The sequence below is a fragment of the Labrus bergylta genome, chromosome 21 (assembly GCF_963930695.1).
Source record: "Labrus bergylta chromosome 21, fLabBer1.1, whole genome shotgun sequence".
Lineage (NCBI taxonomy): Eukaryota > Metazoa > Chordata > Actinopteri > Labriformes > Labridae > Labrus > Labrus bergylta.
In genome coordinates, this window is record NC_089215.1 from 22861324 (window position 1) to 22983219 (window position 121896).

General features: G+C 40.6%; 6 protein-coding genes across 13 annotated transcripts in view; 4 read left to right on the forward strand and 2 right to left on the reverse strand.

Annotated features, from left to right (window-relative positions):
* The window catches only part of metrn (meteorin, glial cell differentiation regulator), a 5622-nt gene extending 4045 nt beyond the window's left edge, over positions 1-1577 (reverse strand). Inside the window, exons 1-2 of the mRNA XM_020637621.3 lie at positions 1258-1577; positions 146-579 (exon numbers count right to left, since the gene is read on the reverse strand). Of these exons, the coding sequence (XP_020493277.1) occupies positions 146-579; positions 1258-1364 (541 nt within the window). The 5' untranslated portion in view covers positions 1365-1577. The remainder of the gene's footprint in view (positions 1-145; positions 580-1257) is intronic.
* A 21364-nt stretch (positions 1578-22941) lies between these two features.
* On the forward strand, positions 22942-29651 carry stub1 (STIP1 homology and U-Box containing protein 1). The gene is made up of 8 exons (XM_020637630.3): positions 22942-23096; positions 23898-24113; positions 24275-24473; positions 24878-25043; positions 25167-25242; positions 25365-25421; positions 26410-26526; positions 27799-29651. The coding sequence occupies exons 2-8, from the start codon at positions 24000-24002 to the stop codon at positions 27922-27924; spliced, it is 855 nt and encodes a 284-aa protein (XP_020493286.1). The 5' UTR covers positions 22942-23096; positions 23898-23999; the 3' UTR covers positions 27925-29651.
* Positions 29652-30582: 931 nt separating this feature from the next.
* crp1 (C-reactive protein 1) lies at positions 30583-33073 on the forward strand. Its single transcript, XM_020637607.2, has 3 exons — positions 30583-30717; positions 31429-31507; positions 31594-33073. Exons 1-3 carry the CDS (start codon positions 30715-30717, stop codon positions 32202-32204), a joined length of 693 nt encoding a protein of 230 aa, XP_020493263.1. The 5' UTR covers positions 30583-30714; the 3' UTR covers positions 32205-33073.
* A 23816-nt stretch (positions 33074-56889) lies between these two features.
* On the forward strand, positions 56890-62868 carry prr35 (proline rich 35). The gene is made up of 4 exons (XM_029277981.2): positions 56890-56945; positions 57577-57608; positions 59675-61231; positions 61591-62868. The coding sequence occupies exons 3-4, from the start codon at positions 59832-59834 to the stop codon at positions 62408-62410; spliced, it is 2220 nt and encodes a 739-aa protein (XP_029133814.2). The 5' UTR covers positions 56890-56945; positions 57577-57608; positions 59675-59831; the 3' UTR covers positions 62411-62868.
* A 1860-nt stretch (positions 62869-64728) lies between these two features.
* On the forward strand, positions 64729-71634 carry LOC109986750 (toll-like receptor 13). The gene is made up of 6 exons (XM_020637533.3): positions 64729-67151; positions 67230-67792; positions 67867-68014; positions 68107-68477; positions 69422-69515; positions 69589-71634. The coding sequence occupies exons 1-6, from the start codon at positions 66333-66335 to the stop codon at positions 70324-70326; spliced, it is 2733 nt and encodes a 910-aa protein (XP_020493189.2). The 5' UTR covers positions 64729-66332; the 3' UTR covers positions 70327-71634.
* A 121-nt stretch (positions 71635-71755) lies between these two features.
* Positions 71756-121380, reverse strand: si:ch73-103b11.2 (myosin phosphatase Rho-interacting protein). 8 transcript variants are annotated; one of them, XR_002278083.3, is made up of 27 exons: positions 120580-121380; positions 118281-118358; positions 116007-116072; positions 97109-97260; positions 95732-95816; positions 91971-92009; positions 91157-91382; positions 90217-90769; positions 88831-88972; positions 88599-88715; positions 86786-86842; positions 86592-86660; positions 86401-86490; positions 84546-84655; positions 84356-84394; positions 82634-83411; positions 82419-82535; positions 77876-81607; positions 76613-76760; positions 76430-76535; positions 76070-76229; positions 75883-75987; positions 75702-75788; positions 75418-75580; positions 74873-74958; positions 74633-74717; positions 71756-73115 (listed from the first exon to the last, which is right to left on the reverse strand). XR_002278083.3 is itself a non-coding variant. In XM_020637521.3 (26 exons), the coding sequence occupies exons 1-26, from the start codon at positions 120697-120699 to the stop codon at positions 73044-73046; spliced, it is 7497 nt and encodes a 2498-aa protein (XP_020493177.2). In that variant the 5' UTR covers positions 120700-121379; the 3' UTR covers positions 71756-73043. The 8 variants fall into 8 exon arrangements, 5 of the variants coding, with proteins under 5 accessions (XP_020493177.2, XP_020493180.2, XP_020493179.2 ...); XR_002278084.3 differs by lacking the exon at positions 77876-81607 and having other exon boundaries at positions 120580-121375; XM_020637521.3 differs by lacking the exon at positions 74633-74717 and having other exon boundaries at positions 120580-121379.
* Positions 121381-121896: the final 516 nt, after the last annotated feature.

Below are 121896 nucleotides of genomic sequence, written 5' to 3' on the forward strand. Positions count from 1 at the left end.
TCCACTATATGTATTGTTTAGGTATCAGTATTGGTATCAGGAAGGCAAAATGTGATTGGAACATCTCTATGACCGTCCCATCAACATTTGTCTCCCCATGTTTAAGTACAATCCAACATGGCTACATCGTCTCTCCCTGACTCACCTTCACTGTTGATGCGGTGTGAGTCCAGGGACAGCCGAGCGGTCCAGTCGCCCCTCAGCTCATATCTGAAGGTAGCGATCCTCCTGCTGATGTCCTGGTGAGGAGTCGCTTGAAGGAACAGAGCCACCTTCTCCCCTGGCAGGCGGCTGAAGCAGCGGACCCTGGGCGGGGGAGACGACTCCAAGCGGTCCCCGACGAGGAGCTCCAGGACCCCGTCTCTCTCCAGGTACAGCTGGGCTCCATGGAACTGTTCTGAAGGCTTCACGCAGGCTGTGATGAGGCCTGAGCTGCTGCCACCGGGACCCACCGCCACAGAGGGCAGGCGGGGGGACAGGGAGAGGCGCAGGGCTCCTTTGGGATACAGCCAGTCCAGGGTGCCCTCTGAGCAGTGGAGGGAGATCTGCTCCACACTGCCCTGCTGCTGGGACAGACCACTGTGTGTGAGAAAAACAGAAATGAAGGTTAAATAAAGTTGTTTTTTTTAAGCAGGAGCTTAGGGTCCTGGAGGGAAAATCCCCCAAAAACTGAACTCTATACAATAAATGTGAGCCCTGCAAACCTGCAAATCAAGCAGACTTTTCATTACAAAATAATTTAAATCCAACATCAATTTACAAAATACATTTAGATTCAACTTTAGTAGATCTCATGAAGTCACACTCAGAGAATGCGCCTCCTACTGGCAGCTGTGTGCAAGCGTGGCCAAACCTAAGCATCGTAAAACCTAAACTCCTACAAAAAGAACTTCAAAACCTCTGCAGATATTATTTTTTGCAATATATCAGTAATAAAACTATTCTTCAATAACGGAATGCACAGTGTGCTTTCAGAGTTAATCCTGCAGTCTCCTCTGTGTCTGGACCCCCCTTTGCCTCCTGCAGACAGCAGCCCGGAGGCGGAATCGCAGCAGAGAACTACAAACATTTTCATTTGCGCCCAAAGAGCAAGTCTCAACATGTTGCATTGGAACAAACATTGTCCTATACCAGCGGTCAGTCCATGTGAAAAACCAAAGAGACACGCGGAGCATCTCTGAATGGTAGCCTATATTCAACCATCTTTTACATTCAGCCACATGCAGAAACAGAAAAGATCAAATGGGAAATACTTGCCTTCCTCTCCAGCTGCACTGGTCCTCCGAATAGTTTGACAAAGCCACGTCAAAAATAGCAAAAAGGAAAATCCACATTGCGTTAATCCAAACTCCGGATGAAGCCATTTTCAACGGTGGATGGTGCAAATAAAAGAACACGGTAATAAAAGGTAAATCCAAAAACTGCGTTGTTTCTAAACCTGTGCGACTGAATCTCCTCTATAAAACAAATGAGAGTCTATCTGTGATCAGCTCCATAGTTCAGTATCCTCTTACCCTAAAGTGTCAGATAAGACACCTCTACAGTCCCCTCTAAACTTCTCCGGACTGTGAGTCAGGGAGACGCAGTGTTCTCAAGTTATTCCCTCACTGAGAAACTTCACGGACCAATCAGAGGCCGAGGACCGAAACTTTAAACCACTCACACACTACGGAGGGGGAAGGTCGTCTGAGCTGCAGACAGAGTGCATCAGTATGCAGGTTTCCATTCTCCACCGTCCACAGAAGATGCAGAAGATGCTGCCTTACAAAGTACAACATTTAAAGAAACTTACAGCTTACAGCTATGTTTCATTGACTTTCCTTTCATTTCTGATTTGCTCTTTCTTCATTTAAAAAAAAAGAATTATATTGCATTACTGAAATGATTTTATCTGTTAAATTATCACATCTAATGATTTTATTTTTAGCTGTAATTTGAAATCCTGTTTGAAACATAAAAGAACAAGTAAAAAGTTCATTATCACCAACTTTTAAGACCCCTAAAAAATACGTTTTTTTAGTTGCAATGCATCAATGAATCCATTGAATAAAAATCTCATTGACTAATAATTTATGCATGACAGGCGTTTGCTGCAAACAAAAAGGGATATAGCTGTTAAAAGAGTCTTAAAATGACAACTTACCATTTTGCTCTAAAATAAAATAAAAAATAAAAATGTTTTGTCTCATGTTTTTAATTATTCAAGAAAATGTTTGAATATCTTTAACCTTCCTTGTTTCATTTATATAAATTGCATCCTGCGTCAGGATTGGATGACAGAATTGTTGTGATGTCACAAAGTCAGAGACTCATGCTAATAAAACATACATGCTTACTTACATATCTTAAAAGATTGAAGTACAGCAAATGGAAACGTTCTCTCATCTGCAGTGAAATAAAACATCATTCATGTGAGGATGAAACAAGTGATGACACAACAAGCAGGAGTGTCTTATCAAATGCTATCTCTTTCTGTTAAACCAATGTTGATAGGAATTTGATTTCTAGCCACGTTGTTTCAAATTGTAACTGCTTTTAATGGCTCTCAGTGGTTTTTTTTTCTGATTCTGATTTATAGAATAGAATAGAATTACTTTATTGATCCCAAACTGGGAAATTGTGGCGTTACATTAGCGGGTTATCCAAACACACAATATTAGCAAATAAACACAATATAATATTAAATACAAAGTAAATAAGCACTAAAACTATAAAAACTAAGAATGAGAATATATACAACCAGGATTTAACTTAGCATTACTAGTCTTAAATATGAAAAGATTAAATACAACATACTTTGCTGGAGATAGAAAAACATTTTTGAGTGTTTGTTGTGTTTGTGATTGTTTTCCTGTGCTTGTAATCTCGACGGCATTAGAAATGAGGGAAACCTCAGTGTCCTTTCAAGAATAAATAAAAGTTTGAAATGAAATGAAAGGTTACACAAAGACATTGTGTGTAATGTTTGCTCTTCTGAACACTCTTATGTTGGTCATAGATTTTAGCAGTTGCCTCCTTCTCCATTACGCCACCATTATAACCAAAGCTGCTTTTTCATAGGCTCCTTAAGAAGTGGAATATATTCATGGACGTGGCATCAGACTAAATGACAACAACAACAATTAAACCCGTCAGAAGAGCAGACACACAGCTCTGGTCACAGCTGAATAATGATAACCTGATTATCAGACACATCATATACGATGATGATGAAGGTGAGGATGATGAAGATTTGCCTCCTCGTGCCCTTTGAACTTCACCACGCTGGGTTTCCCTTTCATGTTGTGGTATTTATAACCAAATCAAATATTCTTTTGTGCTCACGCTGCCATCCATCTCTCCGAGCCACTGACTTTCTGTGTGTGTGTGGAGTTATGACAAGACCTCAGACCGACTCAAAGGCACATGTGCAGAAATCCAGCTGCTTTATTGTGTGCAGCAGGACGGGGGCTTTGTTTTCTGCAGGGCGCTTCAAAGCAGCAGAGTTTAAAGAGACGAGTGACGGGGGGAGACCTCGTCAAGAATAATGAATACATTAATGCTTAAAGTTAGTGATGGACCTCACAGATATGTCACAGCAGCCATGTGTGCAAAGTGTCTTTAGACAGGGACACTCACTCCTGAGTGCATGTATCTATGACCCTGGTGACCTGCACTGTAGTCTTACCCTGACACTATTATATTCACGCTGTCATGTGGCTGTATGCACTGCTCAACACAACAGGATCTTGAAGTTCAAACATGCTAAGAGGAAATCTATTCCATGTGGTGATCAACAGATTTATTACAACATAAAAAGTCATAGAGAATGGGATGGATGAATAACATTAATATAACAAATATTAATTCATTCAGCTTGAGGTTATGTCATCTCAGAGTTGATGCCTTGTACTAGAGTAATGCAGGAAGTCGGTAGAAGGAGTGGTTAGATGAAAATGAGCCAATTAGCTTTCTTGCTGGGAGTAAGATGAGAAGATTGATACCTCTTTAGTGTTTTTTAAAGCTCATGTGAGGAACTTTAAGTTTGTGTCCATTTTTGAGGCCCCCTGTGGACAAAGCTGTTCCTTTTATATCATTGCCGATTTTGTCCTGAACATGTGTCAGTTGTGTTTTTAATCAACACTTCTCCTCCTGTTTTCTTTAAGGCTGATTCTGCAGAGTGCTGTTAACTTCTTGGTCTGACACCAACCCCGCAGCAACACTTTAAGGCATTAAAGATTACTTTATTGAAGTACTGAAATTTGTCTCTGATGGTCAGGTTTGCTTTTGTAGCTCCATATAGTGTGCCCATATATTTGAAGCTGGGTTTCATTTCCAGCTAAATAAACGCTTTAGGGAAACAAGAAGCCAGCAGTCATTTGGCTTAGCTTAGCTTAGCACAAAGGCTGGAATCAGAGAGAAAGTCAAAAACACAGCTTACCAATAAACATGCTATAACAGAATTTAAAGAACATGGTGGTTTGTTTTAGGGGGGATATGGGAGAGACTATTTCTTGATCTGGCCTTGTTGCCAGACATTAGTCGAGACTCAGAGGCAGTGGTAGAAACATAGTTTCATGGAGCGCTGGATAGCCTAGCGGTTATGTCGCGTAGCAGAGGCTATCAGTCCTGATCACAGCAGCTGTGGGCTGGAATCCCACCTTAACCTTATACTGCATGTTATCCCCCACTCTCTCCTCACTAATTGTCATGTCTCTCTTCAGCTGTCCTGTCTAACAAAGGCAAAAAGGCCCAAAAAACTACTTTAATTAAATATAGTTTCATCTCTTCCAAATCTGGCCCTTAAACGAAATATATTTAATTTCATATATTTAATAAAAAAATACTTCTCCCACATGTAGAGAGACATAAAACATACAACCAAAATACTAACAATGTAATACGTTTATTTTATTTATGATGAACTCTTAAAACAAAGCAAGTTATTCATTTTTGATGATGTATATCACTTTATCATCAATACCAGCGACCACTCACATTCCTTTTCTTCTTTTATATGAATGTGACATTATGAGAATTCTGTCTTAGGACCTTTGTGTTCCTGCAGGAGGAGAAGCTGCATCACACTGGCTCTCCGTTAAAGGTCCCTGTGTGAACCATGAGACCTTCTGGTTTCCGCTCTACATCAGGCACAATATCATCTCTGACTGCGATGAAACTCAGTCTGCTTGTCCTCAAACTCAAAACCACCGAAACAGATTCCCGTAGAGTTCTACATCTCCATTTCTTCCCACCGTCCCGCCAATGAGAGCGTCTTCAAACAGAGCTGCTGTACGCATACGAGACTTTGCGCTCATGTGTTAGAGCTGAGTGTGTTGACTCGGTACACTGTAGTCTTTTCTGTGTGTGTGTGTCTGCAAACATGGGGAGGATGTAGCGACAGTGTGGTGTTACTGGTGTTTATGGGACCTTGACTTTATTTGAAAAACCTTTCTCTTACTTTTTGTTCCCGCTGAATCAGGCATGATGAGACTCAAACACGCTGTACCTGCTATAAACTTCAATATTCTATATGCTGGGCGGTGTGTGTATTATAGCAATTTCAGAAAATTGCACATTTTCCTTTGAAGACTTTTGATGCCTATGCAGTTCTTAAACCACAGATCATAAAACGTGATTCAGATGCTTAACCAGTAAAAGCTTTAGCACACAGTTATGATAATTTCTTTGAAGTTCCAGTTTTGAACCATGAAGGTTACAACACGAGTCAAATATATCTGACATCTAAAGGCTGAATCCTGTAGCCAGACCCTCTCAAAGAAAATTGGTCTTTTATATTAGAAATGGTCATGGTCAGCAGCAGTATGCCATCTTTAATGTGCCATCTGATCTGTGTTGAGAGGTCAACACGTCCCTGTTCCCAGACTTCTCAGCAACTTCCCATGGCACCTCAGTGTTAATCCATTTGATCTGATATCGCTGCTATTTGTTTTCCTACACAGAGTTGTCTATCTGCTGGTAATGAGATCTAAGACCATGCGAGGATGCTCTGATAGTCGGCCTGCTTTCAGGGTGGCACAATATGGCCTTTTCCTCCACAGGAATGTGCTGTGTCATATGTTCCACTGGTTAGTTGGAGGTAGTCATGGCAACTGTTTTTACTCAATCAATGACCTTATTCAAATGGACTCACATGTACAAGTCCATACTCTCTGGTTCCAGTTTTTTTTAAATGTAACTATTCTGTTGTTTCCATTCCCATCTTTGACAGAAAACTGATCGTCCCATTTCAGGACAGTATCATCAGTTTTAGGAAACACTGTTTGACATGTTTCCATATTTTCTGTCTTTTTTAAATGACCAAACATAAAAGTTAAGGATAGTGAAAATATTGACAGTTGGTTCGTTGATTTAAGCTGTTGTTAGTTGACGGAAAAAAAAACACAACATTCTAAAAGCGAGAATGCAGAATACATAGTGAAGAGTGCCTCATATGCCCCTAAAATAAATGCAGTAATGAAGCCTAAAAGGATTGGGTTAGGTCTGTCTGAAAACCTGAATTTGAGATGGTAGACTACATTAAAAGCATTATTCTTACTTTACTTTTTTTCACATCATCTGCTGCAAAAACTGCAGCATTAAAAGCATTTAACTAGTATTTCCATTTCTGCAAATTTTGTCAAAGTCAAAGTTGAAGGTTTGTTATCTGTAGGTGTCCTTTACTAGTGAGATATTTTAAGTATGGTCAGCAGGGTCTCTGAATCAAGCCCATACTCCATTGTAGTTCCATGTTGTGATGAGTCAGTGAGAGCAGTGAAGCTGGCATTTTCCCAGCTCTCCATGCAGGTGATGAGCCTCCTGCATGGAGAGGACGGAGTCGAATGGGGGCCAGAGGCTGTGTGAGAAGAGCGAACGCTATGAGGCCGCTTTGAAAAATTTTGGCTGCTGATATTTACCCTCCGAGCCCCCATGAGAGCCGCATGTGAAAACTGACACCTGCTCTCTTATTGCACTTTCTCAGGATCCTGATTGTGTATGTGTTTGTTTGTATGACAGTAAATCTCTCTTCATGCCTCTCATCTCCCAGTGTGTGTGTGTGTGTGTGTGTGTGTGTGTGTGTGTGTGTGTGTGTGTGTGTGTGTGTGTGTGTGTGTGTGTGTGTGTGTGTGTCTGTGTGTGTGTGTGTGTGTGTGTGTGTGTGTGTGTGTCTGTGTGTGTGTGTGTGTGTGTGTGTGTGTGTGTAAAGCCCAGCAGAAAGTGAATACAAAAGGTTCCTACAGCAGATAAACAGAGTCAGGGAGGGTTGATAGCAAACGCAGCTGGAGTCGTGCAGAGACACCCTGAGAATGCTCTCTAATGCTTTTCTAAACATGTAATAGATCACTTATAGCTTCACTGTCACATGACTGCCCCAGTGTGCTTTAATTTACACCATTGGGACCTCACAAAATGTTTGCCTTAAGATGTCTTATCTCTTATGATAAAGCCACAAATCACAAGAGATGTCTTTTTGGCAGCTGGATAGAATCTTAGTTTACACATTTTCTGCAGAAAATCCACCCCTCTCTTTTTCACTTATGCACACATTCTTTTGTTTTAGATGATTGTGCTTTTTAAACTTTTATTCATCAGCGTCATGTGTGTCTTTGCAACAAATCCCTGTTTAAAAGATGTGCCTCTCAATCTTCTTGCTTGCACTAGAGATATTCAGCAGTCCACTCTTTGCATTCAGCACCCCCAAATATAACCTAATTATAGGGCCTGGGGGTCAGAGCTGGGTGCCCTGGGGACTTCTCATTAGCAAAATGGAGGGAAGAAGCTGCAGGTGTATTCAATGAACTTCTCTATCTTTTGTGACCAAATTCAGGAAGTTCTCCATCACTGTTTAATTTTCTGTTTTAATCCTTCAGTTCTATTTTTTGTTTTACTTGAATCTTTGCAAGTTGTTGTCAACTTTTATTTGTGCTTTGACATTACCTTTTCAAGTGAATTTGTATCTTTTCTCCATTGTTCCTACTTTTTACCAATATTACAGCCACAGTTTATATCAACTGTGCAGATTTAGTGCTTTTTTCTCACCATTCAAAACTGATCATTTAATTAAATGTAGTACATTGTTTTAGAAGTAGCCAAAAGCATATCAAGTAACAGAGGAATGTCTGTTTGAGCATGACTGTGATTTGAAGTTAATAACAGCCGTGTTAATATTCAGTACAACAGAACAACATGAATGTTTTATATCGCCTTTAAACAACAGTTCTACGAGCATCATATATAAGTCAACAGCAGTATGTGTTCTGCCCACACTGCATATGCAATTTGACCGGACCTATAGACTTTTCAAAGCAACATATGAATATTTCCACCTACAGGGGTTCAAAGTCTCAGAATGCTGATATAGGGTTGTTAGGAGCACTGACACTAGGCCCAGTGGCCCCATAACATCATAAAGCCTGATTGTCCCATTCCCCCGCTGTCCTGCACTCACACTGCTTCAGCAATTACCTGGCCTGAGCACAGTTACCTCTTGTACATTACGTCATAATGCAGCACATGCATGGCTTTACATGATCATGTAGCGTGCTTACTTTTCAGGCAGAATTAAAAAAGAAAAAGAAAAATCAAAAAAGGACTCACAGTCAAGTCCGAGTCTCTTAGAATGCTTCTTGTCCAATCAGATCACTTGGTTGACACTAACTGTTGCATAGTTAAATTGATCACAACCTTAACTGACTAAAGTATATTATAGTGATGCATGAGGACCTTTAGGATCCATTAATATCATACAGCGCTGCATAAAGAACACTTTAAAAAGAAAACATCTCATGTTCATGTCTGGAATACGTCACACGGTGATAAAGGCATCGGGGACGTTCTTTAAGGGTTTACATGATTTCAGTTTGAGTGAAATGCTGCTCTGATTCCATCACACAGTGCAGCTCTAAGTGAAGATTAAGACAGCAGAGGGTTCAGGATGCCAGCAACTCACACAGCAGGAACTCTGCCAGCTAACTTCACATTCATCAGCTGAAACTCAATTTCCTCTCAAGTTCTTATTTATTGATTTATTTTTGTCAAAATTCCTGCATATCACTTTTTTCCAACAAGTTTTAAAGAAAAAAAGGAATTATTAGCCTCAATAAATTAATTTCCACTGTTTATTAACCTCTCAGCTCTTCTTAATTGTTTCTGTTGTAGTAAATAAAAAAATGCATGATCCTTAAAGCCTGATAATGTTAGTATGCTTATCTTGATGAAGAGTTTAGATGCAGTCTCTTATCTCAGTGTACGCAGATAATGAAAGTGTCATTGAACTGAGGCTGACTTTAAACAGAGACAGTGTCAACACAGCAGCCAGCCTTCATGTCCTCTGCATTGATTCTCACATTCCTCAGTGTTCAAAAGCACACAAGGGAAAAGTTTAGCTGCAGGGTAAACAGGCCAGACTAATGTTTCAAATGCAAAACCCCAAAAGGTCTATAACAGACAGTTCGGTCTCTGCAGAATGCACAGGAAGTCTCCTGCGGTACGTGAGGTTTGAGGATACATTTAGACTACAGACAAGCGTCTACGCTCAGCATCGCAGTCTTTGATTGCAGCCACATTGAGTCAAACATGTGTCATGCCCCTCATGTGCCCCTCATTAGGGCTCGGGTGCATGTGAGTGATCTTGTCATGATTGCCTGACGTTTATTTGCAAAATCATGTCTTTGAATGGTTTGTTTTGTCTTGTTTTTGGAGGGAAACCCCGCTTCAGTCGTTGTCCTTTAGAAGACGCCGTCTCCAGCCCCTTTCACTTCACATTTATGACTCTCATTAGCTGCAAGTGACCAATCCCACTATTAGAAATCCAGATGAGAGCATTGTTATCTGCAGCCTGGTGGGTTTGATAGGCTGTGTTGTTGCAACCCAGTTGGGGGTCAGACAGAGGTTCCCCCCTGTCTGTCTTATTTGCGTCGTCCCCTCCCCCCCACTACTTCTAATTGGCTGGATCAATTTGGAGGGAAACTTAACAAGAAGCAGGATCCCTCCAAAACTTCACAATAGGTATAGTGTTTTACATATGTCCACAGGAAAGACAGATGTTGTGGCTCTTGACCACTCCACATTTGAATACCCTTATCTCGATACAATGGGGGAGAAGACAAAGACGAGATGTTTTGGCGGTCAAGGAGATGTATAATTTTGGCGGCCAAGGCCTGACCGCTTAGCTAGACCGATCAGACTTTTGCTGCTGTGGAGAGAATGATGAGGTTTTATTCAAATAACCGTGAAACTTTTAAACAATTTAAATCATGGATTCCTGAAATATCCACATCTGTGCCAGCTGTCAACATCAGGTACACATAAAACAGGTCAATGTCATGTCAAACCAAAAATCATTTTGATCCTGAAAATTGGTTAATGTCAACATCAGCATGTAACTTAAGACTGATATGTTTAAAAAGAGTAAAACATGTAACTTCAACCTGTTCTCTGGTCTGACTGAACTTTGGTGCGTGTGAATATTTCAAGTTTGACAATGTCTTTTAATGTTGTGTTACAGCTGCCACTGCGTCGGTGTCCAATATACAACATGCTGCAGACAACAATCCTTTGACAACAGAGAGAGGTGTTTCACATGTAAACTACAGCAAAAGTTTTTTTTTTTTATAGAATAAAACTCACCAGCAACGACATAAAACACATGCTTTGTAAACAGAGGATGTTAAAATCCACACAGAATGAAAGTCCCTCACAGTCCATCTATGTGACAAACATACAAGGCAGTATTTTCTTTACCTACTAATAGACAAGTTAACAACTGGGACTACTTTCCAAAGCCTCCTTCCTTCTACAACGTGCACTCTAAAATTAGACATATGTCACTATCTCAGTTTTATCAATAAATGAAACCTTGTTTATAGACCGATACATAGGTGTAACTCCTGGATCAAAATCTGAAGAATATTTCTATTAAAGCAGTATTTCATGATTCAAATCTTAACATAAAATGCATGAATTATATAAATACACATTTGCACTCACATCACATTTTTAGAAGACAATCTCAAATATGACCATAAAAGTTCCATTAAACCACAAAGCATCTCATACTGACCTTATAACAAATATGATTCAAACAAATCCCTGATCAACTTTTTTATAGTGTGAAGAACAATTTTCTCATTTAGAAAATAAATCACACACTGACCACACAACACTTGAAAGAACACATGAAGTCAGGAATACAAGAAATCTTTCCTACCAAAGGCCATAACTCTGTACAACAGGTCACCTCTTGCGAGCAGAGAACTGTCATCATGATAATATCTGTCTCTCCTTACTGTCATCTGTTCTATTCATGCTACTTGTAAAATAGACACACTATCCTTACATTTAAGTTAACGACATTGTCTGACTGCTCATCATTATAGTGAATAGTTTCAACTGATAACGTATCTACTCTCCTGCACATTAACATATATATCTTTGATTGCACAGCCGCAAATTTGCACAGCTCTGGAGAACCCTCTAGATTGTTATTGCACATTTACCACTGTCATCACTGTTTTTGCAAACTTACACCTCTTACCTCCAGCAAGTATTTTTACATTCAGTTGACAAGCCTAAATAAATGTTGTATTTCATTTTTTATTTTTTTTAAACCAGCAGGAATGTTAAATTAAATCCTTAATGTGTAAATGTCTTCCTATTCTTATTTTTTATATTTTAAGTGCTTTTTTTATGTATCTATTCTTATATTGTTTTATTTGCTCTGATAACCTGCTGCTGTAACACCACAATTTCCCAGTTTGGGATCAATAACGTAATTCTATTCTATTCTAAACACATGACAGTCAAAAAAAAGCTACAAACTACAAAAGTTAAAGGTTGTGTGGGTATCAGATTTTTTTGATTTTTTTCCTTTTGCTGCCTGACTGATTCAATCTCCTCCTCCTCCTCCTCCTCCTCCTCGGTCCCTCTTACTCTGTCAATTGAGTTTGGCTGGGTTAGGTCATCCTTGGCCGTGCAGAATATAATTAGCCTGCCTACACACACACATACACACAGACTTTAAACTTTAAAACCCCCACCTATACAATGGCCGGCTCAGACAATAGACACATGCCAATACTCTGACCCCCTCGGCTATCTCCTCATGCACAACAAACCTCCCTGTTCATCCTCAGAACCTCCACCCTCCTGCTCACTCAGCTCAATAATGACACTGATACAATTTCATTTTTACCCTCTCACATTTCACATCGTATCAGTGAGGTAATAATGAGCTTAACAGGTGCTGAATCTTTGCTTTGCCTGTGGAGATTTGAAATCAGGCAGGTAGTCAGAATGAAGCTCAACGTCACCTCTGAGTATTAAGTTCCACGTGATAAAGTTAATAAGGTGTTAAAGTTTCTAAGCTAGTTGCTGTGAAGTTTGTAACCAAAGATGAGCTGACCTTCACAAACCAGTGGAGAAGAATGGCCTGACTGGGACAAGATTACAAAACTCCAGAATGATTATAAACTTTGTATTTACGTTTTAAGTTCTGCCGGTGATGTTGTTGTTGTTGGGCTTGTTTTTCCTGAATATTTGTATGTATTTGTTTCATTTATTTTTGTCTTAGTTCCCTTGTTTAAACTTGTGTAAGGACAAACTGTAACTCTAAGAGAATACATCTAAATAATCCTCAAAATAAATAGTATAATATTCAATTATCTTATTAAGTGAGATAATCTCTGGGTAGAAATAACATTATCAAATGACTGTAACTGTATATTAACAATACTCTTCTCTCCTGAGTTGTATCACCAGGACCCTCACATTTTCAACATCAGGATGACACTTTAAATCTATGAAAAGGACCCATGATTTCCCCCTAAATCTCTCTGCAGAGCTCCTTTTATCTTCCACCATTTTTGCCAACCTTCACTGACACTCCATTACTGACCTGCAGTTCATCCATGAGCCGCTTTTCTTTTTAGTTTAAAAAAAAAACCATTACATCGGAGTTGCCCCCCCCCCCCCCCCCCTCCTTTTCTACCCCAGCACCTGCACTCCAGTGTCCTCCGGCTCATCCATGGATCCTTTAAAAACGTATACATCTGTGGCAAATGAGGTGCCCATTGTTGGGAAACCCCTTGAGGGAACCGTCAAAATGTGATGTCTACTCCCCCCAACTCCCCGTACACATACACACCTCTTACTTCAGGAGTATCATATCACCTCTCCCTCGGGGGTTAACTGCTGTGTAGGGCTCATGGTAACAGGTGGATTTGAATGTACACAACAGGTGGGGGAGTTTTTGGTGGTTTTCTTGACTTTACCAGTAAATTAACAAGTTTGGAGCCCGGCTAAAATGTTTGTGTGGTGTTGAAATGGACCTTATTTCCTGTTTTTCTGGATATTAATACTTGTGCAAAGCATACCAGAGACAATAAATATTTATCCTGCTGCTCCGATGTGGTTATTTGGCTTCATTTTCTTTATCTGACCCAAGGCTGATGCACAGAGGAAGCTGATAATGGACAGAAAAAAGGAGGCGAGACAAAACAGAGTCTGTGCTTTGACTGAGTGACTCTACAATAGATGTGGTTTCTTTCTGTGGTGAACTGTGTCGTACTGCAGAGCGCGGAGAATGCCAAAAAAAGGAATTTTCTGAATAACTAGAGCATGGAGTCCAGACACATTCATGCATGCACACATATGCATCCACTCGCTTTTTCTCTCTATTCTTGCACGTATAGACGGACATAAATACAAACTTAATGCAGAGTCCAAAGTGAAAGATTTCGGGCCTATCTGCACATGTATGCAGGCTAATCAGGGCCTCTCCACAGACAGAAAGCTCAGGGTCACTCAGGGTGAGATGTTTGTGATGGAAATTTGGACGGCAGGCGTAGGAAAACAAAGCCGGAGACAGGACGCCCCAGAGTCGACATACTTTACACATGAGATAACACGCATTGAGGAGTTACAAAAAAAATCTTTCTTACAAAGCTTTCTCATTTTAACGCTGATAAAGAGCTTCATGCAGGCACGATGGCCTTATTAAAGATGCTGTTTGTAGATTTCATTCTGAGAGGTAGCACCAGAGGAAATGTATGAAGTTGTAAAATTCTGATAGCTTGGGGAGTCTGTATGAATAGATGATTACATTTCAGTACTCAACTCATCTTTGTTTTTCACAGCTGCACAAACAGTGAATGACTTTTTGTAAATCTTAAAAAAAGGTGTGTTTCTTCTCCCTCAGAGTCGCCTCAAACAACCAATGCTGCTCTATTAAAAGCAGTTTTCTGCACTACATCAACAAAAAACAAGCAAACTGTTGCTCATGATTGTTCCTGGCTCCAGTATTGAAAGTGACGTCATCCCTCTATCTTTACTAGACATGCAGAGATGGAGGTTATCCGATGGAACCTCCGCGCCTCACTGAGATATCACACAAAGATGGGATTTAATGGCCCTTCGATTGAGCGCTTCTGAAAAGCCAACCTCTGATCCCCAGCCTTCACCCCTGCTAACCCCTCCCATCCTCCAGGGTCCAGTGCTTGTCATTGGTCATTAGTCAAACCCCTCGCACTGATCTGATTACTGACCAATTTAGGTTCTGCCGACTACACACTTCTTGGATCAAGACAAGCTTCTTTCAGCAACTTTACATGACAACAAATAGTCTGATAGTTGTGGGAAGAGTAAAGGGACGAGGATTTGATCTATTCAGGCCGGAGAGACGGACAAAACTTAAAATAGAAGCCAACCCTAGCGCCTTCCAATGGCTGTATAGTCCGAATTTAATGAGGAAGAGATCAAATGCTATTCTGAATCATATGCAACAAAGGAGGAAATGTTTAAGAGAAGAAGAGAGTAGCTGAGACATCCAAACTGAACATTTATGTGATCCAAACCTCCTGAGTAACAGACACAGAACATCCTCTCAGTGTACCATACACGTATGACCGCTTTTATTATCCAGCACAGTTGCTAAGGCTATTTTTTAAAACACAGCCAAAATTAAATAGTGAATATTCTCAAAGTATGACTTATGTGCAACTCAATGTCCTAAACAATCTACATTCTAAATTTGTCTTTTGAAACCCTGACATACATTAGTTAAATAAACGTTTAAATTTTGATCCAAGACACTGTTGCATCACTGTTACGCCTTGCCTTCAATGTAAATGTCACAGAGGCACAATGCTAAGTCATTATACTGCTGAACTTGCATTGAAGGTAACGGAGGCAGAATTAAGGCACTGAGGTGTTAACGTACAAAAACAGCTAACACAAGAATATTTGTGTAGACGGACGATGAGGTGGGATTGTTACTCTAAGTGATCCTAAACTACACTGTAAAAAAAAGAAACTAGACTAAATACTTTATCAATAGTTGAATCCACCTAAAATATTGAGTTAAATTAATTCATCAATTTAAATTGAATATATATTTATATTTTAGTCAACTTAAATAACTTCAGTTTATACATTTTCAGTGATTCTCTTTGTTTTTGTGGAAACTTTCAACTTCATTTCAAATAAAAATAAAAAAGGTATCATCTCTACAGGTTATTAGTTTTATCATAGAAACCAAACAATGTAAGTTCTTCAACCTTTAATAGCAGATCAGATCAAACAGCACATCTAAACATTTATAAATGTTTTGACCTTGAATACTGTGCTAGCTTGTTGGTAAAAACATTTCCACCCAAGAATGTGCAAAATAGAGTTTACCATTTATCAGTCACTTTTCTCAGAGTTTTCAGATGCAATAAACTTAGAAAATCAATAATTGACATTTAATGAGGTGATCTTACTATGGTAAAACAAACACTTCAGAAAAGATCTGAGACAATGTCCAAAATATTTCTTGGCAGCTTTCAGAAATCTCCCGACCTCAGTGTTTTCAGATCATATACGATTTCTGCCCTCGATGACAGTTTGTTACTCTCTGTATGTGTCTTCAGTCTCCTGTCTCGTCCAGACAAAAATAAACATAGTAAACAATCAACACTTATTACAGTGGTAAATGGATCTTGCATGCATTAAATGTAAAGATTTCTGCACAGTAACATATTTTACTCCTGATTTCGCACACCAAGACAACAAAGTGCCAACACACTCGTCCTCAGTTGGCTTGAAACGTCATTTAATAAATCCTTAAAACGGGAGCTTCTTGTTGTGCAGATCTTGTTCTAACTTTCCTTGCCTGCTCAATAACTACTCAAGAATGTGATAAAAGTTTAAACATACTAAGCGGTCTTTGTTTTTGTTTTTTTTGTTTTTTCAACACTAGTCGAAGAGAGCCTATTTCTTCTGTCGTCGTCGGATGATTCACAGAGGCTTTGCCCGAGAACAGGTACTTCACATTATTAGGATGCATATATGTTTCTTCCATTTTGTAAAATATTTTTATTTTTGTTATGACTTAGTTGACTTCTCTTTGATTCCCAGACTTAGCAGACTTTAAACAAACACATGTTTGAAGAGGCTGTATGAGAGAGAGAGAGCGAGAGAGAGAGACTGTAGGTACCACTAATAGGCCTGCATTCTGGGACCGTAATGTTCTCGAAGGGCAGTACGGCACTAGTAGCTCCTTAAGATAAGATGGTGCCTGGCCATTTAGAGCTTTGTAAGTGAGAAGAAGGATCTTGAATTCTATTCTAGACTGTATAGGGAGCCAGGGCAGAGAAGCCAACACAAGAGTAATGTGGTCCCTTGTCCTAGTTCTAGTCAGTACACGAGCTGTAGCGTTCTGGACTAGTTGAAGAGTCTTTAGAGATTTGCCAGAGCACCCAGACAAAAGAGAGTTACAATAATCCAGTCTGGAGGTAACAAATGCATGAACTAGTTTTTCTGCATCATTTTGCGACAGGATATTTCTGATCTTGGATATATTACGAAGGTGAAAATAGGCTGTTCTTGAAATTTTTTCTGATGTGAGAGTTAAAGGACATATCTTGATCAAATAGAACTCCTAGATTCCTAACAGTGGTGCTAGATGCCAGGCTGATGTCACTAAGGACAGTCAAATCACTAGAAAAAGTCTCTCTGAGGTTCTTCAGTCTTGTCTAAGTTAAGTAGCAAAACATTTCTGGTCATCCAGGTCCTAACGTCCTTAAGGCACGTTTCTAGCTTACATAACTGACTGGTGCCATCAGGCTTCATTGATACATAAAGATGAGTATCATCTGCATAACAATGAAACTGTATGGAGTGTTTCCTCATAATATTTCCCAGAGGAAGCATATATAATGTAAAGAGAATCAGTCCAAGCACTGAACCTTGTGGCACTCCATGACTAACTTTGGTGTGCATAGAGGACTTATCATTAACATGTGCAAACTGAGATCGGTCTGATAAGTAGGATTCAAACCAACTTAAAGCAGTCCCTGTAATTCCAAGTAAATGTTCTAGCCTGTATAATAGGATCCGATGGTCAATGGTGTCAAAAGCAGCACTAAGATCTAACAAGACGAGCACAGAGAGAAGTCCCCTGTCTGAAGCTAGAAGTAGATCATTTGTAACTTTAACTAGTGCAGTCTCAGTGCTATGGTGGACTCTAAATCCTGACTGAAACTCCTCAAATAAACTGTTGTCATGGAGAAAGTCACACAGCTGATTAGCTACCACTTTCTCCAGGATCTTTGAGATAAAAAGAAGGTTAGATACAGGCCTATAGTTAGCTAGAGTAGGTTTTTTGAGTAGAGGTTTGATTACCGCTACTTTAAATGACTGTGAAAATAAATTGTGAAAAAATGATGGTTCATCACAGTTTGGGCCATAAAGATTACCTATTGTTAATGAACGATTGTTGATTGATATGTTTATGATAATGAAACGTCCTTCTGGATCTGTCATTGTGGTGTTGTGAACAAAAGACACTGAGTTTAAAAAAAAATTAAAATACATACTCCTCTTTGTTTTTTATTTTAGCGACCAGAAAATGAGTGTGTGAATTGTGATGAATTTGGTGGTGCAATGGTTTGTCAGGAGGCAACGGGTAGTGTTTGTGCACTCAGACCTCTGCCTCTGCCTGCTACTCTCAATTTTTTGCATCTTATTGTGTCCAGGAGTTTCTTACGATTAGGGCTTTTTTTCTTTTTTTTTGATGTTGGATTACAAAGTTCTAAATGCTTTGGGGATGTGTACCAAGCATGCACACTAGATTTGCAACAATGGACCACATCATAGTGTTTAATATGTACCACTGTCTTTTGTGTCTTTTCTGCAAAGAAACCCAAAGCTGTAACACATAACTTCTCCTGATCTGCCCTGAGGGACTGTGGGACACACACACACACACACACACACACACACACACACACACACATACACACACACACACACACACTCACACACACACATACACACACACACACACACACACACACACACACACACACACACACACACTCACACACACACTCACACACACACACACACACACACACACACACACAGCCTAAACAAACCAACAAACCATTGTCTGGCTAACGCTCACACACACAATTAGCCCTCTGCTCATTATGTCTGCTTTAGCTCTAAAGGACTGCATTGGGTTTTGGGTGTGGGGGCTGGGTATGGGTGGGACTGGTGACCCTTGAGAGGATGACCTTAGGGGACAATCCCGGAGTTAGCAGGGGGGTTAGGGGGGAGGGGGCATGGACATTCAGGGAGGAAAAGTAACTTCTTGCTGTCCCTGCTGGTTGTGTCCTGTGAAGACCCTCATTGATTTTCTATGTGAAAAATACACTGATTAGTCATCTCCAGTTAATTGCATGAGCTCCACCAGAACGGATGCTTTTGACTTGATAATGTGATGAGATTCAACTAAAACAACGCTCATTACAATCTCAAAAAAATCTCCATCTTCGCTTTTGCAGCCTGCAATTAATTACAATCATAAAAAAATATGGTTTCCATCAGGGTGTAGTTATTTTGTAAAATAAACTTTTTTTATTTGAATGCATCTGTGATTGATTATGGGATGAGTTTCCCTCCACATCCCTGAATTACTCTGACACAAGAGTTTTGATTTCCCTCCAAAAACTCTTTTGTAAAACATCTCCCCCACCACTCATACACAGCAGCCTCCTCTACCCCCAGCCGCCACACATCAATCCTCAGTGTGTGTGCGTGGGTGTGTGTGTTTAGGGAGGTGGGGGTGTCTCAAGCGTGATGTTAACCCCCCAGGATGTAAAGGATTTTTTGACTAACACTACAAGTTTAAAAAAAAACAACCTTTGGATCACAGTTTACTACAAAATAATAATCAGTTAGAATGACTGCAAAAAAACTTGTCTTTAACAGTAAGTTGCAGAAAAATGTACAAATGAATTATTGATGTCACTAGATCTCCTGAACTCTTTAACTCCATCCATTAACATTATAAAATACAAGTTTTTTCTTGCACCAGAGTTTCAAAACTTCTTAACAAGACCCCCCTGTGTGTGTGCAGTGACCAAATCAATGAGATGGAGCTATGCTTCAGGATCATTAAAAAAGCTGCAGTCTCCCTTCATATCGAAAGTATTTAACTTACAATATTATAAAAAGATAACATAAGCATTTCCTGTATTATTTAGGAATACTGACAACCAGAGTACCTCACTTAAGCTGAAATAACTTCAAGTGTGGTGTTCAAATGATGCTTTTGACTATGAGAATGGCAAAATATATCTGCATCTTAATGTCGGACAGATAAGAGAAACAGAAAAAACCTTCACACATTCATTTCATAAGACAGGTGCGTTGGAGAGCAATGTGTCCATCAAAAACTTAAAGGAAAACATTTGCCTGATGAAGGTCTAATACCAAGTAAGACAGTGTGCGGGACAGTTAAGAGAAAAAAAAACTTCAGTATCAGGGCATTCACTTTTGATTTATTTCACTTGGATAGTACAAGTTATTCTCATTCTGAAGAAAAGGATCACATCTCAAGTTTAATTTGTGACTGTTGTGTTAAATCAAGTAATAATAATAAAATATTGATAAAACAACACAAGTGTAACCTGCTTCAGTGTGAGATGGACATGACTAAACCTTCCTCACACTTTTCAGAACAGAGTTTAACATCTTTTGTACAGAAAGCTGAAGACATCCAGGACCAGGAGAAGGGATATTTAGTCTTCTCTGTGATTGTTAATTGGTGGTTTTAGTGATTTTTAAATGTTCTATTTCTATTTCAATATTTCTCTTCCCTTTGCCTCAATGTGTTAAATGTCTTGCAGGAAGCATTTTGAACTGCCTTATTGCTGAAATGTGCTGTACAGTATAAATAATCGTGCTTTGCCATGTAAAAAAAGAGGCCAACTTGCAAGACGTTATATTACCAACTTTAACATTTTGTGTGACTGTTTCAGCTAATTGGAATGAAGGTCGTGGTGGATATCTGCATGCTGCATGCTTGGGTCCAATCATTTAGAACTGTTAAACATGTGCTTCTTTTCTCAAGTAGAGACAGGTAGCACATTGCCGGTGTAAGGTTAATGTGTGATGACGAATCAGGGTCTACTTTTTGTGAGAGCAGCTTCCAATAATTATTAGACAGAACTGCAGTCAATGCTTGTGCTGTTTGATAGTTCAACAAGTACATGGAAAGCGAGAAAATTATGCCTGTTGGCTGACATGTGTGCACGTGTCTGAAGAAGCAGTTTTCTTTGTTCTAACAGTGTGCAGCAGTGTGTGTGGAGCTGTTGGTATAAAAGAGCTTGTAAAAGCAACTCAATATACAAACAGTTACACAGACACTGTTACATGGAGGACATACAGTGACACTGAGACAATACAGACACACGCCTGACATAAAAAGAAGCTGTTTAATGGGGTTGAAACTGAAATTCAAACAATAATTTCCTGCATTTACATCTTCTTTCAGTTGACACAGAGGAACTATTCTTTCACTTGTTTGTCCGTGTTGCATTCAGACCCACTTGAACAAACTGCAATAAGTCTATGAGCCTTTCCCCTTCTCAAAATGAGCAAACCCCCCTAAACAAAGAAGCACCGTTGTAGATAAATACGCCTTTTGTTTTACCCATTTGAACCTGAGGTTTCCCTTAACGCTGAGGAGAGTGTGTTCACCCTTTTTCGCCTTTCAGTCGCTTTGGCGCTGAATTGCGGACAACGCTGCCAAATTGGAAAACGACTACACAGGCAAAGAGAAAGAGCACAATCAATCAGGAAGTGGCAGCTTTTTCAGATGTGCCAAAGGAGCAGGGCAACTTCCTGGTGTGGTTGCCAAGGTGACAAGAAGCTCAGCCAACTGGTGCAGTGGGCAGCAGTTGGGGTTTAAAGGGGGGGTGGAGGAGGATGACGGTTGGGGTATTGGATAAGGGGAGCGAGGATGGGGCAGTTTAAATGTAAGCACTGAGTGCTTCAAACAGCATTCTTGTTGACACTCAGTTTGCAGGCTTTCTATTCTGTTAACAATACTATGCAAACAGTCACTAATCCCTCCAATTATTCCCAATTATGCCTCTGTGATTCTGGATTGTTCGCACCAAAAACCTTAAATGAGAAATAACCTTTTATAGTTGAAGAGGAATACACTGGCATAAGCAAGCCTTGAAGGCTTTTGTAAAAAAACAGAAAGAGGGTTTTATAATATAAAGGAGATTCTGGCAAGTGAATTAGGCTACAAAAAATTGTAAAGATATAATTAGAAAAAAGCATTAATTAATGGTATTAAGTTGTCAATTTTGGATTTGCATCATTCCTAGTGATATATACTGTCGCTCTACATGCATATCTTTTTATCTTCTTCAAAACATAAAATACTGTGAAATTATAACTATTTTCCAAATCTGATGCATAGTGGGAATTTTTAAACAAGAGTCATAGTTTTTGCGAGTGATTATTGTAAATACAGGTCTGTGAAATTTTTAGTGAACACAAGGGGAGGTTTTCAGTACATGTTGGTTGGAAACTTCTCACTGATGACAGTTTCATATCTCTGAATCTAAACTTGCAGCATTAATGTGTTTAGCTTCATTAGTCTGTGTGTGTGGTACTGAACCCCTAAAAGTTGTGACTGGGGTTCTTAAATTGGATAGGTGGGTGTTCTGGGGGGATAAGGGGACCAGAGTGGCTGAGATGGGTAAACACAGCTGGGTGGGTCTGCGTCTCAACGGCCCCCTTCACACATTTATCAGTGTGTTTGCTCAGGGGATGTGCCCTAATCTTCACACGCTGATCTCTGTGCGGAGCCTCCATACAGGCTGGGATGAAAGTGACCCTGGCCACAGTCACAGGCGTGTTAAGTCCTCCATGGCTAAACTTGCATGTTCTTCTCTTTATAAAGGCTGATAAAGGTTATCTGTGGATCTGTCTGTGTGTGGCTGAAGCTCTCTGTGTGTGGGATGTCCCTGATAATATAAACTATAGCCTTGATTATAATCTGACCTCTCTCTGTACATGCCTCCTGCATAAGAACAGATCATTGTCAAGAGCTTACTGGCCCCCAGACACAAATGTGCTCACTAAAATGTTGAACCTACTTCTTTAATTTTACTTATTTATAAGGAGACACAATTTCATGAAATTACCTGTAACTTTATAACATTTCAGTAGGCCTCATGCTTTCTTAATTGAATATAAAACCCTTTTTAAAAAATATGCTGTGTGTTCCGAGTTTTGCAAAAGTTAAAGTAAAGATTTACATAAAAGGGGTTTACATAAAAACTATGATTATGAAGCGCCATCTGCTGGTTATCCTGTTGTATTGTAGTGCTCTCTCCTGTTAAATAGCCTAGGTGTTGGATACGTAAATATTGGGTTGGATGTTGTAAATTAAAGAGCAGTAGGCCAACGGACTGTAATATAATCTATTTAGATATATCCTAATAATTGTAAGGGTTCTTTTAGAAAAGTGCTCACACGGGGGATATTTATAAACTCAGTTTTTAATACTCTCTAGAGGTGTATTTCTTACGTGGGAATTAATATTCTAGCTAAAATGTCGTGTTTGCTTAATTGTGACTGATATTTCTTTTTTTCAGATGAGCAGTAAACGTAAATATCCTTTCAGCTTCCGTCGCCGGCGCGTAGGCATATGACGTCAGCATAACAACAACCTGTCATGACAGCTCGTATGAGAAAAAGAATATCGAGTAAAATTTGATTTATAAATCATACAAAACTGTAAAACTTGGATGCAAGATTCCTTATATACGGTAAGGTTTACATACTACACATCTCAGTATAAATCCTAACTTACAAGGAACTTGGCAAAAAGGGAATAAGCTGTGTAGCAAACAAGCTAACCTAGCATTAGCTAATGTTCTGTTTTATGTGGTGGCTAACCGGCGTTGTAGTGAAGATAAAGGCTAAGAAGACATTTTCAGTCACAAAAAGCAAACGTACAAGCTTAGATTTTCAAATTTTGCTGCTGATTTAGTGACATGTTTGGTGCTAGTGGTTAAAAAAAACTGACTGGGCAGAACCAACAAAAAGCTTTGACTGATCGAAAATACGTAGCCGCTTTCCTAGCTAGCTTAGCTCGCTAACTAGCGAACAGCACCGATCGCTTGAATCCCAAAAACCAAATTTAAAGACAGTGTTCACCCAGTGTCTACATTAGCTGCTGTAGCAAATGTGTTTTAAATGTAAGTAAGACAAACGTATTTTTCAGACATAAAGTTGTTTGTTTACAAAGATTCGTCGTACTGTAGGTATGTAACGTTACAGTTTCACGACAGGGACAGAGTACAATGTTTACTGATGGCTGAGCTGCTCATCTAGGTACCACCGATGTCCGTCACATGAATAGTTAATTCTCTGGCAGTCTAGCCACCTCGCTGTATTTTCGGGATATGTGCAAACTCAGCACATTAAAGGAATTCTTTTGGGGTGACAGGACTCTGCACCTCATCCGCCCAAGACGCGCATTGCAGGTGCATTGCAGTTAGTGCAAGCTGTCAATGGTGACCTAACTTTACATACACCGTCTCTCTGATCCTGTTCGTGAGATCCAGGAGGGACAGGGCATTCTTAAACCTGTCAGCTAGCCAGCCGAAGAGACGGGGAACAGGATAGGGAAGCAGGCCGAGGCGGGCCCCGCGGAGCCGGCGGAGAAGATGGCCGGCAGCCCGGAGAAGAGTTCCACCGCGCAGGAGCTGAAGGAGCAGGGGAACCGACTGTTTCTGTGCCGCAAGTACCAGGAGGCTGCTACATGCTACAGTAAAGCTATTGTGAGTAACTGTCGTTTTAAGAAACAATACCTATAGTGGAATTTCTTAAGCTGGTCTTAAATACGTGAAGATATACTTTTGTCCCTGTAAAAAAGGAGGCTACTTTGCTGTGCAGTAACATCATTGTACACGAGTATTGTCTGGTATTTTCTGTCTTTCAGAACCGTAATCCGTCTGTGGCAGTGTACTACACAAACAGGGCTCTCTGCCATGTGAAGCTGCAGCAGCATGACAAGGCTCTGGCAGATTGTAAGCATGCACTGGAGCTGGACAGCCAGTCAGTAAAGGCCCACTTCTTCTTGGGCCAGTGTCACTTGGAGCTGGAGAACTACGATGAGGCAATAGGCAACCTGCAGAAAGGTCAGAAGAATTGTGAATCTTGTGCAAGCTGGAGAAGTGTGGTAGTGTGTAGAAGCATCTTGCTTTATGTTGCACAATGTTACTCTTGTATTCCCTCATTTATGTTTATTTCTGTTTCAACTCTGTCATTCTCTCTGCTGTCTGTGAATTCAGTGACGAAATGCTGAGCCTAGAATCCTTCATTCAAAATCTTTGTGTCATCCTTATGAAATTTCTGGGGCACTTTTTGAGCACGGCATATATATGCAGCAAGGCATTACATTATGCTTTGATGGGGTTTTAAACACTAGACTAAATGATTGTGGGAAGTTTTATATGTCTAAGTTGTTGCGGTTATCATAATGAAAGAAAACCCTGGAAGACAGTTTAATACGTTTTGCGGTTGTGATGCTTTTCTTCTGCAGCTTATAATCTGGCAAAGGAACAGAGGCTGAACTTCGGAGACGACATCCCCAGCGCCTTGCGCATTGCAAAGAAAAAACGTTGGAATAGTATCGAGGAGAAGCGCATCAACCAGGAGAACGAGTTACACGCCTATCTAACCAAACTGATCCTGGCTGAGAAGGAAAGGTGAGGTTGCTTACTTGTGTAGTAATCTCTTGATGATCTCACTGTAATCAGTCTGTCATGTGGGCATCAATATTATTTTGTCAGAGAGAAGTCATAATTCATCATGACTTTGTATTTATGCAGAGAACAAGAGGAATACAAAGAGAAACAGGACGACAATCAAAATGGAGGCGATGTGGCTAAAATAGCTTCTAAACATGTACGTTAAACAATTGGTTTGTGCTAACTGTGCTGACGTGGTTTTAATTAACACATTTATTTAAAATATACCCAAAATGAATATTGATGAATACGTGCTTATGTCAAATGTGTTCCTCCCAGGACAAGTATCTGATGGACATGGATGAGCTCTTCTCTCAAGTGGATGAGAAAAGAAAAGTGAGTATAAATAATTAACTTATTATTATTGAGCAGCGTGTAAACTTGTTTCCATCCATGCAATCATATCCTATTCCAACCTGCTTCTACTATAGGTTGGACTGGAGTTTATCCCAGCATGCAATGGGCAAAAAGTAGAGACACATCCTGCATAAGATATTTCTCTCATCCATCACATTCACCCACACAAACCCATCTTCACCAACAGTACACACACCTACCTCACACCATCATCTCTGATCGTTGACATGGCAACAAGGGAAACGGACGGAAGCACATTTTCTGATTAGTGTGCAGTTGTGATCACTTATTTATTTCAGATGATTTGAGGTTTTATTAAGCACATGTACATTCATCATCCCTGTGTTGTATTTATCTGCTTTCTGTGATAGTTGTAAGGGCATCTGTGAGAAGGCACTTTTACCAAAAGCTAGACAGACCGTTGTGTGTGCTATTACCAGCCCGAGCTGTTTCTATGGTAACCGCCGGTATTTGTTTGCAAGGGCATGTGGAGATTTATTATTCGTCTGTACTTAGTTGGTCCTCGAGGTGTGTGTGTGTGTGTGTGTGTGTGTGTGTGTGTGTGTGTGTGTGTGTGTGTGTGTGTGTGTGTGTGTGTGTGTGTGTGTGTGTGTGTGTGTGTGTGTGTGTGTGTGTGTGTGTGTGTGTGTGTGTGTGTGTGTGTGTGTGTGTGTGTGTGTGTTACCTAAATTGCAACAATTGGGATATAACATAATGTGTATTGTCAGCCTGACAGCTTTGTTACATTATTCCATCTAAACATTGTAGAAATGATGAGGCTTTAAAGGAAAGACACAGTTATGTGTGTATGATTGGCAAGACACTGTGTCATTAAACTTTCAGGAACCCTGTAAGCCCAGAATTTTTTTTATTTTGTCAGCTAAATTATTGTTCCACTAGACATTTGTTATTTTATATATGCTTTTTAATAGTTTGACTCTATTTGTATCTACTTTTATCCTTTCAGAAGCGAGAGATCCCAGATTACCTGTGTGGGAAGATCAGTTTTGAGCTGATGAGGGAGCCCTGCATCACACCAAGTGGAATCACTTACGATCGCAAGGACATTGAAGAGCACCTACAGGTAAAAGCAGCAGCAGGAGCAGCACTATGCTTCAGTTTAGAGGTTAAATGTTGAGCTAGTTACCTCTGTTATGGTAATACGTTCAGTTCATAAGTTATCACTCTCAGAAAACTATGACCTTCAAACAAGCAAAGGATGAGGACACAGAAGTATGAACGTCTGTGCAGAAACTCGGTGAACGCCACAGTGAAAACAGGAAATGCTGTTCCTGTTAATCTTTCACTTTGCTGCGGCTAAACTTGTTTTAATTCCTCTTGATTATCTCGTACAGTCTTGTACCAAATACAAACCATGCTGTTCCACAAAACTGATCTGTCATTTTCACAACCTTCAGATTCAAAGTCGTTTGTTTGAACAGCATTAAAGCTGAAACTTAATTTACATTCATCCATTTGACAAACTTTTTTGTATAGAGACAAATAACGACCACAAAGATTTGAGTCTTACAAACAGCTGAAGACCAATTTAAAAAATATCCCTGCTATTCAATAGTTAAATGCATCACCTATGATAATGTGGTCTTAATTCCACTCATAGTTACACTCTCACTCTTAGTGAGTTACACATTTTGTAATTTCTAAAACTGTTCCATCAGTATAAACTTTGATCATAAAAATATAGAATGTCAAAATGATGTCTCACCTGAACTCTAGATCTGTATAAATGAAGAGTATTGGAAAGTCTAATATGGGTACAGTCTTTGATCATATTCAAATCTCACTACCATGAATTGCTTCAATATTACTTGTGTGCCAGTATACTATTTGTTTATAGTGTGTAGTTCCTTTGTTACTTTCAGTGTAACCTTGAAAAATACACCTTTCATAAGTTTATGAAATGGTTTAATTGACATATATCACGAGAAGCTAAAACCACAGATGCTAACAGTTAGTGCATCTTCACTACAGAATTCCATTACAGTTATCCTGTCTACGATTTGATATCAAAATGCCTCATCATTGGTTCCATCTTAAATTTTCTATATTACTGCACATGGCTACTTCATAATCATTGAAGACGAGCTGTCATTGATTTCTAAAGCACTTTATATATAATAACAAAGGGAGTTAATATTCATATGTCATCATAAATGTCTTTAAACTGTTCACCAAAATTAAAAAAAGAGAGACTGGAAAATCTACAAGCAACATTGTTATGCAATGATTTATGATGTTCTGTCACTGCATTGATGTTGAATGGTCCATGTTCAGGATGCACAGTAGATTATTTTCAACACCTTCTAACAGTAGCATTTCATCGGCTTCTCTGCAGCGAGTGGGTCACTTTGACCCGGTCACCAGGAGTCCTCTGACCCAGGACCAGCTGATCCCAAACCTGGCCATGAAGGAAGTAATTGATGCCTTTATCCAGGAGAACGGCTGGGTGGAGGACTACTAAAGGGACCCCCCCCGCCTCCCCTCTCTCCGTCATACCCCCTTCAACACAAAGACTGGACAACACAAGACTTTAGAGAACAGATCACCCTCTTGCCTGGATAAGAACTTTACACAGCAGTCAAAGCCACATTAAGGACTACCAGACGAGAGCCATATTTCCCTGTCCGCCTCCTCCTCCCCACATTTTATCTTTGCTGTAAAACTTCTTGCTCCAATCTTCTGAGGCTTGATGTTTCAGGCTTGCTTCTCCCTTTAAAGCCCTCCTTCATTCTGCTCTTTCTCTACGATCACTTCATGTCATTACATCTCTAGTCTTCTAAGCTTGACTCCTTTCTTTAGTCAAAATAAGGGGCCATGTTCTCAGGTCTCACTCCCTCCCTCCCTCCCTCCCTCCCTCTCTCTCTCTCCCTCTCTCTCTCTCTTTCTCTGAGTGCCACAATCCTTTTACAGCATCAGCATTGCACTCCAGTCTTTCACAGAAACCACCGATATTTAAAAAAAGATACGGGGTGGTTTGACTTATTAAGATATTGGCCTTTTATTTGGCATTTACTACAGTATTTCTTGATCTTTTTTTTTTTTCATTCATCCTCCACTTGTTGATGTATATTTGCTGAAGTGGAATCTAAAATGCCAAAAACCTGTTCTCATGAGGTTGACCAGTTTGTATGCAAGTTTTACATCATGATACATGAGGAGTAGTTCTAGAGGATTAGGTCCCTTCTCCCCACCTGACGTCATACTGTAAGGTTTTCAGTAGATTGTTAGGGTTTTTCTTCTTCTTTGCATATCAATCCCAACCCCATTACAGACAATTGAAATGAGTTGAATGTATGAACAATATACTCTTTAGGTTTGACCTGCGGTAATTCAAAATGTGTTTTTTTTTTATCAGGACAATGAACTAAGGTTTTCATGAAAAGCGGCCTTGAACTCTTTACAAAAAAAATGGAATGGAAACAACAGCTGCATATAAATATAAACAAAACAATGACTGCTCACTAAGATGAACTAACAGTTTTCACATTGCTGGATATTAATGGATAGTGTTGAAATGTTTGACTTTTGGTGGATGACATCAATCGCTCTGGTTGATGTGTAAATGGTCTGTGCTGTCTGTCGGTTTCATAAAGAAATGTGTTTGGGCGTTGTGTTTGGCTCGTGCTGTTTGCCTGGAATGACATCAGATCAGATCATCAAGCATGACCTTCAGTTTATTTTCCTTTTTTAGAGGCAAGAAAATGTCTGTTTTTCTTGTTTCCTTTTTGCTGTTAATCTGACACACTTTCTCTCCACCTGTAACAGAATACGATGAGAGCAGCGTACACAAATCAATCCTCCGTTTGAAATGCTGGAAGAGTTACGACCATCGGATCTCATTCATACCTCAATCCAAGCTCATTTTCAGTTCAGCACTATCAGTTTACTTGTTTTCCAGCTGATTGTGCGTCTGTGGTGATTTAGGCCTGTGGGTGTTGTGTGTCGGCGTGCAGGCTCTGTAAATACGTTGCTTGTGTATCTCATATTTTATTTCTTGACAACATAGGTTTCTTGTTTACTGGAGAAATCCTAGAGCTTGACAAACTGTATTAAATGTAGATATGTTGATAACATGAATGCCTGGTTCTGTTTTCATTTGTCCCCATTAAACCGTGACCTTTGACTTTTGTTTGTTGTCATGTTTTTGACATAAGAGTTTATCATTAAAGAGATACCGAGTATGATGAACACTGAACTCCTGCTCATTTCTTACATCTTCTCAGCATTAGGGTTAGCTTAATGTTCACTTTGAGTCTGAAAATAATTAATTAATTTTACTGCTTTCAATTCAGAGAGTAAATGATAAGCCACTTCTTCTGCTAACATTTTTTTTGAATGCATGAAGTTGTACCCTTTAAAGCACAGGTTGATGTTTTTATATCTGCATTCTACTTAGAATTCTGTTTAATTTAAAGAGAGCTTCATCTCTTCATTTCAACAAATATGAAAAAACAAAATTTCCTAAATAAATTGCTCAACAATCAAGGAAACATGCACATCCAAACCCAATAGGGCAGGTGCAGAGTCAAGCAAAAATAAATTACTAGATGAAGAGCGAGTGTGCTCTGAAACATCACCCTGGTGAAATGAATTTCTGGAATATTGAAGCCCTGCAGTGTGTTTTTCTCTTTGCCTGAATATATTGGTCTTATTACAGTAGACATCCACCTTAGGCTGGACGATGAAGCTTAGTGCAGATTTATCCATTTCTCCTGATAAGTAACATCAAATAGTCCCATCTCAAATATTGACATATTTAAGTCTATACTGTCCTACTTAAAAAATAAGACAGAAAAACCTCAATCATCATCTTTTAAAGTATTCATTTTAAAGAGAGAGTCAACAGAAACTGTTGCAGATCAGATATTTATCAGATGGCTAGCATGAACTGAATTTATTTGGAACAAATCTCAAAACTCTAGCACATGGTTTCTGTTATGATTTAGGCAAACTGATCCTTTGTAATGATGTGACAGACACCCAACTACAAAAAAAACCCTGCAGAAACATCTGAGATCTGCTTACCAAAGACTGTTCCAACTCTGTAAGTTTATCATGTGATTGAGACACATACGTTTCTGCATCAGTCACACAATAAAGGCAGCGTCACTCAGAGCCTCACACACCAGGCCTTTTGTCAGAGCGTGCTCCTGAGAAGAGCTGACATCACGGCCTGTGCTAGGAGGGAAGAGGACCGAGGCACGCGGTGTAGACTGAGTTAGCAACACAGAGGAACACTGACAACATCAAGATGGTAAGAACTAACAATGTTTTTGTTTTGTTACATAATTTGTTCTCTTATGTGTCGATTGTGTTCACAGATCATAATATCTGCTTACAGGTGCATGAAGTTTTATTAGAGAAATGTGAAAGTTGGTGAAATGTACAGATTATGTTGTATATGTTCATAACTCTATACAGAAACTATCTATGTCCTCAGAGGAAAATTTGGTTCCTGTAACACTGTTTGAAGATAAAATGCTACATGAGGAGTTATGATGGGGGGCCGCAACAGTGACCCCGTAACTCTCCTGGTAGCTTATAAGCTCCAAACAGTGTTCCAGGGACCCTTTTTTTACTTTGAATAAAGTTTGTGTATTTAGTTCAGAAAATATAACATAGAATTGTATACTTCTCCAACTTTCAAATTTCACCACCAAATCAATCAATCAATCAATCAATCTTTATTTGTATAGCGTCAACTCATAACAAGTGTTATCTGGAGACACTTTACAAAAAGCAGGTAAAAGACCTTACTCATTGTTATGTTACAAAAAGCAGGTAAAAGACCTTACTCATTGTTATGTTACAAAAAGCAGGTAAAAGACCTTACTCATTGTTATGTTACAAAAATCAGGTAAAAGACCTTACTTATTGTTATGTTACAAATCTACACAGTGCACCTTTAATATCAGCTATAATATTGTTTTCTGTTGATAACGGATGTTTTTGTGTGTGTTTGTAGAGAGTCAACAGTGTGAAGCTTGCTGTGGTTGTACTTGGTGTTTTTGGATGGTCTATGACACTCTCTTCTGCCACTCAAGGTATTTTTACAAAACATAACTTGAAAAGGTTTTACTTTTTCTCATTCTTTCTCATTAACTCTACCATCCCCGGTGCATTCCTTTAGTGGGTCTGAGCGACAAAGTCCTGGTCTTCCCTTATGAGACTGACTTCAGCTTCGTGGCCCTGATCCCTCAGAAGGAGATGGGACTGAAGGCCTTCACTCTCTGCATGCGCGTGGCCACCGAGCTCCCAGAGGAGCGACAGATCATCCTGTTCGCCTACCGCACAGCCGACTACGACGAGCTCAACGTGTGGCGCGAGAAGGACGGCCGAGTCTCCTTCTACATGAGCGGTGACGGGACCTTCTTCCACCTGCCACCCCTCACCACCTTCCGCACCAGCCTCTGCCTCACCTGGGAGTCCCGCACCGGCCTCTCTGCCTTCTGGGTTGAAGGTAAACGCAGTACCTACCAGGTGTACAAACCAGGTCACACCATCCGTCCAAAGGGCACCGTCCTCCTGGGGCAGGACCCAGACAAACACCTGGGGGGTTTGGAGGCCGTGCAGAGTTTCGTCGGAGAGGTGACAGATCTGAACATGTGGGACTTAGTGCTCTCTAGGAGCATGATCCAGGCCTGGCACTACGGCCACAAAGTCCCCAAGGGCAACATCTTCGACTGGGCCACCATGGAGTACGAGCTGAGCGGGAATGTGATGGTGGTGGACGATGACTGACTGGAGGTGGAATCTAATGGGAAGAGGGACGAGGCCTTAGAGATCTGTGTTGGACTGATACTCATCTGTGTCATAGTCCTGCTTAGATTTAGTGTTGTTTTATGTTAAACTCCACAGATCTCTTGTTTACTGTTACACCAAGAGAGAGAGAGAAAAAGGTAAAGAAATTTAAAAAAGAATATCTATTTTATTTAAAATGCCCTTCCAACTCTTAAATCAGTTGTTGTACATTTTAACTTCTTGAATATTTTCTCTGATTTTGTTGGGAATAACTGGTAAATACCAGTAAATAATAGAAAGGTTACCAGATGTATCCACTGGGAGGCACTCTAGTTCACATCAAACAGACACTTGAAGCAGTAACATATCTGCATCATTCTAAGGGATTTGGCATCGCTTTGTAAAAGGATGTAATAATAATAATCAATGTTTTATCAAAATCTATGAATCTATGGGATGGAGATCAAGCAGATATAAAAATGGTAAATAAGTAACATAATGTATTCAAGAGCACAGCTTGAGAAGCTTTTTAGAATAGAAGACAATTAAATTAAATTAATTAAATGTTAAAATACAAAATATTGTGGAGTATTTAAGTAACATTTATCACATGTACATAGTACATGTTTGTTTGTCCAATGACACTGAGGATATTTATTCCTCCTGTAGACTTCATGATTTAGCAACACTGACACAACTAGTCATTATCATGATTAATATCCATGGTTGGAAAGTTGCCTTTGGTTACTCACTCATGAATTTTCCATGTTCTGACTGATGTAAAAACGCTTTTGGGTCTGAAATAAAATCATGCCATGATGTGCATCACTAATAATGTTTGTAATTAAAGAGAATATTTCTCCTTTGAACTCTCGCAGATTACTTTTTAAAATCTACTTCTGAGACATTTTAAAGGAGTAAAAGCTTCTTGACATTATTTAAAATGTGGAATTATTCCATTTATTTTATTTAATCCTTTATTTGAAATTTAAATTATTGCACAATTTTGGCCAGAGGAGGAGGTACACCAAACTCACATATTTCACACCAATCATTGATTTTTAGTGATAAAGCAAAAATGAATTATGATCAGAAATCAGATGTAGGGTGAAGGTGAACATGTTCTTTTTTTTTTTTGCATAACAGCAAATATATATATATAAAAAACAAGTTAACAGAATTACTTAAACTGTGAGGAAACCTGAACATTTATTGATCTGTTTTTTGGACTAATACTGCCACCTTAAATGATTTTTAAACTGCTTTGATAAAATGCCTTTTCAATGAGGATCAATTTAAATCTCTAGACTGGAAGGCTTTCCCTTCTTTGAGGCATTTTTTCCTACATTTCTATTTCTCATAAAGACATAAAAATTCCCTTATGTCCCTATCTGCATTTTTTTCTTTTTCTCCCTCTATGATCGTCTTTTTTCCTTTCTTACCAAGTCTTACTATCGTATTTTTAGATTGACACACCTAGATGGTCTTGTTTTAGATATTTATTATCAAGACAAATCCTTGAACTGAATGAAGGTGAAGTTTACTTTCCTTGTCTTGATGAGCAACTTTAATATAATATTTCTGACTTGAATGTGCTTCACAGTGCGCATGTTTCTCAACATTTAAAGGTGGTTAACTTCCTGGATCCACATTTTGAATATAGATTTCAGGTGCTGTTATTACGCACCATCCCTTTGTGCTTGTTCTTCCTAAGGTTTTTTTCTTTTTTTCCCAGAGGAACATTTTTCTTGTCTAAATGAAGGGTCTTAAAGTGTCCTATACAGATCATAATATAGATATATAATATATATGATAATCAGATCATTAGAGAAATGTTTTGTTTGTATTTTTGTATATATATATATATATATATATATATATAAATTAAATTAAATAATATATAAATTGTGATGTTGTGCAAGAGTGTGCAACATGTTCTCTTTTCACATTCTTTAGTTCTGCATCCTATACACCTAGTTCATGAGATAGCTGGATGTGCCAACATCTCCTTTTGATACAGAGGTAAAAGAGAGCAGATTTGACTTGGAGAATTACACATTTCTTGCAGCTCGAGCTCAGATGTTCTAAATCAGACTGAACCTCCTCTCTGCCCTCCTCCTGCCTGACCTCCATGCAGAGATGAGGAGGGAGAAGTTTCCAGCGCACAGCCCGTGTAGGCTTCCTTCAGGGTGGGAAAGTGCTGCATTTGTGTGTGTTTATTCCAAATCAGCCGTTGGCTCTCTTGAGCAGCTAAATAAGGAGAAGGCTGGGACAACGAGTTCTGACTGCGGGTCAGCAGCCAAATGTTCCACCTTCTTGGATGTTGCAATGAATCAATCGCAGTGCCCACTCACTGTGAGGTAACACCTTTGTGGACCATCTGCCCAGGCCTGGCTTCTCTAAGCCCTCTGGTACACACACACAACACACACACACACACACACACACACACACACACACACACACACACACACACACTGTCTGTTATTTCCTTCTTTTTGCATCTTTTTGCATCTCTGCAAAGGGGAACTTATTATTCATGCATGCAAAACCTCCCACTTATAAATCTTTTGATTGGGTGGGTATTTAAGTTTTCTTTGGGTTCTGCCCAAAAAAATATTAACAGAGAACTTTTTTTTTTCTTGTAAATTGAATGTAGATAAAATAATATAAATATAAAATCTTCTCCCTTTCTTTGCAGAGATGCTCTTGTTCACACATGCTCCTGTTTGTGCACCACAAAAAGCTCTGTAGGTATGTAACAGAAGGACTAAATAAGTGTCCTCTTCACAAACTGGATAATCATTCCCTCTGTCTTTCTCTATCGCATGTTTTATCCAGCCGAGCAAACCGTTGCAGGGCTCCTTGTCCCGCTCGCAGACAGGGGCCCCCGCCAGTGTGGGCCTGTGAGATCTGCATATTGGCCTGTGGTGGTTTTGAAGCAGTCTGAGGCATGGCGGCCCCGCTGTGTGTACTGACTGTGTGTCCGTGCGTGTGGAGCTGGTGAGTGTGTTTTCCACGCGAGAGGAGATAGACGGCGTGAGGGAGGCCCCGTGTGAGCCAGGGCGAGGGGGAGACAGAAGGAGGGCCATTCTGGATTCCTTCGAGCAACTCCAAATAGATTTCCAGGCAAAACATATTTGCATACGCTAAGACAGTGCTACAAGCTATCCAAGTGAGCCATGGCATGTGTGCATTGAACAGATGGATAATTTTTTTAAGAGCTTTCTTGCAGAAATTTCAGCCCATTAAGTCAAGATATTGGACATTATTCAAACATGAAGCTCACAAAGAAAAACCAGGATCAACTTGCTCTCGGTTTGGCACTTGATAGATCACAGATTTATCTAAGAATGAAAGAAAACGTGTATGTTTTAACATGGAATAAAGGGATCCATGCATTACCAAATCTGAGAGTGAAAAAAACCCAGCGACTGGACTTGAACACAGCACAGAAACTTAACTGAGCTGCAATCACAGCAAAAAAAATCCACTTTCGAAGTTAACCAAATAAAAAGATTACAGTTTGTTAACTTGTGCTATTTCATGACACTCATTGGTATGCTTTAAGCAATTGCAAAAACTTTAGGATATTTCCTGATCTGAATATTTGTGCTATAATTTTGATGTAGAAATTGTCCTGGGGCAAAAATTGGGGACAAATTGCAATTTCAGAGGGATGTAGTTAACACATCTTGTCATTTCTATAAAAGTTAAGCTTATACCGTCATCAGCTAATATCAGCTAATATCAAATCAATCAATCTGTGTCTTTATAGCTCAGTGTACAAATCTTATACCAAGACTCTTAACAAATAGAGCAGGTCTACACTGTACTCTTTGTTATATTCACTGATGACAAATATAGCTACAACCTGGATGCCACTTTACTCCTTCACTCTCCTGCCCTCCCTCTCTCTCTCTCTCTCTCTCTCTCTCTCAGAGCTTGTAATGTGCCAGTATGCTCGCTCGTCCTCCCCCTCTGGGCTGTATGAAAAATTCACCAGGCTGTCCCATTAGAGTCAGTCTGAATCAGGGCGCAGGCGTTATAATGGCCACACACACCACAGTTTTTATCAATCCACACATAGCAACGCAAATGTTGTGTTTACCAAACAAACAAAAAAATCACAGCAGATGCCATTTTCTTTTTTTGCTGCAGGTCAGGTCAAGTACACACTGCACATACAGATGCACGTTGAGAAGCAGCAGCAGTCCTGTAGTGTTCAAAACAGATGGACTTTACCCTTTTCAGTGCGGGTTTTCACACTGATGGTGCGAGACCTGACCTTTACTGTGTGTGAAGGTGAGGGCAGTTGGCTCGTTACAGTGCGACAACACCTGCAGGCAGAACGGCCGACACTGTACCGTCTACCTCTGAGAAACCTGCACAGGAAGACTGGTCCATAAAAACAGTGAGGGCCAACAGAACTTGGGTGGGTGGGGGGAGGGGATTCAGTGTTTAGTGTGACTGTGTCCAAAAGATGAAGGTTCAACTGTAATTTGACCCTTAAGCTGAAATTCTAAACAAAAAACATTACATATAGAAAGTCAGGTTTTTTTTATACTCATTTGGAGTCCCAGTTTGTAAAAGAAGATGATGTTGATTTCTGTGATCCTGCAGGAGTTTTTCACATTTTCCCTTCAGTACAGTATGAATGTTGTGAAGGCATAACGGGGGGACGAAGTGATGCGTCCTCTGTGCTGCCTTCGTAGGTAGTAACAGAGGCGTAACAAGAATAAGAGTGGTGGGCCAGCACTGTGTGTGTGTGTGTGTGTGTGTGTGTGTGTGTGTGTGTGTGTGTGTGTGTGTGTGTACGATGATGTGTGAAGCTCCCACTGTGTCCTGCTCACCCGAGCTTCTGCAATGTCGTACGCAATGTAAATTCACAGACTGGGACATTGCGGAAACAATATAAATGTGGAATCGACGCCGTAGCATAGGCCGAAGGTAAATGTGGCCCTATACCAAAGCGGAAGCCCACCTACATAGCCCGTCGGGCCGTCCTCAAAAATGAAATTACGCAAGCCCTGTAATTTCAAGAGGGAGAGTTTTTCTGAGTGACGATCCGCCGCCAGCACCAATTGGCCACGTGGCCTCGGGTGCGGGGATCTCAACCGGTAATGATGGTCTACATTTTCCTGAATCTAAAACATCGGGAAACAGAGTCTAATTAAGACGAGAAGATAAATAAATGTTCTTTGTATCATGAACGTTACTTTGTTAAACGTAGGCTAATATAGTAGCCTGAGCTAACAATGCTGACCAGTTGAACATTCTGTCCACTCCTTCCATGTTTCCTCTCTCTTTTTTTTTTGCAATAACTACAGAATAATCAAATTCTGCCCAATATTTATCTTCTCCAACTCCAACTCATACATGCTCCATTAGTCGCCATGGTTTCCTGAACACAAGCAGCAGAGAATGGGTCTGGACCAGAATGGGGCTGGACCAGAAAGTGGCGATACAACTAGAACAGATATACTGTAAGTTTCAAAAGCTACACAGAGACTCCAACACATAAGTATGTAGCTCTCACAATGGCCTACAGGCAGAGCAGAGCTTCATTACGGCGCTGTGGCAGAATTAAACAAAGAAAGAGCTAAGGAGAAAAAAAAGTTTATAGTGTCTTCAGTTTGACTGAGCAACTTTAGATTTTTACATAAAAAAAGTGAATAAATACAAATACATGTTTCTTTGTGTATTAGTAATGATGAGGGAGGAATAATATTTATGGCCTTCTGAGTAAAAATTGTTTATTAAGAAAGTTAAAAAGGTCTTTGTGACATTTGAACACTGTATGTATTTGAAATAAAAAAAATGGTTTGGTTGGACAATAGGCTACTCATATGACTAAAATATACAATGTTTGAGCCAGCGTTTTTTTTAGGTTCAATCCCACTACCAACTAAAAGTCAGACAACTTTTGTCTCTGCTGCTTTCATTTTGAAAATCTTTTAGAATAAACTTGGACTGCAATAAAAATAAAAACCCTAGGCTTGACTGTTACGTTATGTAATTTAAAATATTGTAATCCATTCTGAAATTAGAGTTGCTATGAACTAAGAGTTGCTGGTTTCAGGCTGTGAAATTTTAAAATATTTTAAAACATATTTTTTACGTTTTTCCACGCAAAACAAAATAATGAATTTAATTTGTAACTTTCTTTTTTTTTCATAATGCTCTTCTTCTGTTTTTAAAATAATTTAAAATCATTATTGGATTTGTATCCCCCCCTGTGGAAGCCTTTTCATCTTGATGTGATGTCTTTTTATGTAGTTTTATTTAATTATTTCTTAAAGTGACACGGTCCATGTTATATTCATGACAGTAACACTGTGAGCAGGGCCTCAGCAGCCTGTCATACCAGTTAGAGGGATGATTGTCCGACAAAAGAGGGAGCCATTCTGAAGAGAAGTGAAGATGTTGTCCTGACACTAAAGTATTGTGAACAAAAAATAAACTGAAACAAAACAAAAATCAATCCAGATGTCTTCACATCCATCTTGGTGCCCGCATGCCGGATCTAAGCAGTAAAAGAAAGTAAAAGAGCAAGGGGCTCTGTGGTTGAGTGCGTTGTGGCTTTTAGCAGTGAATTCCCCTCCGTCGCCTCTGGGCTGGCCTCTGCTGTGAACATATGAACCGTGCCACAGCGTGTGGTGCTGCGAGACGCTCCATGGCCTCCTGATTAAATATTACAGGCCTCTAAATGGATGGAGATTAGCCTCTGTGGGAATGTTAGGGCTTAATTTACCCCCCGGCCATGTGTGTGTGTGTGTGTGTGTGTGTGTGTGTGTGTGTGTGTGTGTGTGTGTGTGTGTGTGTGTGTGTGTGCGCTTGCGTATGCGTGTGTGTGTGTGTGTGTGTGCGCTTGCGTATGCGTGTGTGTGTGTGTGTGTGCAGTTAAGAAAGTGAAGGAGAGGTTGTTGAACATGGTCTTCAGTGTAAATGGATGCATGTTTCAGCAGTAGAGAGGATGTGCTGTGGTTTCATGGAGTGAAGGTTCCTGCAGCAGCTTCACAGGATGTTTTGTTGAGCCCATCAAAGTCAAGATTTATAAAATTTCAGCTTCTGAAGTTTCACTTTTAGCATTTTAAGTTTGAAAAAAAGAGTTTAAAATTATGAAAACGAGTTATTCTGTTCACCACAAACTCTATTTCTCTACAAATCTACAAACTCATTGAAATCATTGAGTCCGTTAACTGTTATTAAAGGAACAGCCTTTATATTAAGGATGGGGGGACAGGGGGCCCAGAAGTGAGCAAGAATACAGTCACCAACTTTCCCATGTTACCTGTGTTATATGTACTATAAGAAAGATGAATAAATGCATACATGGATCTGTACATATGTGCATACATGTTTTGCAGGCAACTGTTTGTTTTGTATTTTGCTGTTTTTCAGTATATCTGAAGCGTATACTTTTAAAATACATTTGAATAATTTTCAGTAAAAATGTTACATAGATTAATAAAAATATTAATAACTGGTCCCCAAACACATAAAAGAACAATAAATCAAACATACAAATGTTAATTAATTAAGTATTTTGCTATTAATAAAAATGATTATATTAGGAAAGGGAATTTTAAGCTTTTAAAGTGAAAGATGTATGGTTATATAAAGGTTGCATTGTGGAGCATGTTTTCTGTTTCCAACATTTATAATTAAGATGAATTAAGTCTTGATATGTGTCATTTGCAGTTCAGGCCTCCCATAACCACATTCAGTGGAAATCTTTCCACTTTGTCCATAACTGTTTATCGATGAAATCAAATGACAGGAATGAGTGACTGTCATTTAAACAGCAGGCTGTTTTCTGTGTTCTGTTATGCCATCTCGACATCTGTTCTGAATTATTGATCACTTGGTTTTGTAGTTCACCTCGTTTAAAATGCTTTTAAGGACGTGAGTGCGTGTTTTGAGGTCTTTGCATGAAAACCCGGAACTTTATTATTTATAAACACACATAACCTTCATTGAACGAGGGATTTTCTTTTTTAATCATCTGCGATACACTCTCACCTTCACCTTCACTGAGCATGGCTGCAGTCTGATAAACATGTGTCTTCTTCTGCAGAAATGTGCATCAGATGTATCACTGCAAGGCCTGCGTACTGTTCGTTTTCCTCTCTTACCGGACAAACACATCCATCAAACACACGCCACATATGTGTACAGCATCCTTAGACAATGACAAGTACACCCACACACAGAAACTCAGCACCCTCTCACACACGCACACACACACACACACACACACACACACACACACACACACACACACACACACACACACACACACACACACACACACACACACACACACACACACACACACACACACACACACAACCACTCTGCGCCACTGGGCAGGGACTAGCCTGAAAGATTGAAAGCAATTAAAACTATCATCTGCAGTGGCTCTGGGCAGGCCTGTGGCTGCGAGGGGGGAGCTGCCACTGTGCATCAGCCTCTCAGTCTCAGCAACGCGCAGCGACATGAGAGGGAGAGTCGCAGCCCGCACTTAACACACACACACACACACACACACACACACACACACACACACACACACACACACACACACACACACACACACACACACACACACACACACACACACACACACAAAGAGGCCCCGACACACATGTAAGCTCGCACAGGGCTTTGTCATACAACTAAACAACACTAAACCACACTCCTTCACCTGCTTCAATGTTTCTGTGTCTTCTTCTAAAGCTGAGCACATGATGAAGCTCATATCTGAAGTATCAGTGTGCAGCGACTGAGTTAGGCTGTTGTTGGCTAATATTTACATTTCAACATAATCTGGGTGAATACTCTATTCTGATTGGCTAAAGAGTGTCAATTAATTCCTGACAACTGTATACCTGTGATGTAGTTTTGGTTGAACTTTCTGTATACCATTCTTTATTATTTCATTGATCACATATCAGTCTATATCTAAAATTATCATATGCAAAAGAGATGCAATCAAAGCCACCATAAAATATGATTAGGATGATTACTAGGTTTTTAAAAAACCAAAGAATAGCAGTAAGAACCCCTGCACACCAGAGAATGCTGCCTGACACACACACAGTAAACACACTGCCCCCAGATAGAACTGATACTATTGATCATATAGACTAAGTGATCATCTCACATCCCATTCACTATGTAACTCACTATAGACGATGGTCCACAGTGAACATGACATATATGACCTGTTATGTGTTCCAGAAAATGTTGGTGTTGATTTTGGGAAAAAGGACATTTGTTAGCTAGTAGACATTAGCTAGTTAGTGTTGTTGGTTTACATACTGTTAGTCAACTTAACACAGTCTTATTGACTCTGAATCTCTTTCTCAGCAGCACTTTACTGTCATCCACATTGTTCTGCTACACAACAAACACCACACTTCCTTGTTACTCATCACATGTCCCGTTGTTAGCCAATCAGAGGTCAGGATGATTAAACTCAAGACATACACAGAGGTAGATTCAATATAATTTGGTCAGTTACTAGGTGCTACTGCAAACATTAAAACATGTAAATATATCGATATTAACTTCATAAACTCAAATATGTAAACAGTTCACTAAATGTTAACTTATTTTTAACTTAAATACATGAATTAACTCAAATATATGAATTTACTTCACTTTTAAATCTTACACTAGCATGCCTGCATACGGTTAACTTTCTACATCATGAGACGAAGAGGTGCGTGAGCTAAGTCTATTTCTTGTTGCCCATTAGGTTTAGGCCTGAAAAAATCAGGTAATAGTCAGAGCCTCAGGAAAAAACAAATTCATCTTATTTAGCTTAATTTTGAATGCAAAAGGATAGAAACAAAAATTATGGTCTTTTTCTTTTTTTGGAATTTGTTAGGTGACTACAGTCTGAGCAGCACACCCCTCTCCAAAGTGATCATTATCAGTAATTCATGGATGCAATGTTGTCCATTAATTCCTGATAAAGCACTCCTCATTGGGCATTATCCCTCACTTAAAGTAAGAACATTGTATGGATTCATAATGCACCTGCCTGCAGCACAAGTGGCCAATGTGTCTCCAGAGAAGAAGTCACACAAACAGGGTGGAGGGAACATGTGGACAAGATGCCTTCAGTGCCCCAATAAATGTTTGTATTTTCTACGTTCATGTGTTACATGAAAAGTCTGGAGAGCCTCGGATACAATCCAGAGCGAAGAGGAAATGTTGTTCCAGAAAATGCTTCATTGTACAGACACACACACCTGCACACACACGTCCCCTCCATGTGATCTCATTAAATGTAAAGTACTGTAACTCCAAGCTGTTTGGGACAAACTTGGAGCAGTTTACCTGCGTTCAGATCCCTGGGAATGGTGGCTGTCTGCTTCTGTCTTCACCGACCCTTAACAAGTCTCCTCAGGACAACCACGCGACCATTATCAACTACTGTTACTTTTCCCCTCTCTCTCTCTCTCTCTCTCTCTCTGTCCTCTCAATCCGATCAGCTCTCCACCTGTCACTCTCACTTAGTGTCGACATTAGCACCGGTGTTTTCCTCATCCTGGTTCTCTTCACCCCTCCCCCCCACCGTCTCCCCTTGGTGCGTTTGAATACATATCTCCGATATTCAGCCCCTACTTAATTTGACAGGCCCCTGTTTTGTCAGTCTGACAGGCCCATAGCGAGACACTAATAGGCCACAGAGACCACCAGCAAAGGCACCAGCCAGGGAGGCCCCCGCGGTGCCAGTCCCCATCACACTCCACGTCTCTCCAGGCCATGCAGGCAAGATCGAGGGGGTCAGGGGTGGCCATGCTGTCACACCAAGGCCACGGCAGACTGGACCAGGCCTCAGTACTGACACCCGTCACTGCTTCACGCACGCACGCACGCACGCACGCACGCACGCACGCACGCACGCACAAAAGAGAGCGAAAAGAGCAGCCAGTTGGGGTATCGAGGGATCTAATGACTGCGCCTGCCACTCACAGCCATGACTGCAGTCGTCACAGAGATGGAATGAACTCCACGCTGTTTGTTTGATGGTGCACCGTGGTGGAGCAACTGGAGACAGAGGAAGCTTATCAATGTTTGTGTGTTTTCCTTTAGGCTGCCTGTCTGACTGTAGGTGACCTGCTAAACTCTGATCATAATTGGAGTTGGAAGGAGGTAACCCTAAATTTGAGAGTGTAGTGTGTGTTCTTCTTTTCTTTTGAAAAGAGGTGAGGGGTGGAGACTGACAGTGAGCGCTCGTCGCCCTGTAAATGGTAAATGGACTTGAGCTTATAAAGCGCTTTTCTAGTCTTCTGACTACTCAAAGGGCTTTTACACTGCAGGTCACACCTACACATTCACACACTGATGGTAGTGAGCACTATGTAGTATCATCCATCAGAAGTAACTAATCCATTCATACACCACCACTGAAGCAGCAGGAGCAGGCCGTCAACCAACGATCTTGAGGAGCCTAAGAGAGCTCAAGAGCTCTCAGGAAAGTAGGTGGTTAGTAACTGATATTTACAGATAGATACATGCAGTAATATGATGTACTGTATATGCACAGAGAGAGAGAGAGCGAGAGAGAGAGAGAGGAGCTCAAGGTGCCAGTTTCCCCGGTAGTCTAAGCCTATAGCAGCATAGCTAAGAGCTGGTCATGTTGCCCAGCTGGGGATTGAGCCCTCAACCTTCCGGTCGTCGTCGACTCTACCAACTGAGCCACAGCCGCCCCACACTGTAGTTTTTTTTGGTGTGTCCGGTTTTGTCGCTACCCGTCGGCCCCCATCTGCCTTTTTTCGGCCGATTCCACATGTTGAATCGGCGTTGGTGCGGTTGGTGAGAGGAATCACTATGATTGGAGGTTCGGAGGTTTCATTTAACTCCAGCTCTCGACACATGTTTGGGAAAGCCCCTTGAGCATGCCACTGTAGTATCCATGCTTTTGTTGTGCCCTGAAAAAGGATAAAATTAATAAATGGACTCAAGACACGATGCTTCCTCTGTCAGCATCATGCAGAATGAGGCATCGCAGCTGAGAGCTTCCCCTTCCAGCCTCGGCAGGCATAACTAATCAATCACATGCATTATCGCTTGATAGACATTACAGGTAGATCACAGATTCATAACTCTTGGCAGACCTATCTGTATATTTCAAAGATTTTAAACAAAAAACTTGTTTTTAAAGTGTTTTGAATCCTTCAGACTGACTCTGTTTTAACACTGATATCTTTTACAAATTATTAACCTTAAATGAACTTCTACAATTGTTTTATGACATTTTTTACAAGAATTCAATGTTTTATGTCACTAAAATCATATTTATTTTTCCATGAATTTATTTATAACTTATCAGTTATTTCAAATAAATTACACCTATCACACGTTCACCCATTAGTGCGGTTTCTCCTCATTTGTCTCCTCCACCTCTTCTTTTTCCACTAAAAGACCAAGGGCTGACAACGCCAGCGCCATTTTCTACTTTTTATCAGACATTATTCTCCATTAGACGTAGCTTATCTATAATACGAGTGGTGACCGACAGCGGTGTGAAAATGGTCCTCTTGTATCATAACAACGGACTACCACCCCCTGCTGGCATGGAGAGTTATTTCCTCTCACGAGCAGAACGTCCGTGGTGGTTGGCCGTCGGCTGTAGTCTTTGCAGTGTGTTCAAGTGCAACTTGCAACAAGACAAAGGCGTTGTGAGACCACAGTTGCCTTCGTCACCACTAGTTCTTTGCCGCCTGCTTGGTGTGTCAGGGTCTTTAAACAAGAGGCTAGAGGAGGGAAAGTACTTAAATAACTTTTATATAGATTGCCATGACAATTGAACAGACATTTATGGAGCCCAGAAAATGCACCCCATTGATGCCACAATTTTTAGTTTTTAGTGAAATATCTCAACAGCTACTGGAAGCATCACCATGATATTAGTTGCATGCCTCTTTTCCCAGGCCATTAGTTTTCACTTTTTTGTGCAATATCTTCATGGTGATAGTTGGTGTTATCATGTAACTCTCCATTATCTGTTTTTATTTGTATTTATGCTATGTACATCTTCCTGTTTGTCGGCTTGTTTGTTTCAATTAAAAAATGATTGATTAGTTGAGGGATTGGCAGAAACATTTTTCACAGCCACTCATCTCAGAAGATTTATTTTATTTACATTTATGTACCTATACAAGCCTTTAATTCTTGTTTAATTAAATGTAAATAAATAAATAAAATAGAGTTTCAGGACTCAGGAGATGTTTTAACTTTTATCATCATAGTGCTGATGTCACATAGCGCTGTCTGCAGACAGGGAGACAGAGTCTTCTAAACATACTTTAATAATTGGGAATAAAATGTGGTCAAAAGCAATTTGCAAAAACTTTAAATGATCACTTAAACATCCATAATATCTGAAAAATGTCCATCTGTTGAAGAAGATAACGTGATATAATCCCTAAATGCACTTTAGGAATTGATTTCTAAACTACTGTCAGAACTCATTCTGTTCACATTGAGTATATCATTCAGAACAAACCCTAATTATTTGATTTATAACATTTTTAATCACAATTTTCAGACAATTTGATTTCAGACTTCCTGTAGGCTTTTATAACAGTGTGAAGAGAAAAGTCAAACTGCCAGTTTGTGCTGTGTCGTATTTGATTTGGACTCTTTAACAGGTGCTGTGACAGAGAGAGATCCAGGGGACATACAGACTAGGATGAGAGCCTGTTGGGGGGACTCCGGGGGTCTTTCATTTAGTGAATTATTAAGGTTTACTAATACTTCATAAATCTCCTCTTTGTCCTGTCCATTACCAGCCTGTCACATCCTCTCGCCGCTCCTCCACTGACTCGCTGGCTTCATCTTAATGACAGAAGTTAAACTGTGTTCTAGAGGAGATGGAGGATGGGGGGGGGGGGGGGGGGGGGGGAGAGAGAGAGAGGAGAGGTGGGGGACAACAGCACTCTGCAAGTAGGCCCCAGGGCTGGAAGGCTTGGTGAGGGTGTGTGTCAGTTCAGATTGTGTGTGTGTGTGTGTGTGTGTGTGTGTGTGTGTGTGTGTGTGTGTGTGTTGCTACCCCTGCTTGTGTGTGTGTGTGTTCTCTCTTGTCAAAAATTAAACGAATATGTGAATTTGAAGACGATGAGTGAGTGACTGGATCAAAAACAGGAAGTCAATGGTTATCAGTCTGTGCTTTCTCATTAACTCCCCACGTATCTCCACCACCAGCTCACTGCTTAACCATCTCTCCATCTCCCAAAACAGCAAACCTTGCCTCAGTGCGTGCCTGGCGGACTCTCTCCGCGGTCTCGACAGCCGAGCTGGTCGTTGCCCCGAGCGCTGAGGAGCTGTCGCCTCTCGTTAGTGTCGCTGCAGCGACCCGGAGTCCTGCCTGCCTGCTCCTTGATTAGAGAGTGAGGTGGATAGTGTGTGAGTGTGTGTGTGTGTTTAGTCAAGTAGGAGAGGGAGGGGGGTCATAGTCGACTTCCCTCCTGCCCGCAGAGCTGCTTTTAAAGATCAGTGATTTGGTCAATTGGCCTGGCAACTCCAATCCCACGGAAGGTCATTGATGACTCAATGGACCAGCTAGCGAGGCAGGCTGTCGTGTCACTATGTGTGTGTCCGCTTCTGTGTGTGTGTGTGTGTGTGTGGCAGCTACCAAACCCCTGAAAATCAATGAGGGCAAAATCTATAAAGATATGATCGGGATGTCAGAAATTCCACAAGATCATCCAGGATTGTTCAGAATTGAAATCTAATTTGAATTACTGCAACATTAGATCAGGTCAATTTCATGGATTGTGTTAGATTTCACAAACAGATATGTTTACATAACAAAGGATATTTATAGGTGGCTTTCATTAAATTCTATGTGTTGTTAAGGTTTTTTTAGTGGTCTCTTTGCTGTTTACAGTTTGTATACTTCAATTTTATTTTATTTTATTTCTGCTGTATCCTTGGAAAATTCTGATTCAGTGTTTCATTATCCTGTGAAGCATTATCAACTATGTTTGAATCAATGGTGGGATACATGGTGCAGTGTCATAAATACAAATCATGTGAGAGGAATGCCTCTGGTTTGATTCCGATCGCAAACCTTATTTACTGTCTGTATCTGTCCCGTTGCCCTGTGCAAAAGACAAATGGTTCTATAAAAGTCAAGTTGAACTTTGACTATTCACAGTCAGAGATGTGGTCGATAGACTGAAATAAGGTGAATAAAACACTAAACCTTGTGTTTCAGTCATATAGCCTAGGTTTAGCAGAAGATATACGAAAATAGTTACTCAGTCCAAACAATTCTTGTGGTTCTATCTTATTCTGCTACCTCAGACTTTGATGAATGGTGGATGTTGTCTGACCTTGTGAAAAACTTTGGACGGCCAACCGTCTGCCTGTCTGCTGCTGGATGGTCAGGTCACTGAGTCGCTACACCCCAAGGGAGCCATAAATACTGTGTGTGATTTCACTTCCTGGATGCCCTGCCCTGGGCACAGCTGTCCATCTCTGGGAAATTTCTCTGCCCAAAGGGAGGACTGACTGGCTCCATGGACCTTGTACACAAGCTGCCCATCTGTGACCGTCTTTCATTCACCCCCTGGAAAACTCAAGCAGACAACTTGTTTCACTTTTAATCAAACTGTAATCATTTTTACGAATAACCACCAAAAATAGAAAATTTGGATCCAGCAGTGTGCGGAGCGTAGGCACCGTGGATAAGCCTCTGCAGTGACACTGCTGAATATTTGAACAGCTCATTTCACTTTAAAAATCACCTAATCAGCTAAGTTGACCTTGTGACATAAAAACTTTGACTAACAAATTGTATTTATAAATGCAAAATAATGGAATTTCAAACTGTAAAAATGCAAATTTAGCAATTAAATGCGCTAAAAAATGACAGACCCTTTACAAAAGAGCAGGTAAAAACCTTACTCTTTGTTATATTGGAAGAACCATACTGACACTCATTATCCCCTGTCTTGCACTCTAGCCCAACTCGCATGTTCAAGTTTTACTTATTTAGAACCCCAAGATAGTCTTTCTAAATGTGTATTCTCTGACTTTTCCTTTGGTTTGAGCTTCAGATTGTCTAATACTTTGGTTTATAACCAGATACCTGCACCACAAACACCAGGCTCAGCTTTAGTTTGTATATTGCTTGGTAGCAAATGTAAGTGTGCCAATACAGAAATTGTGAGAAACTATATGTGTGATACTGTTAGCATGATGGTATGTTGACATTAGCATTTAGCTGAAAGCATTAATGTACAGTGTACAGCCTCCCAGATCTGCTTCCACATCACGACTTCTCATTACATTCAATGCATGCAATTATGGTCTGGTTATGTGTCTGTGTTTATAAATCCGAAGTGATGGGCTTTGATAAAATACATTTCATCACCAATCTACTGTGTATCACAGCTCCTAATTGTTGGATGTGAGAAGAAGGAATCTGCAAGCAGCAGTGAAAATACACGAGAACGACAGCCAGTGAGAGGGAAACAAGACTTCCCTCTAGCTATGGCTTCCTGACTTGTTTATTTGCTAACTGGGTGGAGGGGAGGGGGGTTGGGTTGGGAGAGGGTGAACATATGGTTTGCTAAAACATGGACTTGTAGTTCGGAGGCCGAGGCACCCTAAGGGATGGAGCTGACGGGCTTTGGTCCCTGTCTCCCTCAATTCCTCCCGCTTGGACAGCCAGAGCAGAACAGCCGTCCTCCCAGAGTTCGCAGCACAGAGCAGCATCTCTCTCTCTCTCTCTCTCTGCTGCTACCCACACCCCCACACCCATCCTTGGTCAAACCTAGAGATGGTGAAGAAGGGGGAAGGTGTGGCTCAGGGGAGATCATTGGGGGCTGCAGCTGGGAAACTGACTGACACCATCCACTTGTCCTTGGTCCCCAGAGTGTGTTGAGTCCTGTTGCTGAGGGAATAAAAACTCCCATCCCTGCAAGATGAAGTGCTGGTACTACAGTCCCAACACATATGGACATTTGCACCATTCAGATTGTGGGCATGTTTGTAAAGTAACAGATACCCTCTTCTCTGAGAATTTATCAGAATGCAGAAGACATCATTGGTTCAGTCAGACATCTAAAACACTGTACTGTTGAAAGTCAGAACTAAGAGAGACAATATTGGGTCAGGCCTGTACAGAAAGTCACAGATCTTGGTAGGGTAATGACCTTAAGAGACAGAACTGGGTAAAAACAAACCTGGAACAGATCAAACTAAAGTAAGAAAATCTTTAAAGGCTTTATATGTGATTTTTCACACCTAAATGTAATATAAATCAAGTATATCCTCTGAAAATAACTCTATGAGTCATGACTGTCTACAATGGGTGTAACACCCGAGTCCCACTGTCTGTGATGTTTTCAGAGTTTTCAGAGTCCTATATTCAGTTTGTTTACATCGCCAGGACGGCCGGCTGACTCCTCCCCTCATGTATAAAAGTTGTTTAATTGAGGGACTAGAGAAAAGAAGAATAACATACTGTACTCACTGCTTAACTGTGTTTCTAGATCACGCGCATTTCAGGTAAATTTACATGCAGTGTGAAGATACAAGCATAATAAAGATCACTAGCATTAACATGCTAACACAACAATGCAGCGCGAGTTGTTTTGGTTTCATGCTGGTGCTCAAGGGCGACATCTTCTGGATCAAAAAAATCGCATATAAAGCCTTTAAAGAGACAGTACTTGTAGGTAAGAAGTCAAAGAGGTGGTACTGAGTTAAGTTAGAACTTATGGAGATAGTTACATCACTGGGTTGCACCAGCTGTAGCTATTCCAATGTAGGCTTCAGCTATAACGTAACTCTTACACCTAGCTCATAGTATGTGTAAAGTTCTGTAAAGCTTGGTTGACATGGTGTATTGTTTTCAAAGGTGAGATAACTTTGAGTATGAGGAGGAGCAGAGTGTTAAACTGGCTGTTTGGTGTGTTCCACGCATTAGATTACATCCTTTATGATGAATTTGTTTTGTACACCCACTTTTATTCCGCTAAATTATAGAGTAGGCTACCATGTAATTAGCTTATGTAGTAAGGTGTCATAATTATTGACAATGTCACCTGTCACTGTCGTTATTTAACACAGTTGAAGGTTAAGGGTGTAAAAATAAGATATCGTCTAATGCTTTCTATTTTACACACCTTTTCATCACTGTTAGTCTGTTCTTTTGTAAGGTTCCAGATGCAGCACTGTAGCACACAATGAACTAGTAAAGATGAACCTTACATCCCCATGGTGCAACCAAACAATGATGATATAAGTTAGAACTCAACTCGTTTCAACATTAAGTTAGGCTTTGACATCATAGTTTAAGACAAAACTTACAGCTGGCGCAACAGACCACATAAGGTCAGTACTTCCAAACCAGAAATAGATAAGGACTAAACTTAACAAAACAGTATTGGGTAAAGTCATGATTTAAAGAGACAGTACTGTGTAAGGTCATGACTTAAAGAGACAGTACTGCGTAAGGTCATGATTTAAAGAGACAGTACTGGATTAAGTCATGACTTAAATACACCGTATCTGGCAAGGTCAGAACTTAAACAGAAAATACTACAGGAGTTTGAGTTGAGGGTTGTCAATGACCCACCAGCTATTGCAGCTATCTGATACAGATCACTGCGCTTAGATAGACTGTCTCTCTCTCTCACTCACACACACACACACACACACACATCCTCATACACACACCCTCAAGGTCTATGCGTTTACGGACACACTCACTCACTGGGATCAAGGCGCTAATGCACACACATGGTCTCATACACCCTGCATTGATGAACAAACATATGCACACACTCCCTGTGGGTCAGTGACTTAATATGCACATACTTACACACACACACAAACACACACTGGTTCAGTTGTTGATAGACTTACACATGCACACGCCCTGTACACACCCTGAAGGTCAGCGCTGTGATGGACAGCAGTCCTGATGCGCTCTGACAGACTCGGCTGCTTCCTTTCATTTCCACTTGCTTTTCCCCCATCAGGTGACACCCACAGGTGCCTTGGCAAAGGGAGCCCGCCTCCTGCGGGTGTGTTTGGGGGCAGCTGGTGGAAACGGGAAGGCGGAGACTGAGACGATTATTGGAAACGTGGGCATCCGAGGGCACCAGCTGGTTTCCATCATTGAACCGCAGCAGAGTCACGGGTGTGAACTCCACGTCTCCTCACACTAGATATGAATGATCAACAGTGAATCGGAGGTATCAGCTGCATCTCTTTCCAAATTAATGCTTCTGACAAGTTTATTGTAACCCCTCTAAACTACTGATCTGCCACAAAGTCTCATCCCTACTCCATGTTAAGACCCAGAGAAGGGCATAGATATCTGCAGAGAAAAAGAGTCATTGCTCCAGTTATGACTGAACGTTCACATCTGCCCTTTTCAGATATCACCCCAGCTCACATTGAAGGCTGTATCTTCACTTTGGAAAACAGCCAGTATACATCTAGCCCTCTTCTGTATAATTGTGTGTGCTCATTTAAGTGTGAAGCTGAAAATGTCTCATAGTGCGCTCCCAGCACTGTTCACTGACATACTGTGGGGGCAATTCACCTCCGAAAAGGACACGTCTGTTGTCAGGACTTTAGAACGTGGAAAGTGGATCTGATAGCTTAAAAGATGATAACTACCTTAGTAATAGCTGTTGCATAGATCCAAAGCTGCTGAAGAGAATATAGATGCTGTCCTAATGGCTGCTCATTAAAAGTGAAGGTAAGGTTTAAAGGAAGTCAACAGCTTGTTCAGGTGGCTTAGCACATCCTCAGAATTAAATGTGAATGGTGTACATCTTTTCATTTAACCCTTGGCAAGAAATCAAAAGCTAAATTATGTTGAGCTGTTGATTTAAAGTTTTTGTACAATGCTTCATGCTAACTTACAAAATTTAGAGAAGAGGTCTTATCGATAAGCATGACGGAGGATTAGGGCCACGTTAAAAAAAATAAATAAACAAATTTTGAGATTAAAGATGTAAATTTACGAGAATAAAGTCGTACATTTACAAGATTAAAGTCATACATTTACGAGAATAAACTCGTAAATTTACGAGATTAAGCTTGTAAATGTATGAGTTTAATCTCGTAAATTAACGAGTTCGAGACCAGCCTGCGCGAAAATTATGAAATGACTTTAATCTCGAAATTTAAAAAAAACATTTTTTTTTAACTTGGCCCTAATCCTCTGTCGTAGATAAGAGATGAAAACTGACATCTCGGCCCATGTTCAGCACAAAACAATGTTTTTCTTTCGATAAAAGTCTCTTACTCCACATTTGCACATCACACTTATCTGAGGTTTGGAAACTGGTATCATTCATGGTGCTGAGATGTCAAGCCAGAAAGTTTACTCAGTAGCACTGAAGCTCTGGGTCTGATGAAGTGTCTGTGAGCAGAAGTGAGAAGACATTTTTAGTTTGTGCTCCAAAGCTGTGAACATTTTCAATTATACATGGAGCAGCTTGAGTGTGTACTGACTGTATAACTGCAATAATGATGTAAGATAGTTATTAGCGTGATAAAGAATATAATTAAGATTATAATAAAAATGTGAAGTTTTAATACACACTTAAAGTAAAGCATGTTGGTAAAGCTGGAAATAGTTGTTAGAGTTTCTCTCCTTTGAAAATGGGAGAAAAGAAGGAAAGAGAAGAAGCGTGTTGTGAATAATTGATAGTGGCTGAGAGCGATATGAGTTTAGTTAATGTGCCCAGCAGCGCAGACTAAGAGAGGAGCAGTTAGCTATTCCACCTCAGGCCTAAAAGTCAGGCAGTGGAAAGAAGACTCAACCTGGGTTTGAGGTGTGTTTTTTAGTCAACTATCTTCCTGTCTGTATATATTTCTGTTAATATACAAAGTTCATCCTGATGGATTTTGTTTGTGCATGTGTGAAGATTTTTTTTCTTAATTTGCATGGGTTTTGATTTGTGTGTGGATGTGTGGATGTGTGTGTGTGTGTGTGTGTGTGTGTGTGTGTGTGTGTGTGTGTGTGTGTGTGTGTGTGTGTGTGTGTGTGTGTGTATGTGTGTGTGTGTGTGTGTGTGTGTGTGTGTGTGTGTGTTTGGAGGCATCTGCACAGCTGGATCTCCCTGGTAGCGGTGTTGTTGCAGCCCTCTGGTTCCTTTCTCTGAGTGGTAATAGAGTGCTCCTGTCAGCCGTCCCAGATGCCGCTCCATAAGGACCCTCAACTCTCAAAACTCGCCAGGAGAGTTCTGTGCTCACACTGGAAGTCTCTGTTTCCTCATGTCCCTACATTTCCTACTTCAAGTAAACACTGAGGTTTATACCTGTAGTTTAAATGTACTTTTATATAATAAGCATTCAAACTTTAGGCACTGCTTGTGTTCTTCCTTTTTTAAATGACGACAAAAACAGAAAGAAATCAAGACAGACTGCATGGGCAAATCAAAGCCTGGTGTAATATCTCCTTGCATGCATTACTGCCAATATCAATGCCTTGTCACAAAATCTTAAGTCACTCAATCTATATGAGGACTGATGTCAGTCAGAAAGTCAGGTGTGATGTCAGTCAGTAAGTCAGGTGTGGTGTCAGTAAGTCAGGTTTGATGTCAGTCAGTAAGTCAAGTGTGCTGTCAGTCAGTAAGTCAGGTTTGTTGTCAGTCAGTAAGTCAGGTTTGTTGTCAGTCAGTAAGTCAGGTTTGTTGTCAGTCAATAAGTCAGGTTTGTTGTCAGTCAGTAAGTCAGGCTTGTTGTTAGTCAGTAAGTCAGGTGTGATGTCAGTCAGTAAGTCAGGTTTGGTGTCAGTCAGTAAGTCAGGTTTGGTGTCAGTCAGTAAGTCAGGTTTGATGTCAGTCAGTAAGTCAGGTTTGTTGTCAGTCAGTAAGTCAGGTTTGTTGTCAGTCAGTAAGTCAGGTTTGATGTCAGTCAGTAAGTCAGGTTTGTTGTCAGTCAGTAAGTCAGGTTTGTTGTCAGTCAGTAAGTCAGGTTTGGTGTCAGTCAGTAAGTCAGGTTTGTTGTCAGTCAGTAAGTCAGGTTTGTTGTCAGTCAGTAAGTCAGGTGTGATGTCAGTCAGTAAGTCAGGTTTGGTGTCAGTCAGTAAGTCAAGTTTGTTGTCAGTCAGTAAGTCAGGTGTGATGTCAGTCAGTAAGTCAGGTTTGTTGTCAGTCAGTAAGTCAGGTTTGTTGTCAGTCAGTAAGTCAGGCTTGTTGTTAGTCAGTAAGTCAGGTGTGATGTCAGTCAGTAAGTCAGGTTTGGTGTCAGTCAGTAAGTCAGGTTTGGTGTCAGTCAGTAAGTCAGGTTTGATGTCAGTCAGTAAGTCAGGTTTGTTGTCAGTCAGTAAGTCAGGTTTGTTGTCAGTCAGTAAGTCAGGTTTGATGTCAGTCAGTAAGTCAGGTTTGTTGTCAGTCAGTAAGTCAGGTTTGTTGTCAGTCAGTAAGTCAGGTTTGGTGTCAGTCAGTAAGTCAGGTTTGTTGTCAGTCAGTAAGTCAGGTTTGTTGTCAGTCAGTAAGTCAGGTGTGATGTCAGTCAGTAAGTCAGGTTTGGTGTCAGTCAGTAAGTCAAGTTTGTTGTCAGTCAGTAAGTCAGGTGTGATGTCAGTCAGTAAGTCAGGTGTGATGTCAGTCAGTAAGTCAGGTGTGGTGTAACTTGATCCAATGGTCTCATTGGATCATTTTTTTTTTAATAGACTGGCTGTAAAACATTTTTTTTTATATAATTGTTGTTCACTGATCAGTGTTATTTGCTTTTGTCATCAAACATGATGGGCAAACTGTCAAAGGATTAGCCCAACAACTCTTAGTTTATCAGAATTAAGTATTTAGATTTCGTTAAAGCCAAAATGTAAACTGTCCTAATTTAAAGAACTCAGAGTGTTGGGTACAATCAAGAAGACTTGTCCTTATGCAGGTTAAAATAATTGGCATCTCAAATTCAAACTGTCTCATCCAGGACAGATTTGTGAATGAGAAAAAGAGACTAAAAGAATTAGACTCACTTCATATACTTACACTTATCAGTTCAAACTGACACAGTATCTGCAGCCGGAGAGAGACAGTCTTTAAACTCACAGCGCCTCCCTTGAGCCCGCACTTTAAGAAGGATCTTTCTCCTGCTTCTCCTCCTCTTACTCCTCCATGTCACAGTGTGCTCCTGTCGTTCTTCCTGATTTACCAGACATCCTCTTTCCCCTGCTGTCACATTTGGTACAGATGGTTAGGCTCGTTGGAGCGGCCTGTCAGTCTCCATTTGGCCGCCTCAACGTGACAGCAGTTCTGATGGCTCGTGAAGGGCCCCCGACTTTCCCAGCACACGGACACACACGGGGCTTGCATGCATGCTTCCCACCCTGCCAGAGGAGGGAAACCAAGAACCTGGAGATGACCCAGAGATGGCTACAGGCGGGGAGAGTCAGGGATGGAGAGAGAAGAGGAGAAACTGAAGATAGAGAAGTTGGGGTAGAATTTAGACAAAGATTAAGAGTTAATGAAGGGTGAGGCATTTGAGCATAAGTGGGAGAAAAAGGGGTAGATAATGAAAGGTCAAGTGCAACAGAAGAAAAAGTAAATAATGTCAGGAAACATATGTCAGTCATTGCCTGGATGTGAGATTACAGCTCATGCAGTAACCATTGAAATGTCCTAAAATACACACTTTTATGTGTGTCCCTCTCTACACCCCTTAGAGAACGGATCAACTTAATCTGATGAAGTTTAAGAGAAAACAAACTGCTACATGAATCATCAAACATCCAGGTGCAGACACAAATTTGCAGAGCTGTCTCTGATCACTGCACACAGAGAGAGTGCAGAGCTCCCTCACTTACAATAAGAACATTATTTTCAGTGTTCAGTTATTAAAGTAATGCTTTACAACATTAGAAGAGCAGATTTATTTTTCTTAAAAACAGACGGTGAAATGGGTATTCAAATGCTTACCTGTCTAAGACAGAGCTGCAAAAGATGAAACCTGGAAAAAGGATATGAAAAGAAAAAGTTATTTTAGATTTTTTTTTATTATTGAGATAGACAGACAGATTGATAACTTAGAATTAAAGAAGTGTACACCTAAATGTTAACAGTCAAATCATTTTATTTTTTCACGTTAAAAAAACAGTAAAACATTTTTTTCTCATATTCATAAACTTCTCATGATAACTTCCTTTTTTCACTTCTGAATTTTCCCATGACAAATGAAAATAGCAAAAAATCCTGGAATTATGAGGAACTGATTGTCAGATTTTGAAAAAGAGATTTTATATTATGGCATTAATAGATAAGCCTTTACTTTTATAAGTTTGCATTGAGCATTTAAAGGTTTATATTGCCCCTGTAAGCTACACAATAGTGGTCAGACCAAATGAAGCTGAAATATATAATAAAAGTAGAATAGATTTCCTCTATTTCTCACGAGGCTGCAGACAAACAGAGAATTAAACACTTGACCTCACAGCAGAGTGAATTACTTGGATAAATGTCCCTGTTGCTCTCCGTAGCCCTAATCATACTAACCTCTACCTTTATTGTAAATTATTATTCTGCATCTTGGCGTCAAGGTGGAGACCCCGTTTGAGAATCCAGGGGGGGAGAGGGAGGAGGGGGGAGGAGGGGGGGGCTGCTGTATTGTAACGCCTGCGGGCAATGCTCCCAGTCAATATATATGTGCACAGTCGCTGCTGTGCTTCTGTTTGAGCGGGACGCGCTGAACCTCAGAGCCGCTGCAGAGAGACATAGACACACACCGGGACGCTCAGAGGTACAGTGAATACATTTGATCTCTACTTTGACATGTTTGTGGTTTTGCATGCAGGAAGGTTATAGTTTGTCTAAATTAGGGGATATATTTTAAAAGTAAGTTTAAAAAGAGGCCTGCTCTACATGATGTATTTCGAAGCAAATAAAAAAATAAAAACTGCACATCTTTTATTTTGAAGGTTTTGTAACAAGAAAATGTTAAATTCAATTTGTTTAGTTTTAAACATTTGTGAGGATGAATATTGTCCCAAAATCTAACAAAATAATTGTTTGTTTTGATTTCCATGAAAACAGTTTTTGAGTTACTTTTCATTGCCATTTCCTCTACACATGTACTATAGCTTTATAAAATTGGTTCTAAAGCATTTTCTGTGACCAAGATTGTAAAGACCTTGAATTAATTTATCAGCATTTAAAATGTTTTTTTTTTTCTGTTTAAGCATACAATTCAACTAATTTAAAATGTTTGTTTGTAGAGAGCTTGTTGTTTTTTAGGTTGTTTGAAGTATAAATAGACATTGAAGAATATTTGTGAATGTCTTACTATTGTTTTTGTTTTTATATTCTATAAAAGAAATAAAACATAAATAAGATAATGACATTTCATGTTTACTCTATTTCCTCTTTTTCAGATAACCACTCGTCATCCTGACCACAATCCAAGGTACAGTTTCTAAATGAAATACGTTGAAATAAGATAAACGCCACAGAACATTTTTCCACAGTGTATATTACTGTACTGCTAGGCGGTCCCGTCGAGCTGTCAGTGGTGTGGTTGCATGTAACTTGTCAAAGCTTTTAGTGTGGTGAACCTCCTTAATTGTAACAATAGATGTTCAAGCGGTTTGGCTTGTTTGATCAGCAGCCCTAAAAGCTTAAAACAAGACCGCAGGGTTTGGATATGGGGCAACAGGGGGGCTAAAGTGCAAAGTCAGTGGACAGCAGAGCAGATAGTAGTGGCCAGGAGAGGAAAAAAAAAAAACACTGTAAAAATGATTTTTATTGATTGGATCGTAGCAGCAGCTGTTAGGCTCCATTATAAGCTCAAAACCCAGGTCAGAGCCCCGAGGCGGACAAGTCAACCAATCAAATGGTCAGCCACTAAGCGAGCCAATTCTGAGGGTCCAATTGGGAGGGCAGTTTGCCACAGCCTGCCAGTCTGTGTTAGACTCACCATGTCTTTCATCTTCACTTTTCATGCTGGCTTTTATAGATGAGGTTGTCTGCTGTCTCTCAATATAACAGGCCATCCATCACCTGTGTGTGCTTCACTGGCCTTTATCTCAAAACTATCATGAACAGTCTCTGGATGAGTGTACTTCTTTCCTTCAGCGTAGACCCCAAACATCCCACAGACTTTCATCTGGTAATAACCCGGGGGAAAAAGACAAAAATAAAAGCCCTCAAAGCAGAGTGTTTCAAATTGAGGAGCGCACTTCATCTCACATCTTCTTTCACTGCAGGGTTCACCCGACGGCCTGGCTTTAAGTCTTAGAAGATCACAAAGTTTCTGTAATTGAACAGCTGAAAAAAGCACATAAGTGCTTAAATTTACTTTAGGGGACTAGAAAAAAGAGATAATAAATTAAACCCATGCCCTTAACTGAATGGAAAATTTAAGATGGAAAAAAACACAAAGATAAAAAAAAAATTCAGACAGTGTACAGTTGATAAATCAAAAAAAGAAAAACAGTGGATTACTTTCAAAGCTGTACAGAAACTGTACAAGCAAAATAATGAATGTAAGAAAAAAAAAAGTTCAACATAATAATAAATTACCTGTCAATAGATTGATGGATGCTGGAAGGTAATTATCCAATCGTATAAAACACGTCCAAATAATGAATCGTCTATCATAGTATTTCAAGTTTTAAATTCCTTTTGTGAACCACCTCTCTTGTTTGACACTTAAATGCCTTACAATGACTTTTAACCTCTTGATAAATGCTCTTATTGCTAATCATGTTGTATAGTATAACCAAACTCTTAATGCAGTAGTACTAAGACGAGACTGAGTTCAGGATAGCAGTTGAACTTCTGCACCATGTCCTGACCCAGATCCCAGTCCAGGCACTAATGACGCCCTTTAGGCATGACGCTAGGCTCTCATTAGGAACCAGGCCTCAAACCCCCGACTCCTCTATGCTAACCACAGCCTGGCCTCCATTGTGCCTGTAGTCGGCCTCCGAGGGTCCAGCCGCAAACCCGAGCAGGCCTGTAAGTGTTTTGAAGGCCCCCTGCACAGGTGCAGTCCCCTGAGACGGCCCTGTTTTCCCCCCAGCCCTGGACCCTGTTAGCGCTTGGTGCTACACTGGAACTAATTAGTAGTGGCAGGTACAGGGAGAAAGGAGTAGCTTGGGCCTCCCTGCAGTTAGGTTAGTGGCATCGCGCAGCTTAGGCAGACAACAAATGTGCTCATATGATACACATAATGTACGTGCATAATGATACAAAGCAGCCTTCAGTGCACACACATGTTTAGCTCAGAAATGTAGGCACTTCATTTGTGCAAGGTGTGTTTTTGTATTCATAAGAAATATTTTTTTTGGTACATTTTAAATGTTTTCTCTATTAATTTGTTTGAGTTTTTTTTTCTAGTTTTCAAGAACAGCTTTATATTTTTCCAATCTTCATACAGAACTATGTTCTGTAAAGCACTGTGGTCAAGCTTGGTTGTTTTACATGTACTATATACATAAAGTTGACTCTATTTAAATTCTGTGTTCACAGGTTCAACAGATGCTGTCTTTCATCTACCTACCAAACTGAGGAAAGCCCTGCATCCAATGAAATGAACCCTAGCAAAAAAAAGAGATAAACCAGAAATCCTTCTTCAACTGATTATCATTATAACAAAATCACACATCCTAAAGACCAAGAAGTAATCATGTCCAAGGACGAGGCTTGTAAAGTGACGTCCGCCAGTAAACACAAGGAGCGGAAGCCTAAGAAGCCTCACTATATTCCCCGGCCATGGGGCAAACCCTACAACTACAAATGTTTCCAGTGCCCTTTCACCTGCATGGAAAAGTCTCACCTGTACAACCATATGAAATACAGCCTGTGCAAGAACTCCCTTTCTTTGCTCATAGAGTCAGACTGGCCATACAAGAAGGGAAACATCCTGCATCCAGAGCAGCTCCGGCCCTTTCAGCAGGCACACAGCATTCACACTAACGGGAAAGACGGTTTAGAGCAGGTAGCAGGGACTGAGGAGAGGCAAAGGCAGAGCTGGGAAGATGAGGGAGAGGACAGAGAAATCCAGGGAGCAGAAGATGAAGAGGAGGGAGGACACGGAGAGGGAGTAGAGGTTGCGAGGTTGACTAAAGAAAGCACTGGAGACAACCACAGAGAAGATGCTACAGAATGTGCGACAAAGAAAACCAAACAACCAGAGTCGGAGTTTCTGATGGCCGACATGCTCTCCCTGGAGAATCAGCTGTTACGAGCGCGCTCGGTCGAAGTCGAGGCTCAGCTGAAACAGTATAAGCTGTCCAAGACTTGTCTCACTGCTCCTGGCTTGTTGTCTGAGCAATGGCGGATGTTAGCGTCCAGCCACACTAAGGCTAAAGCTGAGGGTGCTCAGTCCCGAGTGAGCACCTCAATACCCTGCTACCCTCCTCCGCCAAACTTGGTGGATTACCAGGATCCCACTGGACTCAACCTGTCGATGCTCGGGGTGGGCTACCCCATCAGTCCCAGTCTCTTCTCCTACATGAACTCAGCTTTTCCCACTGCAGCAACGAGTGTAACCGCGCAGACCCACGCACAGCTTGCCCAGTTTCCCTTCCTAGCATCGGCCGCCCAGCTGATGCACCCGACCTCCGGCACCCATGCTGACAGAACTCTCATCTCCCCTCGCCTCTACTACCCTTTCCTATGTGAGCACACATTCGGGGCGGGCACCAGTCAGGGTGACTCCAGCAAAGCCCTCAAAACGTCCACAAACAGTCTAGAAGTGAATCCTCTGTCCAGCTTCCAGCCCAAAGTGAATCTATGGAAAGTGCCTGCCTTGCGGCCGGGGACCGCTGCAGTCAGCCAGGCTGGCTGGGTTTCACCTCTACAAGAGGCTGCAGAGCATGGCTACAGGGCGGGGGACAAAACGCAGGCTACAGCCAAGGAAGGCAAAGCAAGCTGGGGTGTAAAGAGGACAGGGGCGCCACTGGGGAACCACAAGGCACCTGTGGAGAAGAAGCCGGCCATTGGTTTCTCTTTGGACCTTTTGAAGAATATTCAGACTGCATCGACTCTCAATATGTCAGCGGACAAACTTCTCTTCCCTGGAAGGTAAATGTTTCTATTTTGATTCTGTGGTATTGTAATGAGAAGTACATTTGTCTCTTTAACTCTCATGTGATAATCTGAAATGATATGGAACTTAAGGGACAAGGATGTCCACCAATGAATCTGATTCTGTTCATTCTGTTCTACTTTAATCTTTCAACTATTGCCAAGTGTTTGTACATTGGTGGATTTAAAGTTGAATCTCTGTAAATAATATTACAAACACTTTATATTGCAAACACTTTATATTGCTCTTTATATTGGGAGTCATGTTGTGCTATATGAAGAAGAATTGATAGATTGGCGGTCTCTAATGTGTTATATTTACACAAGGCAATGAACTAAAATGTTCCCACCCTTAGTTTACAGGATGCTCAGCTCCAGACTCGACCCTCTGACCTGTGGTACAACGATGCTCTCCCCAGTCCCAACAGTGAAACATCCTCTCTGTCTACCAGCGGGGGACCAAACAGCAAGGACTCCACTGCTCCCCGGACAATGGGGGAGGGGGCTTCACAGTCAGTGGCTACTCTCCTTGGTGATCTTTCCAAGGCATTGCAGGAGTACCAGGAGGCTGAACGCAAAATCTCCCATCTGGAGAAAGAGGACCTCCCCGCCCAACGCCACCTCTGGGAACATTTGAGCAAAATTCGCAGTGAGCTGTCCCACATCCACCAGGCACTGGAGCGGACTGCTCGTCAGAGTGACGGGCCGCTTGACCTGTCAGTCAAGAAGAACTCCACGGATTCTGTTGCTGACCGTAGAATCAGAGAGGATCATAACCTTAAAGATAATACAACAGAGACAGAGGATGAAGACGAGGAGCTGGAAGAGAAAAAGGAAGAAGAGGAGAATGAGAGCGAGAGGAAGGCAATGAAGGCATCGTTGGAGAGTCGTAAGCAGTCGTTAGACATGCTGATCAAAATGAGTCAGGCGTCTCTGGTGAACACAGAGGTTCTGTCTCCAGGTGGTCTTGGCATGAGGCCTAATTCTGCTGAGGCCTTGTGGCCGAGCAGAACAACAAAGTGTGAGGCGGACTCCAGCGTCCTGCTCTGCCCTGACGGTCGCTCAGTAGTGTTCACTGATATACCTCCCTCAGCCAAAACCACCAAAAGACCCCCGTCCATACAGCGACTAGACGCCCAGTTTCCCCCAAGCCCTCTGACAGCAACAGACAATTAAACACATCACCTGTACTGTAAAATGATTGATTTAAGTGCGGTTGACTTTGATTTTCATCGGCTTGAGGAACTCCTTTTGACATTTAATGTGAAAAACCTCCACAATGTTTGCACCTTAAAGGACAAAACAGAGAATGACAGAAAAGTCCTACAAATGCACTATGGACCTTGATTGTTACATAAGACTTTCCTGAAAAGACGTTTTAAATACATCAGCATTTATAAGAATTACCATCAGGACCATTAGGACAATCTATTATTTCCCAACAATGTTGATCCACAACACTTTGAATGGATTGTAAATAATGCAATTATAATATATGTAAAATCTCTTAAATGGTAAAGGCCTTTTATGGACGATGTCATGTTGGGTTGCATTGCACTTGATGAAAAATAATTGTATTATAAACACTGTATTTCTTTGAATAAACAGAGTCAAAAACTAAAAGTACTTTAAATCTTTCAGAGGAAGTGGAAATCAACAAAATACTTGAAAAAAGAACATTTTATAGTTTGTGATCAAATCATACAACGAAATGCTATCACCACCATTAAGGGTCTACATAATGGGTAAAAAGATTGATAGTGGCAGCTTTACCTGAATCTCCTAGATCCGGCCTGACATGGTCAGTTGGCTGTGATAAAGGTGAAGCAGCACCTTAAGGTAAATGGCCATCAGTGAGGTCATTCCCGCCTCCGCTCGGGAATCCAGGAGCTCTCCTCAAAAGGTCAGGGCCTTGAGAGCGGGGCTTAACAAAGAGTAAATAGAGGCTTACCTGTCCCCCCCAGGATGAGCACCTAGCACTGGGCTGCCCTGCGTCCCTTGGCCCTTTCACCAACCTCACACATAACACAAAAAGGCAAAAGGCCATCTGCCATTCCCAGGCAGTACAGAGTGGAATTTCAGCCTTTAAAATTACTGCATAGGTCAAAATAAATGCATTTTCTTTTTAACTTATATCAATTATTATTTGTTTTTTTTAACGGCTTGATAAATTATTACAAAAATTACATTTACAATTTCACTACTCTTTGAGTTATACTTCAAGCCGATATTTGGGAACTATTTGAATCCATTGTACCATGAATTATATTTGATCATTATTACTGCTCTTGAGAAAAAGAAAATGGAAAATAAATTAAAATTACTTGAAGATAACAGAGCACCACAATAAATTGATTCTTTAACAGGAATACAATCCTGAAATTCCTTTGCTTTAGCTTTCCTCCTCCAAAAAAACAAGTTTTCATCCATCCATGTGTATTTCCTAAGCATGTTGACCCAGATATCTCTCTCCTCCTCTCCCCAGCAACATTTTAAGCTTCTACTAAAACCTTCTCAGGCAAGCTTTTTGTTCTGTTTTATATCTTCCAAAATCCCACTGGTTTTAAAACAACATATTTTGGACAGAATCCATCTAAATCTTTTATAGAATTAAAGTTTAAAGGCAACAACACACCAGTTGGAAGGAATGAAAAATATCAATATGGATATCACCAAATATCTGTTGTTTATATCAAAAGCCAATTTGAATGTTTTAAACAAAAACAAAATGATGCAGCATCTTTTTCGGAGTGTCACTAAAAGCAAGATTCAAGCAAATGGCTCCCTCATGTGGGCAAAGTGTTTAGAGGCAGAGGGGTAGCTGCTGTCAGCATTTATACAGCAGGGAGAAAGAAAGAAAAGAAAAAAACTAAAAATGCTAATTCTAAAATGTTTTGTATACACTATAAGTCTCTAAAATCAGAGTTTCTTTAAATATCATTAGGGCAGATAACAGGCAAGTACAAAATGAGTTTCACATCCTTCCTCAAATTGACACGTGTCAAGAGTGCTGAACTGATGGTCATTATAAAAAGCTCAGCTGCAAAGATTAAAGCACCACAAGAGGAGCAAGAAAGAGTAAGTTAAAATATTTTATCACTTTTTGGTTTAGAATATGTTAAATAATGCTGTATATCTAAAATCACTATATATCCAATATTAACAATCAATATTATTTAAGAGTCTGAATAGAAGAAGTAATGCAGTCATGTAAGTAAAAGAGTAGGAAGGAGAAGAGAATACTTATACTATGTACTATATTTATATTCAAATGTTGGTGACCAAGCAGGTCCTCCTGTTGCCTGACATGGACCCTTAATTGAACCTTCGACTTATGTTATATCCAAGTATAGGAGAAATCAACCATTGTTTGAAACTGAACAAAATAAAAAATGCCTAAAAACTGAATTACACACAGTGATAAATGAAAAAAACAAACATATTATTAATAATAATAATAATAATAATAATACATTTTATTTATAAGCGCTTTTCAAAAACTCAAATTCACTGTACAATAGTTAAAAACAGAAAGAACAGCACAGTAAGGACAGACTAACAGACATTGCAACATTACACACAAATAAAGATAACAACAATAAGGTAAACTACAGAAAACAGGAAATACATCACAATCATACATTAAAAGTTTAAAGAGGTGAGTTTTGATCAGTGATTTGAAAGTAGGAGGGTCGGTGCAGTGTTGAATGTGTGTAGGGAGTGAGTTCCAGAGGGAGGGGGCAGCTATGGAGAAGGCTCTGTCCCCACAGGTTCGGTGCTTGGTTGTAAGAGGGGGAGATAGGAGGTTTTGAAGAACGGAGGCTGCGTGCAGGAGTGTGAGGGTGAAGGAGAGCCATGAGGTAGGAGGGGGCCTGGTGGTTAAGGGCTTTATGTGTGAGAAGAAGGATTTTGAATTGGATTTTGAATAAGGACAGGGAGCCAGTGGAGATTTTGCAGGACAGGGGTGATGTGTTCGTGTGTTCGGGTGTGGGTGAGGAGGCATGCAGCAGAGTTTTGGATGTATTGAAGTTTATTAAGGACTTTGAATGATGTGCCGAAAAGGATGCTATTGCACTAGTCGAGTCTGGATGTGATGAATGCATGGATTAGTGTTTCAGCAGCAGAAAATGAGATTAGGGGGCTATATTTTTGAGGTGAAAGAAGACGGTTCTTGTGAGCTGGGTGACGTGGTGATCAAAGGAGAGCTGGCTGTCAAAGATGACTCCAAGATTGCGGATATGGTAAATGGTAATGGACTTGAGCTTATATGGCGCTTTTTTAGTCTTCCAACTACTCAAAGCTCTTTTACACTGCAGGTCACACCCACACATTCACACCCTTTCACACACTGATGGTAGTGATCGCTATGTAGTATCATCCATCAGAAGTAACTAATTCATACACCACCACTGAAGCAGTGTCTTGCCGAAGGACACATTGGACATATTGCCCAGCTGGGGAATGAATCCTCGACCTTCTGGTTGAGAAGCGACGACTCTACCAACTGAGCCACAGCCGCCCCGGATATGAGGGGAGGGGGAGAGAGTGGAGTTGTCTATTGTGAGGGAGAAATTGTGAATGGAATTGGTGAGGGATTTAGGGACGATGATTATTATGTCCGATTTTGCATAGTTGAGAGAGAGGAAGTTGGTGTGCAGCCATGTTTTTATTTCATTGAGGCAGTTTGTCAGGGTATTGATTGTTTCTTCTTCATATCTACTTGTATGGGATTTTTTTCATTACAGCAAATAAAGAGGTAGAGCTGGTAAATGGGTAACAGATGCTCATAGTTGTGCATTTTGCAGAAAATTAGCAGCAGCCATTAGCAGAAGAGGCAAATATTTCCCAGAGGAGAATTAAAAACAGAGCTGGTGGATGTGTGAAATGGCAGTTGTTTCCTTTTCAAAGAGGCCATGTCGGTGTTGTATTCACAAATTCATTGTTTCACAGAGGCGTAAATCAGCTACTGCAGGTTTAAAATCTTAAAATATTTTATGTGTATCATTTATAACTTCCTCATGATGCATTGGTGTTTCTTTCTTAATATAGTTTGAGGTTTCTCTGGTTGAACCTCTTTGCAGTCTGTGAAGAAAAGAAGATGCAAACTGTCCTGTTCCTTCTCCTGCTCTACGCCTCGGCCTGCTGTGGTTTTGGCTTCAGAGGCTGTACTCAGAACATCCCCCAGACAGACACCATGTGGTGCTCCAAAAGGAAGATCGCTAACCTCTCTGATGTCCTTCGCATGATGCCAGATAACATAACTACTATCAACCTGTCTTTGAACAAAATCACAGTCATTCCACCTGGGTTGTTCAGTCAGGTGCTAGGGCTCAAAAAGCTAGACCTGAGCCAGAACCAGCTAAGCTTTCTAAAAGGAGGAGAATTCAGAGGCTTGGATGCGCTGGTTTTCCTCAACCTCACCTGCAATAACATCTCACACATCCACTCCAATGCCTTTGGTGGACTCAGCAGACTCAAAACATTGCTTCTGATCCACAACTTTCTATCAACCATCTCCCTAGATATCTTCAGTTCCCTACCAGCTATTCAAGAAGTTGATCTTTCTTTGAACATGCTGAAGGTTTTCAGCTGTGGAGAGTCCAGTGGATCCTCCAGTCTTGGGAGGCTTGATCTTTTCGCAAACACCATCCAGAAGCTGAATGTGAGCTGTTTTCCCGCCCTTGAGTACATCAGGCTGTCCAACAACTCAAAGCTAGAGCTGCAAGCAGATGTTTTCTCCTCAAACCACAGGCTTAAAACTCTTCTCTGTCAGAGTCTAAATGCAGAAGGTCTACTGAGACTCTCTGAAGATACAAAGAGAAATCTCACTTGGGTGGCATTTTCTCTGTTTGTGGAGAAATCTCCATTAACAATCTGCCAACTTCTAAAAGGAATGGACCAGCTTGAAAAAGTAGAGGTATGTGCACTTAGGAACAGCAAATTCTTTGTTTTGTATACTGTACGTTTAAAGCCATTTGCATTTCATTTGATACAGGTTGACTTGAAAGGATCCAGGTTGCCTCAGAATAACTCCAGCCTGTTGGACTGCCCCAGTCCACCTATGTTTATTATGATGGATGCAAACTTTGGGAATGTGGACCAGTTGTCACTGGGTAGGGGGAATACCAGCAAACTTTATCTCATCAACTTAGGGTTGAGGCAGATATCTCGTACTACATTTGATGGTTACAAAGGACTGAAAACGTTGCAGGTGAACCAAAATAAGCTCATTATTGAGCCTGACACATTCAATGGCCTAACACACCTCACATTTCTAAGCTTTGACAAGAGCAAACTTCATGAAATTGACCCTAACTGGTTTGTCCCTCTGATAAATCTTACACGCCTTTCTCTCCTAAAAAATGAAATCACTGAGTTGCCACCCAAGGGATTCAGTGCCCTTATTCATCTCGAGCAGCTTTATCTGCAGTTCAACCTGCTGAAATACATCACCAGGAAGCCCTTCAGTAAGCTGAGGAGGCTGAAAAAGCTCAACCTCAGTTTGAACATCATTGATTTCATAGAAGAAGGCACCTTTCAAGACCTGACATGCTTAAGGTATAAAGTGTTTTCTGCTCAAGCATCTACTTTCATCACTGTCCATTTATTGAACACATCTATTGGTCCCTTAGATACCTGGACCTCAGTGGGAACCGCATCAAGAGACTGACACCACCTATCCTGTCTGGTCTGACAAATTTAAAGACATTTGTGCTGTACAACAACCGCCTCCATTTCAGATCCTATGAATCTCCTTTCATCAACCTTACTTCTCTGGAGGTATGGTATATTTTTAGTCAGTCATTAATGGTGCTGCATCATGTGAATGATTCTGTCCTTTTTCACTTTTTATTCTTCTATCCAATTTTAAGTATTTGGAGATGAACTACCAGGGGCCCGGTGGTCAAGGCATTGGAAACATTGGACCACACTTCTTCCAGAATGCGCATCAACTTATTTCAGTAGGAATTGGGCACAGCATCAAGCTGGACTTTCACCCTGATGCCTTTGTTCCTCTGGTCAAATTAAAATACCTCCACATAGCAGGAGTTATCATGAAAACGACCAACCTGAGTGCTGTGTTGTCCCCTCTGAAAACATTGAGGAAGCTGACTCTTTACAGGGCAGACCTTGACACTCTGCCTGCTAACCTGCTGTCTCCAGGTAACACACTGGAAATTCTCAAGGTCCAGTCAAACCATCTTCACACTGTGGACAAAACAGTGGTGGATGCATTGCCAAGGTAAAAGAAGCAACAGGAATGTCTCTAAAACAGCTCTTGAAGGAATATATAAAAATGTGAAGTCATATCTATTTACAGATTCTGCATTCAAATGCAGATGCAGATTCTACATGTGTGGTCCATTGGCGTTTTAGCAAGGTTTGGTTGCATTTGACAACAATTTAGCTGTAATTGATTTCTTTATGCAAGTGCAGCTAACACTCATTTTGCACTGAATTGTAAACAATGGTAACACACAGGAAAGGAAAGTTATGGCTAAGTCTTTTACCACAAACTGCTGGCTACACTAGAAGCCACCAAAAATTGGCTGTCGCGACTCGCCCCCAAAGGCTTTCTTGTCTGATGGGTTCTGAAATTGGATAGGAAGATTAAGCAACATTAGAGACTCTTAAGATATTCCCCCCTTATTTTAAAGAAAACAATCATCATCCAATCAATCATCCAATATAGATTGGATTTACTCGTGTTATCTGTCTGAAACATAATCAATCAATCATTCATTATTTGTGAAGTGCAAATTCATAACAAATGTTATCTGGAGACGCTTTTAAAAAGAGCAGGTAAACGACCATACTCATCGTTGAGAAGAATAGGATATGGGGAGATGGAATAAGATGCTGTAAGCTTTCTGGTCTTTGTTGGTATCCCCTTTTGCCGCATCCCCGTATCATCATATCATTTAACCACTGTTGTAGTTTCTTTCTTTGCCATGACACAAAATCCAGACATTCATTTACTTTTCCCTTCCAAAAACAGGACGTCTTTATGTATAGATTTAGGTTTATTTGACTAAAATAGGTTATCAATCATCCTTTTTATCGAGTGTTATTTATATTTTCAAAACGGTTTGTGCCAAGAGAATAGCCAAATACGTGCTGTACCTTTCTTTTTGACCCAATGTCAATTTCTGTTAAGTCATTTTGAATATGTTTTCATATTTCCAGGTTGCGTTTTTTGGATATTACAGACAACCCACTTAGCTGTACCTGTGATAACGCCTGGTTCAAGACTTGGGCCATCAACAACAATTACACACAGGTAATAAGATACAATGTGACAAAGATATGAAATACAGAAATCAGATTTGACTTTCCTTTGATGATCTCTCCAGGTGTCCAACTTGTACAGCCTACATTGTGACAACAACGTGAGGTCTCCCTACCTGTGGCAGCTTGGCGATAAGGCCTGCTCTTTCGACCGGTTGTCCTTTACTCTTTGCATCACTTTCTCTGTGTTGGATATTTTGTTTGTGGTTGTGTGTCTTGCCTGGCACACTCAGGGATCTGCTCTGCGCTACCTAATACTCATCTTCAGGGCAAAACTACGCAGACGTCGTGGAACAGCAAAAGTACAGTACGACGCCTTTGTCTCCTATAGCTCCAAAGATGAGGCCTGGGTGATAGGACAGCTGGTTCCCCATCTAGAGAGACCAGCTGTGGGGGCAAAGGGCCTTCGACTGTGCCTCCACCACAGAGACTTCCGCCCTGGTGCTGCTGTGCTTGAGAACATCGAGTCTGCGATTTACAGTTCTCGCCACACCATCTGCGTGGTGACACGGCACTTCCTGCAGAGCGAGTGGTGCTCGGTGGAGTTTCAGCTGGCCAGTCTGAGGCTTTTGTTTGACGGCAGTGACGTCCTGCTGCTGGTGTTCTTGGAGGAGATGCCTGAGCACTGTCTGTCTCCCTACATACGCATACGCAAGATCGTGCGTAAAAAAACCTACCTGCTGTGGCCTGAGGACCCAAACGAGCGCGAGGCCTTCTGGGTCAGGTTTAGAGATGCTTTAAGGGACAAAGAGGATGAGGACGGAAGAGGAGGAGATGAAGAGTTGGCAAGGCTAATTGGCTAGACAGAATGCAAACTACTTCCACATACTGTCATGGGGGTCAGCCCTATGTTCCCACACTTCTAGGACATTTTCAAAATTAGGTCTTGTGTTCCTAGATTTCCCTTCAATTTAAGCCCTATCCTCCCACAAGATTTTTTGGAAGCAAGTAAATTAATGAATGAAAGAATAATTTCGATATTTTGATCATCAGCAGCAGAAATCGTCACAATCATTACAAGAAAAAAAAAAATAGGCTGATGGAAAAGGGTTTAATATAACATAGATAACATAGAAATAACATAAAAATGTGGGAACATAGGCTCCCCTGTCATGTCATCATTCATTTGACTCGTAGTAAAATGCATTAAGAACTCTTTTATTATCTACTCATTCTCTGCTAAGCTATTTGAGACTGTTAAAAGACTACGCTATTTAAAACTTGAGTATTTATCTTGAAAACCTACTGTATGACAAACACTGAACAAGCTAACATGCCAGGTACAGTGTTCACATACACCATTCCTTTTTCCGGTTAGGTTGCTGCACATGCAAGGAGCCTGAAGTCCTCCAAGTAGGCGGGAGTAAAGACTGTGGCTACTGTCCCGCATTTCATTACCCACTGTCTCTCCCTGGTTTACTACTCTATCCACTACAGGCAGAAAGCCCAAAAATTAATATTTAAAAAAACAAAGTGCATACCCTGTTATGCTTATTAGTGCCAAACTAAATGTCAACTTCACTTACTTTAAATGAAGATTCTTTCCACATTCAGTTGTAATGTATCGTGAGATTAACCATGAAGACCTGACAGTTTTTCTTTTTATACTACACTGTTTTTTTTTGTTTTAAGATTTCTTTTTGGGCATATTGTGCCTTTAATGGAAAGATAAGACAGTGGATAGAGTTGGAAATCAGGGACATAGAGTGGGGATTTGAGCCTGGGGCATCCGCTTGGAGGACCATGGCCTCCATACATGGGGCTCGCACACTAACCACTGCACCACCAGCGCCCCATGTACTACACTGTTAACATGATTGATTGATTCTGCTTTAGAGTTTGGTATTTTAATGTTGGGCTTTGTGGGAATTCACTCTTTTTGAAGCCAGCTGAAGCAGGTACAAAAGGAAAACATTTTTAATCGGTGACCTCAGGTCCAGCTTGGTACAAATTGGATTTTTTTTTTTTTTTTTTTCCATATTTAGGGTGTCCATGTGCTTTACTCTTTTGTTCTGTTCCATGATATTATTGCAATTTAATATTGCATTGCTGGAAAAGTAAAGTAAGTAATGAAATATGTATTCAACTTATGATGTGATGATTGCTTTAAAATAAAAACTTACCTGAAAGTGGTCAAGGCTTCAGCAAGGTTTTGTAAAGAAAAATTTAGCCCAATTAGCTATTAAAAAAAATAATAATTCAAGAACACCAAATCAAGCCAACACACGCATGTTAATATAACTCAAAGATGTCCAAACACTTAATTTATTTGACAATATACGTTAAAATGAAAATAAAAAATATTCATATATATTTCATATAGAGCTAGTGAGCAAGATACAAGTTTAAAACAAAACACAGAAGTCCTCCGTGTGGCTTATATATACAAGGCGTGGTTTGAATACTATACAGTGTGTATCATAGCTGCACAGGTTTCATGGATGTTTATATTCTTCTCTTAGCTGAGGCACGACTAGTGAGAGGACAGGGATCGGGCCAAGTGCTTCAAGACTGCCGCTTACAGTAAAACATTTCAATCTCAACTTAACAGTAGGACTTGCAAAGCAAAGCTTATTAGTGTTAAGAGTTCCACACTGAAGCATTAGGAAAAAGAGGCATCATGATCGTTCTGCAATTCAAATGACACTGTACAGTCATGCAAAGTCCAAAATAGTTTGAAGTATCCAGAGCTGATTTTCTCACAACAAAGCGAAAAGTTTGCCAAAACTAAGCAAACACAAATTTAAGATTTTAAGAAACTTTAAAAAAAATAATAATAATCCAGTTTAACAAACAAGTCACAGTACACTAAATTTGACAGAAGTCTTGATTGTTTGGTTGCACTGTGAGAATTGACTTGAAGTCACTATACCGCTTTGAGACAAATAAAAAAAAATCCTAAAGTAGTCAAGTGATAAATGCAATCCCAGCCCTCTTCCCGCTTCACACACAGACACTCCATTTTTATAAAACTCTCATACATAAGCAAGATAAGCATCACATTGATTTCCACTATCAATCAAACCATAGTTATAGTACAGCAGATGCAAACCATAGTCTGACAGAAATCCAGTAGTTATGTACAACAGAACTGGTGCAAACATTAAAAATGAGATAAAGTGTAACAATAAAATACAGCAGATACTTAATTTGTATTGGGAGATATATATTATTTATACTGTGTATTGCTGTCTGTTTTGGCATTCAGGATGATCAATGCTGGCATGTATCCCTCGAACAGCATTTGAACACATCTCCAACTTGGACAGATTAAACATTGAAGTAATACTTATAGAAACCCTTCAAAGGATTCCATTATTACAACCTTTTTTCATTAACTAAAAAAAAATCAAACAAAAAGATAACTACTTATCAAGCAGCAGGTCCAAGTTTAGAATTGACCTTCAAAGTGTTTTTATTTCCATTTCCTGTAAGAGTCCCCAGCTGAGTCTGCCACGCCTGTAGCAATCTGACCAATAGAAACAAGGCGAGACCGAGACAAATCACTGCAGATTGATATTTAAATCTTTTTGGAATCTTTTGCCTCGAAAAGCTTCATACGCTCCTGCACAGTTAGTCCCTCTTTCAGGCTCTGTTCAAGACAAGACAAAGAAAGTGATTTGTGATTCACAGATTACACAGGTATATCTAATCTCAAGCAAATGTGACAGGCAAAAGTGGTGATGCTGAAACATTGTCATGCCACACAGAAGGAACTCACTGGTTCACACGATGCACAAAAATACAAACACTGAGAGTTCAAAAGTCAAACACACACAAAGACAACAGTTATAAAAAGAACATAGAAAAACAATGTTAAACATATGGGATATATGAAATTAAATAAAGATTAAGTAAATCTGCCGACCTTACACCTACATTCCACTTATGTGACGGGCGTACATCTGTAAATTTACGGATGGATTGATGATGGTCTGGATATTATTTATGATGATGGTAATGACAATTGTTTTTGTTTGATAACGATGACTTATAAGATGGTTTCTATACTGTTTAGAGCTCTCAAGAACTGCCCTCAATGTTGTGCTTTGCCTCTGGTCACTTCCTGTCAGCACCTGTGTGTCCAATCAGACTCAAAGCTGATCGTTTGCTCTTACTGACGTTGTTCCCTTTTTTCTAGATCCTTGCTTGTGTTGTACTTAATCTCTGATGTACGTCGCTTTGGATAAAAGCGTCTGCAAAGTGAATTGTAGAATTTAAACCTGATAACGACCTGTAGCTGTGGGGGAGACACTCATATAGCATGTTTTTTTAGCCATCTAGCAGTTGGGAATATGTGTTTAGAGAATATGTAACTGATAGTGAGGATGACTGTATATCAACAATCTGACTGTAAATAATGTCTAACAGACTTGACATTCAACATAGGCCACTGATAATGGCCTGTTAGCAAGTTAGCAGCCTGTTAGCTAAGCTAGCACATGTTCTCTCTGAAACCCAACATAAAAGTTATATTTTTTATTTAATGTATTTGAGGCAAATTCAGGACTAAAAGATTAAAGAGGGAAGCGCTTTGCAGACACGTTTGATATCATGGGGATCCCGTCTCTTTACACACATGTACAGTATGTAAGGAGGAAACGTTCACCTCTAAACCTGTCTCATTTACATGTATCTTGATTTTAACCTGAAGTGAAACCACATCTTTTTAGTTTTCCAGTTAAGGTTTTGTAAAAATCAAATAAAGTTAGAAGTATGCTAGAAGGGGGTTGTTTTTAAATCAAGATTGTCAACAGGTGTCACCCTGTTTCCAATCTTCATGCTAAGCTAACCTATTTGGTACATAGACATGTGAGCAGTATAAATTAGTCACAAATGGATGTATTTAATGAAAAGCAGACTACTTTAATAAGCGTAGAGATGGGAAATCGATCACCAGAGAGGTTTTTACATGTCTGGTTTTTACTAGTTTTTGGACACTGTTTGCATCACTGCTTAACAACAGTTAATTCTCATGTGTTTGATGTTCAATTCAGGGCTCTTGAGTTATTTGCAGTGCAGGGAGGGGCAAAACAGAAAAGTCGGTGGGGGTAAAAATCATGCAATAGTAGTTAGGGCATGCTTTGCTCTACATCATGCTATACCTACAGAGCACATGTTTGGGCGGGGGCTGAGGGGGGATCACCCCACAATAGGAGTGTCAGCTATCCCATGAGACCTGTTCAGTGACGGACTGATGGACAAAACACACACATGACTTACAGGTAAACATGTTGGGACAAATCTCTACAGTATGTGGTGGCTAACAGAGACAAAGTCCGTCTGATTGTTAGAATTTAAAAGCTGAAATCCAGGAAGGACAAACGCATTGTTACATCTGACACTCACCTTTGACCGTACACCTCTGGATTGCCTGGAGGTGGATGATCGTTCTTTTTTTAGGAAATCAGGGTTACTTTTCGATTTCATGATATCTAAAACAAAACGAAGGCATGTCATTGCTACCATTGATGTGAATCGGTACATCAGGATCACAAGTGTCACAGCAAATCCTTGAATGACTACTGAATACTGTAAATATACAGTAAATACCTCAGGTCATTAGAAACCTATGGACCTCAGTTCTTTCCTTCTAAGTTAATTTATTACATTAAATACTCAAATAACTGGTATTCAATTTATCAACGGTTCAAAGGTGTTAAAGTTCAGTCCTGAAAACAATACTCTTGTTATGCTCCATATTAAATGTATAATTTATAAAATGTTTTAATCTTTCATTACAGTGTTTAACTCTTTACTGACCTCACTGCTAACAAAACCTTAGAGATAAAAAGAAACGTCTTAATGAATATATATTTAAAAATGTAACACAGAACAATATAATATGAGATAATGTACATTACAATATCATAACATCAATATTTTATATTTACCGTATCCAGATGTGACTGTGCCATCCACAGTCTTCTCGCCCAAAGCTTCTGTGGCGATGAGCAGCTTCTCCTTCAGTTTGCTGATGTCACAGTCGGCCTTTGCTTTCACAATGCTGAGCTCCGTGTAAATGTCCTTATATTTGTCTGTGGCGTATTTCTTGTCCTGTTGAAATTAAACTCATGATACTGCCCTCCTTTTTTCGAATGTGGTTTTAACACATGAAGATGTACAGTTACAAACCTTCCAAGACACTGATTGTTTGAATGACATTCAGACTGCTTACCCTTAAAGCCAACTGCAGTTCATCTTTCAAAGAGTGGATTTCCTGTTTCAGATACTGGATCTCTGACTCCTTAATTCGTAGCAACACCTACAAAATAAAGAGACACACACATTCGATTAAAAGAGAAAATCTAACTTGTGTATTTGTGTAAGTGTGTATTTTGCACGGCATGTTTACACACCTCGAGTTCATACACGTCTTTGCCCTGGCTAAGTGTTGGCGCTGTTTCACCGCTGAAACAAGAGCGCATCCGAGTGATCTCTACTGACAGCCGGTTATTCAGTTCCTGTTGTAGGGAATACAGTTATCTTTTAATCTGCAGACAGTATTGTTTACATATGTACGTGTGCATGTATGTGAATTCAGACCTGGTTGTGAGCATTCAGTTCCTGGTTCTCTCTTTGACACTGCCTGAGCGCTTGTCTCTCGGCCTCCAGGGCCTGGGCCAGGTGAGCATTCTCCAGACATTTCTGAGAGTATTGCTCAGACAACACCTCCAGTTCTCTCTGGATGGACTGCAGCTCCTCTCTGCACAGTCACATAATCACAATATCAAATAGAATTCTTATCCCATGTTGAACAATGGATGTCTCAAATTCTGCAAGCTCTAAACTTTTTATGGTTTTTTTGAATAAATTACGAAGTCAAATTAATACATTAACATGAACCATGATGTGTCCTCTTGGTAAATTGTAAATGTCTTAATGTTGCTGTAGGAATAAACTTACTCATATTGTAAGCGAAGTTCATCAATGTCAGAGTTCAGTCCACTGACTTGTGAGCGCTGGGTCTTCTCTAGCTCCTCCTTGTGGGCATTCTTCATAGCTTCAATAGCTACACAAAATGACAAAAGTTTAATTTCTTGCTTGAAGTGTAAGAAAAAAAGGTTGAATTATGTTGACATTCTGTACCAGCGATTGTAGCAGCGGTCTCCTCTGCCAGAAGTCTCTCCCTCTCTTCCATCAGTTTGGAAATCTCCCTCTGATGCTGCCTCTGGAGGTCTTGGATTACCTTGTGGTGCGTTTCTTCCATTGCTGCAAAGCCACGTTCACAAGTGGCCTATGGAAAATAAAATGTAATAAAGATGTCATCACCAAATGCATATTTCAACTTCAACCTACATTTTAACAAGTGACTTTTAATCCAGTGCAATATCTACAAGGCTACAAAGTGTCATGCAAAATTCAGTAATAAAAGCCATGCAAGCATTTTAACGATTTCAAGCTAGTTTGAGAGTGAGTAGAAATAAACTAATCCAGCTGAGCCTTTTTGTTATAAACAGAATAAGGTTTCCTTTGATTATTGCATGTGGAAAATGGTATGTTGGACATGTGCACTTTTAATAGTAAAGATGTAAAACAATTTGCTTTTCTGTATAATGTAGAACTATTGGGGAAGTCTCAGTCTGAGCCAGGAGGTCTGGAGTCTTTTGGGAGATACTTTTTTCCATCTATAAATTTTGACTCATTTTTTAATGTTATGTCTGCTCCTAAGATTTTAGCAAGAGTGCAACTACTGTGTGTATCATCAATGGATGCAGAAGGTGCTAAATTTAAAAAAAAGCTTCAGTGTATTTTAGCTAAAATTCTCTGTTGAGAATTGAAGTGCTGAAATCTGGAGGGGACAAGCCAGGGGAACCAAGAATCATAACTTGATGATTGCTCCAGGCCATGAATAGATGTTGGTGCCAATTGATCTTGTGGATGGGGAAATAATTCTCATTCTAAAAAAGGTACATGGTAAGTCTGGATCATCCAATGTAATCCTTTCAGTAGTTGTTGAGGTACTTTGGTTATAACCAAAGCGGTAGACTGACCAACCATGCCATCCCTGCAACCATTACAGCATGACCAAAAAGGAATTTTGGAGTTTATATAGTAGCAGGTATTATGGTATTGAGGACCTCAAATGTGCAGAATAAAGATTGGGACACTGCTCAAAGCTGCAATTACAAGTGAACTACAATTTGAAAAGGGAGCAGATGCCATAACTGTTGCAGGTTTCATGGGTGAAAAAAATCAAAGCACACCATTTCCCAAATTAAAACGCTTTGTGCATATTAGTGGAATGATAAACAAAATCAGCAGGCAGCTCAGCTATTTAACTATTAATATTCTACTCTTGTTTCTAATTGAAAAAAATATTTCACTAAGGTAAAATGAAAGAGCAAAAACCTTAAGACTTTCAAAGTCTCTCTGGTATTTCTCTCTCAGGCTGGCCACATCTCCTTCTAGGTGCTTGTTCTCTAGTTCGTCCCTCATGGTGTTCATCTGAGTCTCCAGCTCTTGGATACGATCCTTCAGAACCACCATGGAGTCCACCTCTGACATGTTTTCCCCCTTCCCCTGTTCCTCCTCTTCCATCGGTGTAGCAGCCTCATCAAAGGGAAGCCAATGAGAACCCTCGGGACCTTTTTTGTCCTGTTGGTGCATTTGGACATGATGAATGTTTTCCATATACTGGGCATGTAACTTTTCAACCTCCTCTTTGTGGATATATTGGAGCTCACATATCCTTTGTTCAAATTGCTCCTCCAGTTTCCTCACATGACTCTCGTGCCGTTCCTCCATTGTGTTCATGTCCACCAGCAGAACCTCAAGCTTCCGTTGACTGTCAGCCGTCGTCTCTATGAGGGCCATTTCTGTTGAGACACGGCCTTTCTCGGCTTGGCTGAGTTCTTGCATGTGTCTCTGTTTTAGCTTTTCAGTGTCCTTCTGGAAATTCTCCTCCAGGAGACCCAGTTGCTTCTGCTGCTGGCAGAGCTGGTTTACACGTTTGCTGACGTCATCCTTCAGAGTTTGGTTCTCTTTCTGGAGAGCGGATATTGTTCGTTGGAAGTTCTTGCGCTCATCCTCTAGTGACGCCTCATATTTTTCTTTGATTCTGCTGACATTGTGTGCATGCTGCTGCACAAGAGCATCCATGTTCTGGCCTGTCTGTTTACACCAACCCAAGTCCTGTTCATGCATTGTCCGTAACCTGCATGCCACATAAGCCACTTGAGCTTGGATGAGGGCTTCGCGCATACAAAGAGACATACTAGTGATGCTGTGTGAAGATTGGTGCCCAAGAAGAGCATGGACCATTTGGGCCAGTCCAGGGTGGTTTCCACCACTTTCTATCTCCTGGGAATATTTATGGAGGATTGCTGCTTGTCTTTGAAGCTCGTTAGCTAGGCTGTCATGTGCATTATGAAATGATTCAATGGTATCAACGCCACAAGAGGGCATTTCAGAAGCCAACTGTCTCTCTACAATTACCTCAGCCAAGTCTCTAGCCTCTTCCATTTCAATCTGTTCCATATAGGGAGCAAGTTCAGGAGGGCGAATGTCTGCCAACTTGTGTTTCTTAAACCCAAAGTTATGTTTGACTTCTTTTATTACATTTTTCAAATCAGGTGTTTTGGAAGCTTCAATAATTGCTTTCAGAGCCGTTTCCCTTTGATGTAGGTCATTATGAGCTTCTGTCAACTCCCTTTTCAGTATTTTGAATTTCTCTTCATAACATTGTTTAAGGTGTTGAATAGAGTATGCTAGCTCTGCTTTAATGAAGGTGTGGAAGATTTTGTTGGCATCTATATCTTCATCAGCTGAAACACTGTCCATTTTGGATTTGGCAACATCTAGCTCAGCTTTCTCTAAATCTTTCCAGAATGCACCTTCTAGCATCAACTTCCTGGTTAAGACATCAGCATAAACTACAGCCAAGCAATCTTTGTCACTCTTTTTAATGTTCTCTATGTCTTCCCATATCTCGGCAAGACCTTGCAGGACATCTGACTTTGAAGTCTGTATCAATAAAGCCATCTTGTTTAAAACAACAGCCTCAAAAGACAACGTTTTGGCAAAGAGGTGCAAAGTATCTTTATCTACAGTCTCTGGAATTTGTTGGACAACTGATGACTGCTCTTCCGATGACTTTTGTCCTTGTCGAATGTACAGAGATGCATTGAACAAATCGTTCTCTATCTCTGACAATGAGTGCAGCTGTGAATCAGTGGTATCGTGAGAGCCACTGAGAATACCCCTGACTTTCTCTCGACTGCTTTCTACACACACCAGGGCCTTAGCGTAATGCTTATTAGTTGCTATACTGTGTAACCCGCTTTCACAACTAAACTCTTTATCAGACTGGGTTTCTGTCATTTTTTGATCAATCTCTTTGCTCATGTCTTCTGCTTGGGTGGAGTGTTGCTCCTCAAGATTCTGTGTGAGGTTTCTTAATGTATCCTCAGTGGCCAGCAGTTTGGTCTCTAGGGCATGTATGATTGAGATAAACTTCTCTGGGTCACTACTGTGAGGGCATGTTGCATCAGAGGAGATTATTCCTTCACTTAGCTGCATGTCTTCATTTTCACTCTGATGCATTGTTTTTCTTTTGTCTGAAAAGTTGCTCACCTGGCTATTGTCCAGGCCCTCTTGATTTATGTACTTATGGCACTGAATAGTGGAAAAACGTATCCTTGGTCTCTTGGCTTGAGACTCCTTCTCATCAGTGGAGTTATCTGACTTGGATCTACTGTCAAACAAAAGTTGGGGCACTGTGTTTGCTGATAAGGAGAGCGATGTTTTAAGTCTAGCTTTCTTGCCATGTTCTGGTATTTGCTGTCTTTCCATGTGTAGGTCAGCATAGCCTAGCTGCAGGGCATTAAGATGCTGCTCTAGCTCTGCTATGCGGTCCTCTGCAACCACAAGCTTGGCTTGCAGATCCTTTTCAGCACTACAGGGCTCAACCCTATTTAAGAGACCTTGACTCATTTGACAAAGAAGCTCCTCTTTAGCTTGTAACTTCTGTTCCGTTTCCTCTAAGCTGTTTCCGAGTGCAGCCATTTTGACAAAGGCCTCCTTCAAGTCTTCTTCCTTGCGTTCCATCAGCCTCTCATACATCTCCTTAGTCTGCCGGATCTCCTCCTCTTTTTCTCGAAGGAACTGGCTTATTTTCTGAAACTCTGTGGTAGCCCTTTCATATGAGCTCTCCAAAGTGTAGTAATCTGCCTCCTCTGATTCCAGGCGATTGCGGAGCTTATTCACCTCACGGTCTGCTTCAGCGATCTGATTGAGAAGCTCCTGACAGCGGCAGGTGAGTTGCCCTCTCTCTTCTTCTAGCCTCTGCACACTCTGCCTTAGTGACTCCACCATGTCAGTCTTCTGGGCCAGTTTCTCTTGTAACTTCAGAATCTCCTCCCTGCTTTCTTTTCCTGCAGAGGCCTGCCTCCCTCTTAAGAGGGCCTCTACCTGCTGCTCGGCCTCCAGCAGCCTCTTCTCCATCTCTTTCTGTGCAGCTTCAGCCTCAGCTAATCTCCTGCACAGGTTCTGTCTCTCCCTCTCGTGACTCTCTTGCATGGCGTGCTGCTCCTTCCTGAGGCGCTCCTCCTTCAGTGCCTGACCCTCTTCAGTAGCACCGAGCCGAGCAGTAACCTCTTGTAGTCTCTCCTGCAGCCTCTGAATCTCTCTCATGTGGTCTCGCTGCAGAGCCTGCTGGTGCTCCAGGTGTCTGAGGGCCTGGTTTCTTTCTAAGAGACTGGCCTCTACCTCACGAAGTCTATCTTCACTGTCCTTTAGTTGGGTTCTCAAAGTCCTCTCACCACGGCTGTATTCCTCCTCGTGTTCTTTTGAGCGCTCTTGCTCTAGCTTGAGCTCATTGCGCATTCTGGCCACAGCCTGTTCACTAGCCAAGATTTCAGCCATTGCAGACGCTAGTTTAGCCTGCAGAGCCTGAATATCGGCCTCATGGCGGTCTACAGCGTCCTGGGCTTCTGTGTAGCTTCTCTTCAGTGTCCGGATGTGCTGCTGTGCGAGGTCCTGCTTGTGCTTTTGGGCCTCCAACTCCCCCTGCAGATCTTGATTAAGGGTATGCAAGCGTTGCCATGGCACTCTGTGCGGTGAAGAGGAAGGGGGTGTTGCACTCTTGAAAAAGATTGTTGACACAACTTGTTAATTATATCACCTTACCTTCCATAGCATATACGGAGAACCACATCTCGTAGGTTACCAAGGGAAACAAGATTTCTCCTTTTTGCTTATCAGTCTCTCTTTAGGGACGATTTTTTTCCCCAAGCTTCCACTGTGCTTTTTCAGAGGTGACCCCCCCCCCCTCCCCTCAAACAACTATGTGACTATTGAAATGATGGTAAAATGAATTAAAAAAGAAATACTTTATAAACTAAATAGAATTATAATCTGGCTTTGTGATACTTCACCTTACAACTTCAAACTGCAACATGTAAATAAACAATTAGTAAATGCAATTCTGAAACACCAAACAACGTGCAGAAATCAAGCTTGGAATGGACACACGGACAATGAACAAATGAAAAGAGAGAAAAAGCACAGTGCAAGGCTTCTTACCTCAAGTACATCAGATCAAATCAATTAGTTTCCCAGGAGATGTGAAACTCCGTAAAAACAGTTAGTGAAAATTCATGCTAAGAACACCCCAACCATGCGCATCAGAGAATAAGCACCCACACCAGTTAGTAGAATATTAAACAAGTTACAATAGAAATATATACACAGTTTAAAAGTGCATGAAAATGTGTAAGAAACAAAGTTTGAACAGTAGATAAAGTAATATAACAAATATATCATCTCGTAGGCTTAATGTTCTAATAAATATAACACAATATTTTGTCATTTGAATTCATGTAAAATGCTATTGTATACAATTTACATTTTAAAATGCATACTAATCCTGCACAATTAATGTTGAGTGTATTACCTGCAGTACATAGCCATCTCTGGCACTTTGCTCTCTCCCGAGTGCATCTTCTAACTGCTCTTTTAAAGCGCTGTTTTGCTTCTGCAGACAGTCTAACTCCTTCTGCTTCTGTCCTAACTACACAAAGAAGCAAAAAAAAAGAGAAAAAATAATGAATAAATGTAACATGAGGGGAATCTACAAACGTGTTAATTACCCTCTAAAAGGCAACGTACCTCTTTGTCTAGCAGCGCAGCTAGCTCATGTGCAGGCAACCTGTCAGAGTTTCCAGAGTTTCCTACAGCCGAGTTAATTGGCACTTGTTTCTCTTCTCTGAGCGGTGTGGTCTCCACCTGATGCCATCGCTGCTCAATCTCTCCTTGGACATCTGAGGTTCTGTTGTCTTTTTTAGCATCACCTGCAGGATGCATGGCTGCAGGGTGGTCTACTTCCATCCTTCCTTGCTCTTGGCCTTCATGCACTGATGACGCTGGTGATGCAGTGTTAAGCGTGGACATCATGGTGAGACTAACTGTATTTGGCATCTGAGTTGCACTGGTTATGCAAGGTGGAGGGACACCCTTCCTTACATTCTCTTTTTGTGCTTCTTCTGGCATGGACTGTGGGTGGGAGCCTGACACAGAAGAGGTCTGGAGCGAGGAGGTAGACACGGGAGAGGACCCTAAGGAGGATGCAGAGGATGAGGGAGAGCAGTATGAGGACGTCGTGGAGAAAGATGAGCTGAGGTCCACTGTGTCTGCTCGTTCTTTTACAGGTTTTGCGGCCTGTTCCATTTTGAATTCGGACCAGTCGTAGGTCTTGGAGCGACCCTCTCGTCTGCGCTCACGGACTCTGCTTTTCCGCGGCTCAGAGGGAGGCGCTGAGGCATTGATGATGGCCTGCTTTCTGTTGACAACAGACCTGGGGGCCTCAGGACTGGGGCTTGGCTCAGGGGTGGCTTGTGGACATGGCTCTAACATCACTTGGGCTTGTATCTGCTCCTCATGGAGGGATCTGAATGAAAAAAAAAAAACAGACAAAATAAAAGGGATACATAAAATGGCTTCAACAGAAGGTGAAAATGAGATTTCTAACATCTACATGAGCAAGACATAAAGCTGGACAAAACAAGAACACAAACATTTATTGCATAGCAGAATCACCTAGTTGACGTTGAAACATTAAACTAAATGTGTCATGCGTTCAATGCAAAGAGCACATCAAAACACTTTAAAGGCACACTGAATTAGACTGAAAGCAGCTTTAGTGTTCACACTCATAATCTGATGTAAGCCTGATGGCAGATGCCAGCCCTTAGTTGCTATGTAAATGCAATGTTTTACAGCAGCTTAGTGTAAAGAATGTGTTTCCAGTAAACTGCAAACTGGTTGAAATGTGCAGTGTTATAATCTATTTTCCCTACCTTGTGTGGAGGTTAAGTGAGTGAGGGGGAAAATGAGAAGGGACAGTAGTCAAAGCAAGAGAAAGAGGTGTCTGTGAGGCATCTGTGCAGAAATACCAAAAGTATCACACACACTTTAGTAAGAGACACACTGGCAGAGTAACGAGTGTGACTCAGAGCATGTATTCAGTATCACATGTGATGAGCCATGTGTTTTTAAAAAATCATCAAGTAAACAAAAAAAAGTGATGTTCAAACTTGTTTCTTTTCAGGGAGGGGGCTTTTTTGTGCTTCAGTTGGTGATTTGTTTTTGCTGTTCTCAGAAAATGATCATTAGATTGTTGCTCGACATCATGTGGGATTGGTCATTGTAGTTTGTTGATGTGATCGCAGTGTGTGTCTCAACCTGACAGGGACACATTACTCAACAATCACATGACACAGGGACGACAAACACGCCGGGCCTGACATTGCTGAGCAATAACATCACTGTTGGAGGTTGGGGGGTTGGGTGGTAGGTGGGGTGAGGAGGGGTGTCACACACAAGCACTCCAACCTGGGCTTCAGAACAGATAGTTTCAGAGAGATGTTTTTCCTGGAAGCAGGTTGAAAATACCATTTTGATGGAGGAAGAGAGAGAAGGAAAGATAAAGTGAGGAGGAGAGAGAGATTAAGAAAAAAAAAATGTAGAAAAGCAGTTGTTATATCTGCCGGTGTTGAAAGTGTTAATCCTCTTTGGGTATTACCGAGTGACATCAGGGGCGATGGTGGGTCGCACATTCTTCATGATCGCCTGAATCCAGTTGCGACGGATTCCAGAGGTCATGGCTGACAGGGTGCACGCTCCATCTTTACACTGGAAGCAGAAAGGCATTTCATCACAATGAGCGACAGGAACGAGGCTACATGTCGATTTAAATAACTTCCACACTTGTTAACACTTGTTTGTCACACGGACGAGCCTGAAATAAAATCAAGATATGCAGCAGTTATCTTGGCTCTATAACAAAGGCTGTTATATCAACATTGGAATAATAACTTAGTGAAATAAAGGGAAAAAAACTTTTGCCTAACTATAATCTGTTGTGCCACATGGAACTCAGACTTTCTGCTGTTGGAGGTTTCTAAGTGAGCCTTAAGCAGAAGTCTAAAGCATCACACTCGACAAAGCCGAGCAGAAGTGAGTGTTTTAATTCTGGCACTACACCCACAATCTCAACACCATGTACATAAGTGATAAAAGTAACACAGGATGCTCTTGTTTGACGTGCAGTACATTTCATTTTACAGGACAGAATGTCAACAATACTTTGCCATCTGTTTTTAGCAGAGTTTTGAATTATTAAAAAAAATAAAGGTTCATCTGAAATGATGCATATTTGAAAACAGCATGTTGCTCTTTTTTGTTCTGAAGACTGAAGCTGACTGTACAAACTATTAAGAGCTGTTCCTTTGTCATAATAAAGACTGACAATAAGAGTGGAGTAATCAGTGGTACACACACACAACAGCTGCTGTAATCTGTGCTGAATAAATCAAGTCTACCTTTCCCAAAATGCTTGTTTAAACTTGACCACCACTTCAGTAGGAGTAGAAACCTCCCTTTAAATATAGTTATCCTTTACCCAAAGTCCTAACCTATGCTTATTGAGTATGCAAACATTTTCACTCAAGCCTTAAGCACAGTGACATCTGGTGGAATAAGTGATTTCTAAAAGGCCGCAGTGATTCTTTAAAGCATCTGAAGACACAGAATGCCAGGTACTGTTCACACTGCAGAGACATCACAACTCAGCTCCACTATGCGTTAACTGCTATGACAGGACAACACCTCAGAGAGCACACATTAATACTGGAGATAATCATCTGTCAAAACCAAAACTACGGTGATCTCACCCGAAAAGACAACGATCCCTTTGTGTGTGCCATTTCAGACTTCCTCTAGAAAATCTCAGGAGGGCAAATGTAAACAAATGATTGAGCCTGCAGCTACAGTTGACCTCATATATAAGATTAGTAATGCAGTTTAACTCTATATGTAGCAGGGACATCAAATGGATAAGCAATGCATTGCAACGTGTGTCCAGGAAGTGTTTTGCCAGCAACAAGTGCTAAAAATGTTTAATGGACAAGGATTATATGACAAAAGTGTTCCCTCATAGGTTTCCAAGCAGGATCGGAAGAAATTGCACACACACATGATGCAATTATGGTCAGAAATATTTTTGAAACCTCAGAGTTAGGCAATGACATTTTTTTTTAATGACAGAGGTTAGGTAAACATATTGTGCAGGAAGAGGGCCACATGGGTTCAGAGAGACAAGCAGGGCTGGCAACGGCTGCAGCAGATTTAGACCATCATGATGTCACCCTCTTGTGGAGAGATGACAAGTCAAGTGACATCCGTCATGACGGACAAACAATCGTTTCAGACGGAGAAAAATGACCAAACCCGATACCTAAAGTTGCCCCCACATGGTGTCTAAGGCTGTTTATAGACCAGCAGGAGACAGCAGGGCTCAAGTGTGTAGACAAAGAGTTTCATCTTTGCTGTTGATTTACGACACAGGACAATCGATGACATGGAGAATAAACACTCACCACGATTTGAAAGCCGTAATTCCTCTGGACTGGGAACTCTTTGACATCGTAACATGTAGTAAGGTCAATCTCACCATCCAGTTCCGAAGCCTGAGGAGAAAAAAGGTTAAAGGAAAATTTTACAAATGGCAACAAAAAACCGACCATATATTCATATTTAATGGTCAGAAATCATGTAGTAAGACTTTTACCTCTTCAGCTATGGAGTCCTTGTAGTACCTCAGACTCTGATCTGTCAGGACAAACCAGTGTTTCTTCCACTGAAGGAGTAAAAGACAGCATTCATTTGATGACAACATCAGTCCTCTATGAGTATACGATGATCTTATTCAGGAGGGGAAATAAACAGATGGTAATTCAATCCCACCAACGAAAACAAAATTACCATTCCGTCGTCGTAGAGCTTTGTCATCCATCCTTTTTTAAAGTTCAGCAGATCTGGCTGCAAATCAGACATATCACAGCGATGATATGTTATCATTTGCAGAAGTTAAGAAATGATCAATGAAGGGTCGTGCAGCTACCATTGACAAATCATGATCACATTAATGCACAAAAAACAGAAAAACTAAAAAGAAGACAAACTTGAACATTTTTGAACAATTTTCCTTTTTTGTTATTAAAGAAGTATCCATCCTTCAGTGAGTTGCGGGTGAAATTCATGAAAAATATACTTTAAATTTCCTCAAACACTGAGCATGTAAGTGCATTTATTTACATTTAGGTCACAATCTCATGAGGTATATCTGCCGATACGTGGCTCCAGCTAAAGAGAGCGACTGGCGGGAGCTGGACTTTCCCAGTGAAACACAAACTGCTGCACATTGAAACCAAGCTCAAGTCTGTTTATAGACCTTAAAGTAAATCACTCGTCTTAAACCTGCTGCTGCTCTCTGAACAGTACCTTGCTTTTGTTGAGCTTCATCAGGTGCGGTGTCACCGTCTGGCACAGAGTCATTCTGATGGCTAATTGCCTTCACTTCATATGTTGACAATCTGTTTCTGTCCGTCTGTCCCGGGGACAAACACACGACTGTGGCTGCTTCTAAACGGGCTATTTATAATCAGCAGTAGCGTTGGCGGCAGTGGTGTGTACATGAATGTGTGTGTAAGTGGGCGAGTGGGGGCTCCGGCAGCTGCAGTGAGACCAACCACACGCCGGCTGGATCGCCCTAACAGCGCTCTCTGAACTGACCTCAGATCAGTGAGGTGTCAGACTGGTGGGAGTCAGACCTCAGGAGGATATCAGTGCAATCTTAAGCAACTGGAGGACATCTTTAATCTGTCTTATGAAGACTGGAGAAAACAAGTGCTGATGTAAGAGTGTATACGTAGATGCAGTTAAGAGTTTTGGTGCATGCAATATAAAGTAAATAAATGAACAATATCACATTTCCCAAGGCGTGTAGTCACTCCCTGAGCAGTCTAAATGACTTCAAGGCCTAGATTACATCATCTTCTTAAACAATGCTTACATATTCACCATAATGATTGAATCACTCACAATAATTACAATAATTAGTGTACTGAATCGTTTTTTTACTCCTCTCACCTACAGATTGCCTGATGGTCTAGCGCCCTGGCAGTGGTTTAATTTTCTACATGTGTTGTGTTGGAAAAGACAACTTTTATGATGAAACTTAAAAACTTTTAATTACTAGAACACATACCTATCATTTAAAATACTGTACATTCACCATGAAAAAGGTGGTTCAAACATTTTGCCAAATGTCATTTACATGTTGTCAATGCCATTGTCATCGACCATGCTCCTTTACTTCTTGAGATAGAAAAAGATAAATAAAATCAGCCCCCTGAATGTCCTTTGAAAGTATGAAAATAAAGTCTCACTTTTATCTCATGGAAGCGTGTTTCTTTTAAACCATATATCGCTAAATACCAAGTGTGTCTAAGTTCGTTGTTTTACCCTCTTGGTCATCAAGTTGGCACAGATGAGGAAAATAAGCAATACAATCTTCCCCAAAACACCAGACCACTGCAGCATGATGGGTTCAGTCCCTGCTGCAGGGTTTCTAGACATCTGACACTATTGAACACCTTTGGCAGTTTTTGATGCTGAGGAAGCGGTTTAGGATCAAATCCATCATTTTTTTTATTTCAATCCAGTGTTTGAGACCTTGAAAGGATCTAGCGGTTCATTTCTCATTACAGAATTCTTCAATACTGTCGGTACTCACCGTCATTGAGGACTCGGTGACTCTGCGATCCAGTGACTTTGCTCTTCTTAAATTTGCAAAAGTGGAGCTGGACACATCAGGGACTGAGCGGTCCTTGCCTGCATCCAGTGACATATCCTACAAATAAAACATTATCGGATATGAGACTCACTTATTATTTAGAAGGATTGGGTTTCACACATGATCACTTTAAAGCCACAGTTCTTCAGGATTAACAGAGGGACTAGCATACATGTTTGTTAGCCAGATAGCGTCTCTCGCTGCGGCCTTGTCTCTGGATTTGCATGGTGTTAGCGGGGGGCTCGTTGGTGCTGCCCGTGTCCATCTGTTCCAAATGCTTACCCTCCTCATATCGGCCGATGATTTGAGCACGCCTGTGGGACACAAACAAACCATTCCTTTATGCCTCATCCCTGATATAATAGTCTAAAATCAATACTTTTGATTGAGTTTAGCATCTAAAACAACTGTCATTAAACAGCAGCATATATCAAACATACCATTTTCTTTAAAAACACGATGCAGCATATCACCTTTTAATGGGGGCAGATTGGCATAAAAACAAAACTAAAAGGATGATATAAAAGTAAATTTGAGTCTTTTTTTCCATGATGTGTACAAGCTGTTTCAGTGCAGAATGCAATGCTGCCTTAACTGCACAATGTTTACATTTATTATAAGAAAGTCTGGCTTCATTCTAGACTCAAATTCGCTTTCATGATTAAGAATGTGCAACATGAGGTAGAAATAATATCCCCAAAGAGAACAATCCAGAGACACACCAAAGAATAAAAGTAATGTTAAATGACAAGAAAATAAACTTCAGAGAAAAAGGACTAGAATGGTGGATTAAGTGTTTGCAGAAGGAGCCGCAATGGAAACACATTAAGGTTAACTTAAGGAACTTGGCTTGTAAAGGTGTATGTATGTGGTTAAGAGTCAGACACAGTGTGCAAACCCACCACCAGAAACAACCACCAGAATATTTGAGTATTGCACAGTATACACAGGAAACCAGGTGTTTATGAATCAGGGCATGAGAGCGCTCCCAGGCAGTGCAGAGATGAAATGATAGAAAGCAGGAATCAGCGGTGACCAGCAGGGAACAGCATTGGGACAGGGGTGGAAGGGTTGGTTGAGCAATAGGTCTGAGAAGCTCTGTTCAGAAGCCCCCTGGAAAAGATCAAAACAACAAACTAGCAAGGTAGCAAGAGCAGAGAGTAGAGATCATAGATTAGAAAGTAACACATGCATTTAAAGCCTCAAAATCATTACTTGCAAACCACTGGTAAGCCAAGAAGGACAGCTTTAGCAAAAATGCTCAAGAGACCAAAGTGCCTCGAGGACAGCAGCCACAGGGTGGTGCTAAAAAACTGAAATGTGAATGCTTAAAGCAATGCATGGGCTGTATATAATGGATCACTTTGCATTTTAACCACATGTTTTTAAGGCTATGCTAAGGGCTAACAACCAGTGGCTCAATAATGATTAGAAGTCTTGTTTGGCTGAATATATCTGTATGTAAGTGATATATGTGCAGCCCTCATGTATTATCAGAAATCAAGTGAAAACTTAAATGTTCAGTTTTTTTTCTTTTAACTGATCAACAACCTCTCACCTGCGCTCCTCCCCAAACAGCCGAGCCACCTCCTCTCTGCCAGGACTCCGAGTCCGCACCCTCAGCTCTTGCCGCTTTTTCTCTGAGCGGAAGGCTTCGCGGTAACTCAGTCTGCGAGCACGGGGCACATCCGACAGAGCCGTGTATTCCCTTCCGGGCCGGCCCACTCTGCCTCCTCCACCACCACTGACACTGCCAGTGCTTCCTCTACCACCACCGTGTCCCTCCCAGGTAGGTGTAGTCACGCTGGGATCAGAGTCCAGCGAGCTCTGGGAGGAGCTGATGGTGGAGTAGCTGGGGGAGACCAGAGAACCTGGAGAAGGGAAAGGATCTTGGGAGGGTTGATAAGGGGAAGTTTGGGGGTCTGACTCGGACTTGTACCTGGGACTGGTAGCTCCTAAAGAGGAGGAGGATGCTGAAGAGGACAGGGGCAGATGCTGGGGCGGCTGAAAATGCGGTGCAGACTGTGGAGAAGGCTCTGACTTGGTCTTCTCCAGGGAAAAGTAACCACTCTCCACTCGTACCTTACGTCCAGTGCTCACAGTGGCAGCATCTGAAACGAGGACGCACAGATATAAAAACATCACAGACAATCAGAATCAAGGTTTATTTAAGTACATTTACTCATACAAGGAATTAGACTTGGTGTATTGGTGCTAAACAATTAACAAGGAAATAAAGCAGAACTAGCAACAACTTAAATAATACAGAATAAGAAGATATTACAATATATAAAATAGAATTTAAAAATGTAAAATAAAATGTAAAATGTAAAAAATAAAAAACATAAAATGAATGTAAAAAAGGTGCAATGTAGGAGCTGTGCAGTGGATTATAAGAAGAAAAAAAATGAATCACAAATCACAAAGAAGTATATTTTAGTAAGTAGTATTTGCATATTAAGTAAACAAATGGCTTTGCAGGTGAATCAAGGCCTCACCATCTTGAGTAGTGATACTGGACTCTGGCTGGCTCTGGTTCAGCTGGCTGATGCAGGAGGCACTGCGGCTGCAGGGGATGGTGGCCCTGCTCCAGCGGCTCTCCTCTTGCCACAGAGTGGCGCGGCTCATCGGGACACGCTCAGCGCTGGCGATGCTGCTGGGCAGGCAGGGGATGCTTCCCCCGCTGCTGCTGCTGGTCACTGTCACCTTGGCCGGGCCGGGCTCCTGAGTGGGGGTTTGGGATGGAAGGAGAGGAAGGGAAGAGGAGAGGACATGATGGTAGGTAAGGTCACAGAGAGACTACAACGAGGATTACGAGGAGGAAAGAGATAATGACAATTAAAATACTGACAAGTGAGCTCAACAATATGGAGGTTTTGGAGAAAATAATCAGTCCGACTCAGTCTTGATCAGTTGCTTGGAAAGGAGACAGAGACCAGCAGCTTGTCACAGATCAGGTTCATTCACAGAAAACACATCCGTATCAGTGAAGGACTGAGAGTGTTCTGCAGAGATGGAATCATTGAAAGAGAATTTCTACAGACAGAAAAATGTTAATAGAAATCTCTTTATCAGATAAAAGACTTCAGCTATGAATTTTGGATTCAGACTCCCAGGATCATTTACGTTAAAAAGAGAAAGCAAGATTTCCGAAGAAAAGCACATCCCCTACAAACATGCTGCTGATAATCACTCTTGAGAATCAGAGAGAAATCAAAAAGATTGTCCTTTTTAGTCACCTTTCACCTGGCTTAACTTTGATTATAATACATGTGACTTATAGGGGCAGGGAATCTCAAAAGTAGGACTCACTGGGTGTCCATTCATGTCTTCAGTAGCTGAAAATCCAGCCTGCCAATCACAGAAAGCTTTTAATGTTAATGTCTGGGTTCCATCTGTAACCATTAAAATCAGCTATATGACAAAGTCTCTCTCTCAATAGGTTCTTTAAAATGTTAACCATGAATGAATATCCCCCTTCAGTTACTCTATCAGATACAAATGATCCCAGGTATGCTCCCCCATAAGGGTTTAGCTCCTTTACTGTATATGGGTTTAGAAGACACATGCATCAAAATAGCTCCATAATGTCTCTCGTCCTCAGAGGTCTCGACCCACCAGGTATAAGAAAATATCAGCCAGGGGATCATTTGTGTATTATATCTGATTAGGTGCCTACATCTCTTTGCTTTGATAAGAAAGCTCAATGTTGAAATACCCCTGAAAAAACTATTATTTCTGAGAAATGTACGTAGTTTTTGTTTGGACTAATCCAATTACAGTTTACACCATTAAAGCATGGCATGCTGTCAGAAAATTAGAAGACAGGGGTGCATTCGAATTGTCATTTTTTCTTAAGAAGGTTCCTAACTGAGTGAAATGACCCGGAAGCAGTTAAGTGGCGGCCATGATAAGAGCCGTTCGAATTCTCTAAAAATTAAGGAAAGGTGGGTCAATGCTTCCTTTATAACCTCCTTTAGCATAGGATACACTGGACCATCCTTTACCAAAAAAGATGAGATATGACGTCCCACAATTCCTTGCGGCCGCAACATTTAAAGCGACTCACGCATCTGACCGTTCACGAACATGAACGATGATCGTAAAGTGACACAGATCATGTAAGAGATAAAAGATAAGAGACATTTTTATCAGATGATGTTTTATTCAACATATTTTATTCTCTTGCTATGCTATGTGCAGTTGTACATTTGTATAAAACATTATGTGTAGGTTATATCTTACATAAATGTAACAATTAATTTCATATTTACTTTGATGTTGATTTCTGAGTGGACAGGAAGCTGAAGGTTTCACTTTTCTTACTTTTAGCCTGGTAGTCTATATTTCTTTTATTTCAATCCCAACCTTGTGGTAATTAGGATTATTTCACCGGTAAGAAGGCACAGGGGAAAGTTTTTTAGATGCGTTTTTTGTAGTCCATTTTCTGAACATTGTAGTTTCAACACGGCAGACCTACGTCATTAACCTCCGCCGGCCCGTCGCATTTAATGACATCGCCTCGTGGAAAATGTGGTCGGATTGTCAGAGCAACGAGATCGCCTTTCCCTAAGTCCTTTATGAATTCTCCTAACATCTTTCCTTGACCTCATGACGTTTTTGCGGGGTTAAGGTAAAGTGGATAGTGAAAGGAGATAGGAGGGACAATTTGAACGCACCCCAGGTCTCAGGTCAGCTCTGTCTTTACTCCATTATGTGACATCCTGATTTTCCACCTGCAATAATATACATTAACTATTGACTTTGGGAAAAATAAGTGATTCCTTATTTGCACAAATTACGGTACTTGAGGGATCCCGCTTGATGTCTTTAAGTCAAACAATTGGAAGATACATTATTAAAAAGAAGGACTTTTTCCTGTATTTACAAGTAAGGGAATTTGTCATAAGGGACACCACAATCCTTAAAAGTCAAAGTATTTCAAGCTCTGAGAGACAAAATAATAATATAAAACAGCTGGGCAGCTCTTCTATATGCTTAAACCTGGGAAAGAGGCCTCAATGTTGCAGACAACTCCTGGAATGATGTTTGGGAGAATGCAAAAACATTAAAAGGTCTGTAACAGAGTGAAATCAATTTAAGTCATTGATTTGAAGGTGAGTTTTCAGGTGGAAATGTGAGATTTAAACGATATTAACCTTAACATATTTGTGGATACTTGTCGATATAGGAAATATCACATTCCCATCCAAAAACAACTGAGCAGCTCATTAGACAATTATAGATAACTACATCGGCAAGCAACGAGCCAGTCACATTATGGGCTGTGATTACACCGTGTTGTCCCTGACCTCTTCACTGTTATTTCAAGTGATGCTCATTTCACACACATGCAAGAAAAAAAATAATCTTGTTCCATTGCATCAACCAGGTTTTGTACTAAGCCTACACGATATGGAAAAAATATGCAATGTGCGTAAACACTGGTACATTTTTGAGGCCATTAAGATGTGAAATGCCATTTAAAAACAAAACATAAAGAGAGCATAATGAAATATAAAACATGTTTTATGTGTATGTGAAAATGTGAAAGTCTTGGGATGTGCAGAGAAAGACTTTAAATATATCACATGGGACACAGTGAAGGTCACGGCTGTCTCTCTGCAAAAGAGCCTGTTAGGGTAAAGCCAGCAGGGTCACAGTCTGGTTCAGGGCAGCGTCATTAGAGGAACCAGACAATCAACTGCAGAGACAATCTTGTGTACACTCATCACAAATTTGGCCTTACAACAAAAAGGAGGATGCAAAGGGGAAAACCATTTTCCACAGTGGGTGGACTGAACAACACTCAAATATTTGCTTCATTCTGTCATTATAACTATTTTTATAATACAGCTTTATGAAGTCCTGTTGTTTTATTTCTAGTTAACAAGCAGGAATTAAGACTGCACCAACATGAAACAAGCCTTTTTGTTCTTTTTTTATTGTCTTCAGTGTCTTTGGAGCTGTTGCCACATTTTTACAGCCTACACATAGGTGATGATTTTTCAAAAAAGGAAAAAATCTGTTTTGAGCGGGCGCACAAGGCTACAGGAAAGACACAGGGCAAAAAGCCGGGCAGATGATACAGCAGCTGCTGGACGTGACAATGAAACAGAGTGCATGAGCAAATTCAGAGGCAAGAGGATCATGGTCAGTTAAAGCTGAATGTTATTTTAGCTGGCAGCTGGCATTGTTACTCTTAACTGTTTGCACAGAAATGTTTTGATAACTCGCTTAAATTGCCTGCCAGCTAACCAGGTGATACTGTATTAAAACCAGAAGTTGGAAGCATAACAAAGCTTCTTCTAAAAAAGAAGCAGCCAATATGTACAATAGTACTTTATTACAACCAATGAAATGTTAACACTGTAACTCTTTAGCTAATGTCAGAAAAGTATGTGACATGCAGTCTGTGTGTGTGTATAGAACACCTCATGTGAGTTAAGAATGCAAATATGGATCGCTGTTGATCATGCTGTTGGCAGAAAAACAATACATCTCACTCCATCTGAGGGGAAAACAGCTGGTGCTGTTTGAGTGGAATGAAAAGCCTCCATGCTTACATACCTTCACAGCACATGTCCTTCAGAATATGTGTTATTCTCTTTTCTGGTTCTAGCAATGGTACACATTCGGATCACTTGTAATGTTTATTTCCTACAGTATGGATCTGAAAGTCATGTCCACGTTCAAAGTGTGAGCAGAAAAGCCAAATATAGCTCACTATCAGTCATTTGGAAAGATTAGATTTTTGGCCTTCACCTAAACCTTTATAACAGGCATGAGTATCAGAATGGTTGCTGCACCTGTTTCCAATACAACCAATGAGATTAATGACTTTAACCTTATAATTATCTAACTCATTTGTAAAATCACCCTCCTTTTTCACCCTGAGAGGAAAACTCTGTTGCTCCAGGCTTCACTGGAGAACCCTTCTTTAAGTTGAACATGCACCATCCGTACAATAGGAAAAGAAAAGTCGTTACAATAACATGAAGTTCATCTGAATTTGGTTCAATGTTAGCAAGGTAACAACATTTTATTATGGAGCGGGAGAAGAATGTTATTACCTGGTGAGTGGGAGGATCCACCTTGCGTTTCTTCTTCTGGTTCTGCTTATTGGTCCGGGGATAAACAGTCAGAGCCTCCTGCCACCTACACACAGTCAGATAGTCAAAGTGTTGTTCTTGGACCCGTGGTGGATCAATATATGATAAGAGACCGAGTTCTATGCAGCAAAACATAAAGCATTGTGCCTGCCAGAGAATGCATTTGCACAACAGGCAGAAAAAGATACAACTCTACCAAAATACACTTAACACCAACTTCTCATTAAACAGGGAGGTAGTGCACACAGAGCTTCTTAAAGCTTTCCTTTAGTATTGTGACATTATGTCTTGATCATTTATATATTTACTGGATCAAACTGTCCAAAGTGTTTACTTTAAATAATAATGATGAAGTGGACAAAATAACAGTTTATTTTATAAAAATATCCATCAAGATTGACATTTCATTCATATAAGACACAAGATATGAGAAAGCCCTGGATGTTTTGTGGAAAGAGTCACCGTGGTACAGAGCAGTTAAATACTTTTTTTTATACCACCCACTAAGTAAAGAGTCCCAGTATAAACTGTCGTACTTTCAGTACACATGATGTGACACAGGTATTGAAGAACCAGAGCCCACAATGGAGCTACTTTGACACAATGAGTCAGATAGGAACATAAAAATAATATATATTCATTAAAATAATCCAGGTTTTTATGCCACTGTCAGTCAATGATGACCTTGCGGGGGTTGACATGATTGAGTGACGGCAAAGAAAGGACCAATGGGTGCAAGATGACAGGAGAAGTGCAGGGATCAAGCAGGTAGAATAATGGAGAGTGGGTGTTGTGAGTCACAGTACCCTGAGAATAGCCTTAATATGCAAGAGCCAAGGAAGGAGAGTGTGGTGCAGAAACATACTTAGATTTGCAGCAGTAGAGGAAGGCGACAGTAAAACAAATCATGAGGCTTAGAGTGTGTGTGTGTGTGTGTGTGTGTGTGTGTGTGTGTGTGTGTGTGTGTGTGTGTGTGTGTGTGTGTGTGTGTGTGTGTGTGTGTGTGAGGCATACAGGGGTTTGTGAGCAGGGAGAGAGAGAGGGCAGGAGAGGAAACAGTTCAAGAATGTGCACTGTCACTGCAGTGTGGATTTTAAGTCTCTGAAGAGCAGAGCCTGAAGGAGCCAGCAGGGGGCAGAGCAGTTTTGGCAGCAAAGGCAGTCACACATAAGAAGTCTTAAGCCTCTGACATCCACTCAAACCAAGAGAGAAAGAGAGCACAACACAAGCCATAATACCCTCTGGAAACAACATATTGCCCTTTTAAGACGTGAAGGTTGATTGTATATTTGGAATTCCTACATTTAGAGATCAATGTCCTGGTTTTTTAAGCCTTACCCGTTGATAATTTCTTTGCACTCAGCTCGTATAAAGTGCTCTTTCTCAGGGGTCAGGATGCACAGCGAGTTCTTCTGCCCCGTCCTGGACTCTCCATCGATGACGTCTGAACACTGGTTCATGTTGATCGTACCCTGGGGGAGAGTGCTGGGCTGGAGAACGCAAAAAAAAAAAGAGTGTTAAGTGAGGAAATGAACAGACGTGCCCACATATCCCTCCACATGTCTTTTCACACAATCCGCCCCAGCATCACTTTTCCTGGCAAGTTTGTCATGCCAAGCACTGATATAACAGTCTGTATGTGCAGGCCAGTGTTCCTGTTTAATCTTGCTGTGATATTTCAAATTTCTGTGATACAAGCTCTAGAAATTGCAAGACACTAATTAGCCCATTGCATCATACGTAACGCTTTAAACTTCACATGCACCATTCAGAAAGAAAGCGTCAAAGTAGAAATATTAAGGATGATTTTTAAAAGGGGAAGTGAACAATAATTGTTTGTAATATTTATGTATTTAGCATGACATTATTGCGTTCAATTAATAGAAGCAATGCAGTCCAGGCTCAAGTCAACAATAGGAATAAGGATGCATTTCTATTAAATTCAAAGTCAGGCATAGAAAAGGCATACATTAAAAATGGTTACATTGTATCCTTTCTTAGGTATTTCGTATAGTTTTGTAATGTATTTGCTGGTTGTAGTCTGATGTGTGTCTGTTGATCTCTTAGTATTTTGCTGTCTTTATTTGTTTATTTTTTACTGTATTTTGGAGTTGTTGTCCTGACCTTGTCCGTTTGTTTTTTTGTGCCTCATTTGTTATGTATATGTCACCAGTTTGTCACTCTACTGCAACTAATAAAAAAAAATAAAAAAATGGTTATATTGTTTATCAAGGTTACTAGAATTTTCTACATGAAGAATATTCACATTTCATCCATTACAATCTGAATATAGCTTCTGTGAGCCGACGGAAACGCAGAGAAATTCACGATACAATATGTCACAAAAAACAGTGATTATGTGATAACTGCTATATTGAAAGATTATCCTGCTTCTTTCTCTTTGACCAATACCTTCCATTCTCATTTCCCTGATTCACAGGCGTCACAGTGAGGAGTCATGATGTAGTGATGCGATTAGTCAAACTGCCATGAAACTCGTTCAAAAGGCCAGATTTACCTAAGGTTTGTGTGTCTTAAAACGTGTGCAAACTTGACACCACCAGCAAAAAAAGTGCTATCTAATCTACTAACGGCGCGCAGTGAGGATTGCGTCTTTCAAATGAGCAAAACAACGCATTGACCATTTAGTACATTTGCCTTAATGAATATGCAATATGGGGCGTTTCTGCCCTAGCGTGCAAAATACTGGGAGGAGAAAATGCAAACAAGTTAAGTTAGAACACGCTTTGTGATTTACCAAACCTGACAAAAATTGCAGTGATTGTGACGGTGTCTGTATTTAACACCTTTGAAAGGAACGTGCTAACCCAGGAGACCAGTGTTACACACAACATGCTGCTGTTATTGTAGTTAGGAGGAGACATAGGCTCAATAAAAGAAGACATAAAGATCGTGTTTTTCCCCACGTGTTTACATGTTTCAAATGACAGAAAAATAAATGGCATGCATTTATTTTTTAATTTGATTGAATATTCTAATCGTTAAAGAAGAGAAACACCAGGATTAAACTACAGGCTATTGTTGCCATAGCCTACAGCCAAAGAAAACTGAACATTCACAGCCTCTGCATTCAAAAGAATTTCAACATTGACATTTATTTCTTCCTATTTCCCTCTTTTCATCAACATTATATTTTAAACAGGGATTTCCTTTTTCTCGGGTTGCGCGTCTCTCCCCCTGCTCGCCCCCTCCGGTGCGCTCCTCTCCATAATGCTCTCGTCTCCTCCCTCTAAAGCTGCTGCTACTCTGTAGGATGCTTGGATTGGGGTACCTCACAACTGTTTGTACCCCCGTCTTCGATACCTATTTCCAGGGCATTTATGTCCAATCATAGCGCTGGCCAGCTGTCTGGTGCGCAACAACGGGGAGTGTAGATCGCCTGTGCCACAGAGGACACAGCTCGCACCTCCTGCACAATGTTTGACACTTCATTCTTAAGATTAAGGGAAGAAAAGAGAGGCCCTGTCTAATGCCGATGTTTTCTTATAACCACTTTTTTTTTGTAATATTCAGATTTATATCCTATAACTCAAAGGTATTGTGCTTTTATTTGCCTCTCTCACTAATACCTATTTTGCACTTGCAGTCGTCCTGCTTTCTGTCCAAACTCTCCGTGATGTAAACCAGTAGAACAACCTAACTTAAATAGTACCGCCTCCACAAGGTTTGCACCTGGTGTGATTCACGCAAATTTTCTTAGTAGGTCACCCGCAAAACGGCCACCAACCAAACGTGCAAACTTTTGGAGTGAACACGCAATTTAGTACTCTTTAAATGGGAGCTTAGTAAATCTGGTCCAAAGTGTTGTATCTTTTGTAAATTAAAAGATCAATATTTGGTACCAGATATTCCATGATTGCATCACAGGAGTCTGAAGAATTATATATTGCTGTATGGATATTTTTGTTGTGTATTGTATTGTTAGAAAGAGGAATAAAGACTGGTGACATTAATGCCTGTTCTATTTATAAACTGTGCGAGTTCAGGGGGTCACTGAGCTGTTTTCAGTTTAATCTGTCTGATGCCTGGCTGTGAGGTGGAACTATGCACATTGACATGGAAGCCATCTGTCAACCATAAATAACATGACCGCAGGACTACCACAGTAACACTACTCTTTGTACAATGCCTTAAGGTTTCTCATGCAGGTTTATGTAAGCACACATTGGCTTTGTTCAAAGGCACGGCACATTTACAATGAATAGAGGCATGCTGGTTCAACTTAGAGCAGATAAGATTATCTATTCAGAGTCCAGAATACTGCATGAACATAAGTGAACCTGCTGTGCTTGAGATATTTTTGTAAAATATATGCTTTTATTTTGGTGCATTAGGTATTAAAACACTGGTGTATTTTTCTAAGAATGCATCTACACATTTATGCACGTTACTATAAATTCCTTATTCAGAAACCTGACGTTAGCTTAGTCTGACCTCTAAATGACTCCTGCTCACAAAGGGAAGAGCCTTTGTTGTTTTATGTTGACTAAGAGAATTGTATTTGTTCAATGAAATAAAGGTGGACTGCATTACTGAGCACAGTGGGCATAGGTGGCTGTTATATCAGCTTTTGGGCGCTACTTTCACACACAAGCAGAATTATAGACATCAACATACCACAGTGGTTCTGAACTATAAGTACCAGGTACATACAGATGATAAATTACAGCCCTCGCTGAATCAGATTATATTAAGACATGGAGCTGGAAAGAAAATGAAAAGGTATCATGTTTATGCCAGCAAGTCACCAAATAAATCTAACTCAGGGACATAATTAATGCTGCATAACCATAGCCTGTCAGGATGAGAGCAATGGAGGCTCATGCATGGCCTCTGATGTGGACAGAGGAGTCAATAGTTAACAGTTGGTGGTACTTCCACCCTGAGGGCAAATGAGAGGCCTTGTTTACTTTGACACTGTTAAATGTCACTTTCACACTCAGCTCTCCTGTTGTTGTCTTTAATATCAAAGATAGCAGAGGCAAAGTACTGGCACAGAAAACTGGAACAAGAAGGATTGTATGTTGGTGTAACTAGGCCAAGAGTATCAGCATGGCCAAATAAAACAAGTCAGTAAAACAAGTAGGTCTTAAATTTGCCATCATGCTTTGGGTTAATATCTTCTGGTCCATCAACGAAGGGCTCTTGACACCAAGGTGAGAGGCCAGGGCGACAGCCGGGCCTGACACACAGACGGACTAATAGACCTTTAGGACAGCTGGGCGAGAGTCTGGGCCTGTTTCAGACTGGACAGAGAGACTGGCGTCAGCTTGACCTGAGAGCCCTGTCACTGTCAGACATGGCTTTGGGGACGGAGAGTGGGGAAACATTGAGGCTGAGAAAAGGGGGATTAAGTCTCAAGCCGGTGGGCAAGGAGAGCAGCAGTGATGTAGGGGAATAAAAGGGGGTTTGTGGACTATGACTTTGGACTGCTAGGTCCATCTGTTTGAGTAAACAATTCTGGAGTGCAGCAAACATGCTGGTTTGTCCTTGAGCCAGAGTCAAAGGAGGATAAACAGCACAATATTTCAAATTCTGAGAGCAGTTGTACAAGCAGCTTAAGCCTCCAGTTTTATAATCACAACATCGGATTCTGTAGGACGCAGAAAATACATCAGAGACTGACTACAGCTCTGATTAAAAAGCTATTTTCATAAAGCTGCTCACCTCAGAGAGAGATTTGATCGTGTATGTGCAGAAAGTGCTTGTTGAGGGGGAACACAGTAAATGTTTTGCACTGGAGCAGCATGGGACTTCTCTCACACGTGTGCACCCTCCCTCCATCAGCACCCTATCAGCTGAGCACAAATACACGCCCCTACTTTGGACCAGCCATCGCAGTTTTAGCCCCCGATCCTAGGCCCCTTGAACCCAAACCTTGCTGTCACCTAGACTAGACCCAGTCCCCTCTCCCTGGGCCACCGCTCTCCACAATGATCCCTTTGTGAAGCAGCAACAGTTCACACAAAGTGGGATTGTCGGCCACCACAGTCCACAGAGCCACTCCTCCCCTTAACCCTCAACAAGGAAATGACTGAGAGACAAGAGGCCAAAACAAATGTCCTTTTGTCATCCCAGCATGGAAATTATGAAGCCAACATAAACTTATTCTTGTTTCAGATGTTCAGACAATAATATGAACGCTGTCTCAATGTAAGTCATCAAGAAGAGTCTCAAGGGGAGACAGGGACAATTTAGAAAGAGAAATGATTTCTCTGGATCAGACTGTGAGGACAAGAGATGCAGGAGGGCACGAGCCAGTTGTGCCAGTTCAGCTGTCACATAACTCTTTCTGTGACTAATGTTCTTAAGTGGCAAACAACAAGTGGAAACATTGTCAATCTAAACATCAGGTACTACTACTAACTGTAAAAATTCACTATTCAGCTATTGAAAGTTTAAGATTCTATATTGGATATATAGAACTAAAACCATAAACCTGATGATCCAAATCATCAGTTAGCCATCTGCCATTCTGGCAAAAGTTAGCCAAAATGGCAGATGGCTAGCTTAGCTTGATCTGACTGCCTGAAAATAATGTGAAAGCATATTACCCAGGCTCCGATCCAATGAGTAAAATGTGTTGTTGTTGAGCGAAAAGCCTTACTTGTCAACATAAAGTAATGTACTGCGATAAATTCAGACTTTTGAGATGGCTTCTAACTTCACAAATCAAGTCCGAAAATCAGAATCTTTTTGATCCTGTTCATTGTTTAGGAGGTTTTACTGGGAAGTCTGATTCTCCTCTCCAAACCAACAGACTGATAAAAACAAACAAAAAAAAAGGTCAAATCAATGAATAAAGCACTTTCTTGTCAAGGGCTATTTATGTGTCTTGGAAGGCTTCACAACAAGCTATCGTTAAATGTTTGTCCTTAGCAGTTTTAAAGCCCTCATAATTTAAAATGCTGAAATATTTCTGTGACAGCCAACACACAGTGTTTTGTGAGTACAAAGTCTAAGAACCGGTCCTTAAACTGGTAAATAAACAAAATTTATTTACAGTTGACGACAAAGAGGAGGTGGCTCATGTTGTCCTTTACTCCACAAATCTAAGATACAACTCCTCTACTGACAGGTTAGTATCTAGTGTTTGCAGACTGCAGCTGGCATCTTTTATTCATCCTTTTATAATAAAGTGCTACGCTGCGCTTCAAGTGTGATGTGGTGATTTGTTTGTTTGGACGCTACTGCACTAAGTGATCAATAAAACCAATAAGCTACTGAAAAGCTATTTGATTCAGAAAACAGTGACACTTCCACTAAGCTACTGGAAAACGTAGTTAAACTACTAACTTTACTATCTGTGGTGACGTCACTGCCCAACACTGCCAGCATGTAATATTCAGTCAAATACAATCAGAAACTAGAAACCACAATCAAATGAATGGTCAGAGTTTAAATCAAGTGTCATTGTATTGAAATATATGTTCGCAGTGAAGTAAGGCCCATATCTTTTTCCTTTCCAAATTCATCACGTCTTGTGATCTCTGTCCAGATGTTATGTAGTGATAATTAAGAACCAACTCTATGTTTGGAAAATGGTAATTAATAGGTTCAGTGCACGCATGCATGCATGTCTCTGCATCCTTGGCTCTCTTCACTCTTGGCCATTCTGCAGCAAAGCAAAACATCCCATTCTCGTTTAAGACACAGCCAGTGAAACGTTTGCTTCTTTTGGCAGCTGGCTGATGGTCTAACTTTCATTTTTGGTTGTGAAGCAAATTCTCCCCCCTGCCATAACATTTTTTTGGTTTGACAGAGTCATTACTGGAGCTGGAAAGCAAGACTGCATCTGAAACTGACTCAGTTTATCGAAGTATGAGGGAATGATGAAATTGCATTAAACTACACAAGTGAGTCACTTATTGCAACATCACAATGCAGCCATGTAACCTCTCAGTCATATTCTATCAGTTTGAATTCATTCTAGTATTACTCATAAAGTCAGTTTAGAACACCTGTTAACTAATCTGAAACATCTGTTATTTGTTTTAGGGTGCCAGTTTGTCTGCCAACTTTCCTGGTCACAAATTTAAAAGCTTCAATCTCCCTCGTAAAGTTATGTTTCTCTACTTAGGACGTGCAATAGCAGGATCTTCTAGTACTGTTTCCATCTTCCTCCATAGCTATTTCACTTTGATCATTCACAAAGTGGAGGACTGATGAACTGGCATCGCCTCATCCTGACTCATGGACATGGCCAGGAATCAGGTCTCTTCAGGGTCCAACATCCCCTGCTCATTACCGATAACAGCAATTATGCAATAAATCTTTTCCTTAGCAACTTAAGACAACAGAGGTAAACACACATCTTTGATACCATGCCATCTTTGATACCATGCCAAGTTGGCATGCCAACAAGCAGCCGCGGGGAAATATCCTCAGGTGCCAGACGGATGCAGTCACCTTAAGCGTAGCTAAAGAGGACTATCAACTGTGTCTCTTTCTTTTTCTTTCGAAGTCCAAGATAATGATTCAAACACAGATATACGTCAAAATCTGGCCAGGAACAAGATGACAGATTGAGACAGTGATGATTGTAATCTGGTCAATGACCGGGGTCTTCAACAAGGCATACAGTCACACCTGATATTTACCTCTGGCTCAGCTATGATCCAAACTCTTACCCCTGCCTTAACTTTAGACAAACATATAGCTCTATAATAAACCATATGGTGGATATCTGACATCTCTGTTGCAGGGCCACGTAGTCCTCCAGGCGTTCTAAGATACACCTCACCCCACTGGTATGTGCTCAAGACGTTGAAGATGAAAACTGTATAAGCATCTGCTTTAAGCCCGGGTACACAGGAACATCCATACAAGGAAGTCCGAGAACAATGTATCAACATAATATTCAGAGAAAGAAAATGAGCATAAAAAAAACTGAAAGCTGCATATTTCACACATATTTGAGCCTGGCATTTCAGAGAGTACTGTGGGTGGTAGGTGTACTGCTCTTCTATTTGAGAAAGGTGAGAGGATGTGGGCGGTTGAGTGCTGTGTTAGGAGGCCAGCAGCTGACAAATGCAGAGGAGGAGGAAGATGAGGGAGAGTAGGAAGATGAAGGCTATTTTCTCTGTTAGTACAGCAGGTTCTTTTTAAAAAAAAGCTAGGATTGTGCAGACCATCAATCAGATGCAGCTACGAGAACAATATCAGCTTCTCTTTACTACGGTGGGAATTGAATAATAAAATTTGTGTGTGGGTAACAAATTATACTCAATCTTTGGTTTTTAATTTCTAGTACATACAGCACTGCAATTGAAGCTGTTTTTTCAACAGTGTTTATGTAATCTATACAACATTAAATTAATAATGGTAGAACAGACAGAGTGTGAGAAATCAATCAGTCTCCGTCTGGTGGTGACGGAGTGGTTGTGCCGCCTGGAGAAACAGGTGCTACAATCGAGTTCTGTCTTGTTGTGCTGGCTCTCCACAGTCAGGCTGTCTTAGCAAAATGAGTGTGAGTGTGTGGTTTCCAAGATCCATGATCAGTTTCAGGATCAGTAAAGTAATTCTATACCGGCAAACAGAAATCCTAATACAGTGATTTCACACCCGACTTAGTATACAATGTATGGTTGCACGATGGTCATAGGATATAAACATCATCATCCACTCCCAGCCATTCTCTGTGACTTTTTTCCTGAATATTTCCTGCTGTGTTCTCACATAGGCTCATCCTGACTTCAAGCCGAACATTTACCAGGGTACTGGCAGAAAATAGTCTAAAGGGTTCTAAATGTAACTTTTTGAGTTCACAAATGCAGCCGAGTCTGAAAGGTTCAGGAGGTTCTCAGGAGTTTCGTGAACATGTGAATGGGGTTTAAAAAAAACATATGATGCTCATGTGAGTCTGTATTTTAATGTTTGCAAGGTGCAGAAAAATCTCTTTCAATTTTACTATGTTTTACAACAGGTGTGGCTATCATATGTCAGCAAGCTAAATTCCCAAATCTGGACTGGTTCTTAGATTTAGGTGAAAAGGCAGACAATAATGAGGAGCGTAGTGTAAAGGGCTGAAGGAACCCTTTACACCCTTGAAAAGAAGCACCTGGGTCTAAAATACCCTGGTACATTTGGTGCGAATTTGTCTTCAATGTTCTGGCCAGTTCAGAACCACTCATTGATATCTAGAGAGGTAATTCCAAATGTGCAGCCCTAGGAAAAGCTTTTCTCTCCTGTAAAAGAACAGTTACTCCAAGGTAACAATGTGTCCCAAAACAGCAGAGTCTGGATGACTGCAGCATCCAACACTGAGCTCTGACACAGCACTTTTAAAGTGGACCAAGGTGAATAGGCACCCATTACAAGCTGTCGTACTGGTCATAGTGTAGTGAAAAATATTCCTATTGAAATAAAAAAGAGTCGCATAAATATGACTAACTTTTTTTTTTTTTTACACCATTAACAAGACATTGTTTCCTGCATTTCTGTCAACACAACTTAAATAAATGACATAAGATCTGCTGTTAGGCCTCAACTACCTCTGTGATAATGACTGAAAATCTGCCAAAGCCTTTTCTAAGTCAACACAAATTAGCCCATCAGGCAGAAGGGAAAGGAAAATGGGGGAGGGATAGGAAAATGGTCCGTTGGGAATTCAGCTGATACCTCAGTTTCAAGAACTGCCTTTTTTTCCCACTGGGCTGAAGAGCAGCTTCCTAGATCCAGGCTGTTTGTAAACCTGCCCAAAGTTGGACTTTCAGAGGACGGCTTTTGAGATTGGAGAAGATATAAAAATATACATTTGTGGGAAATTAATTTCGAGATTCCTTTTGGTTTACTTTCAAAACATCAAATCTAGTAACCATACCATATTAAAGTCTTTGTCTTAGAAGTATGTTATTTTGTTCAGGTATACCAATAATTCAGAATATTAAGCATCTCTGCTTTTTAGTTCTGGCTGAACTGAATATGTTGATGTGTTTGAATAGCTCAAGTTTATTAGAGACAGACATGATCGCTTCCTTGTTTTTAGTACTTAAGACTGTTGATACTGATAAGACCATCAACTAAATGCAAATTTAATTCAAACAAGTTGACTACTCAAAAGGCAAGAGAACACTGTATATCATGGGCAGTCGTTTTTGTGATGAGCTGTGTTACCTTTGAGTAGTTTGCTGCATTACAGACACAACATTGAACCGGCATTGGAGGTCTATATTAATAAAAAAAATTATTAGTTTAACCGACTAGCAAGGGTGACAATGTTTAATCATCAAGTCCACTAATAATGTGCATCCCTAGTTGATATGAAAGAAATTGTCAGACAGCTAGCCGACTTCATCATGATCGTGTTATATTATTATATATAAATATGAATCTGTGTCTAATGTCAGTGCTTTTTTATAATTATTATACTTTAATCTTGTTTTTTTTTAGTCAGTACTTAATAATTTAGAGTACTGCAGTTCTTTTGAATGAAGTAGCTTTCTCTTTATAACAACAGAGAGCAATAAGCTGATTAGGTGCTGAGGCTGGAGTTCAGCCCGTCCATTGCTGCTTGAGATGGGAATTTTGGGCCAGACGCTAAGGACGCTGGAGTGGGTTATTAAAGAGCAAGTGCTCACCCAACAACAGCTCAAAACAAGCCTAAATACTCCAGTTGCAGGTTATGTGGCTTTAACAAGCAAGCTTCACAGACGAAAGGATTTATCCTTGCTTTTGTATGATGTGAGTCATGATCAGACCCAATTCCAAGGCTGCACTTTATTTCCTTACTAAAAATATCTGCTCTGCAAAGCCACCTTAACAGGTGGTTGGATTGGCAGGTCTCCAAGCTAAGGTCAAAGTTTAAAGTTTGTCCACTACACCTGTTGCAACTCTTCAAGAAGTTCATCTGCAGCTGTGGCTACTGATAGCAATTACAAGGCCGATTAGACCATGTTACAAATGCACTTTCATGCAGCAGAGACATCTTAGTGCAGTGACACATCCAACAGTCCACTCTGCCATCCACCCACATAAATCTGCTGATTTGAAGATGAAAAGCAGGAAACGTTCTGCAAACTCTTAAGTTTAAATGGCAAATCACACCTCAATACACTGGTTCTAAAAAAATATTGGTAGTATTTTAATTCTAGCCTGGAAATGCCTCTCAGCATCCCTACACACCACACATTGCGCATGCAGTCAACTTCCCACCTCTCCCACTGTTTTATTAGTGCCTGTCTCAGAGCTGGCCCCTCACCCTGATGCTTTAAATGAAACCTTTTGTCAGTGTCCTGGTCTAGTGTTTAGAACAAACTGAGCGAGCAGCCTGTCAGGCCGTGTTTGGCTTTATAGACGAAGGAGGGTTTGTGGGGAGAGAGAAGTTACACAATACTGCTTGCTGCTCTCTCTCTCCAACACAAATGATTTATTGGCCAGTGAGAAACTGGAATGAAAGAAGGAGATACGAGAGAGTGGCAGAATAAGAGAAAGCGAGGAGCTCAAAGGAAAGGAAAGTGAATCGGAGTAAGTAATGGGAAAGTAAAAAAAAGTGAGGGCCGTACGAGCGAGAGTGGACACTGGTTTAGCCAAAGCCTCCTGGAGCCAGCCTTTCTCTGGATGATGAATGGCTGGAAATCATTAAAAAGAACAAGAAAATGAAGGAGGGTGCAAAAAAAAAAAAGAATGGTAAAAGACATCCAGGAAAAGAGAGAGGACCTTTTCTCACCATCAAGTATTTGTTTCAACCCAACATGGCAATCATTTTCACCAAAGAATGAAAGGAACAAAAGTCCAAGTCACCATCAAAAGGTAAACCACATGAGCATAAAAAAGATATCTTATGAGAAACCATTTGCAAGGAGCATTAAAGTACTGTTTTACCCGGGTTGGTGATAGGCCTAGTGCCCTGTGTTTAATGATCCTGTCCACAGGCTCACGCTACACTGAACACTAATATAATAATAGAGCAGAGGGCTGAAGAGAAGGACTGTGTCTCTTTGCTTTCAGTCGAAATTAGTTGAAGCTAAATGATAAAGCAAAACCCTTCAACTTGTGGTTATGATGAAAAAGCTGGAGAAGTTTTGACATTTAAAGAGGGACAAACTGCCTCTTACAGTATTCAGATGAAGTCTTGGATTTCAGTATTTGTCCAAGTTTATCTATGTAGTTCCAGGTCAACAGCACTTTCTGCTGAGACAATGAAGGGAACCAAAATAGTCCCCTTCTTTGTGTGTTAGGGCTGTGCACGCTGTTGTTCACAGTTGATCCCTGAGAGTTTAGAACACCAACAAAAACCGCAATTAAGTTTAGTTTCAAATCAGCTGGGAGCATGTTTCCAGGCACTTCTCCATGTGTGTCTGAACACTAATGAAAGTAACCGCTTTGAATTATGCCTTTAAAGATAAAGACTATAAAAGTGACCACAGTGACTGCCAAATAGAAATAGTGGCTGACACTCAAAGACAGCTCAGGGGGGTTTCATGTTTAGAGAGCAGACTTGGCCCTGAGCCAGACGGGTGTCCAGGACTTCTGACTGAAGATATCTGAGAATTCAAACAGTGGACAAGTGGTAGAGATAAGAGTTTATCTTAGTCACATCCGGGATGATAGGGTGACTAAAGCCAATGGAAAAACTAAAAAGCAGGGCAGAAAAGCACTGGAAAGTCAGACTACAAGGTGAACAGAGAGTCAGATAGGTCATCCATCAAGTCAAAAAAATACACAATAGACCCTCTAAGAGTGTTGTATTGTATTCACCTTTACCATACTCTCCTTATTATGGCAAAGGCATTTCTCTTCAATCTGTTGGACATATTGGATCACTTGCTGGACAGCAGGGCTATTGATTAGCTGTTAAATTGTGTGCTGGTATATCTTCTGCCTAAGATGGAGATGTACCATTACTGCAGACAATCGAATTACTTCTGGTCTGATTTTTCGAGAAGCTACAGTAGTAACAACTTTCCCTGCCGTGTCAGGTCAATCATCTCTCTTGGGATCAAACTAAGAGTAAAGCAGACTCCTTAGCTTAGATCTGGCAGGGAGACTGATTCTCAAAATACTTGGTGCTTGGTTGGGGTAGACGATATTGGGCTAAGCTGCCTTGACACAATGAAACAAAAACCTTATTAAAGTCCTGTTAAAAGTAAGAAGGCTACAAAATAAGTCAATTCAATCTATACGATTTGATCAAACAGCACTGAATCAAAACACCAGTTATCTCATGAAACTATACATATAGACTCAAACACACTCTATTATTTAAAAAGACCAAACACTAATCCACCATGAGCATTTACTTGGCTAGGAAAAACTTCCTTTAAACAAGCAGAAACCTCAAGCAAGACCAGACTCATTGTTGGACAGCCATCTGCCTCTACAGGAAAGTAGGTTGGAGACAAAGACAGAAAAACAGAAAGAGTGATAGATATTATGATGTTTTTTGATAACGCTTGATGATGATGTAACAGTTCCTGTCATCCTGATAAAGCTTTACCAACAACACTAACTTAACAGGAGAGCATTGGGTGTGGTACCTTATTTTTAAAACTTGTGCTCCCATGAAATTACATCACACCCTTGTAGGCAATGGTATAGCACAGGGATAACACCCTGCTCCCATTCAACCTCCCAAGGAAACAGCACACATGGTATGGTGACAAGGTCAGCATTGCACAAGGAATTGGGAATTAAGAGAATTGTTGCCACTGCTGCATCCCAGTTTGGTATTCCCATTTCTTTACTAAGAACAAAATCAAAAGGAATGGTTTTCATCACTATACTATACTGGGTGACAGATTTTGGGTGTGGGGTTCCCATTTAGTTGAGTGGCAGTTACAGCGTTGTAGACCCTGATGATTACAAGTTGTATGAATGGCTGTTCCCATGGTTTTGTGGCTTTATGCAATGGGAACAGTGACCCGACTGTAATCCATGGCTGTTTACATTCCAGCAGATCAGTTCCTACTGGAACCATGGGGAAGAAAGGGCAGGGGTTAAAGAAGACTCTCACGCACCGTATCTCTAAAAAACCAACACACGCTTCAGCCAGAACCCACACACTTAGTAAACAATCCACAATGATCCAGTATGGAAGGCTTGCAAAGTCTTATCAACAGAGAAAACATCTTATTTATTTCTAACCTTTTTTCCACGAAAGCAACTGCTTGGTCCCCCAATCCTGAATCTTTGCTTCTTGCCTGAATCTTTGCTTCTTGTAGTTTAACTCAAACATGTGTACACCCTTTCCGATCCATTTCCCATGGCTTGCTGTGTGGATGACTGAAGCGCCCCCATAAGTATCCCTAATTTAAGGGGTGGAGATCCCACTTATTCCCTGCATAGAGTGCCTGCAGGCAACGACACTGCTCGGAGGCCCCGCCCACTAATCGATCTCCTAAAAGCTCTCCTCATCCATTAACATTAGAAAAAAGTTTGTCAAAATGGTGAAAAATAGCCCTCAAATTCACATTTCAAGAGGCTACAAAAGATAGAGTTTATGCATGCTTCAGCATGTTAGAGGTTTTACATGTCTGAGGGCAAACACTGGCTGTGGTTGTTTAGCTCATGTCTGGCAGATGCAGGAGAGAAGCAGCAGAACAGTGTGTATCAAGTTAAAAGAATGCACAAATGTGTGGGAAATGGAGGGAATGTTGTCTAAACTCTCAGTTCTTGGACAGTGCTACGGGGCAAGGGTTCTACTATTTGAATTCCAGTAAACACAGGAAATTAATTGAGCTGATATTAAATGAGAATGACTTCAACAACTGAAACATCATGAGAACATCATGTTCTGCTCAAAAAAGAATACATACAGACAGTCAGCTTCCTTGAATAGATGCAGTCTTAAGGCAGATGCAATTCATGCGTCTTTGAATGGGCCTTTTGTGAGGTGCAACTCAATAGGCGGCATTGTTTTAGGGTTAGGGTTAACCCTAACCCTCGTTTTATTAGCAGGTATGCCTGGCTTGTTCTATCGGTACTGAAAAACATGAACTGAAAAGATTGAGAGCATAAAGTGCACTATTGATGAGCAGCTCCAAAAGCCTTCAACAAAACCAGGAAACAATGTAAGCAATCCATTTTCAACAGTAATTAAAGAGCTTCATCATCTAAGGATGTGAAAACAGTGAGGCTGTGATTCAGTGTGAGCTCAGAGACCACAACAGAGATCGAGATACCCAAAGAAAAAAATAAATCAGTCTAGATCATATGATCAAGAGTGTGTGTGGGTGAGTAACAATTGGGTCAAAACAAGGTCAATGGGAGCTAGGTGTTGTGTGGTATTTGGTAGCGCGTAGCAAAGCAGTTATTATAGTGTAGGTGTTCATCATTTTAAACCACACTGATGTCATCAAAGTGGCTTTTCTGTGCTCGGGAGCTCTTAACACCTACACACCTGCCCTCACCGTGAGGTGATAATGGATTTTGTGTTTCGTGTTTCTCATGTCCCTTTAACAACTTGAAAAGCTTTATCACAAATGTTTATTTATCTTTCTTTACCTGTATTAAAAACAGAAAGTTGTTAGAATTAGTAGTTGATGATTATTTCATCTTCTTGTCATGTTCTATCCAGTACATTTTCTCTGATGCCATCAGGGCAGCGTTGTGTCCTACCTGTAACACTAAACCTTTTTCTAATTTATTCATATCCTCTGCCATTAGATTATTAAATGCTCTCTGTGGGTTTTACATTTAAAAGACTTTTGATCCTTTTTTCATGAATGTTACCTTTTGAGCCAGACTAATCCTTTAATTCTTAGTATGTTTATTTCTACCAGTCTATTTGATTATCAGTATTAATGTTGGATTTTATTCCAGATTTTTTGAGCTTCTATATAATTATTTGTAGTCTGTATGTCACTGTTTTTTTGTGGTTTTTATGTACATACTTCTCCAAACCAACTTCTCCCAGTGGGATATTTGAACATTTTGGCATTGCACTGAGAGTCCTAAGCTTAAGTTAGTTTAAGTCTGGAGGTTTCTTTCTGATTCTTGCCACACCTGTTCCTGACACGGCTTTTGCAGTCAAGCACCCTCTGTCCCAGGTGCATTCACTCACACATGCAGACCCTGAGAAGCACAAATGTGCAATCTCAGCACAAACTCTCACTCTGTAAAATCCAGCGTTGCACATTTGTTTTTCGATGCTGTGTCTGAGGCTACCGTAGAAAGGCTCTGTCTCGATCTGACTGAGCCTACAGACGGCTTCAGCCCACACACTCTTTGCATCCAGAGCGTTCTGTACTCTTTTCCTTCAGTCAGGACAGAGACAACCAGAGCTCTCCACAAAACAGAGAATAACTGTCCCATGCTACACATGCCACAGTCAACTGTTGCTGGACAATGGGACTAAACATGTTACCATGGCAACGTATTCCTGAAATAACTTCGTTGGGTTGCTCTGGGAAAATCTAGCTTGTGTTTACAGGGAACACAGGACTGAATTAAGATATATACAGCTGTCTAATTGTACAGTGCTAAAATACACTGAAAAACTTTGACAACACTTTTCAGGTCCCTTCGGTGCTAATGAATTAGCCTAGCATGGCAGCACATGTTCTTTGCAGGCGATCATTTACAGCATGCTAGTCACGCTCTCCAACCTTCCGATCAGGGCACATTTTCCCTTCATCTTCCTCTCATACTACACTGTCTTCTTCCTACCACTTGTCTCTTCAAAGCCACAGCTGCTCTGTTTGCATGAAATGATGGCAGTGGGGTGTAGTGTTGGGTGTTCACTGTAGGTGGGCAACCCCAAATCGGTGGCCCTGCCGAAGCCAGGCCTTTGCTAACCCGTTCCTTTCCCCTCAGAGCGGTGCCACATCCTGAAGGTTTGGACCGCAGCCCATCTGGGTTTGGTTAGAGCCAAGACACAAGAGCCATAAAACTAGGCAGAGAGAAAAACAGAGGGGGGACCCCCCTCATCTGCATCCCCAACCAGGGCTCTCTGATCAGGGGCTCTGATGTGGTTTGAAGCTATGTTATGAAGGCCGCAGAGCAGGCAGTCTTTACATTTGACCTGCAGTCATGCTCTATAAAACAATGTAACTGATGTGGTCTACTTTCTAGATTTTGTTTCTCCTTGATTGAACATATAAATACAAATAAAGTTACCTTGCATATGAAGCTTTTTGCAATACAAGGCAGTTTCTACTAATCTAAATACTCAAATTACTTTAGAGGAAGGCAATACAAACCCATCTGTTAAACCAACCACTTAGCTTCAATCATTGGTTTAAAGAAGAGACCAACTGGCTCTGTTTTTTATAGCTTCACACAATGTTTTGACAGTGCACTTAATGTTAATTAATTAACTGAACTGTTTATCAAAGAGAGAGGGGCTACTTCATCTAATCTCTATGGCCATATGATTTAATTTTGCTAGCTACATATGAAGATTTGCCAAGTTTTTGCAGCTGTTTATTCAACAACAAAAAACAATTATTCTAATTAATTCTGATGGGTTCGATGTGACAAGTGAGCTTCTATATTTAGTGTCACTTGATATTTTCAGCTCTAGACCCTTGCTACCCTCCCTCCTCTCCTTTTGATCAAGCTTTCAGAAAGGAGATGAAAAGATGACGAGTGACATCCAGGGAGGCGGCTGAATGGGAAGGAGGACATCCGCCTCTTTCCTTTGTTTCTTCCAGTAAACACACATCCATCTTTCTTCTCCCCCAGTGCCTCACTAATATACATTTACTTCATTTTGAAGAACAAATGAAGCCCAATGTAGCATGTTTTCCCATTTTTAGTATGATGAAATTCTCTTTAAAAATAAACCTTTTCTGCTCCTGGTCTAATATGTAAATAGGAGCCTTCACATCGACATATAGGAAATATCTATAAGGAGAAACTGACCCTAAAGACCATAGCCATGAAAAATATCTACACAGCATCCAGGCTCTTGTGGCCTCTAATACATAAACCCTCTCAGCTCTGCCAGAGAATGCCACATACAGTATGAAAGGGTCAAAAGCAACAAAGCTTGTGCTGTTTCAACTACTTCTGCTTTCAGCATTTTTCAAAGCACATCCCACGTTTAGAAAAAAGCTGCCAAGCACCGCTTTGGGTCAATCGATATTCAGCCAGCCCACACGCTGCAACATAAAGCAGCAGTAATAGAACAAAAAAAAAACTATTCAGCATTAAGTGACCTACATAAACAAGAACTCCAGAAGAGAGCCAGTCAGACTGCACAGCCACTTTATGATGACTGTATAGATATGAGACTATTGGTGGTACCAATAAAATCACTGAAGACTTGAGTTTTGCAGATTTTGAGTTGTTTTTACTGTTTTTTCTTTCTTTCAGAAGAGGAAGTCATCACAGGGCTCTTGCACAATAAGAGTGTAAGCCCCTTGAACAAACACACACAGCGTGGCACATGACTTTCAGTATCAACACCATGTGGTGTCACTTGATTCCTTTGACACCATTGTGCTAGTTAGGCCAGTGTTTAACACACTCACTAAATACTCTGGTGTTAACTGTGAGGTGACCTCATGGTCAAGCGGAAGTGACTGTAACTACAATTATTAACGTCTTGGAAAAGTTTTCATATTAACATGTCCACATCGTGGATCCTTCAATACCAAGAGTTTTAAAACAATACAATATATGTTGTTTTTATCATCGTTGGTATCAAAAAGTTCAGGAGCTTTGATTAAGCTACAGATCCTCAGTCATTTATTTTTAAACCTAAAGTTTCGCACACAAGACTTTTGTGCAATTTAAACTTTAGCAGTTTACTATAAATTACTATATCTGGTGCCTAGGACTTCTGTTGCCGTGGTATCCAAACAGGTAGTGATATCATTTGATTAGTACTCGTACCATATCATTGTTATTATAATATATCGTGCTTTGATTGTAAATCCTTCAGTAAATGAAAAATATCAGGCCTTGATTTCATTTGTCTGAAAAGAGAGGATTATTTAATAAAGACCTTATGTCACCTGGTTTATATTTCATCATATTTCAGTAATAAGCTAATCTTTTTGGTCATCTGTTCTATTTGTTTCTTTTCACTGTGTGCTGGTAATGCCAGCTTTCTTCACCACTTTCCCTTTCAATACTCCCAAACTTAAAGGGGAATTGTCACTTCCCTTCCACTGACATATATTGTGCTGAGTTTCATAAACACAGATTAACAAAGATGAACAAAAGCTCAGATAGTTTTTAAATGTAATAGATTACTTTTGAAATGGACAGAACATAATGTTGACTGATGTTGGGCTATGAAGGAGGGAGGAGCAAAGCTTTCACCTACCATTTCGTCCAGAGCATAGCGGAGCAAGCCATGCTCGTACAGGATGAAGAACCTCCTTTGCCATTTCTGCATAAAAAGAAAACCAGAATATTTTTGATTACACACATGGTCATGAGGATCAATCCCAGCAGTAAATACAATCAGCATGTAATAGAGGATGAAGAAGCATGTGAAGAAGTTGTGTGTGGGTTTGACAGCTGTTTATTTATTATGAATTGACCAATTTAATCATGCCAGTTAAGTAACTGTCACAAGTACAGGCAGATATTTGATTATAAAGCCACAGATTCAATATTGGATCTGTATTACCACATCGATGTATTTTACAATTAAAATCCTGAATCTCATATACTACTCAGTACACCTCCGGGTATAAATACTTGGCAACATGAAGGAAGCATGCACAAACAAATAGAACATACACAAGAGTATGAAGCCTTTGGGAAACAGTTGCAGCACAGTTCTTAGTTGGCAGAGTTTCAGGCTTTACCACATCACAAGTTTTAAAGCTGACTGGAAACCCATTTTCATCATGCTCCAAAAGGTCCATCATCCAGTTTTTAGTTTGCTTATACTTATTAATTAAAGGTTCAAGATAAAAGGTTAAAAGAAGAACAAAACCTATTTAAAGTAGGACCTAATATAACATTTTTTGTAACATTAACCATGCCCAGATCTGTCTTAAAGGTCACATATTAATGCATTAATTCAATATCTGAGAGTAACATGTTGGTGTGACAAATGTACCCCACAATACTGAGGAATACTGATTTGTTTTTTTTAAACAGCAAGTTTAAATGTAGCACATAGTGGAGTCAGGGTTTCTCTTGGTAATATTGTAATATGTCAATGATATGTTGAAAGTATCCATTGATCTCTTTCTGAGCTCTCCACTGACCCCCCCCTATTATCTTAATGCACCGTTTTGTCTCAGTATTAAATAACCAGCTCTCCTATTCCAACCGGGCCCAAGCCATTAAATATTGAGAGGTGCTTGTAACCTAAAAAGGCATTGGAAGGACTCCACAGGGATGCTGATAAGCTTCACGGGCTAAGTTGGCAGGAGTCATCCATTAAAGATATCCACAATAAAGTAATAGATTATGGAATAAATTCTGAAGGACAAATTAGAGCCTCCAAGCCACAACTAGTAAGATGTAAGTAGTCCTAAAACATGACTCATCCATCATGTCAGCTCCTTTTCTCTGTTATTTACTTGTTGGTCATTTTACACCAAACCAACCAGCTCACCTCAGCACTGCGTTCAGGCCAACAATTATTCCCCCACAGTAAAAAGCTGATTGTAAGAATAGGCAGAACACACCAGCGATTACGTCAAAGCGACAGCAGCGAGCTGTTGACATGAGTTGAATTGAAGGATCTGGAGGTGCTTTTCACCAAAACCCATATGGAAGCCATCAGTGTGGCTGTGAGAACTGGGACTTTTCCTCTCTCCTCCCCCACACTCTCCCAACTCCTCTTTGGGATGCACCACCACAGAGTAATCTGGGAGAGCTGATAAAGGAAGCAGTGCAACAGAAAAGGGCTCTCATTACATGTTGCTAAGGGAGTAGGACTGATAAAAATAAAAGTCAATACAAGACTCATTATGGCATGAGAATGAGGAGTTTTCTGATAAAGGCCCGAGGCTCCCATAGGAAGCTGCTGAATCCCTGACACAGTGACAGAAGAAGCAAAAAAAAACAGACCTGCTGTTTGTCAAATGTCAAATGAGTGCCAGACTGTTGAGCAGAATTAAAAGAAGGGCTACTAGAGGCATTGTTTCTCTTGGAGCTGATAAAGCTAAATAAAAGCTATACAACTTTGATTCTTGAATATTGATGTTTATACTTTTTCAACTATTATAACACAAATATCTAAGGTCAATAGTAGAGGCAAAAACTCAAGTGATTTTATAAATCTAAGAAGCTATAACCATATTTCATCTTCTCTTATGCCTATTAGAAATGCATATTTTGTGCAATTCGACACAACAAATGAAGTTTATGCTTTGCTTGATGTTCAAACATTCCACTTTGTGCTAGCATAGAGTTCTTCATGTTTTTCCTCTTGAATAATTACCCCCTCTCTGTTGAAAAACAATAAGCATGAGCAGAAGCTGCAGACGATGAGTGAAATAAACACGAGTTGTGTTTTCATGACGCAGTAACAACATTTCCTTCATAAAGAGGGAATCAGAAAAATGTGCAGAGACAAAACTATGCCCCATGTTGTGAACATAATTCACTCAAGCCCAGCAGAGGAACCACTTACCCGAGATCTGTGCAGAGGATTGTCAAAATTTGTTCCCTCTGGTGCCAGCAACAGCCACCCTCCATACACAGGTTTTGCCTGGTGAGGGAAAAACACAATTGCAGTGTTGAACGCAAACACTAAAGCAGGAACATTAACATATTGATTAGCAGGTCAATAAAGCACATTCTGATCCAGTGAAGGAGTAGCTGGATGCCTCTACATGGTTTACACGCTAAAGTTGTGACCAGACAGGATTGAGCTGACAAACACACATTTTAGCCTAATAACAGAAAGGTGTGTCTTAGTCACAACTTGCTGCCCAGAGGCTACATTCTCCAGCTGGCTCAATCCCAGAGTACCATGCTGCCCTGAAAAAAAGAAAAAAGGAAAGGCTAACACATGATTTTCCCTCTGATCCTCTAAGTGGATGGACTGGTGGGTGGAACGGGGCAGCTAAAGGCAGAAGTTAGCAAAACAGTGGATCAGAAACAGGAGAGTAGCACAGGGTCTGAGCACTTTAGTGGCTACAGATTTGCAATTCAAACTCATAACAAGACATGCAAGTTGGCCTGGCCGGTCTGGTACAATCTTGAACTTCAGCCACACTAGTAGTGTTTGTTTGTTTGTTTGTTGAGTCAAAATAGAAAAATCCTGTAGAACAACTGCAGGGTTGTGTAAACAGGAGCACACATTGCACTTAACGTGTATACCACCAGGTATCCACCTAAAGACTTTAACAAATTAAGAAGGTTACATAATTCAACTGCAAGTCTCTGGAGCATAAGCCTGCAAATCAAGTTGGAAAAGCTTTTTGCACCAGCCTTGCACCTCCATGTGTCCCACTATCAGTGGTTTTGATTACAGTCATAACTTCAGAGATAATCCAGCATCACTGCTCAGCTGAGTGACTCTGTAAACAAAGAGGATGTAACAGGAATGTTCTATCATATGTCCTCCTAACCCATTTCACCTCACAGGGCAAGAGTTTCTGCAAAAGGAACAGCATCCATCTGTGGGAAAGACGACCTGAGAGGTTATGACACCTTGCAGATGTTATTTGATAATGGGTCTGCAGGAAAGGGTAGTTCCCACCAGTGTTGAGAGAATCACACTTCTGCTAGGACACTAGCTTCCCCCTGTCTGTGAAGAATAGTCTAAAGACCATGTATATGCACAGACACTATCTTCACATATACCCTTCAACAGTTCAGTGTTTAAATTGAGTCTTTAAAGTGTGGTTGTGTGTGTTCATTTGGCAACATTCACAACCACCATCATAAATGACTGTGTAATACTGCACCAAGGGACAGCGTGGGTCTGTGAACTTCTGTCATAGGCCGGTCGATAAGGCAACAAAGAATAAGACTTGCAGTCCATCAGGATCTACTTGAGGTAGGACTCAAACAGAAAGACTGTCCTGGGTCTTCAGTCTTTTTTACAACAGATGTAACCTCTCACTTGATGCAGCCACACGATAAGGTTGATAATCAGTGGGTGAGGAATTCTCCTCAGAAGGACAAATAACCTCAAGACCATCTCCAATCTGACAACTAAGAATATATTTTTAATATGTGAAAAGATTTGTAAAGCTGCTGTATGGGATTGACGCAAACAAAATGTTGTTGTGTTCTTTTATAAAATGACATAAAATCTATCCATTCATCACAGGAATATTTTCCAATTTTAGCTCAATACAAGTCCTTATAATGACAAGCTGTAGACGATATCAACAGAAGAAGAATTACTGCCAGGAGTGTAATTCATCCAAACTTTCTCCCTGGAGGTAACTCTTTAGCCTATCAGCTTAGCAGGAGGACTGATCACGATACAATGTGACCTGATGCCACCATTCATGGACTGCCAAAACCAACAACACAGTTCAGCAGGCAGTGTGGGTGAAACAAATGCAATTGTGATATTTTAACTTAATGTAAACAACTATTTAGATTTGTTTACGTCTCCTATAGGGCCTCTGGGGGGGGGGGGGTATTGACTGCTCAATTAGGCATAATGTAAAACAGTGAAAGCAATCAGGCAATATGGCAAAAGGATGGGACAATGTAGCAACAGTAAGCAGCATTTTTAACCTTAACCTAACTGATGCAACAGAAAAGATATAGGTTACAATGCTGGATGGATGAATTAAGGTCAATATGCGCCCTTGGGCTGGAAACTAATTATGTCCAATTAAGCTAACCTTTGCACTTCACGACAAACAGAGCAGTGCACATCACACAGGCTTCAGTGTCACAGTCACACAGGTCAGCTCACACATATCAAAAGTATGAAATGTAAGTGTTCAAAATGAATTGTTTACCTGATTAAGGTCTTCGTCATTCAGCAAATGTGACTCTCTGGGCTTGAAGCAGTTCTGGCATTTACTTTTGTTGAAAATGTTGGCTTGAAATTTCCGACACGGATTGTCTTTGAGTGACATGATTGATGGAAAAGGCGACACAAAAAATATCCAAGAACTGCTTGTTTTTACACACAAACACTGTTCAGTGGGCTGGAGTCAAGTTGCTGATGGTGAAATATAATGAGACAACTTTGTAGAAGATTGGCATCAGATTCAAAGTCCGTAAACAGGTAAGAGTGCGTCGTTCACTTGTCCTGGTAGGTTACCTGAGGCGGTGAAGAACCTCTCGTTATGTGTTATCAATGATAGTCATGTTGAGAGAGGGATCGCATCGCACAGCTAACTTTTGCTTTTCCGCTTTACTAAGAAGTTGACAACAAAAAAAAGTCGTGGACAGGTGTGCGCGAGCTTTTCTTAATTACGTCCTGCGACGACGTGCCGACGTTTCACAGGTGACATTCCGGGCCTCGAGCTCGCTGCAAAACGTCCCGTCAACCTCCATCGGGCGGAACGAGCTCTACGGAGGGAGGGAGTTTGGCCCCTCTCTCTCTCTCCGTCCTTTCTATCAAACAAGTGAGATCGCATTCATTGCCGTAAAAACTCTTTCGCTCTTCTTTACGTCTCTGTTTAAGGCCTCAAACCGTTAGGTAAGTTTAAGAACGCCATCTACTCGGCTGTCACTCCGCGGTGTCCAGAGCCTCGGGCCGCGTTCGTCTTTACACCCCTCTCGTTTGGACTGGTACGCAGTTTGCTGTGGCTGTTTTCGTGAAAATCCTCGCTCGGGCCTGCACATCCAGTTGGTGGGGAGATGGGGAGGGGCTCAGGAGAGACGGAGGTGATGAGTGGCAGCAAGCATGACCAATCAGGTTTACTAAAACGCCCACAGCCGAGCCAGCGTCCAATAGAAAGCGTAATAAACTCTAATACTTTCACTCAAGCTTGGTGGGCTTTAAAGAGCCCTATGATAATAACCAAAACTATCTGTTCCGCTGCAACGTTTTGAATATTAACCTGAGCTAACATTTTTACTGTGTATCAAAAAAAAACAGACCATAAGCTTCAAGTTAGACTTGCTACTAGATTATTTAAAAGAAAAACAAAGTTTATTACTTTTGGCAACAAGCAATTCATGAATCAAGTAGAAGTCAACGATTTATATCATTGTTGAAATAGATAATTTTTCTGATAAGGCCCAATCACTATGCCTAGACTTTACTAAGCCAAATCTAGGCATAGTCTTAAATATAATTGATCATTGGCTTAATTGGAAGCCAC

Bases quoted from the DNA above. Each gene is read 5' to 3' on its own strand.
- stub1 (XM_020637630.3), top strand. From the start codon at position 24,000: ATGGCCGGCAGCCCGGAGAAGAGTTCCACCGCGCAGGAGCTGAAGGAG. The intron at 24,114-24,274 runs GTGAGTAACTGT...TCTGTCTTTCAG, and splicing joins CATGCTACAGTAAAGCTATT to AACCGTAATCCGTCTGTGGC. The intron at 25,243-25,364 runs GTACGTTAAACA...TGTTCCTCCCAG, and splicing joins CTAAAATAGCTTCTAAACAT to GACAAGTATCTGATGGACAT.
- crp1 (XM_020637607.2), top strand. The intron at 31,508-31,593 runs GTATTTTTACAA...GCATTCCTTTAG, and splicing joins ACTCTCTTCTGCCACTCAAG to TGGGTCTGAGCGACAAAGTC.
- prr35 (XM_029277981.2), top strand. From the start codon at position 59,832: ATGTCCAAGGACGAGGCTTGTAAAGTGACGTCCGCCAGTAAACACAAG. The intron at 61,232-61,590 runs GTAAATGTTTCT...TCCCACCCTTAG, and splicing joins AAACTTCTCTTCCCTGGAAG to TTTACAGGATGCTCAGCTCC.
- LOC109986750 (XM_020637533.3), top strand. From the start codon at position 66,333: ATGCAAACTGTCCTGTTCCTTCTCCTGCTCTACGCCTCGGCCTGCTGT. The intron at 67,152-67,229 runs GTATGTGCACTT...CATTTGATACAG, and splicing joins ACCAGCTTGAAAAAGTAGAG to GTTGACTTGAAAGGATCCAG. The intron at 68,478-69,421 runs GTAAAAGAAGCA...TCATATTTCCAG, and splicing joins GTGGTGGATGCATTGCCAAG to GTTGCGTTTTTTGGATATTA.
- si:ch73-103b11.2 (XM_020637521.3), bottom strand. From the start codon at position 120,699: ATGTCACTCAAAGACAATCCGTGTCGGAAATTTCAAGCCAACATTTTC. The intron at 92,010-95,731 runs GTAATAACATTC...TGTGATTGGCAG, and splicing joins TGGATCCTCCCACTCACCAG to GCTGGATTTTCAGCTACTGA. The intron at 86,491-86,591 runs GTAAAAGTCTTA...TTTTCTCCTCAG, and splicing joins AGGACTCCATAGCTGAAGAG to GCTTCGGAACTGGATGGTGA.